Here is a 142,951-nt window from a genome sequence, read left to right as displayed (position 1 = left end):
TGTTCTTTTCCTGTTGTTGCACAGCCATTGCATCAAAGATTTCAGAGACACCTTTGATCATCATCATCATCATCATGTTTTATTATGTATACCCCGCCCATCTGGCTGTATAAAACAAAAAATAATAGCAGATTCCACAAATATCAGGCTAAATATATTAGTGTCAACAATCCCCCACCCCTTCTAGTAATTTAATTAATCTGTTTCTGGATTTTGTAAGATGGTTTATAATAAGAATAGAACCATCCGAACATCCAAAATCTTATTAATCTACAAAACAGTAGTTGGGGCTCAATTTTTGTTCATCGGGAATATGGCCCAATTATGAAGTCGAAAATTAATTAGATATTGCTCAAGTGAACCCAGAGCAAAACCCAAAGATTTGTATAGATATATAAAGCCAATTTTGTGGTAGACACAATAACCTTTTCCTGCACAGTGATGACACCAGCCCAGCTCTGAGAAAACAAATGCTTCCTTATGCTGCTGTATGCAACCCAGTCGGAAGGGCATGGTACAAATAAATAATAATAATAATTAGTAGTAAGTGAGATAAGTTTGAGAGAATAGGGATACATTGCAGGTCTGATGAAATGGCTCTTACAAATTCATTTTTTGCTGCTGTTTACAGACAAATAAAGGAATAAATATACTATATTTGATCCTGGCAGATAATGTGGTTCCACTAAAGCAGGTCACTGCACATTCTCATTCGCAGTTACTTTGGGACAATGCGAACTTACTGTTGCATGAAAAAGTGCATTGCTGAATATGGCATCTAGAAGATGATATATGTCATTGTGGCAACTTTTATTATGCCTACTTTAGTACACAGCTTTATTTATTTATTTTAAAGGCACTTATGTGGAACAGTAAGGTGTTGCCTTGGTGGCCTTGTTTCACACATTTCAGGATTTTGGGAAAGAATATATAGGGCAGGACTACTGAAAACTTTCATGTTATTTTTCTAGGTGTAGAGAAGGTTGAACCTAGCACCCTGAATGAGCCAGTACCACTGTTATTTCATGTGCCCCCCCTTCTTATCTGCCTTTTGCAGAAGAGTTTTGCGATGAATTAGGGTGATATCCAGTTCAATCGCACTCGGAGCAGACCAACTGAAATTAATGGACTTCAGTCACTTACGTCCGTTGCTTTCAATGGGTCTACTCCTGAGTATGATTTTTGTCTTGTGTCTTTTACACTTTAAGCCTGTGGACACGAACTGTCTTGCTTTTAATCTGTGTACAGCATTTAGTAAATGTTAGTGCTGTATAAAATCCTAATGTCTAATAATTAAGATTAGAATTAGGGATGGAGGAATCTGCAAATTTCGGTTTCTCTCTCGAGCTTCTCATTTTTCAGATCTTGAGTTCGGTTCCTACATCAGTTTGCACTTTAAAAAAAGCCCTCATGAAAATTAGTCAGCAGTTTCATATTCTTTTTTCCGTAATGTACAAGTTTTTGTTTGAAATTCTGCTTAAGATACACATTTTTTCATGCATTTCCCCCCAACATAATGAACTTTTGTATATTATTTTCATTAATACATGCATTGGTTTTCCTGTGCTATATTCATTCTGGTTGGAAAACAGCATTTGTAGAAGTGTGAATTTTGAGATAGCTACATTTTGGTTTTTGTATTCTTACAAGCGTTGAAACAATTTCCTTCCCATTCCTACTTGAAATCAGTACAGTGATTAAAAATATTTACAAGTTTAAGAAGGGTGTAATGTGAGACATAGTTGCCAAATATTTGTTTCATCATAAACTGAGGTGTGTGTGTGTGTGTTTGTTTGTGTGTTTGTATGTATGTTTAAATGTGCAACCTCAGGATTACTCTTTTGTCTTCAACCTTTGTGGGGCTACATGATAACATGACTCACCTTCTTCAGCCTTCCACACAACCACAAAACTTACACGCCTCGGTTTTTATTTCATTTCTCATTTGGTCACATAAACACCATCAGCGCTATGTTGCAATTCCAAACAAGCCATTGGTATGCTTGGTTGCAGAGGGATGATATTTCTGTAGACAGAGCTCAGTAGACAAATTACTTAATGACTGATGGGAGAACAGGAACAGCTACTAAATCACCTGTACACACACTTGCTAGGAGAAGAGAAATATTTCTCATTCTATCAGCAAAAAATATGGAATGATATGCACATTCCATGACATTACTGGCAGTAGTCTACAAAGACAGGTCATTTCCTTTCTGCAGTGTTTGTTTATAGACTCATAATGACTATCCCAGTTATCTATCAAATGAAATGCATGTCACAACATATCTTGCGTTACCTTGAGATAATCAGTATCTCCAGCTGTGTCAGGAGTTTGATGGCATGCTTACAATATGCAAGTGTGAAGTGCTTTGCTACCAAAAGTTACAGAAATTACATGTTTTTAATACTTACTTTAATGCTTGTGTTTTATTATATTGCAGTTTTCATTTCATAGAATTCAAATTGTAATGCAATATAAATAATTAAATAAGCAATTGAAATGCAGTTAAAAACAAATCCACAAGAGACGCCATGAACAGTGTTTGAAATTCTCTAGGCATGTTTTGCTACTGGTGCGGGTCCAATTGCGACCACGTTGAGATTTCTTGGCGCCAAGGTTGGCAACCACAGTTTAAAAACCTCAGCCTTAGTCCATAATGAATACCATTTCCACTGTATGTGTTTCTCCTTCTTGCATACTGGGACAAGTGAATTGTTGTAAGAGCAAGTTGCCGTCAAGCAATGTAGCCTAAGTCAGCCCTGTACAGGACCTAGTTTGGCCCACAAGACAGTTTTCTGCAAACCATGCCCACTTGCCCACCTGTCCTCACATGTGACTTAAGGAATTTATGAGGGTAGAACATGAATTTAACAGGAAATGGGATCATTATACTCAACTGGCTTGTTTGACATTAGAAATATACAGAGAAGAGACACTGAGACCACTTATATCAGCCTGAAAGGAGAGAAGAAGGAGTGATACAGCAGAAAGTTTGAAGTAACTCATAGGCACCTTCATCATGTGAGAGAGATGCAGGCTAGGATTTTGCCTTCTGGAATATAGCGATTTTGTATGCAGTCAAGGCTTCCATTGTCCTCACTCATAGTTTGTGTTACCAGTTCAGTTCATTACAACTGCATCAACAATAAACTCTCGCTTAGTTTTCCACAATTGCTTCCTACCCTCTGTGTTATGTAGCCATTGGATGGGATAAACTAGTCAATATTGGGAGTTCTCCTGGTTCCTTCTAGAAGTCATGATCAGATTGGTAGAGGTCTGGGTGGAGCTTGCTTTTGTCTCAGATCAAGAAGGGTCAAAGGGCAGATGCCTAAAGAGAGGGTGAATGTTGGTTTGGGGTGGAGGAGGGCCAGTCTAAATCTGGGGTAGTAGATCAGCGGTCATCTAAATCAGGATTAGCCCTCCAGGTCTTGTTTGACTGCAGATCTCATAATCCCTGTGAAATATACTCTGAGTCGAGAGTGAATTTCATTGCTCTTTATTCAGCTTGTAGTAGCAATAGAGGAAGAAGAGAAGAATGGCTCTTTCCCCAAAAACGTCTGCTTATATACATTATTTACACAATGGGCCTTGCGTGATTGGCTACTTCAGGGCTGCACCTGTGGGCCAATCAGGTTGTGGATTGACTTTGGCCAGCAGCCTGATTGGCTGCTCCTGTAGGCCAATCAGGTTGCGTATTGACTCCTTCAGGCCAGTCAGGTTGCTGATTCACTTCTACCTGGAGCTGGATTGGGTGGCTCCTGCAGACCAATCAGACTGCTGCATTCTGGATCCTATTGTTCTAGGATTCAGCTCAGTACATAACACATTGACTATGCTAGGTAGGGTCAATGGAGTTGAACAAAATCTGGAAGACACTATGTTGGCTGCCCTTGATCCAAATAACTGTTCCACGTCACTGATACTTCTCTAGGTATTATTACTACTCTCAGTGTTTTCACCTGATGGGGATATGGCAGTTGCTTATTAGTGAAAGGTGCTTTTTGGTAGTGGCATCCAGTTATCAATTGCCCTCCGAAGAAAACTGCCTGCTGACTGCTCAGATGTTCTTTCGGTGCCAGGCAAGCACGTTTTTATTTCCCCAGGCATTTCAACTCTTCCTGAACCCTTACGAAACCTGCTTTTGCTCGTATGCTCCCCCAGTCTTTGATCTGGAGCTTAATTTTAAGCATGTATCACATTGTATTATATTATTCATTTTACTGTTTTCATCCTCTAAGCCTTCCTGAGAACAACTATAACAGTTATAGGGTGGCACATAAATAAATTTTCTCTTTTCTTCTCCTTTTCATAATCCAAACTTCATATTGGCTTTTCTTTTTGCAGTATAGTGAGACCTTACATTGCATCAGTTATCTCCAATAAACTATACAAACTAGCTCCAACAGTCTGTATTATATCTACAAATCATCACTACTGATGATTCAGAGAAAGTGTACAGAAATCTACAGGGCAGTTGTGGGAGTTATTCATGTCATGTCAACTGCTTTCAGCTTCAAGCAGTTATTTTAAGACGGGTGCCCTTTGTATGTACAAAGTGCCACATTATAATTTTATTAACCTAGCAACAGAAGTTAATATCAATCCACAGCCCACTGGCAATGTCTCTTGCATTGTTATACACCAGAGTTAACCGAAACAAAAGCACCTAGCTGTGCATTTTCATACAGTTTTTAAGAGAACTCTAAAAATCACTTCCCGTTTTTATTCTGCTGCTGCTGCTCGCTACCAAATTGCCAGCCACCATTTTCCATGAGACTTTTCACTGCAGATCCACATGAAATGCATTACTGGTGGGTGTAAACTTTCAGCCAAACCCCTCTTGGGCGATTTACAGTGTGGCAATTGTTCTAGAAACCAAGAACCCAGCAGCACCCAATTATGAAAATCAAACGGGATAAGATAGGGTGAAGACAGATGTAATATTAAGGAGAGAGAGGGAGAGCTCACAGCAGGTTCTTCAGTGTAACCACCTTCTGCTCCATTTCACAATTAAAATGGGAGGCATACCTATCAGTGAACCTAGCGCTGTTATAGCTGTCAGCCTTGCCCTTCTCCCATGCTTCAAGTGGGTTACTGCTTTTTTGTATTTTTTTGAAGCACCACAAATACTTTTATCTATTCTTTTGTAGATTTCTCTTTTTTTTAAGGAAAATGGAAAACCTTTTTTTTTAATGCAAAGCTATTCTGAGGATTTCTGAGGAGTTATTTTGGTGAAACCATGGCTGCTAGCCAATTAGCTCCACCCACAGCCAGCTCCTGCTGCAAACTTGCAGAACCATTTAAAAATTACCTTATTTGAGGAAAGGTTCGTTTTTTAATTGAGCACAGTGAGTTCATTTCCAAATTGGCTCTACTGCTCTCAAAATGTTGTGACTGCTTGCACATGAATAGGTGGCAAAACGAAGGCTTTGTCAATGTATTGGAGATTGTTTGAATCTACTATACTTGGGCTCAGTAGTGTAAATTATCTTAATAATCCAGATGGTCTTGCCTGTGGCTGCAGAATAGTTCAGGTATCTGAGTCCCCCATTTTTATTTAACTAAATAATGGTGGCTTCCAGCATGGGGATGTTCCTCTTTGGCTCTGCATCCAGTGTGTTTCCACTACTGGTTTGGGAAGCAGTGTACACACAACATTAGTCGCAATCCATACCTATCCTGTTTTCTATGCTGTAGTTTGATAGGAAATACTGTGTTTTGATGCAACCCCCTCCCCCCCCCCGCCAGTTTCAAACTGAATAGAGAAAAAGCTGCGTTTTGAGCAGGTAATGTGTAGACAGCCTTGGAAAATAGCCATGTATGCACCTAATGCTAAGCAGGGTTGTTCTCTTGAATTTGGTCATGGTTATTTCGTCATGCCCAGAAAATGCTGTAATCCTAATGCGTAGTTGATCCCATGCCCACAATTCAGTTTATTTGGGTTTGCCTCTTTCATAAGGTAGGGCAGAATGAAAAGATATGCATTGTTTTACCAGCAAGTGGAGCGTCAGAAGACAACCAGGAACCTGCAGGACCCACATAGAATCATAGAGTTGGAAGAGACCACAAGGGCCATCCAGTCCAACCCCCTGCCAAGCAGGAAACACCATCAAAGCATTCCTGACAGATGGCTGTCAAGCCTCTGCTTAAAGACCTCCAAAGAAGGAGACTCCACCACACTCCTTGGCAGCAAATTCCACTGCCGAACAGCTCTTACTGTCAGGAAGTTCTTCCTAATGTTTAGGTGGAATTTTCTTTCTTGTAGTTTGAATCCGTTGCTCCGTGTCCGCTTCTCTGGAGCAGCACATTCTGAACATGGAAAGTCCTCCATTTACCAAACTTTGCCCGTAAAATTTTCTCAGCAGTTAACACATGCTTGCTTTTATTTGTTTGTTTATTTTAAATCAGAACACCAGGTGCCACTTGTATTACAAGCTCATGAATGTATGGAGCACATTCAACCTTTATAAAGCCGTCTATGACATATCTTTGTATGGTCCTTCAGTTAACTGCAGTCAGCTGAGAAAGAGAGATGACTGTAAGCAGACCATTACAATCGCATCATCAATTTATCACATGGAACAGTGTTGCCGAAGTGACCTACTTTTTCCTGTTTTGCGTTCAGAAGGCTAATCCTGTTTACCATTGCTGGGAGGAGGGAATGGGCACACACCAAAGAGTTCTTTTGAGTTGTGCAGATGGCAGTCTTAACTGATGAATGTTTGTTTAAATTTGTTCTCTCCCTTTTTTTCCTATACTGTATGTAAAGTTTAGCACAGAGGGTTATCTCAGATGGCTGAAGCAACCCATTTGTACAGGGCTTGTTTGCAGCAGAAGTATCTGTTCATAGATTTTGCACTATAACTTTGTTTGAGAGAGAGTTCCCAAAACTATTGGGCAGGAAGGCGTAACTAAGCAGACAACTTCTTCTTCTTCTTAACTCAGGGCTTAATTTTGCATCACTGATAAGGGATAGGCAGTAGCTTGATTTGCTACTGAAAAATATTCAGGGAGAGTGCAGTGGTCATTTAATAGTTCAAAACAATAGCAGTTCTGGTGGATGTATTTATTGTGTTTTTAATATGCTATTGGGAGCCGCCCAGAGTAGCTGGGGAAACCCAGCCAGATGGGCAAAATAATAATAATAATAATAATAATAATAATAATAATAATAATAATAATAATAGTTTTAATTCCAGGCTGGTTTAAACACTGTTTCTGGCTTGTCTTAGGGCTTATCTACACTTACGCTGCTTCCCCCACTCTGCTTTTTATTGGTCAATTGGAGCAAAAGGCAATTCTGGTTTCCCCCCAGATTGCCATTTATTCTGATTTAACACTAAAGAGCAGCTTTTCCTGGGGAAATGAGTGGACCAAAGGGGAAACCCCTTAGAGCATTGCCTAGGTGGTGCAGGTAGATCAGAAAACTGCTCAATCACGTTCGTGGTTTCTAGGCACGGGGCAAGCGGAAGTGTCGACAAGTCATTAGTTGTACTTGAGAGAGATTTGAACACTTTTTCTTTAATTAGATAAGCTTGTTTCAAGCACACTTGAGTCTTTCACTGCCAGTTTTGGGAAGCCAAGTCTCCCCAGCATCTCACCTTAAGTTAACCAGGAGCTTGTTCTTCCCTGGTGCCCTGGCCTCACTCCTGCTGTGTTGCAAGCAGCTTTTGTGTTGGTGCCCTTGAGAAGAAGCCAGCTGATTGGGAATGCTTCAATATGCCGGTGTGGAGTCCCTCTGCACCCTGTTCAGTTGCAGAGGATTGCAGTCCAAATGTTGGCCAAAACAAGCAGAAAGAATGATGAATCATAGAGCCACTGGCTTAAAATACATTTAGGTGTCGTGATGAATTAAGTGAAGCAACAATGATTCTGTTTGAAACCTAACCTTTCTGGAAATCTAGTGGAAACATGTGCTAAAGCTACCCTGAATTCTTTCAACAGGAAAAGCTGCTTAGAGAATCTAATGGATGAGGATGAAAAAGACAGGGCAAAGAGGTGAGTACCCTCTACCCTCTTCATCTCCTTTTCCTTCAATACCGAGAATTGTCAGCTTCATGAGAGCCTAATTTTAATGCATAACAAAGCTATTTTACTCTCTCTCTCTCTCTCTCTCTCTCTCTCTCTCTCTCTCTCTCTCTCTCTCTCTCTCGTTTGACCAAGCTAAGGAGAAAATAAAGCCTGGCGCAACATGAAAAACAGCTGAATCTCAAAACAGGCAATTCTTCTTGCCATTCTTTAAAAACACAGGGCCATGGAAAGCCCTTCCCATGTCAAATGCTGCACTTGGTTGCCTTAAGAGAGACTAGAATCTGAAGTGAAACAGACACCCGCGGGCAATGTTCATGCTTCACGTGTAACACATCTTTCTAGTACTTTAAAAGCACCTACAAGAACCAACAAAGGAAAATGTTAAAAGGCAGGTTATTGGTGTCTTAATTACCTGAAAAACAGTACAGGGTAAATGGGATGCAGGTGCTTATTTTAAAACAGATTAAACTACCTTCCCTGCAATAGACTACGTCAGGCACTGCAGAATCGAGAAAGCAATCCTGGCCGTGAACAGCGGACAGGAACAGAGCTGTGGATCCACCACTGTATCTTAAATCCCCACTGCTTGTGCCAGGCAGAATGGAACACCACCAGCAGTAGCCTTTGCTCTGTGGCACTCTTGGCAGGTGCAGGGGGGGGGCACACTCCTGGTCGCAGAGCCTGGTAAAGGAAGGGGAACCTCCACCTCTTCCTAACCCCTTTCAAGAGTACAGATGTAAGGGGTTAGGAGTGTTCTGCAGTACTAGCCATTGGCCATGACAAATCTGAATCAGAACTAAATACACGTAAAGGGATGCCACGCCGCGAATAACAGTGTCTATTTAGATCTCTGTGTCTCCCTTACAGTTCAATGCTATTTTGTCCAGGGTCTTTTTTTCTGTTCCTATTGGCCACCAGAGCAAAACGGGTGGCTTTGTGAGTCGCTGAAGTGTTTACATTTCTAAGAAGCCAGGGAGTGGGCAGAGGAGGAGTGGTGGAGGCCGCCTCCCCAGCTTGACCCTTCCAAGGAGGAGGAAGAGGAAGACAGTTTAGATTTGCAACAAGGGTTTGAGGGAGGTCACAGCTCAGAGGCAGATGAGGGGGAAAGCTGGGAAATCGTGGGAGAGCGAGAGCAGCTGGCTGACATGTTGTCATTAGAAAGCATTCCAGACCGACCATCTCCCAGAACCTGGAGAGCCTTGAAAGTAGGAGAGCAAAGAGCTCAAAGACAGAGGGCACTTATCAGCACCCGTAGGAGAGACAATGCGATTGACAAATGAGGAAGTGGGAGAGATCGGGTGTGTGTGTAAAGATTTATTTGGGACAACACCATTATCCAAGGGGCTGGGCTTTATAGCTTCTCTCTGTAACTACTGAATAAAAAGCAAACGGTACGAAACATTTCCTTGTCTTTGTACGTTCCTGGGCAACTGGCCAGGAGTTGCTGGCAGCAGTCTGACACAATTGGGCCTTCTCTGCTGGGGAGAGACATCTTTCCTGTATGGGCGGTAGGGTGAGAAATTGCCTCCTGTGTATAGTGGGCAATGTAGTAAATAGTGCAAGATGTCTTAGGATTGTTCTGTAAAAAAAGGAGCAGTCAAAAAATCAAACATCATACAGCATCGTCATACTTAACATTTGTATAGCACTTTTTTTTGGGGGGGGGTGTCAATACACTGCATTTGCATTATATAAGTGTGGGCCTTTCAACCCTCCTGTTATGTAAGTCAGCATTATTGCCTCCCACCTGCAAAATAGTGAAATACTGGATGTGCCCTTAGTATTTCCTCCAGTCTTTCCAACAGGTAGAGACAAAACTTATTGGAGGGCATCTAATATTTTAATGGGGATTGAGTTCTAAGCCCTAGGTGGGAGACAGGAGAAGGCTGGGGCTGCTCTAGCATAAAGGTTTTCAGAAAGTTGCTTACAGCAACAACACACAACAGCCAAGACAAACGTAATAAGTATTGTTTAAGAGGTGATTAATTTCTTCTGAGGAGAAAATTTGGTGAGCTCTTCTGTATTGAAGGAAAACGCGTTGGAATGTTATACTAGGTAAAATAACTACGTTCTGGTCAGGGACAGACCAGAGGAGGAAATTAAAAGCTAGGGACACAGAAAATGCTCTCTGTATCAGGGGGACATTACATATTTCATATTGTGCCTGAAACTGGCACAAGTATCCGTTATTACATGCTGGTACAACAACACCACCACTGAAAATCCTGATTGCTATCATCTCATTTGGGGTGCCCGAGGAAGTGTAAAAGATTGTTGAAATGAAAGGCTATAATAACTCAGATCTGACTGGCATCTAGAGTTTCACAGCAGCTGTTAGCTAGTAGTTTTCTCTCTCTTCCTGGATACTTTCTTGTTTTTTGTGAAAACAGGAGATTAATTGGCTTATACAGAGCCTTAGATTGCATCTGGTTTAGTTTCCACCATGATGCTTTTCTTTAATGAAAGAATTTCTAGTCTGGCCACTATTTGATTTAGCATCATCTCTTTTTTAGTTTCTTTGCTCCCTGCAGCTTTCCTCTACTAATATAGGTCATGCTATTCTTCTGCTTAGATCAACTGTCTTTTTTCTAATCTATGTGTTTTCAAGACACAGAAACCCACTATTCTGTATGAAAACAAGCGTGTGCTAGATAATGTGTGGAATATGGGGTGAAAAAGTGCATTCCTTTAGAGTTGACAAGCAAGATTGGGCATAAATGATACAACTAGATACAGGAACTTGAATTCAGCTTCCTTTATTCATGCTTATTATTAACACATGAACTCGAGCCTTTTCCTTTCTCTTGTAGTAATCAAATGAACTAAAAACACCCATTTGCCATTTTTTCTTACTGGAAATACTTTTTTGTGCAGGACAGCACACCCTATCTTGTCGAATCCTGACAAGACAGAAGTACTGTTTTGGGGGAACGGGGCGGGCGGGTGAAGTACAGACCTCACCTAACACTCCCAAGTTTAAAAAGTGGTATGAGGTTTGATTGTGTTAGCCACTGAATGTGGTGGTCGAGCAACTTTGGCAATAATATTATTCAGTGTAAATCTAGTGGTGTAGCATCCAAATTTGTAGAGCAATCCAAGCTATAGGAAGCCAGTATAATTTATGCTGGGGTAAATTATGCCAGTGTAATTTATTCTTTCCGAGCTCTGTTCAGGAGGGGGGCTATCAACAGTAGATCTAGCCTAAGCCTGGCAGACGGAAAACAGGTCTTTAAAATAGAGTTTGACTTGTGCCACTCTTTTTGCCAGTGGGTTGCTATGTCATGTAACAGCTGAACAGAGTTTGGAACAGGAATGGTCTCCTCCTGCCACCCCTCTTTTTCGGAACTTGCTTCAAGCTGAGCTGGCTGAGGATGGAGAACCTAGACCAGTGTACATGTGGTTGAGATGGGCAAAGCAACACGGAACCAGGCAGAGGGCCTTCTCGGTAGTGGTGCCCACCCTGTGGAACGCCCTTTCATCGGAGGTCAAGGAGATAAACAACTACCTGACATTTAGAAAACACCTAAAGGCAGCCCTGTTTAGGGAAGTTTTTAATCTGTGATATTTTAATGTATTTTGGTATTTGTTGGAAGCCGCCCAGAGTGGCGGGGGAAACCCAGCCAGATGGGCGGGGTATAAATAATAATAATAATAATAATAATAATAATAATAATAATAATAATAATATAAAATTACACAAACAAGAACTCTTGTTTTATGTCAGCTTTCTTTGCTTTTCTTAGTGATGCACCGTAATGAGAAATAATTTTAAATAATCACGCTTGTTTGTGTGTGTCTATTAACAGTTTTCTCCTGTTTGTAGGGCTTCACGTAACAAGTCTGAGAAGAAGAGGCGTGACCAGTTCAATATCCTTATCAAGGAGCTCAGCTCAATGCTTCCAGGAAACACCCGCAAAATGGACAAAACTACAGTACTTGAAAAAGTCATTGGCTTTCTTCAGAAACACAAAGGTAGGTAACACAGCCATGCCCACTTATTCATCCAATTACTGTCCTGGGTAATGGTGAGGCTTCTTGAAACAGTCAAAATTTCATGGTTGAAGTTTTCCAAGATAGATGACCAATGACATCTGTTTCTGAAATTATATAGTTCCTCCAATGGCCTCCAATTATATACAGTATATAGTTCTTTTCCACAGGCTTACAACCATCTAGAACTATTAACAGAAGTCATGTTTTGGTTTTTTTGCCTAAGAAAGTTCCAGTTTGCCCCCCTCCCCCCGGATAACGTTATGGTAGATATATAACAGAAATATTTTCTTTTGTTTAGAATTCTCGACACAAACAGAGATTTGTAACACTCAGCAGGAGTGGAAGCCTTCCTTTCTCAGCAACGAAGAATTCACCCAGCTGATGTTAGAGGTGAAAAACTCAATTTTTGCAAAGTTGTGAACGTGTGTGTTCCTCCAATGTAAACTGTGGCTACAGGCCTGCAAGCCAGATAATTTTCACTTGCAGTTCTGTGGAGCTCAGCAAGAGAGGAGAGGGAATCAAAACCACAGCTTATTGCTTGTGATTACTTGCCCATTGCAAAAATGTTCCCATGTTTCATTGCTTGATTGCCTTCCTGGCTTTCATATTAGGCAAGCAAACACAAGCTGGCTGTTGCAAAATTATTATTTTTAATAGTTAAAATTTTGTTTTAATGTTGTGTACATACAACTCTGAACCAACCTGGGATCTTCTGGTGAAGGATGGATAATGATAATAATAATAGGCAACCCCACTAACTGGAAAGCAAGTGTACTGTAGGGAAAAATTCAAAAGCAGCTTACCTGGTGAAGTGTTGTAGTGTCACTGCTGCTTACTAAGAAAGAGAGGTTGAGGTACAAGGATGTAGAGAGGTCAGTGACCAAAGGAAGCAGTAGACACTACTCTGACCTCCTTGCCGCCTTGCCCCTTTCCCTCCCGGTAAGCAGCAGTGAGCTCACTACCTCATCCGATCTAATTTAATGTCAAAAATGAAAAATTCAAAGTTTGGAAAGCTATACCGCATGCTTACTGGCATTCAGTGTACTTTATATTTTCACTAGTGTCATTGAGCCCGTTAAATAAATGGGCGCTAGAACATATGTGAGAGGAGCGGCGGGGCCGCGGCCTTCCCTCCCTCTCTGCGCTCGGCCGTGGGGCGTGCCGGGAACGCAAGTAAACAAACTTGCTCTCCCGTCGTGCCCCGCAGCCGAGCGCAGAGAGGGAGGGAAGGCCGCGGCCCCGTCGCTCCTCTCACGGGCCAGGGAGGGTTGTGAGGAGGAGGTGGAGGAGGAGGAGGCGGACCAAGATGGAGCTCCCGCTACGAAAAAGCCAGGATTTCGAGGGGTCTGTCGGTGGGAGGAGGAAGAAGAAGAGGATGGGGGGAAGTATGGAGGATGGGGGGAGGGAGAAGCTTGAGCGGATCCGGCTGCCGCTGCCTGGTGCTTCATTTGGCCGCCGCCGCCATCTTGTCTGTCTCTCTCTTGCTCTCTTGCGCTCCAAGTATCTCTGCATTCCAAGTCCCAACGGCTGCCCGTGGGGCACATGCGCAGTAGCGCAAACCCAGGGACACAGGGACTGGATGCAGAGACACTTGGACTTTATTATATAGGATACGAGGAAGAGAAGAAACATTTTCAATGTAGCATGCACGCAACGATTTTGTGTTCCAAAATGCCTAACACATTAGACTAGTCTTCTTATAATCGACATCCCGTTAATAAATTGAGGTGGTGGGTTCTGTTACAGATTCACATAGATCCCACATTTTCAACGGGTCCAGTCTAAGCCTGGCAATCTGGATACAACCCAGTAGTGTTTTAAAATCAAAATATCTGAAAGCCTATTGTTAAATACAGAGTAGATGTTCAGAGAATGTCTTTTCCAGGCCTGGGATGCCTCAGGGAAAATCCTGTTGAGGCATTCTCCCAGTGCCTTCCATACAATACTGTTTATTTGCTTGCTTGCTTGTTTAATTTCTATCTTCCCTTTATCTGAGAATCACAGGGCAGTTTGCAATATAACAACACAAAAATAACAAATAAAAGCAATATCCCCCCCCCCAGTATAAAAGGCCATAGATGGATCAATTAGCCAGAGACCTGGTTGAAGAGGAATGTTTTTGCCTGGTGCCTAAAGATATGTAACGAAGATATGAGCCTCCCTGGGCATTCCACAAGCAGGGAGCTACTGTAGAAGAGGCCCATTCTTGTGTTGCTGCCCTCCAAACCTCTTGCGGAGGAAGCACATGAAGAAGGGCCTCAACTGACGATCATAGGGTCTGGGTCAGTTTCCGAGCACAATTCAAAGTGTTGGTGCTGACCTTTAAAGCCGTAAATGGCCTCGGTCCAGTATACCTGAAGGAGCGTCTCCACCTCCATCATTCTGCCCGGACACTGAGGTCCAGCACCGAGGGCCTTCTGGCGGTTCCCTCGTTGCGAGAAGCCAAGTTGCAGGGAGCTAGGCAGAGGGCCTTCTCGGTGGTGGCGCCTGCCCTGTGGAACGCCCTCCCAATAGATGTCAAAGAAAAAAACAACTACCAGACTTTTAGAAGACATCTGAAGGCAGCCCTGTTTAGGAGGCTTTTAATGTTTAATAGATTATTGTGTTTTATTTTTCTGTTGGAAGCCACCAAGAGTGGCTGGAGAAACCCAGCCAGATGGGTGGGGTATAAATAATAAATTATTATTATTATTATTATTATTATTATTATTATTATTATTAGGGGAGAGGCAGTTCTTGAGATACTGCAGTCCTGAGCCAGTCTTTTTTGTGTGGTCTACATATGAAATGCTAGTGAAATTATAAAACTGAATGTTCCATCCTGGGGTATGAGTGTACTAATAGCAGTGAACTGAATTGCCTTGAATTTAAAACCAGGTAGTATACATTTCATATTGGTTTCTCTTACGATGATATTATTAGTTGCTAACGTTTTCTGGAATTGCTCTTCTGTGTTTAAGAAAATTTTCTCCAACACTATGTTTGTTTGGCAAAAAGAAAAGAAAAGAAAAGAAAAGAAAAAGGCTTCACCTTCTGAATTTCTGCTTGGCTCACAGCTTGCCTCACAGCTGTACCCAGTTTGCTTTTGTACAAACGAGGCAGTTTCAGCAGAGTTTTTTGCAGAAAAGTGGGCCATCCTTCTGTTGCACGAACTGTTTGCAAACAGAAGTAAAAATAGTGACATGTTTGGATACATTGACCAGATTCTTCCATAAAAATCCTAATGAGAACCCATCTGCAAAATGTATAATGTATTAAAGATAAATAAACCATTTACTCAAACAAATCTCCACTGTAACGAGCTCAAGACAGCTATCTCTGGAGGATTCTTTCTTCTCAAGATTTAAATATTTCAAGAGTAGAAAAATGTGTTATAGCCAAATGTGGACCCTGAGCTTAATTAATGTAGCTGTCAAAGGCATCTCACCTTCAGTTCTGGGAGAAGTGAGCATTTACGGCTGCAAAGAAAAACTTGGAAAAAAGTGATACAAAAGAAGAAAGGTGTTGACTGTCCTGCTGGGTGGCTGAGGAAGGAGCCCTAAGTTGTTACATAGATTTTTTTGGTTATAGTCAATTAGGGAATGAGTAAATGATGTAATGAAGCACTCTTTAGCTCTATTGAGGAGCTCTACAAATGCAGGCAGTCACTTTTGTTGTTGTTGTTTAGTCGTTTAGTCGTGTCCGACTCTTCGTGACCCCATGGACCATAGCACGCCAGGCACTCCTGTCTTCCACTGCCTCCCGTAGTTTGGTCAAACTCATGTTCGTAGCTTCGAGAACACAGGCAGTCACTTACAGTCCAGGTAAAGGTAAAGGGACCCCTGACCACTACGTCCAGTTGTGACCGACTCTGGGGTTGCGGCGCTCATCACGCTTTATTGGCCGAGGGAGCCGGCGTACAGCTTCCAGGTCACGTGGCCAGCATGACAAAGCCACTTCTGCCGAGCCAGAGCAGCGCACGGAAACACCGTTTACCTTCCCGCTGGAGCAGTACCTATTTATCTACTTGCACTTTGACGTGCTTTCGAACTGCTAGGTTGGCAGGAGCTGGGACCGAGCAACGGGAGCTCACCCCGTCACGGGGATTCGAACCACCTACCTACTGATCGGCAAGCCCTAGGCTCTGGTTTAACCCACAGTGCCACTCGCGCCCCGTGTCCAGAGGCTGCATCAAAGTAAGAGATGTTCGGCAGTGAAATTTGCTACCAAGGAGTGTGGTGGAGTCTCCTTCTTTGGAGGTCTTTAAGCAGAGGCTTGACAGGCATATGTCAAGAATGCTTTGATGGTGTTTCCTGCTTGGCAGGGGGTTGGACTGGATGGCCCTTGTGGTCTCTTCCAACTCTATGATTCTATGAGTCTATGAAATTAATTTCTTGGGCCACTTTTCTGCATCCCACAGATTCTGACTGGAATTGATTGTTTATATATATATTTAAAGTTAAGGGTTTAGTTGTGGTAGTGGCAGAAGCTGTTTTAAAATGCAAAATAATAATAATCTGGGAACACAGAGGCAAGGAAAAAAGAGGAGAGAATGATAAAGCTACCAGTGATCAAATTTCAATTGGTTCTTAGTATGAATAGCACCCTTTCCCATAACTTTTCTTCAACATATTTCTTTTCTTTTCTTGAGAGTCAAGTGTGTCGCTGTGCAACCAGACATACCAACTCTGTTTGTAGCAGCTTCAAGTGCTGAAGGGCAATTTAACCCAGGCTCTTAGGAGACAAAACAAATCCAGTCTGATCTCCCGAGAGCTTCCATGGAGCTACAAAGTTGAAATAAGGAAATACTGTATTCTGTGTAAAAGCATTCAGCTGAAAGTGTGAACCCCCAGTTTTCACCTAAAGACACTCCCACCCATACTATTTCTTATTCTTTCCACCAGGCATTAGATGGATTTGTAATAGCTGTTACAACAGATGGAAGCATTGTGTATGTTTCTGACAGTATCACACCTCTTCTTGGACATTTACCTGTGAGTAGCTCTTGTGATTCCATATTGAGGATCTCTGAATGAGGGTTCCTCGCACGCAACAAAGGGGTCTGGCTGTGAGTACAGCTAATATAAAATCCTGGAACTGCATGCCTGATGTAACAAAGGAGCCCTCCTGAGTGCCATGGGATTGTCAGGCCAAAATGCACTGCATGGTTTTGTAGATTTGCATTTTATTTATTTTTAATTGTGAAATGATGGCAAAGAATAGGAATACCATATTTTGGTCATTTCTGTAATGGACACTTTTGTTACTTACAGTCTGACGTGATGGATCAGAACCTGTTGAATTTCCTCCCAGAGCAAGAACATTCAGACATTTATAAAATATTATCATCTCACATGCTACTGATGGATACTGTCTCATCAGAGTACTTAAAATGTGAGTATTACTTCTACTGCGTTCATGGGACAAAAATTAACAGGGCAGTAATAGTATCCAACTGATAGGTTTGGTCAGTGCAACGATTTATGCTAGTGCAACAGAACTTTCCCCACCTCCTCCCTCCCTAGTGTGTGCCCCTCACCCTGCTCAGATCTGCTGTTGATTGTTGCAGGAATCCCTAGAACAGATGTAGGGGTTGCACAGGGAGAGGAGAGGAGGGGAAGTTCTGTTGCACAAGCATAAATCCTTGCCCTGACATATTAGTTGGATCCAATCCATTGGCTCTTAGATTTATTTATCTCTTAACGATCTGTACAGTACACTTTAAAGAATGCTTTGCTTGCAATGACATTACATATGTCCAGACTTTACTGAGCATTTGACATTACATATGTTTTTGGGAAAGGATAGTTCATGTAGCATTATATTTTTCATTTTGAAGCTAAGGGAACCAGTCCATAGAGAATTATTCTTCTAGAAAATTTAAAATCTATAATAATCGTGCTTATTGTACTCAAAAATGGGACTGTTCGCAGCTATCTTAATAATACATTGTTGAATCTTAAGGAAAATTGATATTTTAGTTGGATATACGTATAAGGAGACTTTAATCAGATCCTGTTGTAGTCATCTGTTCATAAATTATTATTATTACTCATGAGAACTTGTGGAATTCTTTGCATATTGGTTTTAAAATCACAGTGCTTTGAACTATTAAAAGGGCAGGCATGGGAGAAGGATCAGGGATTACTAGTTAATAAGATAGATTCATTTTAATAAATTCTATCTATGGTTAACCTGTTTTAAAGACTAACAAAATTATAATGGTATAAGCTTCCATACTCTACAATCTACATCATCATATGCATGGTATCACTAGACTCTCTTCTTCTTTTTTGCTGCAGTGTACCAGGGCAGCTGTTTTCTTAAGAAACTGTTTTCTTAAGAAACTGTTTCCTTAAGAAACTGTTTTAATTCTATTTTTATTTTATTTTTTAAAAAGAATAATGTTGTTGTACAGGAAAAGGAAAAGAGATGACAATAAAAATTGCAGCGTGAAGTTGATTTTTTCCATTGGATTGCTTGCAATCACATATACAGTATTGCGTGATTTATTTCATGGAATGGTACTGAAAAATGGGATTAAGAGTTAAACTATATCCCTGGCTTTAAGTATGCATGAGAAATACCTATTTATAGTTCTGAGCAGCCTAGGTTTATGCAAGGATTCCTCCAGCAGACTGTGGGCCTTTGTGACCACAGACAGCATTGCTGAATTCATTGCAGTTCTTCCATTTGCCTCATTACGTGAATCTCATTGTGTTTAGTTTATAAATAGTATTTATTTTGTCTTTTTTGACATGTGATTTTTAAAACTTCCAGCTGATGAAGATTTGGAATTTTGCTGTCATCTTCTGAGGGGAAGTCTGAACCCAAAGGAATTTCCAACATACGAATATATAAAATTTGTAGGGAACTTTCTGTCTTACAGTCATGGTAAGTCTCAGCTATTCTGTAACTATAACCAGTGACTAAATAAGTGTATATAGGGGGTTGAGCATTCTGTGTGTATGTGTGTGTGCGTGCATGTGTGCATGCGCACATGCGCATTCCCAACAATTTCAGACAGAATGACAGCAACCAGTTGCATTGAACTAGGTGGGACTTACTTATGAGTAAATATGGTAATGACTGGACTGCAAAGCTGCAGTTCTAAGCAAACCCAGAGCACTTGATCCATTTTCTTGTGTAATGAATGTGACTGTTTTACGGTTACTTGTGCAAGGTCCATCCAAGATCTGCCTGTTGCAAGTACGTAACATTTCCATGGAATATAGTCGCAACATTTTCATTCTAGTAAAACGAAGTACAGTGGTACCTCGGCTTACAAATGACTTGACAACCGAATTTTTTGACTTACGAATGGGGCAAATGGCCGCGAGCTTACATTTTTTTCAACATCCAAACGGAAACCACTGCGGTTTTAGATAGGGTTTTTTTGGCTTACGAATTTTTAGATGGGGTTGCTTCGACTTACGAATTTTTCCGTTTCCAATGCATTCCTATGGGAAATCGCGTTTCCAGTGGCGCTTTTCGATTTACCAATTTCTCGACCTATGAAGGTGCCTTGGGAACGGATTCAATTCGTAAGTCGAGGCACCACTGTAGTCCTTCCACATAGCACATTAATTGCTAGTGTGTTGTGTGTAGTAATGTGGTTGGGCAGGTGTCAGAGGCATTTCTTAGTTATAACCCGTGTTATAACTAGTGGTGAGCAACACAATTCCCTCAACCTGGGCCATTTTGGTTGTTGTTGTTTAATTTTAAAATTCTCTTGGTGCTGCATGTTCACGTGTAGCCGCTGTGCAGGAGCACTTATCCAGTGATTTATTTTCTTGCACCAAACAGCAGCAAAACTGACCATCCACTGCAGACATAGCCAACACGGTGCCCTCCCAATGTTGAGGGACTACAAGTCCTATCAGCCCCAGCTAGCGTGGTCTGTGCTCAGGGATGATGAGAGATGAACTCAACATCTGGAGGACACTATATTGGTTACTGCAGAACCACAGCAATGCTCAGCCATGTTATTTAGCTTTATTTGCGGTGGGGGTGGGGTTCTTTTCAATGCCTGGAAATTATTCATTCTCCTTATCTTAAGCTGGAGCATGCAGCTAGCCACATTTTTAAAAGCCAGCAATAGCGTATCTTTCTTCCCCACAGCCAGTCTTTCCTTTCCACACTTGAATGCGCACTCCATTGCATGAGATATTTCTCTAATGTCGCTGAAAATGAATGTTAGCACATAGTCTAAGGTGAGGCTTAGCATTCTCTAGAAAGGCCCATTGAGAGAATTAAAAATGTTGCTGCATTCAGTTAGGAATGGTTTAAGCTCCTCTGTCGATGGGCATCATAGAAACATAGAATTGCAGTGTTGGAAGTTCTACACTCTGCAGGATTCGGTCCCTTGTCTCGGTCAGTTATAGTTTACGTAGCAAGTGAAAAATTCCATCCTATCAAAGTATTCTTTACTGCAAGCTAGATTAACTTTGCAAAAATTCCTTATTAACCTGCGCTTTAGGAGAGTTTATGGTTATTTCCCTCTCTTTAGCATAATGTTTGCGTAGCCATAAGAAGCTGGTGCTATAAAGGTAGGGGATTGCAGCCTAACAGGGCATGCTACTATTAGGATGAGCTGTCCCTGCTGCTCACTTTCACGATTTTCCTTCTTCTTCTTGCCTATTGTCTCTGTACAATTCTTTACAATCCAGCTGTAGTAATTGAGCAACTGATAGCACCTTATGACCCAGAGGCACCCTTATTCCCATGCCAGTTCAGTAGGTATTGGATGAACTTCACAATGGAGATGTGTGTTGGCACCAGCATCTCTCATTGGCAACACCTATGGAAAGGTCCTTACACACACACACACACACACACACACACACACACACACAAAGAGTGGTAGAGGAAGAGGGAGACATCTGAATCCAAATAACTCTGTCTTCTTTCTAGTGCTTAGCAGTTTGCACCCACCAATTACTGAGAGAATATTTTAAAATTAAGGAAGGAAAGTTACAGGTATGCATATGTGGTCTGGGACATCCCAGTTGCTTCAGAAAATTTTTGAGGTAGGTATGCAGACAGACACATGCCAGGCAATTTTCAAATAGCCAGAGGCAATTGTTTTGTAAACCAGAACCAATTCACAATGATCCTTGGCATACTGAGGAGCCGTGGTTTATTAAAACTGACTGTCATAGGGTTAGAGCGTAAGTGCCGTAAATATCATATTCCATATCCCTGCCCCACTTCTCCAACACTGTGTGTTCATACAGTAGAATATTCTTACTGAATGGACTAAAAGGCTGCTTTGCGGCAATATGATCGTGGTCAAGGGGCCCTACATTAGCTTACTGGAGTTGGCGTGTTTTGGGCCACTGGGACTAGCCATTACCGGGGTGAACCGCACCAGCTCCCACGTAGACGTGGACGCCATCTGCAAAGAGTTTCTGGAGGTTTTTGACGGGGCTGTTGGGTCGGGCGCCGCTGGTCCACTTGGTTGTGGTTCTGGTTCCTGTGGCTGCTTGGCCATGGGGGTCACCTGTAGACTTCCTAGTTCTGCCTTCTCCCTTACCCACTCCTCCTGCTCTATGGGCCTCACCCTTCTGCTATCCTCTTGGGATTCCTCTGTCCAGCCCTCCTTGCAGTTACAGGAGTAATATTTAAAAAGTTGATGATATTAGCTCAAATGGTCATATCGTATTCACACTGTGCTTGTCAGAACTCACAATTCCACAGTCTGCAGGGTTGGTGTCAGACCATATAACTAGCAGCGTTTTTTTTTAAAAAAATTTTTTGGTGGTGAAGCATTCTTTTTTTTTGTTTCATATGACTCTGAATTTACCAATATAAAAGGACCATCTTATCAGACGCACCAATGCAGAAACCCCTTTTAGCCATTACATAAATGTTTAAAAGCATCTTTGTGATGCACAGGTGAAAATGGGCACATTATGCAGATGCATTTCTGCATGAGAAGCGATATCTATCTGAGTTGAGACTTCTTTCTTCAGTCTTAGGAACATGGCAAAATGAATTAAGACGTGAAATAATAGACAGGTACTGTTATTTGATGAAATAGATGCTGAATTCAATGAGGAAACAAATTGAATATAATTCTGACATGAAAACGGTGTTTTAAAAACTGTATCCTCTAGGGTTTTTTTATATATATAACCTTTTGGTTTCAGGCTAGCAGCCAGAATCTCATGCTGTGCTTTTTCCAGAAGTGTACAACTCAGTCTAGGTAGCAGATTGCATATTTCAATACTCATGGGCAGGACAGAAAATATATCTGCACACAGCTAGTCTGTAATAAAGGAAGGAAATATCAACCAGAATTGGATAGGCCAGGAAAAACAGAATCATATTCCACAGCACTGAAAGTGCCACATTTCGCTAATAGGGAAGTGGAAGCTTCTCCGAGAGTGGAATGAGATGCCATGGTCACACATTTGTGTTCAAATCTGTGCTGAAAACCTATAAAGCTAGGAGAGATTTTCCAGGGGGGTGGGTGGGACTGAGTTTGAGGGGAATACCGTGTTTCTCATATTATAAGACACGTCTTATATTTATTTTTTCCTCAAAAAAACACACTATGGCTTATTTTCAAGGGATGTCTTATTTTTTTCCTCCTCCTCCTGCCATGGCCGGCATTGCTGCTGCTCCTATCACTATGTCTTATTTTCGGGGTATGGCTTATATTCCTTGAATGCTTAAAAATCCTGCTATGGCTTATTTTATGGGGATGCCTTAAAATATGAGAAACAGGGTAGTGATCTCTGTCTCTTCTTGCTACTTCTATCTATCCCAACCCCTCCCATCCATCTTGAGGAGGTTCAGCATCTCCTCCCACCTACTGCTTCTCACTTGACATCGTTCTCCAGCCCATCTGCTTTACTGCTGTTCAGCAATGACCAATTTTTAAAGACACAATTTATTGGCAGGGAGGGGGTAGTCAACTTAAGGTTCACTCAAAAGTAGACCCATTGAAATGAATGAACGAAGGCTATACGTTAGGTCCATTAATTTCAGAAAGCCGACACTGAGTAAAGATTAGTTGAATACCCTCCAGCTTCCTTTCTACAGTGGTGCCTTGACTTACGAATTTAATCCGTTCCGAAGGCACTTTCGTAGGTTGAAAAATTCGTAAGTTGTAAAGCGCCATTGGAAACGCGATTTCGCATAGGAATGCATTGGAAACGGAAAAATTCATAAGTCGAAGCAACCCCATCTAAAAATTTATAAGTCAAAAAAACCCTATCTAAAACCGCCGCGGTTTCCGTTCGGATGTCGAGACATTTGTAAGCGTGCAGCCATTTGCCCCATTCGTAAGTTGAAAAATTCGGTTGTCGAATCGTTCGTAAGTCGAGGTACCACTGTAGTTTGACTTTAAGTTGTGAATTCATTTTTTTATTCAGCTAATTCATTAAAAACAATACATACATATACATATACACATACATAACCTTAAAAGCATTGCCCAGACACATACCTCTCTGAGTGATACCTAGTATTGGCGCATTTCTATATGTATAAAATAGTGGGAGCTAAATACACTAAAAGGCACAACTCTTTGTCTTGCACTTTTCTTATCCAGTGCCTATATCTGCTTGTAATGGCTTTGATGGTGCTGTTCCAAGAGGTTACAGAACACCACTAGGAAAACAAGTCTGCTTTGTCGCTACTGTTCGACTGGCAACACCTCAGTTTCTAAAGGCAAGTGTGTATGTCGTAGAGTCTGTTAAAAGTCTTTGTAGCCGTATCAGTTCTTTCAGTCCCTTATCTTCCCACTCATGAATGTGTACAAGGCATTTAGGGGTGGGCAGAGCCTCCTCTCTACGTATATGGTGGCTTCTCCCAAAGCCATGGGTTGCAGAGCAGGGACATACATGGTACCTTAGTATAACGGAATAGTCGTCGGTAAGGTGTTCAATATTTCTGAAGGTAAATCGGCACAAAAAGCAGCAGGGGAGCACGTTGAGGCTCTGTGAGGCAATGCATGCAGCTTTTCAAGTCAACTGTCGGCAGGCATCTTGCAGATAATAATGCAGGCACGTTGCTGAAGCTAAAATCGGGTATTGTTGGGCTGGAGCCTGGATGGGAGGCTACTTGGAAAATTCCCCTGTACAGCATCTTTAGTTCCATGACAGAAGAAAGGGAGGATATAAATGTTCTAAGTAAAGAAGTTGTCAGAAATATCTCTTTGAGATTGCCGCCACCACCCCACCCCACCAGTAAGTCAGCTGATATCTGATCCTGGTCAATTTGATACTTATCCAAAACATCTGCCCGTGTATGCAGAACTAGGGATGGAATGCAATTGTTGTCTCATGTCTGCAAAAGCAATCTGAGGGGCTTTCTTAGTGGAATAAAATGGGCCAGTGCACATGTTACATTACTTCAAGAGCAAGCCTCCCTGTGGAGAGTGATCTCTGCCACAGGAGTAATGTTTAGGAGTGCTTATCATAGGATTTGTCATCCTCGTGTTCAGTCTCCAAATATATGTCAAAAATTGCTGGGTCTAGGGACTCAACAATGTCAGACTCTGTGTTAAGTAAGTTAAAAAACTTTTTTTTTAGCTGGAGTGGACTCCACTCAACAGAAAGAGGTGGTCTTCATCAGTATCCATCTAGCTATAATTTTTTCCAAAACAATTAATCAAATAATAGAAATGTAGAGTTGGAAGGGACCCTGAGGATCAACTAGTCCAACCCCCTGCAACACACGAATATGCAGCTGTCCCATACAGGGATTGAACCTACAACCTTGGTGTTATCAGCACCATGCTCTTACTAACTGAGCTATCCAGGCTGAACTATATTAGGAATGTAAACATTTAATCTATTTTGTCATTAGGTCCAGAAGAAGTAGCCCAGCACCAGTTAAGACTAATAAACTGGATGGAGTTGATATTTAGCTATTAGACAGAGATATTTAATATATTTTTTTATTTATTTTATTAAATGTTCGCTAACATTTAATTAAAAAAGCAAATTAAATGGCGATAAAGGTACTACAGTCACTCAGAATTTTATTCTAATACAGGAAATGTGCATCGCTGAAGAACCTTTAGAGGAATTCAGTTCAAGACACAGTTTGGAATGGAAATTTTTGTTTCTGGATCACAGGTTGGTTAAAAAAAGAAGACGACTATACTTGATGTTTGCTTAGACGATTTACTACTGTTTATTTATTGTATTTATTTGAAGTTACGTAATTGTCCTTCATCAGAGGATTACGGGGCAGTGTTCGAAAGTGTGAAAATGATTCACACACAATATATTTATGCAATGGGTGACATATGACAACATCTGCCTGATTGCACAGTGTGGCTTCTGCACCATCCAGCCTTCTGCGTGCCCCCAAAATGTGTTCCATATAGTTGTGCTGGATCTCTCCCAATAATATATTTAAACTAACAGATTCAACAAACAACAAAATGCAGACCGGGGCAAAAAAGACATAATATTAAAGGAAAAAAATACTGTCATCTTCTGTCTTCATGTTTCCGTTGTTACGGTGCAGTAGCATGCATCTCTCTGTCCATACATCTGTGGTAAACGTGGTTAGTTTCACCTATTTTGGGGGTTACCATTTACGCCTGTTACAATTATGAAGAGTTATCTTGCTTTAATGGGTTTTAAGGTAGAAACAAGGGACGCGGGTGGCACTGTGGTCTAAACCACTGAGCCTGTTGGGCTTGCCGATCAGAAGGTCAGCGGATCGAATCGCCGTGATGGGGTGAGCTCCCGTTGTTTGGTTCCAGCTCCTGCCAACCTAGCAGTTCAAAAGCACGTCAAGTGCAAGTAGATAAATAGGTACCGCTCTGGCGGGAAGGTAAACGCCATTTCCATGTGCTGCTCTGGTTTCGCCAGAAGCGGATTATTCATGCTGGCCACATGACCCGGAAAAACTGTCTGCGGACAAACGCCGGCTCCCTCGGCCTGTAAAGCGAGATGGGTGCCGCAACCCCAGAGTCGTCTGCGACTGGACTTAACTGTCAGGGGTCCTTTGCCTTTTACCTTTTAAAGGCAGAAACACTTTAAAAACTCATTGCAACATTTTCCCCAAGCCACTGTAGCAGTGCTTGGAAGTTTTTATTGCTACATGACATCTCAATCTAAACCAGTGACTTAAAAACCAACAACATATGCAGGATATTTTTTCCTATCGCTGAGAGACATATTTGGAGGCCTGTCAACATACTGTGCACAGTTGTGAATTAACCTGTCCCTTTCGCTCTACAGAGTGAACTTGTGTAAATCTTCCTGCTTTATTTCTACCTTTTGTTCTACCTTTCTGCTTTCCTTCATTTATTTTAAGCACTTTATTTTAAAAATGGTGAGTTGTGCACAAGAGGTTTTCCCTCCCTGCTGAGTTCCAGCAATACGAAGAAGTCCCGAATAGTCTGTTGCCCTGCTTATTGACTGCTTTAGTGCCTAGGTGGAGTAACTTCCAGAGTTTTTGGGGTGGGCAGAGAGAAGAAAAGTTGAGCACTGATGATGATATTTTCAGTGGTTTAATAAAATCATTTGCATTTTGCCATGATACAGAGCACCACCAATTATAGGATATTTGCCTTTTGAAGTGCTGGGAACTTCTGGATATGATTACTACCATATAGATGACCTACAGCTCTTGGCACGGTGCCATGAACACTGTGAGTATGACATTACCTACAGTAATGGGAATTCAGTTTGTTTCTGTGTGATAGCAAAGATAGGAATAAAAATCTGAAGACATTGGGTTGCATCCAACACAACTATACCATTGGTTTTAGCAATGGAGCTCCCCCTCCTTTTCCACACACACACACACACACACACACAGAGAGAGAGAGAGAGAGAGAGAGAGAGAGAGAGAGAGAGAGAGAGAGAGAGAGAGAGCCTGCTGGTGATACTAGTAAACCTGTTAGTGAATTACCGGTATATTCATTTTTGGTTAAGATTTACAGCAGAGATGGGTAAGATGTGGACTTCCAGATCTTGGTGGACTACCCAGTATCCGCCATATTTGATGATTGGCTAGGGCTGATGGGGGTTGGAATCCAACAATATATGGAGGGCCTTAACCTCTACCTTTAATTTAACACTTAAATGCCCATATTACAGAGTTCAGGGAGTATTATGAGTCCCTGTCAGGGAAAAAGGCAGGATATAAATAAATACATAATACTAATAATATAAATAATAAGTAGTCATTTGAGGCTAGCAAGTAGTCATTTGAGGCTAGTGTAATGCAAACTGATTTGTCTACATTTTATTCTTCATGTGGATTGACTTGCTTAATTCCTCATTGGATATGAAATATTGGGAGGCGGAGTTGTCAAAATAGTACAAATATCCAATACTACTCAACAACTGCTAATTAGGCGAAGCTGAAGCATTAAATTAAAACCTCGAACGACTCAACACAAACCAAATCTAATATTGCTTGCCATGTCTGTTGTGTTTGTCTGTAAGTGTCCTGTAAGTATAAGGGACTCAGGTGGTGCTGTGGGTTAAACCACAGAGTCTAGGGCTTGCTGATCAGAAGGTCGATGGTTTGAATCCCTGCAACGGGGTGAGCTCCCATTGCTTGGTCCCTGCTCCTGCCCACCTAGCAGTTCGAAAGCACATCAAAGTGCAAGTAGATAAATAGGGACGGCTCCGGTGGGAAGGTAAACGGCGTTTCCGTGCGCTGCTCTGGTTCACCAGAAGCAGCTTTGTCATGCTGGCCACATGACCCGGAAGCTGTTTGAGGACAAACGCTGGCTCCCTCAGCTTATAGAGCGAGATGAGCGCCGCAACCCCAGAGTCGGACACGACTGGACCTGATGGTCAGGGGCCCCTTTACCTTGTCCTGCTGCTCACATGAATGACGTTGTTCAGAATTAATTTTCAGCTTTCTGGTGCAGAATACAAAGTTCATCTGTCAGATCATGACTGATTGGTGTCAAATGAGATTAATCTGGGATAAGGCAAGCCAATATATCTTGAATATATTTGATCATAGACATGGTGCTGATGAGAGTCCATGAGAGTCCAGCTAAATTAATTTAAGCTACGCTGTCATAGAAAGTTCAGTGTCTTATTAAATCATGTTCTTTTATTAACTTCTTTTATTAATAAGACATTTCAGTCCTGTCTGAATAAACCATCAGTGGTGTCTGATGTCATTTTTTGAAAGGACGTTTTTCAGATCCTGAAATCTTTGATGCAGTGTGCAATTTTTTGTGTCCACAAATAGTGATGCAGTTTGGCAAAGGGAAGTCTTGCTGCTACCGGTTTCTCACCAAAGGACAGCAGTGGATCTGGCTGCAAACACATTATTATATCACCTATCACCAGTGGAACTCCAAACCAGAATTCATCGTATGCACCCACACGGTAGTGAGGTATGGAGAAATTGAGTGATGTTGCTGTTGTGCTGATTGGTAGAGTCCTCATTGCAGGACAAGAGCAAATAAAAGCTTGGTTAAGAGACACACATAGAACAACCACTGCGCCTTATTTTCCTGTCACATGGAAAAGGAACATCCAATATGTTATGAGCTAGGGGGAATTTTTCAATGAGCTCAGTGCAAGAATAAACTCATTCCTTCTACCGTCTAAATCCCACATATGAAGACGTTTGTGAGGTGACTGCATATATAACACAACCTTGCTACGGCAAAGATGGTGTGAAGCTGACCAGTGGGTTGATTGGTCAACTTTGTAGCATGCAACCCTCATCTTTTTCTTAGTCTGCAAAGATGAACATTGCCAGTGCCACCTCGCGAGATAATGTCACACAAATGTCTTGCTCCACGGAGAAATCTGCATATAGTTGCATTGCAAGCAGCCCCCACAACATTTCTTGCATGTGTTAATGTAGTCTTTGAGGAAATGTATAATTCATCAGGGCCCTAGTTTTTGGTTCTGTAGCAATTAATTTAAATTTTGAGCATGCTGGCTGCAATGGCATAGCTGCCAAGTTTTCGCTTTTCTTGCGAGGAAGCCTATTCAGCATAAGGGAAAATCCCTGTAAAAAAGGGATAACTTGGCAGCTATGCTGCAATGGACTAAAATAACTCATGGGTCACAGGGAGTATAGTGGTACCTTGGTAGTCGAATGACTTGGCTCATGAACAAATCAGCTCCCCAACACATGGGTGTTCGGTTTGCGAACGTTTTCCGGAAGCCATACATCTAACGTGGCTTCCGCGGCTTCTGATTGAGTGTAGGAAGCTCCTGCAGCCAATCAGAAGCTGTGCCTTAGTTTTCAAACCATTTCGTGAGTCGAACAGACTTCTGGAACGGATTAATTCGGGAACCAAGGTACCACTGTAGTTAGATTAAGGCCATCTTGCTGAGGTACTTGCTTCATTGATGAACACTCTTGTCTGGGAATAAGGCATATGCTTTACGATACAATCAATTGTTATCCAGCCAGATTGTCCCTTTCATGCAGGGAATTCTGCTTGAAAATTGGGTTTTCTCCCCGCTGTGCACCCTCCAAATCTGTTCAAGGATGGACGTGGGAAGTGGAGACAGAGGGGAAGTTCAGTTGCAAGCAGAAAACTTTGTGCAGACAAGATGACTTTGCTGGAAACAGCCCAATATTTTGTTACAAACATTAATTCTGCACTGTATTGGCATGCTAATTGGACTCCAGAGAAATACTCTGATTACAATCATATACCTGCTAATTTGGGAGGTAGAACAATTTCATGCATTATACATCAGCCTTTCTGCAGTTGCTAACCTGTACTTGGGGTGTGGTAGGGACAAGGCTAAACATGAGTACATGTACCAAAATTGTATACAAGGTTGCAAATACGTGGTGGGTTGGGTTTTTTTTTTTTTTTGCATGTTTACAGTATGTATGAAGTATGTGTAAAGCCATGGAACCTAGCCTCAAGTAATTATATTACAGATAATGTTTTCTTTTTCTTTTGAAAACTGGGTAAAAATAAAATGTAAATCCATTACATTATTATACACATTTGGATTTTATGACCTGTGGATTTTAACTGCAAATAATTTCTGGAGTTAATCATGTAATAAACTGCCAGTTGCATTAGTGCTTTCAGAATAGTAGAATGGAATGTAGATCTCCACAGAAAATAATAATGTTTAGTTATGCAGATGTTCGAGTGGAAAGGCGACGGAATATGATTTTGGAAAATGCACCTTCAGAGATAATCTCTTCAGTACTAAAGGTAGGTTAAAATGGCTGTTTTCAGAGGGTTTTTTTTCTTTCCTGTTTTCACTTAACGTAATGGAGTAAGACACGGTTGGGAATACATTCCCATTCTATTTTCCAGAATACTATTGCAGAAATGAGGGAATGGTAGCATGCAAAATAAGAGATGTCCATTATGACCTTTGGGACAATCATGTGCCTCTGAAAGGGAATAACTTTTTTAATGTAAAGGGTAAGAGACATGGTGACTTTAGCTACTGTGTTCAGATGGTAATGTGGGACCACTAATATTGTCCCACATAGATGAACCTGGGGTTTTCTTTATGTCTTCCATTGCCTGTTCCTCACCATGGTCACTGCCTGCTAGGTTCACTGTCCCTTAGTTTATAAGGCGATGAGTAATCTCAGATAAGCCTTCTTTCCACCTGATTTATGTTGAGGGTGTTCTTGATTAGTTGCATGTGGTGTTCTTATGCAATTTTTTTTCCAATCCCTGTGTCAATACAAAGCCTGCAGTTGAGTAAATGCATACCTCTTTTGATTTCTGAAGGACCAATCACAGTAGGTGACAGACAAGCAAACCCCCTGCCCACATAATCTCATGGTTGAGTATAAAACTGAAAGAATGTGTGAATTTGATACTAGAGCATATAGGAAGAAGCGGGCAATGAAAAGCAAATGCATTATAAGACAGGAATTAAGAATAATTTCTTTTGAAGTTCTCTGGGGATTGGCCTGGGCTCATTCCTGGGTACATAGCTTCCTGCCTATTAAAGCAGATTATACAGGAGCTGCATCTAAGGACTGAGTTCTTGTGATTTTCACTGCTTAATGAAGTTAATAACTGAGTCTTTTATGAGTATCTTACAGAAAACTACTTGAAGCTTCTGTTGCTCAGAAACGTGGATACAAAAGGCCAGGCTAGATGTGACGTTAAACGCTGCATTGCATACTGAAGACTGTAAAAAATGGGTGCACTTTAAACATGTGGTACATGGAGTTAAAACTGCAATTCTAGACACACATTATTATTATTATTATTATTATTATTATTATTATTATTATTATTATTATTATAGTGGTACTTCTGGTTGCAAACGGGATCCGTTCCGGAGGCCCGTTCGCAACATGAAAAGGCTGCACCCTGAAGCACCGCGTCTGCGCATGCGTGTGACGCAATTTGACGCTTCTGCGCATGCGCAAAGCACGATTTAGCGCTTCTGCGCATGCGCGTGCACTGAACCTGAAAGTAACCCGTTCTGGGACTTCTGGGTTCAGTGCATCTGTAACTTGAAAAGATGTAACCCACAGCGGAGGTAGCATGAGGTATGACTGTATTATTATTATTATTATTATTATTATTATTATTTCAATTTATGAATCACTTCACATGAAACAATCTCAAATCAATTAACAATGAAGACATAAAATCCTAAAAGATACACTCAAAACAATTTCAAATCCAGTACTTGGATAAGCAACTCCACACAAAAGGCTTGTGGGGAAACGAAGGTCTTCAGTAGGCTCTGAAAAGAGAATAGGCAAGAGACTTGGGTGATACGTAACAGCAGGAAGTTCCAAAGTCCAGGTGCTGCCACATTAAAGGCATGATTCAGACATTGTGCGGAACAGACCACCTGATGAAATTGCATCTATGCAATGCTGTCCAGCACAGGTTGAGGCAATCTTTTATGTATCCTTGTTCCAAGCTGCATAGGGCATTGTACACCAGTAACAGCACCTTTCAATTTAGCCTGGTAGCTAATTGGCAGCCAGTGCAATTCTTTCAGAAGCAGAGAAACCTGGTGGCAGTATTCTGTCCCAATGAACAGTTGATTCTCCCTGGGAATTTATAGGGAGTCGTTCCCATCGAACACAACACCGCTTACTTCTGAGTAAGCGTATATATAGGGTTGTGCTGCGCATAGCTAATACCAAAAAAAGACTTCTCCCTCTTAATAAACCCAAATGATTTTATAACCAAACTCATTTGTAAGTTCAAAACTTTCAAAAACATTTACAATGTCTGTCTTGTTTTTTAAGGACAGTGGATCAGAACTGGATCCTCAACAGCACTTTAACGCACTTGAATTAGGCACGTCAATCCTCAACACCAGTCAGACTCTTTCTGTATCCTCTCAGGGTTCACACAAATCTTTGCCTACATCCTTGCCTGACACAGCATGTAAGTTATTATTATTTATTAAATTTGTATACTGCCCTTCAGATGTGGTCTCTATGCAGATGCTACTTTGAAAATGAGAATTTGATACTGTTATACTGCCAGTATAAGCTGGAATGGTATGGAAAGAGTAACGCAGGCCTGCACACATGGATCATGACCAACATAAAGGATAATTCTAACACAACAGGGCTTTGTCTTATTTGAAACATTTATTACCTACTAGTTATTTGAGTGCAATTTCAGAGCGGGTTACAACAGCAACTCCCACCTGCTCCAGCCAGAGCTGTAGTCCAGAACTAGAGGATGCAGGTTGACAAAAGTTGGTGCATTTGTTCTATAGTCAACTTCCTTTATTGGCATTCCAGTGATCCAGTCTTTTTGTATACATTAAAAAAACTTTTAACAACTTTGTTCTAAATGGTAATTCAGTAAATAAATGTTATTTTATAGCCACAAGAACAAAGCTCATCCCAGAGTCTCCCTCTCTGCAAAGAAGTCCCACTATGCAGGAGGACTTGCAGAGATCTAGCCAACCTGCCGCTGCTCAGGTAAGGGGGGGGGGAAAGGTTCCAGAAACATTAAAAGAAGTTCCATGAAATAGATTGGGACACAGGTGTGGCGGAGGACAGGAGCTTTAAATTGGCTTTAAGTTAGTTGAGAGTAAAACGATTTTTTGTTTTCACTGAATTGAATTGGGAGGCATAGCAAACTAAAACTTTTCCATTCATACTGGCATGGCATGACCCTCTTGAGCATGCTCAGGGGTGTCTAAATGGATCAAGGCCTTTTCTATGTCTAGAAAGTCCTCTCTGCCACTGGTTCCCCTGAAATTAGAGACAATCCAAAATATTGGCAAGACAGTTGTATGGCGGGAAAGGCACGCCCCCCCTCCCCAAAATCAATATTAATACATTCACACACACACACACAGTGGGGTTATCGTTATCAGAGATAGGTACTATAACTCTTCTGCCCAGGCTCTTTTTTCTAGCTATCAAGGAATATTTGCTGAAGCCTCCTTTCACGCTCTTGTATTATTTTGACCACAGGTGGTCTGGACTTGTGGTCAAAGAGTTATTAGTGCTGTAACACCAGTAATCAGTATGTGCTTATCTTGCAAATGATGGGAATTGTTAAAGAGACTATATTAATATTTAATCCTCTAGAGACCCCCACGTGCGGATTAAAAGCAGAAGAAAAATGGCTGGTGCCTGTTTTTAAAAACACGGGGCTAGGACATAGAGAGCCCCAGTAGCAGAGTATTAAACCCCATCATTATGCATATTAATGAAGCATAGGAATAGGTTATTAAACCTTATTCAATTCCATTCAGCTGTGTGAAGCAGCTGACCCCCATTTTGCCACTTTTTCAGTGAAACACTACAGACTGCAAGTAAGTTAAACACGCTTTACTTGCAGCTTCTAGGTCTCGGACATGCATCATTCCTTATGCAAGAGCAGTACAGTCATACCTCGACTTCCGAAGGCTTCGACTTCTGAAGAATTCGACTTCTGAAGTCGAAGCCTCCGGAAGTGTTTTCGGCGTGTGCGCCCGGCGCACGCGCCGTAAAGGCACTTGGACCTACGAAAACCTCGACTTACGAAGACGACCGTGGAACGGACCGTCTTCATAAGTTGGGGTACCACTGTAATATAACGCAGGTAACAATATTCTTAGAAATACAGCAAAGCAGCCTCATGGAACAAAAGTTACCATACTCATTAGAAAAGTAACATTGCTCTTTGTTTTCTTGTTTCAGCTCTCATCCCAGTTTAACATGTTCCAAACTATCAAAGACCAGCTTGAGCAGAGGACTCGAATTCTGCAAGCCAATATTCAGTGGCAGCAGGAAGAGCTGCAGAAAATCCAGGAGCAGCTGTGCATTGTGCAGGATTCCGACATACAGGTTAGCGGGAGAATGTATTTTTCAGACAAATTACTCTTGATTCAGTGAGCAGCAGAATTCTTGAGCAGAACTATAGTATTTCCATGCTCAAATCATCTTGATACAGCATAGGCCATTACACAGAGGAGGGCTTCCTGCAACCAGCAGTCCATCTTACAAACCTGCTTCTTCAAGGGGCATTTTGCTTACTTCCGATTTCGGAACCTGGCTCAGGAAAACAACACCTTCTGCCAGCTATTCTTTCTGCAGTCCCCCTCCCCCAGTTTACATAGGAATACATAGTGTTGGAAGTCCTCTGTTCCCAATGACAGAATAAGAGGATTGGCGTTGAAAGACTTAAGAGAAAAGTGTAGGTGCACAGCCTGAGGTTCAATCTGTGGCATTTTCACTTAGGAAATAGCAAAGCTGCCAAAGACTTATGCCTGAGACCTGAGAGAACTGCTGCCAGTCAGAGCAGGAAATATTGGGATAGATGAACCTATGATCTGGTTCCATATAAGGCAACTTCCCAGATTCATTTGGTCAGGAGCCCCTTTGGTTACACTTTTGTTTCTCATACATAGCAGAGAATTAACTGACCTAATGCTTCCAGTTAGTCCAACAACGATATTTCAGTATGTTTAAGGCAGAGAGGACAAAATTGTTGGGATATTTGTACACTGAGCTTTTCCAGCAGCGAGGAGTGGTATGGTTTGTGTGTCTGACTTTACCATGAGAATGGAAGCTGTGTTTATCTCCTTTCTCCCATGTGATGTTTTTCACTGTACTTTACTTTCGCTTCTGGTCTCAGACGAACTGGAAGCAACATGCACAGCAGACACTTCAGGAGTGAAAGAAATGAAAGGATTGGGTAGAGCTTATGGTCATTTTTCCTTAATAGTACCTTGCAGAGAGAGAAATATAGAATGAAACACAAGAGCTCAATTTTAACCCATGCTACAGCACTGTAGCTGTAGCTACAGACACGGGTGGCGCTGTGGTCTAAACCATCCTGCAGCACTGTAGCTGTAGCTACAGACACGGGTGGCACTGTGGTCTAAACCACTGAGCCTAGGGCTTGCCGATGGAAGGTTGGTGGTTCAAATCCCAGTAATGGCGGTGAGCTCCCGTTGCTCGGTCCCTGCTCTAGCCAACCTAGCAGTTCGAAAGCATGTCAAAGTGCAAGTAGATAAATAGGTACCACTCCGGCAGGAAGGTAAATGGCGTTTCCGTGTGCTGCGTGTGACTTAGTCATGCTGGCCACATGACCCAGAAAAACTGTCTGCGGACAAACGTCTGCTCCCTCGGCCAGTAAAGCGAGATGAGCGCCGCAATCCCAGAGTCGTTCACAACTGGACTTAACTGTCAGGGGTCCTTTACCTTTACCTTTTTACAGCACTGTTAGGGGTATCTTCTTCTTCTTCTTCTTCTTCTTCTTCTTCTTCTTCTTCTTCTTCTTCTTCTTCTTCTTCTTCTTCTTCTTCTTCTTTCTTTGGTGATCACTCGTAGCCGAGTAAGATCGTCTTCCATAAACAAGCTTTTAACAATGAGTCCGTTGGTCATGGGGCTACATGGAATGTATGCATAAATTGTATGCATTAAATTAATAAATTTAATGCAACTTGAACAGACTTGCTGGGACCACAAAAAAGGGAATTAAGGGGCTATATTTGGCATGTAGCAGAAAAGCAGCCCGGCAATATTGCTAAAAGGAAATAATATGGGTAGAACCAAGCCTTACAGGGAAAATGTCACCTTCACCAGTTTGTTAGAAATGGTACCTTTGAAATAAATGTCTCATAGCTATAAATTTAGCTTGGCACCCTTGCTTCCGATACATTGTAAAAATAATTGCTGTTGATAAGAGCTTCCTGGTTCGATCAACGCAGATGGGTTAAAATGCCTGGTTTCCATAGAACAGCTTTCTCCCGTTGTCTCCCTAATGTGATGCTGTCTGTTTCTAGATGCAAGAGGTGTTGTGCTTTCATGTCTTTTGCTTCTTTCATGAGAATACTAATGAGACTGCCAATTAGAAGACATTAGTAATACTCTTCTCAAGTCTTGACACCCTGAAAAAGTAGTCATGAGATTCTGCGGTGGCGTTATCTACTTAGACTTGCTTTTGATGTTGAAGGGGTTGGGGGGGGAGGAATCCTTTCGATTCAGTGGCATTTCAGTTCTTCTTTAGTGGTCCAGTCATGACAGGATGGTAAGAATCTTGGGCAAAGCCACTATGAATGAAATACTTTCTCTGTTGGCACTTTGTTGTTTTCATTTTCTGAGGAGGAAAGTTTTGACACTAACACTCTTGAGGTGCCTGACTCTCAGTTTTTTTGCAGGAGAGGTTCAAGTGCATTTAGTCTTGCACAATAGGTTAGTGCAACAAGTGCACTTAAAGAAAGCAATGGACTGTTTGCTGTTAGGAGAGTGACAGGGAAATGCATTGAAAAGTGTGGAGTGAATGAATGTTAGTAATGGGAAGGTTTATAAACACCCCACAAGCAAATCACGATGAAAGCTCATTATCATATGATTGGTTGGAGGCAATCTGTCGCAGTACAGAAATTAAAAAGCATGACTCCTATTACAGTGGAACCTCGGTTTTTTAACGTAACCCGTTCCGGAAGACCGTTCGACTTCCGAAACGTTTGAAAACTGAAAGCGGCAGCCTCAATACAATAGGGAAACTCAAAACGGAAGCTGCGTGGCATGTTTGGTTTCTGAAAATTGTTCGAAAATTAAAGCAGTTACCGTATAAGCCTTATACTGTATAAGACGACTGGGCGTATAAGACGACCCCCAGATTTTCCAGTTAAAATTTAGAGTTTGGGATATACTCGCTGTCACAGTGGCCGGAGTGGACTACTTCAGAGTAACGACGCTACGCAGCTCTGCATTTTATTCTTTTATTGGTGCTGCGTATTTACAGTGCTAAAGTCATTGCTATTTACACGGAGTGATGTGATCAGTCGGTTTCAGAACCTCCTAATGGCTTTTGGCGCGTCTTTCTCCAACACAAAAGCTTTGGCAGACCCATCCTCTTTCCCCTCCTCTTTCTGCGTAGTTCTGGCGTTGGGGGGATGGGTCTCCCTCCCTTATTCGCCCCTTCCTGTCCCGCCTGGGACCCTGGCTCCTCTACCTTGCCTGAGCCTCGGACCCGACTTCCTGCTTCCCTACTGGAATCGGAACTCTCTCTGCTTTCCCCTGTGCTCGGTGATTGGCTTGAACTCAGGAGGGGAGGGACTTCGCGATATCCCCTGTCCCTCACATCCACCCCCCTCCCAAGCTCTCCTTCACCCCTCCCCAGGTCCCCCCCAGGTGTCGGTGACGACTGGAAGCCTAAGAACTCAGTGCTTTCCGAGCCCGTTGGTGTGAACACCTCCCCCCAGTCCTGCAAGCCCCCCCCTTCCGCCTGGGAGGATGGGAATCCCAAAAAGTCCGTGGCGTCAGAGCTGGTGATGGTAAAAATGTTCTGCCAATCTGCTCCTTCCTCTGACTGGGTGGATCTCGGTGACACCCATACCTCATCCTCTGGTTCCTCAAACTCCGCTTCCCAGCGCCATGGTGAACTGCTCTCCCGTGCTTCCTCCCCCTCCCCCTCCCTTTCCATGTGCCAGGGCTTGGGTCTATGGGGAAAGAGGGCGTGAAATTCTTCTACCAGGAATTCCTCCTGTATCTGAGTGGCTGGGACCCATTCATTCTGGGACGGTGGAGCATCCTCCCATGCCATGAGGTACTCCAGTCCCCCCACCCCCCACCTTGAATCCAGGATGGCCGTGGCCTCATTGAGTTGCTCCCTGCCTTCCCTCTCCCCCCCTCCCTCAGGGGTTTGTTCGCTGTCTCGGAGCCTGCTGCTTTCCCTGTACGGCGACAGCAGCGATCTATGAAACACAGGGTGCACCCTCATGTCCTCTGGCAGTGCCAGCCTGTATGCCACCGGGTTTACCTGTTGCGTGACCGTGAAGGGGCCCAACCTTCTGGGCGCCAGCTTTTTGCATCGCCCTCTGATGGGAAGGCCCTCCGAGGACAACCACACTTTGTCCCCCACCCTAATGACCTCCCCCGGTCGCCTGTGGCGATCTGCCCCCTTCTTGTACGCTTCCTTGGCTCTCTCCAAGTGTTCTCTGAGCTGCTGGTGCACCGTCTCCAGTTCCTCTGCCCAATCCTCAGCCTGTGGGCCCTCCTCCTCCTCCTCCCCCTCCCTCTCTGGGAAAGATCTGAGGTCACGCCCGTAATTGGCCTTAAAGGGCGACACCCCTGTGGAGACGTGTACCGCATTGTTGTAGGCAAATTCTGCCAGTGGCAGGCGATCCACCCAGTCCGTTTGCCGCTGGCTGACGTAGCATCTCAGGTACTGCTGCAGAATGGCGTTGACCCTCTCCGCCTGTCCATTGGTCTGCGGGTGTCTAGCCGTCGACAAGCTGACCTCCACCTGCAGGAGGTTCATGAGCCGCCGCCAGAACCTGGAAACAAATTGGCGGCCACGATCCGAAATAACCCTTAAAGGTAATCCATGCAGTCTGAATACGTGATCCACAAACAGTTTGGCTGTCTCTTCTGCAGAGACCGCCCTGGCACACGGTATAAAGTGGCACATTTTGGACATGAGGTCCACCACCACCAACACTGCGGTCTTGCCCCTGGATGAGGGCAGGTCTGTGATGAAGTCCATGGACACTACTTCCCACGGCCTGTGCGGTGTGGCTAAGGGCTCCAGCAAACCTGCTGGTGGCGCTCTGACCACCTTTGCCCGCTGGCAGGTGTCACAGCCCCTTACATAATCCCTCACATCCTCCCGCACCCCTGGCCACCAGAAGTGTCTCATGACTAGGTGAGTGGTTTTATCCCTCCCAAAATGACCCGCCGTTGGGTTGTCGTGCATCTGCTTGAGGACCGTACGTCTGAGCTGGGTGGTGGGCAGGTACAGTGCACCCTTGTAGAAAAGCAGCCCCCTGCGTTCTGCAAAGTCTTTTGCCTGCTCCCCCCCCTTCTCAGTTCTCTGAAGATGCGGTTGGCAAATTCATCCGCTGCCGTCAGTGCTGTGAGTTCTGCCTCGCTTACCACTGCTGCTCCGCAGGACCAAGCTGACGGGGGGAAGATGTGCCTGGGTGCCGGTGGCGCCTCCTCCTCCATGTACTCTGGCTTGCGGGAGAGGGCATCCGCCCTGACATTCTGTTCTCCCGGGATGTAGTGTATGGAGAAGTTGAAGTTCGAGAAGAACTCTGCCCACCGTATCTGCCGCTGGTTGAGCACCCTGGCAGTTCTCCAGAACTCCAGGTTCTTGTGGTCTGTGCACACCTGGATGGGGTGCTTGGCGCCCACCAGGAAGTGTCTCCAGTGCTGGAACGCAGCGTGGATCGCCAGCAGTTCCCGATCAAACACCGTGTAGTTTCGCTCTGGCTGGGTCAACTTCCTGGAGAAGAAGGCACAGGGTCTCCACTCTCTGTTGGCGTCCAGTTGCAACAAAATGGCGCCCACAGCTTTATCAGAAGCATCTGTCTCCACGCGAAGGGGCGCGTCCTGAACCACGTGGAACAGGTTCTGGTCTGAGGCGAACACCCTCTTGAGGCTTTCAAACGCTGCTTGCGCCTCTGGTGTCCACCTGAACTTCTGCTTGCCTCTCAGGCAGTCAGTGATGGGAGCCGTAACGCGAGAGAAGTTCTTGATGAACTTCCTGTAGAAGTTGGCGAAGCCTAGTAGGCGTTGGGCATCTTTGCGCGTCCTGGGGCTGTGCCAGTCCAGGATGGCCTGCACCTTGTCCTTGTCCATCGCCAGCCCCTTGTCTGACAGCTTGTAGCCTAGGAAGTCCACCTCCTTGGTGTGAAACTTGCACTTCTCCAGCTTCACATACAGGTGGTTCTCCTTCAGGCGCTGCAACACCTCCCTGACATCCTTCACATGCTGCACTGGGTCATCGGAGTAGATAAGGATGTCATCCAGGAAGACCAAGCATTTCCTGAAAAGGAGGGACCCCAGGACGTGGTGCATGAAGGCCTGGAAGCATGCTGAGCCCCCTTGCAACCCGAAGGGCATCACGAGATATTCAAAGGAGCCCAGAGGCGTGAACATCGTGGTTTTCCATTCATCGCCTTCCCGGATCCTGATCAAGTTGTACGCCCCCCTCAGGTCTAGCTTGGTGAAAATCTTGCCCCTGCGTGCCGCTGTCAGGAGATCATCCACTCTGGGCATGGGGAAAGCCACTGGCTCTGTCACTGAATTCAGCCGTCTAAAATCCACCACAAGACGGCGCTGTTGCGTGTCTTTCTTGTCCACCCAGAAGACTGGGCTGCCCCCTGCTGCCTTGCTTTCTCTGATGAACCCCCGCTTGAGGTTCTTGTCGATGAAAGCGCGCAGATCCTCCAGTTCCTGGTCTGACATGGCGTACAGCTTGGCTGGGGGTATAGTTGCCCCTGGCACCAGGTTGATCTGGCAGTCAAAAGGCCTGTGTGGGGGTAGGTGGTCGGACTCCGCTTCGCTGAAGACCTCCTGCAGGTCCCAGTACGGCTTGGGTATCGCCTCACCCCCTTTGACGTGCATGGTGGCCACCGTGGCTATCGGAGGCCCCTCCCCTGGTTGGTGCTGCATGCAATGTTCCAGGCAAAAGTCCGATCCAAAAGTGATGCATCTTTGGTGCCAACTGATGGAGGGGTCGTGGCGCGCCAGCCAGCTCATGCCCAAGACGATGGGGGGGTCTGAGATGGTGGTGACGTTGAATGCCAGTGTCTCTGAGTGCCTCCCCACCGTCATTCTCATGGGGGGGGTTTGATGAGTGATGGCCCCTCCCAGCAGCTCTCTGCCGTCAATGGTTGCCACGTGCAGAGGAAAATCCAGCTGCAGAAGCTGGATCTGGTGCTCTTCTGCAAAGTTTCTCGAGAAGAAGTTCGCTGACGCCCCACTGTCAATTAAGGCGAGGACTGTCAGGGGATAGCCATTTGGGAGCGTGAGCGTCACTTCTAGAACCACTCCTGCTCTGGGAGGGGTGGGCTGGCTCTGCTCCTCTCTGTGCGGGTGGGTGGGCTGGGGCTGTTTTCTGCTGACTGTGCCTGGCTGCTGCCCCTTGTCTCCTGCAGCCAGGCTTTCCCGTTTCCCTGCTGTGGTGCTGCGTCAGTGGGGGAGGGCACAACCGTTCCCGCCTTTCCTTGCCACTCCCTGCGATGTGGGCAGTCTCTGACGAGATGCTGGGGGGAGTTGCAGAGAAAGCAATTCCCACCCCTTCCCTCCTTGCGTCTTGGCGCCGCTGGGGTTTGAAAAGCCCCCGCGCGCGCGCTATCAATCTGCATGGGTTCCTGGTCCTGACTGGCCCCAGGCGTGGCTTGAAAGGGTTGTTGGGGGAGTGGCTTCTCCTGCGACCGTGGGAACCAAGCCCGCTTTGCGCGCGTTGCTTGCTTGTCGCTCCACCGGGATTCCTGTCTCACCCCCACCGCCAGAGCCGCTTTGCTCAGCTGATCCATATTACTGGGCTTTGGACCTCTTGAGAGCTCATCCTTCACCTCCTCATGCAAACCCAAGTAGAACGCCGCTTGCATTGGGGGCGACTCGAGTTCCCACCCCAATCTGTGCACCAGCATGGTGAATTTCGCCCAATACGCGCGAACTGTCATATTTCCTTGGCGTAAATTATGCAGTTCCTCCTTAGTCTGGTCCATATGACTATCGGACGAATACATCGTTTTCAAACCTTCTAGAAATAGTTTGACATTCTTCATGCAAGGATTCTTTGTTGCGATTAACGGTCTTAGCCACTCCCTGGCTGCCCCGGTAAGGTGCTCCACAATAAACGCTACCCTGTGCTCATCATCAGGGAACTCAGCGTGGTGCAGCTCAAGAGCATACACAATCTCAGTCTCAAAGCCCTGATATTCCCTCGGGTCTCCATTGAACTTGCTTACTAGGGTCCCGGCTCTCCTTCCTGGCAGCACTTGGACTTGGGGTGCCCCTCCCGCCTTGTTTTTCTCTGCATCCAGCTTGTTTTGGAGGTCTACCGCCACCGCCCTTAATTCCTGCTCTCTTTCCTGTAGCGCTCTCACCTGTTCCGCAAGTTGTAGCCGGTCGTCCTGGACCTTCCTAGTCTCTTCTTTAGCTGCCTTCAATTCCCCCTGCGCCTGCAGCGACAGCTGCTGCAGTTCTTGCTGGGCTTGCTCCGCGATCTGCCGCCATTTCTCCGCCTCTGACACGCTCATCCCGGCAACTCCAAAGTAGCCCAAAAAGGATTAGGAGGTTGCTGTCACAGTGGCCGGAGTGGACTACTTCAGAGTAACGACGCTACGCAGCTCTGCATTTTATTCTTTTATTGGTGCTGCGTATTTACAGTGCTAAAGTCATTGCTATTTACACGGAGTGATGTGATCAGTCGGTTTCAGAACCTCCTAATGGCTTTTGGCGCGTCTTTCTCCAACACAAAAGCTTTGGCAGACCCATCCTCTTTCCCCTCCTCTTTCTGCGTAGTTCTGGCGTTGGGGGGATGGGTCTCCCTCCCTTATTCGCCCCTTCCTGTCCCGCCTGGGACCCTGGCTCCTCTACCTTGCCTGAGCCTCGGACCCGACTTCCTGCTTCCCTACTGGAATCGGAACTCTCTCTGCTTTCCCCTGTGCTTGGTGATTGGCTTGAACTCAGGAGGGGAGGGACTTCGCGATATCCCCTGTCCCTCACACTCGCCATATAAGAAATACAACCCGACGTATAAGACGACCCCCGACTTTTGAGAAGATTTTCCTGGGTTAAAAAGTAGTCTTATACGCAGGAATATACAGTACTTCCGGGTTTTCAGCATTTGAAAGCCAAAACGTTCAACTTCCAAGACGCTCAAAAACCGAGGTTCCACTGTACTTACATTACGTTCGTAGCTCATGGGATCATCAGCAGGGGTCAGCAAACGTTTTCAGCAGGGGGCCGGTCCACTGTCCCTCAGACCTTGTGGGGGGGGTTATATTTTGGAGAGAAAAGGTGAATGAATTGCTATGCCCCACAAATAACCCAGAGATGCATTTTAAATAAAAACAAACATTCTACTCATGTAAAAACACCAGGCAGGCCCCACAAATAACCCAGAGATGCATTTTAAATAAAAGGACACATTCTACTCATGTAAAAACATGCTGATTCCCGGGCCGGATTTAGAAGGCGATTGGGCCGGATCCGGCCCCTGGGCCTTAGTTTGCCTACTGATATGTACTGAGGCAACAATCTCACACTTAGTATTAGGATCTTTGCACACACATGTTCTCTCTCTCTCATGCTTCATTTCTATGGCTTCTCATCTTCTGTATTTCTGTTTGTTTTTCAACATTTTTGTTTTGGTAGATAGCTAGAATTCCTTAAGTTGAAGCCTCATGCTTTATATTTTTCTTGTTCTATTATCTTGAAGTTTTTTTTTTCTGGAAGGAGTCACAATGCATCCTGTTTTCAAAGCCGGCAATGACTGCTCCACACATCAAACGTGGGGCGACCTTTGCGTAGTCGCGTGCAGCACCCTGATCCCATAGTGTGACTCTCTGGTAGTTCGGGGCTGGCACCACCTTCCTGGGTAGGATGCCAGGGGTCTCCACCTACCCCAGCCTAGCGGACAATCCTGCCTGGGAGGGTGTTGCCAGGGGATGGCCAGGTAAGGTGAGGGACTTTCTAGCTCACACAATAGAATTTGAATCTTACCTCCAAGCACCAGTTGGTTCCAGTTGTTTTCAAAGCCGGCAAAAGGAAGTTGTCTTTTCAGAAAAAAAGTATAAGGATATGGTTGTTGGAGGCTGTACATTACAATCAAACTACTTATTGGACAGGAACACACATTTTCTAGAATTCCAGTGGAAGCTTTTTCTAGCTTGGGGTGAGATGGGGATAATGTCAGCAGAAAAGTGTGTGTGCTTAACCCCCTTTCCTGATAACTACTTCTCTCCCCTTTGGGGTCGCACACACATTTTCCCATCTGGAATCCCATGGAGAGGGAAGTAGAAGAAAACAATTTGAAGCAGAAAAACGGGGGACAGGTAAGAGTTTACCACCAGCAGCCATCACTTCTCTGCTCTTATTTGCTCCCCCCGAAAGCTTATTCCCCATAAACCAAGTGTTCACTTGTAATGTAACATCTAGTTTGACCTTCAAATATTTGCAAGAATTAGACATGTATGCCAGAGGTTTCTGAGTGAATAGGATGCCGAATGTATTCTGTTCCTGAATAGTGGATTTGATTTTCTAAACAGTACCAGTCCTTCCACAGCTGGTTTAAGGTGCATTGCACTCATAATATTTGAGCAATTCTTATCCAATGCTTGATTTGGAAAGAGGTGACATGCGGCATTCCCTGTAGAAACTTCTCTGACAGCCCCAGATGTGTGAAAGGTGGCTGTGCGTATGCAATTGTGTGGGAAACGGACTCTCTGTGTACTCACAAGCAACTTCACACAGTCTCCTGGCATTAAAAGCATTTTCAGCAACTGAGGCCTGGATCAAGTTGAGCTCCCTAATAATACACATTTATAAGCGTTAAGATATGACAACTTGAAATTGGAACTGTGAATGTATTTCGTCCATTGATTTTCCTAACAAGGAAATAGAAAAAGGAACCACCTTTCTCTTCCAGATGTTTTTACAGCAGCCAACAGCATCTCTGAATTTCAGCGGCATGCAGCAGCCAGAACCTCAGGGGAAGCCAGTTGTTGATTCTCAGCAGCAAGTTGTGCTGAGGCCTCCAAGGCCTCTTCTCCAAGGGCAGATTGCGGCTCCTCAAGCAACAGACCATCAAATGTTAGGAGAAGAAAATGTGTTATCAAACCAGGTAAGCAGACCTGCAATAGTCTTACAGTACAGCGATTTGTTGTGTGGAAAAAATGTTCTCTTCTTTAAACATTACTTTAAGACTTAGGTTCATCTTCAGTCCTGCCTTTTTTGATTCTTCATTTAGTTATTCCAGCATTTCTTGTAGTTCTTGTTTGCCTTTAGGTATTACGGCAATATTGCCTGCCCTTTCGCTCTTTCCAGTAAGCTTTGTGTGAATCTGTGTGTTTGTTGCAGCTATCCATAATCACCATTCTTGTAAAAAAAATTTTTTTAAAAAAAAGGGTAAATTACCAGACCTGCATTCAACGAACAGTGGTGCCTCGACTTACGAATTTAATCTGTTGCGAAGGCACCCTTGTAGGTCGAAAAATTCATAAGCCGCAAAGCGCCATTGGAAATGCGATTTCCCATAGGAATGCATTGGAAACGGAAAAATTCATAAGTCGAAGCTGCCGCGGTTTCCGTTCGGATGTCGAGAAATTCATAAGCGTGCGGTCATTTGCCCCATTCGTAAGTTGAAAAATTAGGTTGTCGAGTCGTTCGTAAGTCGAGGTACCACTGAATATGAATTTATTTCCCTACTAATCGGTCATTGCTGCACTTTACATAATTAGACTTTATGAGAGGATGGAGTGAACTAAATTTGGATCTGGTGATTTAGCAAAAAAATATCCACAACTTAATTCTATGTGTTTTTACAATATACCCAAAGCTTTGGGTTATTGTTTCTGTGGGTGCTGTTATTTTTAACTGTTCTAGGATCAGAAATCAGCAAGAGCCTCGCAAGGAATGCAGGATAGCTGTCAATCTTCCAGAAGCTTAACCTCGCAGTTTAGCAATGCCTCTGTGCTCTCACAGTCTTTGAGCAGAGCTCCACCTGATGCCATTCTACAGGATAACAGCCACCAGCAGAGCACTCCAGATTTCAGTAATGATCAACAACTGAGGTAAAATAATTGTAGTAACCTGCTTTTTTAAAAAAAAACGTTGAAGAGTTAAATACTATTTTTTACAATGGCACTATGTGCTATTATTATTTATTCAATTTCATACTCACCCTTTACCACAAGGTTCCAGGGTTGGGTTACAGAAATGTAAAATTCAATATTAAAAACAGTTTCAGAATAGGTATGGATCAAACAGACTTGTGGGTTGTTGTTGTTTTCTCTAAATGATGTTAGCGCTATGTATTTGCCTTTAAAAGAGAAAGAAAAGATATTGTTTACTTCTCTGTTCTGTTTTGAAAAACATTTTAAACTGGTGACTGAAAAGAAAATACAAGGAACAATAAGTAGCTTGAAATAGAAAACATGTCCATGTAGGAAACATAATGTAAATTGGGGTGGGGGTGGGGGGCTGGGACCTTACACCTCCACACAAAGTTAGCTGCAGTTTCAAACCACCTGGAGCAGAAGAAAGTATGTGAAGCCTACTTTCTGTTCTGGACTAACAAACGGAATGGAAGCTCTAATAGCCAACTTTAAAATCTAATAGCCCAATGCTCACTAGATATCATCAGAATGCAGGATTTTCATAGAAGATGGCTGTTACTTGAGGCAGGAACATCCACCGCATCACAGGTTGAGAGCATGAAAACGTTACAGTCAAGTGCTGTGGCAGATAATCTGCTACAGGGAATTTCAGCGATCTTTGTTTGCCAACCACAGTATGTAGATCCACTTCTAAGAAGAATTAAACTCCTTGTATAAGAATGGTCACATTTGATAATAAATCCTGAGCTGCTACCCTTTTTTTTACTACAACTAATTACACTCTATCCCTGAGCCTACTGCAGATTTAACTTTACAGTGATACCTCGGGTTAAGAACGTAATTCGTTCTGGAGGTCCGTTCTTAACCTGAAACTGTTCTTAACCTGAGGTACCACTTTAGCTAATGGGGCCTCCTGCTGCCACCATGCGATTTCTCTTCTCATCCTGAAGTAAAGTTCTTAACCCGAGGTACTATTTTTGGGTTAGTGGAGTCTGTAACCTGAAGCGTCTGTAACCTGAAGCATCTGTAACCCGAGGTACCACTGTATTGGCTTCTGAGCATGCAATTACCTCACATGGAAAAAATCCTTCTGACCCTTTCAGTATCTGCAGGTTAGTGTCATTCTTCACTGACATTATTTAATTTCCTGTTTCCTAGACTGTTACTCAGTCAGCCTATTCAGCCAATGATGCCTGGTTCCTGCCATGCGAGGCAGACAACAGATGATGATGTGACTGGACACGAAGCTAAGTATGTAGCATGTTACTGGGGGCAGGGGTAGGAAGGAAAGGTTTGAAACTATACTGAGAAATGCCACTTAGATGGAGGTGGTAGAACAGCAACTCATCCAGAGGTAGTACTTGGGTTAAGCAATCTATGTCAGAGATGCAATAAAGGCAGCTCCATATTTTGAAAATCCAGATGTTGTCCTACCATATCTTTTCTGCCCCACTGCCAGGCTCCCACAATTGCACAGTTTTTCAGACCCCAGTTGCCCCAGTACATTGTTTCTCTCATGATTCATGCAATGCTATTTTTCTAGAAAAAGAGGTGCCAGAACTCACCATGAACAGCACCCTTGTTCTCTTAGAATGGCAATAGTGCCTACCTGAGAGGTCCAGTTCTGGCTGGAATAATGCCCTGCCATCATGTAGTGGGGTTCTGTCATAACCAACTGGAGAATGAAAGGGACCAGGTCTGGTGAAAGTGTTACAATCAAGGAATTCTGGAGCCTGCTACTTGAAACATAATCTTGCTGATATTGTGTCAGAAATTTCTAATTTATCTCCTATGGCTGCTTCTTTACTTTTAACCCATAAACCTACAATTTCTAAACATGTCTACATGTATTATCAACCTTCTGGGTCACCCCAATAGCAGCACCTGGCTAAAACAAAAATGCTAAGTTGCATCAGCCTCTGATCAGCTTCTTCCTTCTCCCACACTGCCCCACCCCAGGTCAGCCTTCTCCACTTCCATGATACCACTAGATATGCACAATATATATTCCCAGGAGTTACTGGTATGTGTAGTAATGAATGTGCTTGGCTTTTTCAATGCATCTTTCAACAATCGGCATATCTGCATAGTCGCTGAGTCAGCATCAGAACCTGCTATTTCTCCCAACCGTTGTCCATAATACATCTCAGTATGACATCAGTGTTTTAGTCACAAATTCTTGGCTGCAAAACTTAGGACTGTTTCTTTGAATAGATACTTTCAAAGCCTACAAGCGTTCCAAAGTTTGGAAGAGCAAACCTCTGGAAGCAGTACAGCTATAGTGCTGATGGGACAAGCAGTATTGCACCCTGGGTTCTCTGCAGCACAGCCATCTCAGGCTTCAACTTTGCAACCTATGCATCAGCAACAACAGCAGCAATGCTACCTTCAGGTGGGCTGCAACAGAACTGACAGTACCTAAATGGGTAAGCCGCCCTGTAAGTATTTTTTTTTCGGCTGAAGGGGCGGCATACAGGGTTTTTTGGTTTTTTAAAAAATATTTTTAATTAAATTGTGCAGCTATTCATAAAGTAATAAAGACCCTTACATTATTTTAAGAATGGCAGAAGAAATATGACATGGTTGTTTACAAAAACTTTTTTTATTAGGAATGTTAAAAAATAATAATACAAGAACTCACAATGAAAATGCTAAGCATTTAAGTTTCTATTGGGTCAGCTGCTAGATCACAGGTTATAGAGACATGCCTGCTGTGAATGAATGAATACCAGGGATGCCAAATGCCTGCTGGTTTTCCTAAACAACAAACAACAAAACAAAATAAACAACAAAAATATTTCTTCAGTTCTCTATATCAGATGTCCAACTGATTTATTAATGTTCTCAAGCCACAGCTAGCACTTCTAGACGTACATTTTTGGGGGTGTAGTGCAGTTCTAATATCATATGAACAGAGTCCACAGTATCAACCATTTTGTTTTCTTTATTTCTTTAAATACCCTTTGTAAATTAGTCCATAGTTGTCTATGTTTCAGTCTAATGTTAGGTCTCATGTTCCCAAATAAAGTAAGCATAGGCAGGAATAGGAACACAGGAAGCTAGCTGCCTTAGGTTGGGAATATTGGCCCATCTAGCTCCGTATATTCTGTGACCCTCCAAGATTTCAGATGGCAGGGGATCATCTGCACACAAAGCAGATGCTAGACCACTGAACCTTGACAAATGGAGTCTCATAACCAATAATCACTATACAAAACTCTTAGTGACTCCCAACTCAGGCCCAGAATACCAAGGATGTCTTAAAACTCAGGCCCAGAATTGCCAAGGATGTCTTAAAATCCTACCTGAATATTCTATCCATTCCGTTTCCTTACCAACATAAGTCCAAAGCTCAGCTGACTCTAAAGTCTATATAATTCTATGTGCCTTTTAAATATGATGGCAGAACTCAGACTCCCAGTCAATGATATCCTCTGCTCTGGGTACAATTCCCAGTTGAGTGTGCTCCTCGTTTGGAATATCACTGAGGAAGTTAGGTTTCAGGAGATTGTGGCTTCTGTGTATTGAAAACATCTGCTCGCATTTTATGCACGCCAATATGTGATCTGGAGCAGACACATTTGATTATGCTGGAAACTTCGCATTGGGACACCAGGTTCAAAATCTTAACTTCAGCACAATGTGAGTGTCTGGTGTATTTCCTTTTGTTTTATGGATCCTGCTAATTTCCTTGTTCCTTTTGTTTTTTTCCTTTTGCAACACAAAAGCTCCCTGAATTATTATTGTATTGTCATTAACTGCTTTTGGCTTTATAGCCAGTAACTTCCCTTTTAAAAAACAAACAGTCATCATGCCTCCCACTAAAATGGTAAACATGAACTGTGGCAATAAAATAAAATGGAGTCCCTCCCAGGGGAAAGGTGGGATATAAATGAATGAATGAATGAATAAATAAATAATTGCACAGGCCCAAATATACCCACTATAGAATACAAAACATACCCACAACAGAATGTTGTTGACAGTCCTAAATTTCTTTACTATGAATTAAGTTAAGCCCCATTGAACTTAGTGGGACATATTTATGAATAAACATACTTAGGATTGTGGTGCAAGTATTTTCATATGTGCCCATGACAAACATGATTGTGATGAAACTATTGAAAGAGAAAGTGGAATTAATGAGCATTGCCAATGGAGGACAGAAAAAGAAGCCCAATTATTGGACGAAATGAGTAGGGAAAATCCACTTGCATTTTGTGATTGACTAAACTTCTGACAACTAGAGCTTATCAAAAAATTCTCGTTCACATAAATCAAGGGCCACCAACCTTTTCATACCAGTGGCCACACTTCAAAAATATGGGCCTGCTATGGACCTGGCACACAATGACTGCTATAGGAGTGCAGTATAACACAACATGGCAGCCATGGAGGCATGGCATGGCATGGCGCAAAACTAGAGAGAGTACAGTCATTGTTGTTTCCCATCCTTCCTCCACACTGTAAAGGTGGTCTTTCCCTTCGCAGTAACACCCTGGCACAGTCAGCTTGGTATTTACAGTCTTTATTACATATATACAAGAAACAGCTACAGTTCAGAATTACATGTCTGAACCCATTGAGTCAGATTTGGGGCGTGGCTTCCTACGATTGCCATGCCCACAAAGTAGGTGGGGGAATCACACAAGATGTCTTTGATCCTTACACTTCATTTCCCTCCTTGTCTGTGCTAATTTGAAAGCCCCCTCCCTTCCTGAGTCTGAGCTTCCTTCCAGATACAGGTAGGTAGCCGTGTTGGTCTGCCGTAGTCGAAACAAAATAAAAAAATTCCTTCCAGCACATGAAAGCTCATACCAATGACAAACTTAGTTGGGTCTCTAAGGTGCTACTGGAAGGATTTTTTAAATTTTGTTTCTTCTTTCCGGAGCCTCTGGTTGGTTGCAGGGCTCCCCAGCATCCCTGAGCCCCTGCTCCGCCTGGCTGCTCTCTGCCCCTTCTTCCTGTCTCTGGGCGGTTGTGGGGCTCTGCAGCATCCCTGAGCCCCTGTTCCGCCTCCTCTGTACATTGCTTCTCCGAATCATCCCTGACAATCACACAATACTGATGTTCCACATACGGTACATAAGAGTGCTGTTGCTCATGACAACAGGGAGCATTCTGCAGTACCAGGAAAAACAAAACAAAGGGGCCATCACATCCACTCTTTCTCACACACAGAGTCCACACACACACACACCCCTACACCTACCTACCCCCCCCTCTCTCTCTCTCTCTCACTAACTCACTGACACACACACCACTTGACCATTGCCATTTCCCAAGAATTGTTTTTTTTCTAACAATATAAAATCCAAAAAAATATACAAGGGCTGCCAACCTTGCAATCCTTGGCATAAATGGTGCCAAGCTTCATTCATTGACTTAGCTAACCACATTTTAAGTGTTCTGCAAACTATTGATCCTAGTCCACCAGCAACAGTTCCATAGCAAGTTTTTCCATATAAGCAGAGGGCACTTCTCAGTAGTGGCGCCCACCCTTTGGAATGCCCTCCCACCGGATGTTAAGGAGATAAGTAATTATGAAGCATTTAGGAAACATCTGAAGGCAGCCCTATATAGGGAAGATTTTTAAGGTATAATGTTTTACTGTGTTTTTATATATCCTGGAAGCTGCCCAGAGTAGCAGATGGGTGGGGTACAAATAAATTATTATTATTATTATTATTATTATTATTATTATTATTATTATTATATTATCATCACCATCATTAACAGAACTACTGTTTTTGATCTGCTAAACCATTATTTGACGGCATCCAATTTTGTTTCACATATAGGTAGAGTCTGCAGGCCCTTTGCACAGTGAGCAGGCAGATTCTTTGCTCTTGCCTTCCTACCGTTGACAGGAAGAATGCGTAGAGTACCATCATACACAGTCGCAGCAGCAGCAACAACCTGCTGCCAGGAGGACTGTCGGTTTGCCTGAATCCTCAAACATGCAACAACATCTGCAGTAGAATCTGCTGTAACAATCAGTACACATTTAGCTTTATTGAATGGTGGGTGACTGGGCAGGAGGGAAGCCAGCATTTGCATATGTGTTCATTTCAGAGTTTTGTGATGTAAAGAGATTACCAAGCACAGACCTTGGTGGATAGTGCAATAGGAAAGGAACGGGAATTATTTTGCAGATGTTTGCACTATTTTGTGACTACATTATGTATATTAATACTAATACATACCATCATGTGCAAACTGGTATGTGTTGGTAGACGATTCTTCTGACTATTTTGACCAGAAAGTATTCTGGCTATTCCAAAAAAAAAGTGGATACGAGTTACTTGGCCTTCACTATTTTGATCTTTTGAATATGAAAAGCACTGGTTCAGAGAAAATCTATTGAGAGAATTAGAGATTATTTTTATTAATATTATTATTATTTTGCACAACTGCACAAAAGGCATAACCTAGCACTTTCGGTAAATAAAAGTTTGTTCTGGTGGCCAGATAAGCACTTCCAGTGAGAGAGAGAACATGTTGTCCTTTATTTAAATAAAAAGCACCCTGCAGTTTATAGACCTTGGACTCATAACCTGAAAGTATTAAACTTGTTACCTCTCCCTCTTGCTATTTCTAATGTTTCAAAGAAATTACACTGGACATTTTCCTATTTACTTAGTGAACTACAATTGTAAACCGTGAACCGAAGCACAATCATGCAGCTATTATTCCAATGTACTAGTCATGCTCTTTAAACACTTTGAAGAGAATCTTTTCTACTAACTGAACAGCCCCCTCACAACTGTTCATAGAACAAACACCTGAAGAATATGCACTGTGTTACAGCCCATTAAGTGGAAAAATGCTGCAACTATATTACATATCTTTCATTATTACGTTTAGGTTTGACTTTTCCTCCAAAGCGTTGCACTTTTGTATGCTTTATGTTGATGTTTCTAAAAAAAAAAGATTTTATGTAATTATTCAATAAGTAGCGTATAAAAAAGTTGTTGTAAACAAAACAAAACCCCAACCTTGACCTATTTCTATATAAAATAAACTTATATGGGATTATGTGAACATTATTTCGTTTATGAAATACCAGCTCATTTTACAAGCGAAAAGCTTTTCCCCCTCCATGCTTTTTTTGTGAGTTAATAGTTTGTCAACCTAGCAGTTCGAAAGCACACCAGTGCAATTAGGTAAATAGGTATCACTGTGGCGGGAAGGTAAATGGCATTGCCGTGCACTGTGGCTTTAGTCATGGTGTTCCGTTGTGCCAGAAACAGTTTAGTCATGCTGGCCACATGACCCGGAAAGTTGTCTGTGGACAAACGCCAGCTCCCTAGGCCTGAAGTGAGATGAGCGCCGCACCCCATTGTTGCCTTTGACTGGACTTTTAACCATCCAGGGTTCCTTTACCTGTTTACTTTTACTTACATACCACTTTTGTCCATAGCCTCTTCTCATGCAGTGAGAATTTTACTACACCTCTGGCTACTGCAAATGGTACACGAGGCTGCATGCAATGCATTCTGCAGTAAAACACTATTCTGTAAAAAATTAGTTATGTTTAGTTACTTTTACTTGTGTATGCATTATTAGGGCTGGTGGAGCAATCAGTTTTTTCCGCTTAGTATAGGTAATTTTGAATTGCCTTGCCTGATCACAGCCTTTCCAGCTAGGTTGTAAGAAACTCACCGGCCCTAACGCAACGCACAACAAAGGTTTTGCGCCACAATTGGTCCCAATGTAGAGATTGTGCATGCCATGTCAAACCACTGAGGTTGATAGGATCTGGAGGAGCATCACAATTTGGATGTGCATTTCTGTTTCTATCAGTCCCTTGAGAGAAAGATATGAGTGCAAGCACACACCTGGGAGGCAAGAATTGTATTCATGCTTTAAACAATCCTGTAGGAATAGCAAGCAATTGTACCCAGCAAAGGATGAAGAGTTGATGCCTACACCTTTAATCTAGAATTTGGCTCCCCCTCAAGCAAACTTTTTATAGGGCTGAAAAGCAGTTATCACACGTTGAAACCTTGATAACAAAGTCTCAAAACATATAAAAGTCAAATAAATTTATTGTGGACTGAGCTGCTGTAGGTCAGAGCCAATGTCTGATGTAAGATTATTGTTCTTGCTTCCAGAAATCCTGGCTGCAGCTCTAAACATGCTTAATAAGAGTAAAGATCCCCAAGTTGTGTGTTAGGTTAGAGAGGGGAATAAGTGTACCTTTAAAAAGTAAGCCTCTTGGGTCCTACCGGTACTACCGTCGACTCTACTGGGATGGCTAATTACCTGTGGTCTTCCAAATCTTGCTGGACTACAACGCCCACAATTCCTGGCTATTGACAATGCTGACTGGAGCAGATGCAAATTGTGAGTCCATCAACATTTGGAGCACTACAGGTTTAGCCACCCCTGGTTTATTTAGAAGCATATACACAGACATAATTCAAAGGGAACAAATTCAGCCCAGGCTACAGCTGACAAGCATGTGGGGGAGTCCCAGATGCATAACTTCTGAAATCAAGGTCCCATTATTCAGTCCTGACTTCAATAAAGAGGAGATTGGTAATATACTGGGCTGCCAATCCAATTGAAAGGAAGCTGCTTGACCACTGTTACAGGAGTCTGAAAAGAAAGTGGACTGGGAGATGGGATACTGGTGTGGAGACAGAGGATAAGCAGGTGTTTCCATCCTCTGTCATACCAAAATCGGTGTCTATGATTTTAAGACAGACCAAACTTGGTTCTTCACACGGCACAACCACTAGGGCAGCTTTTAAAGGTTAGACACGTGGATGAAGCTGATCACGATGATGCCTCTGAATATCAGTGATTGGGCTTTATAAAAAAAACAGGAGTGGGGGCCTGTTCCGCTCATGTCTTGCCCTGGGATTCCCATAGGTACCTGATTGCACCACAAAAAAAACACACACCCCAAAATATTAGTGGGAAATATAGTGGGAATAACGGCGGCCGACAGCAATTGCATACACTGCAAAGTTTGCGTGAGCCGCTCTCTGCCCTAGTTAGCAATTTGGGGGTGTTCATGATAACCACGGTAATCACGCAAAACAAAAAAAGCGTCGTGATTTTTAAAATCACATTTATCACAGGCAGTAGAGATCCTTTATGCCTTTATGATGTTGCATCACCACCACCGCCACCAAACCATTAAGTCTCCATTAAGCACCTGCAACCCTCTAAGGAAAAGGTGCGCGGGCGGGGAGGGGAACCACTTCTTAAAGCGTCACCAGCTCCTCCTCCTCCTCCGTGCCCGCCATAGGGACGGCCCAACCTCCCGCCGCTATCACCCCTGGGAGCGCCGCTTAGCAACTGGTGATTCTTGACCCGGAAGCTCTCCTCGTATTTCCATTCGCCGTCTCTATGGCTGTTCCGGGTTCCTTGGTTTCCTCCCATAAGCCCCCGCGCCTTCCTTTCTGGTCTGGTCCTGAGCAGGGTAAGTAGCTGCGCTTGGAGCGGTTCTTGTTATCCGAAGTCATCCGTTTCTGTGGGCCTCGCAATGGCGAGAGCCCGGGTTGGGTGGCTGGCTGGGGCGAGGAGGAGTATCGGGGGACGGGTATTTCTGGGCCTGACCTTGAAGTCTCTCCTGGCGGAATTGAGATTCCTCCCCCCCCCCCGCCGCCGCTGCCGCCGTGGCTCCAGCGTGACCTAGGCCTGATATCTGAAAAGGCAGTGAGGACTAAAGTCATAGGACTTGGAGGGAAGTGAAGCGGTCCAGAAGGACTGTTCTTTGAGCATACGAGTCGTAAAGGACATGGAGACGTGTTTTTGCAGCCTCAAAAGCCAATTGAAACAAAAGCCGGCGATTCCATTCATATTTCTTATTAGTGAAAATTGGGGGCAGGAGTTTTCGTCTTTAGTGTTAATTAACATTTTGTGTGAGGAAGCAATAGTTTGGTACCATTTGCACGTTGTGCATATGGCGCTGAATCATGTTTCGGTGCTGTATTCTTACAACTTGCAGTACTATATTCTTACAAAGGTAGGTCTTCAACAGAATATTAGTTTGTGTCTTCTGGCAGAGCTTGAGCCGTGTCTCCCTTCAGGAAACTCAAGGTGTAAGGAGCTCAAACTGGGCTTTCTACTCCCAAGACTGCTGTGTGGCATAAGATAACATAAAGTTGCTGCTGTGCTATAAATTCTCATTTTCTCTCTCTCTCTCTCTCTCTCTCTCTCTCTCTCTCTCTCTCTCTCTCTGTGTGTGTGTGTGTGTGTGTGTGTGTAAACACACACACACACCTGCACACATACATACACACACCCCAATTTTATGCCCCCCAAGTGCTACAGCTGCAACAGCTCTTCCATTTTGGTTCTGTTTATGGCCTTCACATAAACCATCTGCTTAGCCACTATGAGAGCAGCATGTTGATCTATATGGGCCTTTGGCCTGATCTTGGCATTCTAGCTGACACTCAGCGTTCTTGGATTACTGGTTGTGCTTTTCCTTCATGGGCTTTGCAGTCATACCTTGGATTGCGAACAGGATCCGTGCGGGAGGCGCGTTCACAACCCGCAGCACTGCGTCTGCGCACGCGTGTGACGCGATTCAGAGCTTCTGCGCGTGCTCTCATTTTGTGTTTCTGTACATGCGTAAGTGCCAAAACCCAGAAGTAACTCGTTCTGGTACTTACGGGTTCGGCACAGAGCGCAACCCAAAAGCGCGTAATCCACAGTGTTCTCAACCTGAGGTATGACTGCATTGGGGGGGGGGTTAGGAGGGTCCCCCCTCCCTGTCCCTAAATCACACCATTGCGACTCTAATCTTGTTGGCACTTTCCTGATATTAGTGGAACTAGAGCATATAGAAGAGAGCAAAGGCAAGGAGTAGATGGCACAAAGGAAGAATCAGGAAGGAAGAATCTTGCATTCACAATGCTGGAGTTGCAAGTGTACTTTCAGATTGTGGCACAAGTTTGAAAGCACATATGCTTTTTCTTTTTCTGTGCCCCCCCCTCTAAATGTCCACATTAGATGCTCAGATCCTGATTGCAGATTTTCCACAGGGATCTGGTCAGAACAGGATACTGGACTAGATGGGTTATTGGCATGATCCGACAGGGCTGTTCTCCTGTTAAAAAACATTTTGGAGATTCAGCAGAGTCAGCTGCTTGTTCTGTAGTAAAGTAATTTTAGCAACTGTGGACTCTCAACATGACTGAGGCTGGTAGAAAATAAGACACTGGCATTAATAAACTGGAAGCTTTAGGGGATTTGTGCAGTGGTGAAGAGTGTGAGACAGGCTGAATTTTATGAACTCAAGTTGGTGGCCTAAGGTAATCTGCTATTTCTGAATCCTCCCCACAGTTGAAGTATGATCATATTCACCTGGCTCACAAAGCTTATGTTAGCATTAATGGGGTAGTCTATGTGAAGTGTTTGACATTCTACAAGAATTGCGTATAAATAGTAGGTATTAGCAGAGCTGGTTTCATTTCTGTGGAGGTATTTGTTACCTGTACAGGTACTGTGCTCTTGCACATGAATGGTTATAGATGAGTCATGGATGAGAGGGATTCCTTTATATGATGAGGATCACAGGGCAGTTAGCAATATAGAAACACAAAAATACATAACAGTAACAATCGAAAACAATAATCCCTCAACAGTTTTAAAGGCCATGGATTGTTTAATTAGCCAGAGGCCTGGAAGAATAATAATGTATTTGTCTGGCGTCTAAATATTAATAACATGTCAGAGAACACAAGGAGACCAGGCTTTTCAAAAGTCTTTTTAGAATTTTAGTCAACAACTAAAATTGTGGCTTTACATACAGTCATATCTCTGGATACGAATGCTGCGGGTTGCATACAACACTGGTTACGAATGCGCCGAGCCCGGAAGTAACAGAATGGGTTACTTCCGGGTTCAGCGGTTTGCGCATGCACAGAAGCATTGAATTGCGACCCGCACGTGCACAGAAGCGGGTTGTGTGGTGCGAATGGGGCTCCGGAACAGATCCTGATCGCAACCAGAGGTACCACTGTACTACCCTAAAATCTAGGTCATCTATTCCAGAAGGATGAAATGCTGAACTCAGAGCTCTGCAATTTGGCAGATGTCTGTTTCTGTCATTTTTGCTCTGTCATTTTTGCTCTTATCATTGCTTTGTGGAGCTACTATTTAAGAAATGATGATGATAGTATGCCATATTGTGCTGTGCAAAACAAAGCTTTCTGTGATTTGACATGTGCAGATGGCTCCTGCAAAGAAAGGTGGTGAAAAGAAGAAAGGACGATCAGCCATCAATGAGGTGGTTACTCGGGAATATACTATAAACATTCACAAACGGATCCATGGCGTGTAAGTGGCGGTTCTTATTTTTTGTTCTTTCATTTTTTGAAAATGTGTTATACTGTTATTCAGTGCAGAAACTGGTCCAAGTGACTGTATCATCAAACATTACTTTGGAGTTAAGCTTTTTCTTGTTAGAAGTACCATACTGATAGTTTCCTTGTAAAGAATCAGCTGTACTAGAGAATATCTCTCATTCTGTTGTAATCCAAAAGGGTTACAGGTGATCCTTAAGGCCCTTTTATATTTATGTGCAAAGGAAAATTCAGCTGTACCAGATTTTAAGTTGAACAACCAAAAGTGTACTGATTGGAGTTAGAAATAGTTACCTAATATTATAGTTTACAGGAATTGTATTCACAGGTTTTAAAGAAAGCATTTGATTGTGAAAATAAGTATGAATACTTATTTGCTGAAAAACGGCAAAACGTATATAAAGTGGTATCTCGAGTTACAAACGCCTCGGTTTACAAACTCCGCTAACCTGGAAGAGTTACCTCGAGTAACTTGAACTTTGCCCCAGGATGAGAACTGAAATCGTGTGCAGTGGCAGCAAGGGGCCCCATTAGCGAATAATAATAATAATAATAATAATAATAATAATAATATTTATACCCCGCTCATCTGGCCAGGTCTCCAACACATATCAAAATACATTAAAACATCACAGACTAAAACTTCCCTAAATAGGGCTGCCTTTAGGTATTTACTAAATGTCAGGTAGTTGTTTATCTCTCTGACCTCTGATGGGAGGGCGTTCCACAGGGCGGGTGCCACTACCGAGAAGGCCCTCTGCCTGGTTTCCTGTAGCTTGGCTTCTCGCAGTGAGGGAACCGCCAGAAGGCCCTCGGCGCTGGATCTCAGTGTCTGGGCTGAACAATGGAGGTGGAGACGCTCCTTCAGGTATACTGGACCGAGGCCACTTAGGGCTTTAAAGGTCAACACCAACAATTGGAATTGTGCTTGGAAACGTACTGGGAGCCAATGTAGATCTCTCAGGACCGGTGTTATGTTGTCCCGGCGGCCGCTCCCAGTCACCAGTCTGGCTGCCGCATTCTGGATTAATTGCAGTTTCCGGGTCACCTTCCAACGTAGCCCCACGTAGAGCGCATTGCAGTAGTCCAAGCGGGAGATAACCAGAGCATGCACTACTCTGGTGAGACAGTCTGCGGGCAGGTAGGGTCTCAGCCTGCGTACCAGATGGAGCTGGTAAACAGCTGCCCTGGACACAGAATTAACCTACACCTCCATGGACAGCTGTGAGTCCAAAATGACTCCCAGGCTGCGCACCTGGTCCCTCAGGGGCACAGTTAGGACCAGGGAGTCCCCCACACCCGCCCGCCCCCTGTCCCCCCAAAACAGTACTTTAGTCTTGTCAGGATTCAACCTCAATCTGTTAACGCCATCCATCCTCCAACCGCCTCCAGGCACTCACACAGGACATTCACCGCCCTCACTGGTTCTGATTTGAAAGAGAGGTAGAGCTGGGTGTCATCCACATACTGATGAACACCCAGCCCAAACCCCCTGATGATCTCTCCCAGCGGCTTCATATAGATATTAAAAAGCATGGGGGAGAGGACGGAACCCTGAGGCACCCCACAAGTGAGAGCCCAGGGGTCTGACCACTCATCCCCCAACACCACTTTCTGGACACAACCCCGGAGAAAGGAGCGGAACCACTGTATAACAGTGCCCCCTAGTTATAACAGTGCCTCTAGTTAAGAACAGTTTCAGGTTAAGAACGGACCTCTGGAACAAATTAAATTCGTAACTAGAGGTACCTCTGTGTGTGTGTGTGTGTGTAGTGTTTGGGCCTCCCTTCAATGTTCTAAGATGTGTGATTGATTGGGGACGGACAGACAATTAAAAAGCCTGGTAGAAAACACCTACAGCTTGAGCCAATAAGTAAATGCTTATTGCAAATGCTTGGCTAAATAACATAAATATGTTGACACTGCTATTGTAATTAAACTCACTGGCATCCTGGCTTTGGGTTTAGCATGCAAGGTCACTGTTAAATTCAAGACACATTGGGTAACTTGTGTAATGTTGGCACTCTGAATGAGGGGGGAAATAGTCTCTCGGGTGTACTGTTGATGTACAATGGAACAGGTTTAGCGTTCTTCCTGTTTATAATGGGAGGTATTTGGAGTTCATGCTCTAGTCACAAATCTGAACAGGAAAAAACAGCAGCTTAATTTCTGTACATCCATGAGTTGTGGTGAAGCTGATTGAATCTTTCTGTGCTTTCATCTCATCTCTGGCTGAGCTGGCTTAGTTTGTCTTTGAAGTATAGTTAATGGAGTGTGGAAGAGCAAATTTTTTGCAGAAGTCAGTTCTTAGCTTTGACTTTTCTGGAAAATCTTCCCAACAGCAGGCCCAGAATGAGCTGGGTATTAGAAGGCAAATAAGGAGATCCTAAATTTTTTGATTCATCAGAAACTCAAATTTTGCCTTTGTAAGCCCAATTATCATTGCTGAACCTCCTCAAATTACTTCTAGGCCTTTTCAGAAAATGTAACAAATAGCATAAAAAAGAAAAAGCCTAGCTTTCTCCACCAGCCCATCTTGGTAACTAGTGGTTTTATTCAGGTTTTGTACACTGTAGGTGTGGATGAGGAACTTTCTTCACAAGGGACCAAAGTCAGAAGTGGGCAGAGCAAGAGGTGCAATTTGTTTTTGAAGGGCAGGGAACATTCCAGCCACACAAAACCCAGGCTCTTGTATATGTGCACACATCCACCCTATTCCTCTCACAGGGTTAGGACTCATTCTAGTCAGGCGAAAGCACTTGAGCAAGAAAGATGAGGGAGTATGGCTTGAGGAGAGTCCTGAGTCCACAGAGAGGCTTGGATATATTTGGCCCCTGTTCCTGAGGCTCCTCATTCCTAAGGTATGCTACTCAGATGCTGAAGTCTAGGCACAAACAGGGTATCCTGAGGTTTAGGAGCAGTGGTTTGTTTGTTTGTTTGTTCATTTCACCTACTGGATATTTTCTGTATTCGCAGGGGCTTCAAGAAGCGGGCTCCTCGTGCTCTCAAGGAGATCCGTAAATTTGCAATGAAGGAGATGGGGACTCCTGATGTACGCATTGACACCCGCTTGAACAAGGCTGTCTGGGCAAAAGGAGTAAGGTATCGTGACGAACTTTTTTTTAATGAAGAGGGACACTGTAGTGTTACTACACTAGTACACATGTGCTTAGGATATGGTGTTAAGACATTACACTGTATATTGGTGCAATATTTCAAAAATGTACCATTTGCCAGTTGTCATAGTGGTGGTTCAGATACATCAAGACCACGCATCCCCAAACTTTGGCCCTCCAGATGTTTTGGCGTACAACTCCCATGATCCCTAGCTAACAGGACCAGTGGTTGGGGAAGATGGGAATTGTAGTCCAAAACATCCGGAGGGCTGAAGTTAGGGGATGCCTGATCTAGGCACTGCTGCTATTTCTGTTTTTATTCAATATCCACTTTGGCAATGAGATGTGTGACAGAAGTTACGGGGGGGGGGGGGTTGGCAGAGGATTGGTAGCTGCATTTCTATGCTGAGCACAGAAGAGAGAATTATTACCCTTCTCTGTTGTGCCATCCCCCACTCAACTGCATGGGATTTCTATCCATCTATTGGTACCAGGCCAAAGCTTAAATAAAAGGCTGGTATCAGAGTACGGTACTATAAATTGGAATAATGTTGCTTTGTTACCTAGGATTATGATTCTCAAAGCCCTTGAAGAAACAGCTAGTATTTGAACTGTGGTTCTAAGTATGTTCTCTGGGCTGAGCATTCCGTATTTTCCTGGAGAATTGCTTCACACAGGATCATTCTTAAATGGATTATGGAACTAATGCTGCTTTTAGCATATACTGCTTCTAGGCTAACATGTGACAAGAGTAGGTCTGATCCAGGGGTAGCCACAGTAGTGCCTTCCAGATGCTGCTGCACTCCAACTAGTATCTTCAGCCAGCATGGCTGCTAGTAGAGTTCTTTTTTTAGAACTAACAGATTCATGCTGCTTATAAATCATTATGTTAATTTATAAAAATAAAAAATGGCTAAAATGGATTTTCTTGCCCCTTGGACATGAAGAACAGCCTTGAAGGGGAAATTATTAAATGTTAGGATTGCAGAACTGGAAATAGGTGGAGTGGAACTTCAGGTAAATGTTGGTGTTGAAATATGCAAAAAAAGAAAAATCCCATGCTTTAATTGTATCACAATCATACTTTCACTCTTTTTATAGGAATGTTCCTTACCGTATCCGCGTGCGTTTATCCAGAAAACGCAATGAAGATGAGGATTCTCCTAATAAATTGTATACACTGGTCACATATGTGCCAGTTACCACTTTCAAAAGTAAGTCGTCATCCCCCCACCTGATTGTAGAATAATGAGGGTTGCTGCCCTGGACTGTATTTTCACAATGTCAGAAATATTTTGTAAAGTCTGTGTGTGGCTGGTCGCCATTTGTTGTCCTACCCTGATGAAAGGTAGCAGAACCGGGAGGGGAGGCAATTTGTAGCATTTCCTCTCTCAAAATCTCCAGATTAGGGACCTCTGAACTTTTGGGAACCTGCAGGAAGGGAAATTGCCTTCCTTCCCCATTCCACACTATAATCTAAAATTAATGCATGCTGAATATGGATTGTGTATTCAACTTTAACTAACGTAACTTCCATCTTCTTTACAGGCCTACAGACTGTTAATGTGGATGAAAACTAATCTTTCATTACAATAAAAATGTTATGACATTACTTTGATGAAGTCTCTCTTAAAGTCTAGATTAGGACGATTCAGGTTGCTTTGGCTCCCAAACTGGCTGGCTAAATTATTTCTTCACAAAGCTCCCTAGGATGTGAAATTAAATCTGTGGTCTTCTGTTGGCTGCAACTCCTGTCAGCCTCAGCCAGCAGTTTAATATGAGAAGGAGGTCTCCTTACTCCGGTAGACTACTGATATTCCTTTGATGGTCCAGGAGCAACAGATCAATTTTAAGACAGCAATATGGAAATGTGGAAGAGTGAGTGACTGCAGATTCATTTTGAAGGTGAAGGTACTATTTGAAAAGCAAAAGTTACAAAGGCATTTTTATTGAAATGTGCACACACAGAGACATGAAAAGCACAGTCCATGTACGCTGAACATTCAACAAGACATACAAGTCTTGATTTGTATATATTAATATCTTAATGGTTTCAATTACCAGCATTGAAACAAGTATTCGGTATTAGTGCAAAAAAAGGCAACTATACATAAAACCTGCAGTCGGGAGCCAGATGACATTTTCAAACCAGGAGTTCAGCTTTTTGTCTTTGAAATATTAACACATCTGCAGCAGTATCTTCAAAGGGAAGATGGCCTTTTCTTCCTAAATTACATTCAAGAAAACAAATGTCAAAAACCATATTAAATGTGTCTTGGTTTTAAAGCTCTTCAACAGAAAATGTATCAAAATAGTCCAAAAAACTTAATGTTGCAAGATGCGCTTTGGTGTAACAAACTGCCTGGGAGATTTGCTATGGTACATTTAAAGGTTCGGTCTCACCTCGTGATGATTGGCTGGTGCCATTTGTTTTGAAGGTATATTGAGCTACCCTTGCATTCTCCAGTTTTAATTTCAGGTCTAAGGATTTTTCAAAGAAGTTGACGAGTGACTGTTCAGTTAATAGTGAAGCCAAGATATGTTCAAATGAAACAATCCAATCCCCATCAGTTATTGGTAAAGACTCTGTATTCTTTGGGGTCCTCACAGTGTCAGTAAAAACCACATCTTGATCAGAGGTAGATGCCTCAGTCTGGAAGTCCTCTGTAAAGTCATCTGAGCCTGAACTGCTGCTTCTCTGACCCACTTCTCCAATCTGGAGTAACAAAGTAGTCACTGTGGCAATGGCTTGATACAACTCATTCTCCTCTGGGTCTTCATGAAACATGCTGTACAAGGTCTTGCAGAACTGAATGAACTCTCGCTGAAAAACATGACATGCATTTTGTTGCCTGCAGTCTTAAAAATGGAAAAGACTTTAATAAATAAAATAAAAAAATTCCTTCCATATCTGAAGAAGTGTGCATGCACACGAAAGCTCATACCAATGACAAACTTAGTTGGTTTCTAAGGTGCTACTGGAAAGAATTTTTTTATTTTGTTTTGACTACGCAAGAGCAACACGGCTACCTACCTAACTTTAATAAATAATACTACCTGCCTGCAAGGGAAGGGAATTAACATGCACATTTAATAATCCTCAAAGCATTTACACAAACTTTGCTTGTATGGTTCACAAACAGGCAGTTTAACTGTTAATCGGTTCCCTAGCAGTTTGTTGGGAACCAAGATGGAGCAAGTACTAGATTGTCACTTCCTCGGAAATCCCTGTTTAATGTTTCTGGGAGTAACTGTTGAAACAGGCACACAGTGGTAACTCCCAGAGTAAACTCCATTGTTAATGCTATGCAGAGTGCTCCAAGATACATGGCAAACACAATGACTGGCACTTTTCAGGAATTTTCACAAGTCTAGCTAAGACATTTCTTATACAGGTGGCAACCATTTTGTGTTGGTTCCTTCCCCTGGCGTGCCCTGCCCCCATTCTGCCCTATTCTAGGTCCAAAAGGACCAGCATATCAATTGGACATACCTAAAATGGTAAGGCAACAGAAGTAAGTCATTTAATTTATCCGCTGCCCCCAAAAGATACTTCCATTATCCCACTTCATATGTTAAAGCGAAGGAGGGCCATACAGCTGAGGGGCCCTGACATTGTGTACCTCCCCAAATTGAACATGGGACAGTGGAATAAGGGAAGCCTAGATGTGTAGGTTTCTGTGGAATCGAATTGGACTGCACTAGGACCAGTGTGTGCAAGCATCCAAGAAAAGGCTTCTCTTCAGACATCCATTCTCACTGTATGTTGGGTCAGGGAGCGGCCTGCATTACTGCAGTTGGTTCCAGTTTTGATATGGTGACATATAGTTTTAGCTGGCCGGTGGGGAGAAGAACCACTGTCTCCATACACACCCACCCACCACTGACAGATGTTTGTCAACAGGTTTCCCATCCCTGAACATACATTTTGTCCAAATAAGCCAACTTCCCTTGAGCGTTGAGCATTTTCATGAGTATAATGAATTGCAACATTACATGCTTACTCCACACAAAAAAAGACAGGCGACCAAATACAGAAGTGGCTTAGTGCTTACGTTGTCAAAACTCAGAGAACTGCATCTTAACATCTCATGTCTTACCTGGCACATTTTTGGTAGCTCTTTTTCAGCCTTGGCATCTTTTTCTTTGGCTAAGTCCTTCAGCATCTGCTTCAATTGTTTCTGATAATCTATGGTGTCACCTGGAGAGCAGGATATGAATGACATTACAATCCATTTCAATAAATGAGGAAGGAAAATGTAAATAAAATTAATTTAAGGAGCTCTGGTGAATCGGACCAAAGTCTAGTCTAACATCCTGTTTCCTACAGTGGCCAGCCAGATGCGTCTTGTGAAATACAGGACGTGAGGGAAATAGGTTCTCAAGGAACAAGCCCAGTGGCTTACTGCCTCTGAATTGCAGATAACATGTGTAGGATATAGCCATCAGTCCCTGACAGTTTGCTTTTGTTTTAAGCCCCTTTTAAAACCATCCAAGGTGGTGGTCATTGTCAGAGGGTTAAGTTGCAATGAACTGCGTATGTTAAGTTGGGGCAGGATAGGGGGAAGCAGATGCCCATTTGCAAACCAGATCACTTACCATTTGATTTTCCAATTACTAACGGCCTTGAAGTTGACAACAAAGGATTCTTCAGTGGTGATTGGCTGTCCCTGTCTTTTTCTGTGAGGGCTACAAAAAAGACCATTGATGATCACAAAATGTTTATGTTAGCCATAACAGTTCCTTGTGGGTTCCTCCATTTTTCCCTTGTTTTCAGTTGTGGCCCCTAGGGCTGAGGGGGAGGCCCAAAGGCCTCACTGCTCATGCCAACTTGATACAAACATTTTGGACCCACCATGAACAGCCTGTTATAGGAGGAATGTTACTGGTTCATATAAAGGGGGGGCAAGTGGTGCTACAGGAAGAAACTGCAGGATATCAAAGCTGAGTCACTATGTATACAACTGCACTTTAAACACACTGGCTTTCCATAATATAACAAAAATAGGATGATGCAAGCAGTACAAAGGGGGGGAATCCTGTAAGATGCTTACCAGGAGGAATGTGCAGCTTGTACAACAGTTTTATCTTTTCATTCATTTCTCCATTGTACATAATATCTGTGTGAGGAAGAAAGTGTATCAGAGGGCTTGACCTTCACACTTGAAGCACAAAGGAATAAAACTCTTTATGTGAGAAACAATCTTAGAATAAAGTATCTGCAGACGATTTGGTTTAGAACCTACTCTATGCGCTTGACCCTTGTGTAAATATCAAAAGTCATAACTGAACTGTGAGCAGGAAGGCACTTGAATAAGAATGCCTATTGTCCTCAGGTTGCATCTCAAAAGCCTCCCAAGATTTTCAGATAGAAAGGTAAAGGGACCCCTGACCATTAGGTCCAGTCGTGACCCACTCTGGGGTTGCGGCGCTCGTCTCGCATTATTGGCCAAGGGAGCTGGCATACAGCTTCCAGGTCATGTGGCCAGCGTGACAAAGCCGCTACTGGTGAACCAGAGCAGCGCACGGAAACGCCGTTTACCTTCCCGCTGTAGCGGTACCTATTTATCTAATTGCACTTTGACATGCTTTCGAACTGCTAGGTTGGCAGGAGCTGGGACCGAGCAACGGGAGCTCACCCCGTCGCAGGGATTCGAACCACCGACCTTCTGATCAGCAAGCCCTAGGCCAGGCATCCCCAAACTGCGGTCCTCCAGATGTTTTGGCCTACAACTCCCATGATCCCTAGCTAACAGGGCCAGTAGTTGGGGAAGATGGGAATTGTAGTCCAAAACATTTGGAGGGTCGGAGTTTGGGGATGCCTGCCCTAGGCTCAGTGGTTTAACCCACAGCGCCACCTGTGTCTAATAACACATAAAGGCCTCGTGCTGAAAAGCAAAACAACACTTGCAGATTTTAAAGACCAATCTAAGCCACCTGTAAGGGACCCAGGTGGCGCTGTGGTTAAACTACTGAGCCTAGGGCTTGCTGATCAGAAGGTCGGCGGTTCGAATCCCTGTGACGGGGTGAGCTCCCGTTGCTTGGTCCCAGCTCCTGCCAACCTAGCAGTTCGAAAGCACGTCAAAATGCAAGTAGATAAATAGGAACCGCTACAGCGGGAAGGTAAACGGCGTTTCCATGTGCTGCTCTGGTTTGCCAGAAGCGGCTTTGTCATGCTGGCCACATGACCTGGAAGCTATACGCCGGCTCCCTCGGCCAATAATGCGAGATGAGCGCGCAACCCCAGAGTCGGTCACGACTGGACCTAATGGTCGGGGTCCCTTTACCTTTACCTTTAAGCCACCTGTAAGGGAAGCTACTTCCTATCCTTTTGCCAGGCTAAGATTTTAATGGTTCCACAAGCACCAAGGGATTCAAAAAGGGGACTGTTAAATTAATTTAAGTCTTGTGGAAAAGCATATTTGAAGCTTCCACTATTTCTTTGTACACAACAGCATAAAATCTCAGGACCCATTGCAAGCGTGTCACAAGTTGTGTGCCCTGGAAGAATCCTAAAAAGAGACAAATTACCAGGACCACACACACCACATGATATTCTGTCATCCTGACTGATGTACATTTGCACACCCTCTTCTAAGAAGTTCCCAATGGCAGTTGCATCTTTAGAGAAGTATTTACCTAAGCAGCCAGCGAAAGCTTTGAATTCAATGAGATGGTCCATATTTTCATCCAAAAGCCGGAATGTCCTTTCTGCTAGAACTTCAGTATGTTCACCACATGTCCAGGGTGAAACAAGTTTATACAGGTTAGTGAACTGCCGAGAGTCAATTCTGTATTGCTCTGCATAAGGTCTGCTTGGATTGTGGCGCTGAATTACAGCTGCACTATTCCATTCCCAGTAGCAGCTTATTAGATGTTCTTTCTAAGGAGAATTTTAAAAATAATAATGAAACATTAGAGGGGGAAATACCCAGATACAATTACAAAATCTAGACGTAAAACAATGAACCTGCAGGCACTATTGAATATGGCCCTTGCCTTTGGACAGTAACTACATTCCAGTATGTTTTCTGCATGCACCCCTCTCAATCCAGCAAAGTAGGAGGCATTTTCACCACCCAAGAACACATTCCATCCACAAAGGCAGCCAAGAAGGGGGCAGAGCAGACTATGGCCTGCTAAGAGTCGCTAAGGCTGGGCAGAGAAGAGTTGCATATGGCACTCTGGGCCTGTGTTCTCCCATCCAACTTACCCTATACCTTTTTTTAAAAAAAGACATATTGACAGGGAAAAGGAGCAGTTTCAAAGGCTCCTTTAAGAACAGGAGAAGGGAATCTGACCCACCAGCTGCTGTTAGTTGAAGTATCATCCCGTACAATTGACCATGGGAATTTGGGGTCCAACAACATCTGAAGGGATGCAGGTTACACACACACACACACACTTTTTACATCCTTGAAAAAGCTACCAAGGATAAAAAGGAAATAACAAAACTAAAAGCATGCAAGATAGCATTGTCTGATTGATTTGCAAGGTATCTATGCATAAGCTTAGATATAAATCTCTAGATAGACCATGAGTATGGCTAACACAGGATATAACCATACAATATTATTTTCTGGGATTACATGCATTTTTTCAGTGCTTTACATACCTTAAACAAGCCATACAGTTCTTCCAAGTCTTCTAGAGCAATGGAGACATCCGGGATGACAACTCTAAGCTTAAGAGAAAACAGGAGTGAGCCTAGTGGCAACCTGGCATAGCTGCTGGCAATATCACTTATCACAGCAACTTAATATAGTCTAGGGGTTCCCAACAAAATTTTCTCAAGGACCCCACATCGAGCTGTTATTGTGACAAGGACCCCCATTAATTTGTTTAGAGATGGTTCCTGCACTGCAGGGGGTTGGACTAGATGACCCTTGTGGTCTCTTCCAACTCTATGATTCTAACCCCAAGGCAGCTGTTTTCAAAATATTTTTGTGCACCTACAAACCTTAGATTTCAGGTAGGTAGCCATGTTGGTCTGACGTAGTCGAAACAAAATAAAAAAAATTCCTTCCAGCAGCACCTTAAAGACCAACTAAGTTTTTTATTTTGGTATGAGCTGCTGGAAGGAATTTTTTTACTTAGATTTCAGCAAGGCAGCTCATAGCTCTCCTGTAGTGGTACAGCTCCCTGAGAATCAGATCGACATTAGTATTTATGATATCATACAGTAAATAGTTTTCATAGTTGGTGGAAATGCATGTGCAAATTAACATAAAAACACCCTGTCATAGGAGAACAGCCACAGAAGAAAATATAAACTGCCTGGTTACAAGTAAAAACACAGAATACATTTTTTAAACCTTCTTGGCGTTCAAACTTTTTCTGTACGGCTCAGGAGCAGCAATGGAAGATGGAAGAAGTGCTCACTTTGAAGGCGAACTCATCTTCTTCCATTCCCAGGAAAGTGGGGCGCTGGGCTCCCTTTTGCTCCTCCTGCCCCTTCGGGAGAGTCTCCTGCAGAGGGTTGGGAGCTACCAGGGAAGAGGAGAGTGATGCGGGGCCGGGAAGAGCTTTGCGCTCTGTATGCTACTGGCGGGAGCTGAGGCACGCAGCTGGCGGGTGGGAGGGAGGCTGCGGAGCCGCCGCCGCGCACGCCAGGCCGTGCATTGCAGCCTCTGCGAGGACCAAAGGCAGCCGAACCGGCACGCAGCTCCCGAAGGCCCTGGCGGGGAAGGGCGCTCCCTCGTCCCCATCATCCCCAAGGGAGCCAGGACGGAGGCGCGCGCCAGGAAATGTCCTGCGGGGCGCGGCGCTGTATTCCTCCGCACACTCCCACGCTCCGGTTCGCTCTTCCTGCCGGCCAGCCTTCCCCTCCCTCGCCTGGGCGGAGACTTCTTTCCTGCCCCTTCTGATTGGCTGCCCCTTCTGATTGGCACTTCCTGCAGCCAATCAGTAGCCGTGCTGAACTACACCCTCCCTGCGGACGCGGGAAGCAGCCCCAGGCAGCGCTGGGCAGCGGTGCGGACCCCTCTGGCATAGCTCGCGGACCCCTGGGGGTCCGCGGACCACCTGTTGGGAAACACTGATATAGTCAAAATCTGGAATGATTAGGTATCCCACCTTTCTTGTGTGTTACCTTCTTGTCTTGTTTTAGAATCATAATCCTGACACCTGTTTTATCAACGTCATCTCCTGTCTATACATCTCATGCCCACCCAACACTAAGTATCAACAACTTTCTCCTACATGGCAGAAAAACAGGGAATGAAAGATAATCTATTGCTGTCCTCCAGTGCCGAGATCCCTACCCCTGTCAGTTTCCAGCAAGGTGTCTGCCGCTTGCTGGACTAAATTGCCCACAACTAGAGCTACCAAGTTAACCTGCCAATATTTTGTCCCCTTGCCCTATCTGTGAGGCAGAGAAGCACTTTCCCATTTGGACAAGAAACAGAAATAACAAATCTCAAGTGGCTTAACTTCTCTCCTTCTGCAGCTTTAAAGCAGAGACATTTCATATGGATTGTGCCATTCACAATACTGAACAGCTCTGTATTTTTAGATGTTACATTTTGCTCATTTTAAAAATCAAAATTAATCGTTAGGTAGATTTTCATATGTTTCAATCTATGAGCACTGTAGAAAACCCTGCTTATGGCATGTCCCTAGCACAATTTTAAAATAAAAGAAACATTCTAACTTTGGAGCATTCTCACCACGTTCTGTTTAGTGGTTTCTTCGTGGCTTTGCAGAACACGGATCCTGTGTTTGTAGCGCATGTGCTCAATCTGCTCCACAGAATGGTCTCCAAATTTCTAAAATACAAGAATCGATTTTTGCTTCGGCCTACATCTCAGTGTACATTTTTAAATATATAATATAGTCAGTATGTTTAAACCATAACATGTACTATATTCACCACAGTTGTGCTCTCTGTATTCCGACTCAAGTTAACATAAAACTGATATTTAAACACTTAGTGAGTTTCCAACCAGAACTTCCAAATACCATTTCACTGTTACCTCATAAGAATCCCGAATTAGGTCTGCTATTTCTGTTATAGGACAGGGCTCGATATCATCACTGAAAAAGGCATGCTGGTTGCCAATCAGGGGCAAAGGGCTTTCCTCATTCTTAACATGATCTAAAAACCTGAAATAAAGAAAAAACATTTAAATCCACTTTCTGTTAATGCACTCTATTACACTCAGTGGAAAGCAGTCCTAGATTTCACTTCTCATTTTTTAAATAAACACCTTATTGAACCAGATCAGGCTTGTTCTCTGCCTAGAAGCTGTTCCCAGGTTAACATATCCCTTTATGAAGCCAGGAACTGCATTTTTTTTTTGGTTTAGGGAATAAATTAAAAGTAGCAACGACTTATCAAGTTTCTGGAATATGTGGTTCTTTCCTTTGAAAATAGCTACTAAAAAGCATAGTAGAGAGGCAAGCGTCATTAAATGTTCGGAACAAGTTTCTCTGTATCATTTTATTACTGTTAAATAAACAACCTTTTTTTTTTTAAGCAGCAGTGTTAGCGTTGCAGCACTGAAACATAGTAGTCAGAACAATACCTGCTCAGAATCATCAAGGCATGTCCATCATCTTTGCTGTTGCACAGTTCTACAGCATTGGCTTCAAGGATAGCCAAGCCGAACTGGAAAATGGCTTTGATCCCATCAAAGAAGAAACAGTCGACAACATTAACAGCACTTTCTAGGGGCATGATACTGAGAAAGAGAGTGAGGAACCACGACAGGGAAATGGAAGCCAGTGTGGAAAGGTCTTTCATATGTTCAGCCAGTTCTGGTAGCCGCTCCTTGATTAGCTCTTCGAATACAGACTGATCCACCTGAGCACCTGGAAATCACAGCAGATAACGTTAGCCAAGGTTGAAATAAATACTGTAACTCCTTTAGCTTTATAATTTAATACAATTATTTTATGAATTCAAGCCTCATTCCTCTTCTTAACAGATCACAATACTGAGTTACTGAATGGTTTCAAAGCTTTTTAAAAGGGGGGTGGAGAAAACATCTGCAACACCCTTTGGGGAGCATCTATGAAATAATAATATGGCCGAACTTAACACTTCAATGTAAAAAGTGCAGTAAAACCTAAGTACTATCCGAAACGACTGTCAAAAGAAAGTGGCAACAGGGGATTGATGCAATAAAAATAGAGCGCAGAGTATTTCCCTCCGCTACACATACAATTCACAACCTAATCTTAACTATGAAAAATAAGCCATGGAGCCGTTTTTATACTGCCCAATATAAAGAATCCAATGCCCATATAAAAACTTCAAGAGAAGAAAGGGTTTAATATAGAACAGAGTTTATGTCACCAAATTCAGTTAATAGAAAATCTACAGGAAGGGTTGGGAACCTGTCCAGTTTTTGTTCCTGGACAAAAACTCCAATTATCCCTGAGCACCAAAGTTTCCCAAGCCCTGATAGACAGCTTGTTGACTGTTTTATTTCAGTAAAGAGAGTAAGAAGTGAACAGGAGACTCTCACCTATCACCCGGTGATTAAAGTAATCTGGAAGCATCCTCTCGCACACAGCAACGAGCAACCAAAATGCTTCTTCCTCTTTGGCGTACAGCAACAAAACAGAGGCTAAGATATTCATAGACTGTTAGAAAGTCAAAGAATAAAATTTTAGTTGCCGCGACACCTTTTAAAAACATGTAATGAGAGCTTTAAAAAGAATCATTGGAACTGAGGTTAAATAACCCATGTAAAGGTTATGCACAGACATTTCCCCATCCAATTTGAAACCATACTGGACCCTGGTTAGCTTTGGAAAGGTGCTAGCAGATTTATTGCTGCACCACTAGGAGCACAAAACTTATGGATATAGCTTGAACCTACATAGCTAGAGACGATCTCAGGACACAGAGCTGAGAAAAACCTTTGCTCAAAGCCACCTACAAACAGAAACAGCTCACAGAAGCTGAGAGGCATTTCATAGGTAGTTTCCCTAATGGCCACATTGCTAATGAAGAGAATAAATGAAGCACAGCACAGTGGAACCATCTTAACTTGCACAGAGAGTAAGCTGGTCAATTACACTTCACATAGAAAGTGAGACTGGGGAAAGGGTGAGACAGAAGCTGTCGCCTTTTCTACTGACCACCCTTAGTGCATCTCCCTTAACATGCTGAAGCCTGTGTTTTTCGAAGGAGTTCATCTGCAAATTGGTGGTGTAACAGATCTTTCTTTACCTGGCAGTACCCAATTTTGGGGTTTCTGTGTGCGTAAGCTGTCAAAACTCTCCTCAATGCAGCTATGCCCGTTTCACTCTGGAAGGCAGGGTGCTCAGGTAACGAGCGATGCAAGTCACGTTCTATTTCCTCTGTTGCTATGCAACACATGCCCATGGACACCTCCACTAAGTTTTCATAGTAACCAGGGTGGGTATACAAATCTGTTGCAGCATCTGAAGAGGAAAAGCAAGAACTGAAGACTAGTTATGAATCCGAATATAATCTTATATTAAAAATACGCTATTTGTCAAAGGAACAACTATGTGAAAGTAGATTCTGAATAGCCAACATATTCCTAAATCAAAATTACCTCGGAACACACAACTACATTTTTGTAATATGAAACACTGTGCAGAAGAAGGAAAGTGAGTTTGAAAATACTTCAATAACCTAACTTGCTATATATGGTAAAACTTACTAATTTACATAAATATGGGGCCAGCAGTATAGGATTCTCGGTCCTAAATCCCAGTTCAAACAGAAGGATTTAATTGTGCAAGTCTTGCATATCTGAATCACAAACACTGTATCAGAGATTGTTATCTTATTCCAACAGTCCTGCTTTTAGCTTGTAGCAAAGGAAATGGCAGAGGAAGTCTTAAGGTTCTCATTTCAGTTTTTTGTGCCAAGTATAACATCTCAGCAATGTCTGCTGATATAAAGGCTATTATTTTGGTATAAAGACCTTTATTATTTACCATTTGTATGATATGAAACAAATGGGTTTAATTTAATTACCTATACAGTGGTACCTCTACTTACGAATAATTCTACTTACGAATGTTTCTACTTATGAATGGAGCTCCGTCCGCCATCTTTGATGCGGTTTAGATAGGATTTTTTCTACTTACGAATTTTTAGATAGGGTTGCTTCTACTTACGAATTTTTTCTCCCAATGCATTCCTATGGGATTCGACTTACAATTTTTTTCGACTTACGAATGTGCATTCGGAATGCATTAAATTCCTAAGTAGAGGTATGGACAGGTCTAACTTAGGAGTTTAACTCTGAGAATAACTTAGATGGATACATTTTGTGCTTTAAAATCACCAGGTTCCTTTCCATTACTAGAAAATTAAATGGGGCCATAAATCTAGTCCATTTCCCTTTCTCACTTGCTTCTTTCCATGGTGAAATACCTGGTCAGGTTTCTTGGGAAAGTCACACTGCAGAATTCTCACCTGAGAAAAAGAGCCACAGTTTGCCTCGTAATGATTCTGGAATTCCCATAGCAACCAGTTTCCTGATTTTTTCTGTTCGGAACATACAGACAGTTCTGCCATACTCATCAAAGTGATCATTCCACAGGCTCTCTTTGATTTGCTCCCTAGACTGAAAGCCAAGAGAGGAATGTTAAATCCATCATATTTATACAAGCCATGATGCAATGGAATAGCCTCTCATTCAGAGAAAGCTATTTGTTTGTAGTAATGCAACAAAAAAATAAGACTACAGAATGCTAGTCCTGTATACTGGTCAATATCTATGCAGCTCCAAAGCAGCAGGAAGACAGCTGCAAATATGAATATTATCTGGAAAGCCCGTATGTGAGCCATTATCCACTTATGCAACAGGGAAGCAGAAAATTAGGAAATGTCTAATTTCCTTTATATCCTGCTTTTTCCTTCTAGCAATAAGTCTAGAACAGCTAGCAAAAAGTGCTAAATCATCAATTTTAAATATCAAAATTACAATCAATATAGGCAAATCATAGAATTGTAGATTTGGAAGGGATCACAAGGGTCATCTAGTCTGACCCCCCTGCAATGTGGGAATCTTTTGCCCAAAATGGGGCTTGAACTCATGACCCTGAGATTAAGAGTCTCATGCTCTACTGACTGAGCTATCATTCTAAACAATAACAGTTCAGTACAATAGCACAGGGAAAGTGGTGAATATGTGACCCTCCAGATGCTCATGAAGTCCAACCTCATCTGGAGGACCACAAGTTCTCCATCCCAGCCATACCAGATTCACAATGACAAACTAACATATTACTATTAATATTATTATCAATAGCCAGGCAGGGGGCCTTCTCGGTAGTAGCGCTTGCCCTGTGGAACGCCCTCCCATCAGATGTAAAGGAAATAAGCAACTATCTTACTTTTAAAAGACATCTGAAGGCAGCCCTGTTTAGGGAAGTTTTTAATGTTTAATGCTGTATTGTGTTTTTAATATTTCGTTGGGAGCTGCCCAGAGTGGAAACCCAGCCAGATGGGCGGGTTATTCTTATTGTTATTATTCTTATTATTTATACCACCGCCCTTCATCACAAGATTTCAGGGCAGCTCACAGGATACAAATACAAGGTAAAGCTGCTTTACTAAAGCACAAGCAAAACAAAAAATAATAACTACCCCTCCCACAAACACATTTAAAAAGCTGTAGAATATTACAAATACAAAATACAAGTTAACATATAACACTTAAGAACAATTTATATAAAACACAGCAGTAACATATCAATATCAAACTAACTAAACATCTCATGTAATCCAATAATAATTGTACAATTGTGGATATTGTTTTATTGCTTTTGGCTCACTGAGTCATTTGCATTGTATCTTATTTTTATCTTATTATACACCACTTTAGCAGCTTTCGACTGTGAAACAGTTTATATGCCATCAGAAACCACCATATACAATTATGATGAAATGCACCATAAGAAAAGTCAGAGCATCACACAGTCTCTTCCGACTATTTCCTACATTACATTTTTAAGACGCCATAATGAGAAGCTTTTGCAACAACTCATTATCATATTCTTAACATAACCTGAATCTGTTTTGAGGAGGTATTAAATCATTCCTATGGCACAACTTGCAAAACCATTTCTCCAACTTCGATTTCAAAATGAAGAAATGGTCCTTGCTCAGACGATATTTGCTCCAACCTATAGCATCTCCTATGTACTATAGGAAGTATATCCTATATGTGCTACAAACAAAGGAATGGGCTAAGGAGAATAGATTGCAGAAGGAAAGGAAAGAAGTCATTAATGTAAAGGAAGGAAGGCCTCAATCCTATAGTCCAGACAGATGTTTCTCTCTATATCTCTGAAGAATTTCAGAATGCCACCTCCCCCAAAAAAACCAAAACATTAAAATGCAAGGTTCATCATCATTAACAACAAGAACAACAATTAGATTTCTATACCACCCTTCATCTGAGGCTCACAACATGAACCCACAAAAATATAACATAGTAGCAAACAGAAGCAATAACCCACCCACACCGTTTAAAAGGCCATAGATTGTTTAATTAGCCAAAGGCTTGGGGGAAAGAGGAACGTTTTTGCCTGGTACCTAAATATATGTAATATTAATAGCATGTCAGATAATGCAAGGAGAGACAGTGAACAACCTTTTCAAAAGTCCCCAGTAACTAAAATTGTGGTTTTACATACCATCCTAAAATCCAGACCATCTATTCCAGAAGGGTGAAATGCTGAACTCAGGGCCTCTGCATTTGGCAGATGTCTACTGCTTTTGTCATTTTCACTCCCGTTATTGCTTTGTGAAGCTACTATCCCCAAGTTCCCAAGTTCATAATCGGCATGTGTTGAATGAGAATTTTGCTGCGCAAGTAAAGAGGGGGAAAAACAAACAGAATCTGTTTGAAAGCTTTATTGTGTAGATCCAATAACAACAACTAAACATCTACTAAACTTGTTTATCAACTGACTATTTTTTCAGCTTTGGAATAAGAAGCACCTGGAGCCAGCTGAAAGCACATTAATAAAAGATCCCATGAACAGCCTCTATCAATACACAAAATCAATAGCAAGTAAAAGGAATTTAATCCTCTAGGAAACGCAAGCCTGTCATGCAATCTCTTTAGATATATATTTCAACTATGCTCACAACACTTTTTTGCTCTTCTACACTATTAGGAAAATTAGATGTGAAACTAATTATGTAGATGATGAAAATATAACCTAAGGAGTGTTACAGCTTTAAATTTACACAGCACTATAGCGAGTAAGTGCACATACAGGACTAAGCAGATGTAATGAGCTCAACTACCAACTTTTATTCCTTATATCTTCAAAATATATCATCCTCTTTCCTCTAGCTAGAAGTCGATTATGAATTGGGGTGATACTCCAGCTTTTTCCCTACGAGACCAGAATTTCTTATCTCTGCAGCCACATCGGGAAAGGGAGCATGTTTAAATTATTGTTTGTTACACCTTATCTTTAAAAAAATGAACCCATTTATAATACTAGTACTAAGGCTTTCTTCTAGTTTAAAAGGTACAGTACTAGCAAAATATACTGAGCATATAGCTGGAACAGGTTAGACATTTAATACCATATCTTTGCTTTTCAAATTTCTATGGAGCGATGTGTTGCTAGCCTTCACTTTTTTTAATCTTAGGAGCAGATTCTCCACCAGGGTATCTCTGTCCTTCAACTCAATGAACTGAAAGGCCGTCTTGCTTTTTATGCTAATAATGATGGGATTGGGAAGAAGGCTAGTGTCCTCCATCTTCTCAATGCTAGCCACCTGTTAAAAAAAATGAACACAATATATATATTCACATCAGAGATCTGCCCCAATGCTAATAAAAATGAAAACCTAGTATAAGGTACAGAAAAAACAGCAAATAAGTCTGTGCTCTTTGTTAATGGGTCGGGGAATGTAAGGGTGGAAACAAGAAAAACCTGTCTGAGGTAACTATTTTTTTATTTTGAAAATCCTGTGCTGTAAATTCCTCCCAGGTCAAGAACCCCTCTAACTCAATATGCTTTTTATTTTTGAAGTAAACAAGACAGGATCTGGTTGCCTTTAACATCACCCGTGTGAGAGTCAGTGTGGCGTAGTGGCTAGAGTTACTGGATCTAGGCCACGGGAGACCAGGGTTCAAATCCTCACTCGGCCATGAGGTTCACTGGGTCAACCTTGGGCCAGTCACAGCTGCTCAACCTCACAGGGTTGTTGTGAGGATAAAATGGAGACTGGGGGGGAAGTTGTATATGCCACCTTGGCCTCTTTGGAGAAAAGGTGGAATATAAATAAACAAATAATGTGCAAACTTGAATGTCTATGCTTTTCTTCAGGTAGTTTGTGATAAACTTTATGATGGGGAACACCAAGGTCTGCATCCAAAGGACCATCATACTGGTTCCATTGCCCAAGAGATCTTTAGACATAACAGCAAACCCTTTTTTAAAAAAACCCAGAAAAGTATGACAAATAATTTGATTCTGCACGAGGGTCTGCCTCTCAAAGGATGAAAGAACCCACTTGCCTAAGTACTCAGGAGTGCCTGAAGTAGCTCTTTATATGTGCCAGGATCTAAGCAAGATTGCTTACCAGACTCCAAAGGTGCAAACCAGAAGAACTCCCTGCCTTCATCCCCGCAAGCAGATTTTAGAAATCCCACTTCAACACATAAGCATGCATGGAAAGGGTAGGGAAAATTCATTGTGAGCATAAAATTCATTGGCTAAAGATTGTTAGAGTGTAACTGGTTTGAATTAAGAATTTCTACAGCATTTTCACATTAGCTGCCGGCAAAGTTTGTTGTGAACGCATTTTATAGAGCTGCACATCCATGATTAATATTGCTCAGTGGAGATAAGCCAATTACTTTTTAATTGGCAACCCTGGACTGATTGTTAAGTACCACATAACTGCTCAATGTTACCTGAATCATACGTGCAATGAGTTGTTAAACAGCTTAGGATAAACAAATAGAACTGTTCTCACATTTAAGTATCTTTTTAAGCAGAAAGGTGGTTCATTATAAGAATTATAGATTTTAAAAATGACAAAAGACTAACCTCTACAAGTGGAATTAGAACATTACAGCAGCCATCTTCTTTGCTAGCAAAACAGATATAGCTATCTGAGGCAAACATTCTTCCAACTGTGTGACAGCGGCTAAAGGGAGTCCACAGGGAACAATCTGCAACTTCGTGCAGCTTCTCCTTCTTTGGTAACCTGAAGAAAGCTCTGAAGTACTCATTCCGTGCTCTGAACTCAAGATCTCTTTTAAAAGAAGCAACATAACAAAAGGTTTTTCAAAGGCTGAAACTTAAAAACAACTTGATTTGCTTTCTTATTTAACAAAATAAAACTGCAGTAGCCAATTCACATGTCATGGTAAGCCATAGGCTCAACAACAGGTTCCTTACCATGAGCAAGAAAGCGTGCCGATAAACCATGGCTCAAATCTCACTCCCTCACCCTTCTCCCCGTGATGTACCCAGAGGAAGCAAACCATAGGCCTAACATTATATATGAACCAGCACTCATGGTTTGTTTCTACCAAAGAATGAATCTTTGCTTCCTTTCGTGGTTGGTTTGGCGAGAGATAAACCATGAGCGCTAGTTGGCACTTAACACCACCCTAGTGTTCTGGGAGGAGAGGTGCGGCACAATTTGAGCAGCATGTATTAGCACACTTGCTCATTCAAGGCAAGCTGTTGTTTGTATGTCTTATGTCCTGAGTAAAAGTGGTTTTTTAAAAAATTGTTACCATTAAGCTTCAGCTTCAACAGGCTAGTGGCATTTTGCCTGCCTTTGGAAGATTCTCGCTGGCATATTTACTGCAGCGGCAAATGAGATCCATTTCTATTAGCCATTTCTATTAGATTTGAATAACCTCAGGTTGTATTCAACGCTGCATGTTGGATGTTCCATTCACAAAACGAGAGTTCCCCTTCACCTCCTCTTCCCACACACCTGCAAAATCTGCCTCAAGGGTTCCCATGTGATTAAGCAGGCACATATGCATATGCACACAAACCCCTTACCCTATATAAGCAACATAAGTATGGTATTGGCACCTATGAATATATCAGATTATCACTTAAGTTCTGCAATTCTCTTCATAGCACATTATTTTTTTTCTTCAAAATGGTTTGCTTTAAGGAAGAAATAGCTTCCCTCTCTGTTTTAGTCAAAGAATGCGAAGTGTGGGCTAAAGAATCTAAGGAGTGCCTTCTGGCATCTGTGCTTCATTTGACAACAGAAATCCATCAACTCCCCCTGCTCAAGTAGTTTTAAGAATTTAGAATGCCTTTTTCATTTGTGACAGCAGCTTAATAAGACTGCTTGGTGTGCCATTTTGCTTAGTACAGAGGACAGTTTTGCAACCATTTCAAAATCCATAACAGATAGAGTTGCCATATTTTAAGCAGTGAAAAATTATTTATTTATTTGCCAAAGTTGTTTAGCTTTTGGGGCAAAAGCACAAAAAATGTGGTTTTTTAAGCTACTTTTATGGAAAAACAGCACTGCCGACATGGGCTGCTATACAGTACATCCGGATTTTCCCGGACATTTCCCTGATTTCTGCCCAGACACTGCTGCCGACTGCAGTACAGTATTCCAGATATGTCTGGGAAAATTTGGACGTATAGCAACCCTAGAACAGACTATCTGGGCTTCTGAAGCAAGTTAGAAAGTTTTTATTTTGTTTATAGACAAACAACAGAAAACTGTACTCAAAAGGAAGAGAAGATTGTGTTTACAGCCAAAGTTTCCTCACAAGAAAAAAATAATCAATCACCTGACAAACTCATCAACAATCTGCTGGTATGACTAAGTGTTGCATTGGCTCAGCACAAAAGTATTTTTCCATTCTGACCAAAACAGAGTTGAATCAGTGATAACATCTCCAGTTAATTTTTAGAAGCCTCTTTGCAAGTATCTATATGAAGGGAGGGTGAACTACTATCCCACGAAAAGAATTTCTAAAATGCTTGTTCTTGGAAAGACAACAGATATCACAGTATACTCTGTATATATTAAGCTTTAAATATGTATACAATACACCTATATAGTACTTTTTAAATTTAGGGCTTTTTAGCAGAGTTGAGCTGTTAGATGCCACTCATGCTCAGTGTAACTGAAGAGATTTTGTTATACTTTATAGGAGAGTTGTGATGACTTCCCATTTTTAAAATTCTATTTCGTGCATTTAGATACAGCATTAGAGTATTATGCATTGAACAAGGGGGAAATACAGAGAATAGTTGACCAAAACATTTTATATCAATGACTGCCGAGTTTCTAAAGTGTAGCACAACACAAACTAGAGCCTTGCACTGGGGTGGCATTTCCAAAGAGCTCTCAGTATTTCAGAAACATATGGGCCCTACATCTGTTGGGAGGGCCACCCCTCCATTTGTGCTGAGCTGCGTAGGTGTGCATAGCACTTCTGAAGTGCAGCATGGCTGCAGAGATTATCTCTCTCCTTGCACTTCAAGTCAAACTTGATGGTGATGGAACTTGCAGTGCGCCATGGAATGAGGTGTAAGGGGCTTTGGTGGGAAGGGGAAAACAGCAAAAATCAGAGACTTCTTCTTGCATAAGTGGAATGAACATGTTTTTAATAATAAATAAATAAATAAATAAATAAATATTTATTTATACCCCGCCCATCTGGCTGGGTTTCCCCAGCCACTCTGGGCGGCTTCCAACAGACATTAAAACACAATAATCTACTAAACATTAAAAGCTTCCCTAAACAGGGCTGCCTTCAGATGTCTCCTAAAAGTCTGGTAGTTGTTTATCTCTTTGACATCTGGTGGGAGGGCATTCCACAGAGTGGGTGCCACTACCAAGAAGGCCCTCTGCCTGGTCCCCTGTAGCTTGGCTTCTCATAGCGAGGGAACCAGCAGAAGGCCGTTGGCACTGGACCTCAGTGTCCGGGCAGAACGATGGGGGTGGAGATTGGATACTGGACCAAGGCCGTTTAGGGCTTTAAAGTTCAGCACCAGCACTTTGAATTATGCTCGGAAACATACTGGGAGCCAATGTAGGTCTTTCAAAACTGGTGTTACGTGGTCTCGGCGGCCGCTCCCAGTCTCCAGTCTAGCCACCGCATTCTGGATTAATTGCAGTTTCCGGGTTACCTTCAAAGGTAGCCCCACGTAAAGCACATTGCAGTAGTCCAAGCAGGAGATAACCAGAGCATGCACCACTCTGGCAAGACAGTCTGCGGGCAGGTAGGGTCTCAGCCTATGTACCAGATGGAGCTGGTAAACAGCTGCCCTGGACACAGAATTGACCTGCACCTCCATGGACAGCTGTGAGTCCAAAATGACTCCCAGGCTGCGCACACACCTGGTCCTTCAGGGGCACACTTACCCCATTTAGGACCAGGGAGTCCTCCATACCTGCCCGCCTCCTATTCCCCAAGAACAGTATTTGGGGGACTTCATGTGGTTCAATATGAGAGAGACCTGCTCCATTAAAAGGAATGTGCTTATTTTTGTGCTGTTTGAAAAAGCTGGAGCAGCTGGAAACGTGTCGGGCCAACAGAATGAAGTAATCCTTTATAGCAACTTTTCTTAATTCCATAATTCTTTGTCCACTCTTTTGCTTGAAATTTCCTTCTAAGCAAGAAATCAATTTGGAAGCTTTAAGTATGGTTCCACACAATAGCTATAAAGAAAGAAAATGTGTTGGACTGCGAAGAGCAAACAAAAGAGAATAATAATCCTCAGTACTAAAATGTTTAAGAACCACAGGTATGTGACATAAATAGCGTAACATATAAAGAATTCTGAAGTTTAAGATGGCATTTTGTTTAATACCATATAAACGAAGAAATTCATGCTGCAGATTTGCAAAAACAATTCTAACTTATTCTGAACACAGAATTTCAAGGGGGAAAGGTAGACTTTGGAGAAAGTCCAGCTGTGCCCCCAAACTGCTGCTTTTAATACAGGACTCCTTAGAGTGTGGTTGCCTACTGCACTAATTATACACGCTAAGAAAATCCAGGCAAGATTATAAGAAAACAGCTGCTCAATCATGCAATTCAAACCAGAAAATGTTCATTATAAGTTGCAATATCACATAATGTAGCAAAATATAATACACGACGTTTTTGTGCTTTCCACATTCTGGGGAAACAGTCACACAGAGTCCATTAATAAGAGGATGTTTTAAAACACTCATATTAAGATGATCTTATGTCTGGATACAGTTGAAAGCATTTTGGGGCATTTATTATAATAATGAGCTTTTGTGGTTATGTAACAATCTCTCTTTGCTTTTGGGAGCACATGCTAGTTAATTCTTCTGTAATTCACTGCCTGAGCATTATCCTTTATTAACCTAGGGGGGTGGGGAACCTGTGGCCTCCCAGATTTTGATCGACCACAACTCCCATCATCCTTGGCCATTGGGTCATGCTGGTTGCGGCTGATGGGCGTTCGGAGTTCAGCGATCTCTGGAGGGTTGCAGGTTCTCCATCTCTGCTTTAGCGAAAGTTGGCTGGAAATCTCATCTCTTCCCAAATGATGCACTACATGGAACACACAACTGGAATAGATCCAGACATATCCCACTGCAAATGGACCCTGATTCAGTGGAGGTTGTTGCAGATGGAAGTGGGAGGAGGCATTTTCTAGCACCCTCCTCCCCCCCTTCAAATCCATGTGCCATTTATCCACTTTTTTCTGAAGGGTTCAAACCATCCAAAGCAGATCTGGGGAGGGATCTGGGGTTGGGGGAAGGAAAAGTTGCTGAAAATTGTCTCCTCACTCTTCTGTCCCAGGGTGCATGCAATCAAGCCTGGATTCAACTCAATATATTTCTTTCTTTCTTTCTTTTTAAATGAAAATGTACTGACAAGGCAAGATATTATACTACATAAAGGGGGAAATGTGTTTGCTTTGACGGGGCTACCTTTGAAGGTGACTCAGAAACTACAACTAATGCAGAATGCAGCTGCCAAACTGGGAGTGGCTGCCGGGAGCATATAACACCAGTCCTAAAGGATCTACACTGGCTCCCAGTACATTTACAAGCACAATTCAAAGTGTTGGTGACCTTTAAAGCCCCTTAATGGCTTTGGAACTGCATACCTGAAGGAGTGTCTCCACTCCCATCGTTCAGCCCAGACACCGAGGTCCAGCTCTGAGGGTCTTCTGCTGGTTCCCACTGCGAGAATGAAGTTACAGGGAACCAGGCAGAGGGCCTTCTCGGTAGCGGCGTCTGCCCTGTAGAACACCCTCCCATCAGATATCAAGGAAATAAACAACTATCTGACTTTTAGAAGACATCTGAAGGTAGACCTGTACAGGGAAGTTTTTTAATGGTTGATGTTTTGCTGTGTTTTAATGTGTTGGAAACTGCCCAGAGTGGCTGGGGCAACCCAGTGAGATGGGCAGCATATAAATAAATTACTACTATTATTACTATTATTATTACTGTTAGCATTGTTTTTTTTAAAAAATGCAGAGTATGAAGTTATACAACAAGGCATTACTCAGCGCAGATTTTGCACAAATGAAGACTCCCTTTTAATCCAATAATGCTGGCATGTGGCCTCCAGGAGATTGCCCACAACAGAATGTGACCCTTGGGGTGAAAAAGGTTGTGTGTCTTCCTGCATTACAGAGAAATCCTAAAGATGTGACTGGTTCTGAATAGTACCACAAGGGTCACAGGACTTACTTGATTGAAGTTATTTTTGTATTTTGTTCCCCGCCCTTTCCCAGATAGATTTGCTCTTTATTTAGACTTCATGACACAAAGGTAGTGGGGGGAGGGAAGGATACTACTTAAAATATGAGACCCCTTCAACAAAAAGCAACACAAACGATGTCACTATTTACCTCTTGGTGATCAGAGTAGGATCTTGCAAACCTGGATCCAGTTCAAAGACCTCATTATCCAGTAGCCTGCGGAGAGTTACATCTGCCAACTGTTCCATTATCCTGAATGCTTCATCAATATTAAGGAACATAGAGAAATCACGTTCTTTACTTTGAGTGGTGATGCGGATAATGTCAGTCATCAAGATATTGGAGGTTCTTTCCAACTTCTGGACATCAACCCAGGGAATGATAAGTTTTACTGTCAACATGGAAACACAAAAAGATCTAATGAAGTAAACATCAGAATCCAGCAATTTATGTCTCCCACACATACATATATACACACAGTTTCTCCACATATCTTCTTTGAAGTAAATTCATGCTGGATTCAGTGATACTTCATTCCAAGTAAGTATATATAACATTTCAACAACAACAACAACTTTATTATTTATACTATACATTGGCAGCACGGCGCCGGAAATCGCTTCTGTGCATGTCCAGCCCATGTCCAGCCCACGGACAATAGAGTCCGTGTGAATGCTCCACCCCACGGCTGGAAAACATTGCCTGCACCTGGTTTATACCCTGGCCATCTGTCTGGGTTCCCCCAGCCTCTCTGGGTGGCTTACAATATAGCTAAAACATAATAAAAACATCAATCCTTAAAAATGTCCCTAAACAGGACTTCCCTAAAGGAAGTAAAAAATCATGTTGGGTATTTTCCCCTCACTTTTGTTTATTCTAAAGCAGGCAAAGGCAAACTCCAGCCCTCCAGATGTTTGGGACTACAATTCCCACCATCACTAGCTAACAGGACCAGTGGTCAGGGATGATGGGAATTGTAGTCCCAAACATCTGGAGGGCTGGAGTTTGCCTATGCCTGTTCTAAACAGTCAGTAAAAGAGTATTAATCCAAGCAGCCCATATGCAGATTACTCCATGGGAGGACTGGCATACTTATGATGCAGCAGTCACCTCGGGCACCAGATCAAGGGCTGAGCAGTGTGCTGCTCTGCAGCCGTGCTACCTCCTCTGCCACAAGCTCCCCAACTACTGTGTGCCACTCCACCATGCCAGGGCTTCCTTGGGCTGCCTCCAAGCAGCAGCAGAGGAAAAGGGGGAGGCAGCAGGTGGTGGTGGGGAGCTGATGCAGTGACTGACAAGGCACCAGGGGCTTTTGCTTCAAGCGGCAAAATGTCCTGCACCAGCCCTGCTCCATGGCAATTAAATCTGCAGCCCCTGTAGGCAGAATTTTAGGTAACTTTATACAATGTAGTTAAAAAGCTAAAATGGGCCATAGATGCGGACAGAAGGGTGTTGCAATGCACAAAAATCCATTCTGTTTCTGGTGAACCCATGTTAAGGGTAGGCTTCGAATGTGAAAGGCTGCTTTGGTAAATGAGGAGAAATGATAAAAAACCAAAAACATCTGCAAGGACTAACTGTACTTCTGTCAAAAACCATGGGTGCATTGATTTATCTTTCAGGAGATTTAATGAGCAGCAATGCAAATTGCATGATTCCTTTTAGTCACAAGGCTTGAACATGATACAAAGTTATATTCTTCAGTCTAATAAGGATAATGAATCCTTTGTGGCAAGTCTGTGCAAAGCTGCCATAAGATAAAACGAGGGACAATGCCCATCATACAAATTTGGCTACAATCACAACCACAGTTTTTAAAATGTATGCAGTAATGTTCCTTACCTTAAAAACTTAGGAGATGAGTTTTACAAACAGTTTTGAACTAGAAAAGAGCATCGGTCCAAATAAAAAGGTCTTATATCCTTTTCAAAAGATACTGTACTCAGTTCACAGTGCAAAATTGCTCTTATAAATGAATACACAGGTACAGAAAGTGAAACAAGTAGAACATTAATGTGGACTGTGCTATACAGACAGAGAGCCAGCAGCTTTTTTCATAATCACAGCTGCTGGGAACGTTATTATAAAATACTATTAAAAAGGCAATTCTTGGGCTGTGATGATCATCCTCTGCCCCCAGCCTCCTAGAAGTACCAAGTGCTGGTACAGGTCTCGGAACCTTCAAAGAATGGAGCTGCTGCCCTCTCCCTGCAGTTGGGTCTTTTGTGGGATTTTTCTTTTACAGTCTGTAATCTTTGTAGCAATGAGGACTAGAAACCTGCTTTTCATTTATCTATATTGAGAGGCTGGGGAAACCCAGCCAGATGGGCGGGGTATAAATAATAAATTTGTTGTTGTTGTTGTTGTTGTTGTTGTTGTTGTTGTTGTTGTTGTTGTTTTGATTTCAGTGTTTCTCCTATTTTTGTTTTGTAAACATATATTTGTTGTCCTTTTTTAAAGAAATGGTAGTGTATAAATATTTTTAAGCATGTAACCCTGATCCCACTTCTAAATGCACAAACATGCATGCATATGAGTATAAAAAATTTCAAGCTAGTGCAGTGCATTTTGGGAAGTGGTGGGACATACACAGATGGGGTGGAAGTGGGGCTTTTTTTTGGAGGGGGAATGTATTTAGGCCAGTATATGCCCCAATCCTATTAAAAAGCACTAAAAAAGAAAAGAAGGCAATTCTTTCCTTGCTCCTCTTCGATTCACAAGCATTCTTTTTTGCTTCAATCATGTTTTAATGACTTTACAAATATGCTTGATATTTTTAAAAACAGGGATCAGACAAATGCATGGAGGATAAGTCTACCAAAGGCTACTAACCATGACAGATATTTTCTATCTTCACTGTCAGAGGCAGTATGCTTTTGAATACCTGTTGCTAGGAATTGCAAGTGGGTTATGTGGGTTCCCATAAGCATCTGGTTAGCCAGTGTGAGAACACAATGCTGGACTAGATGGGCCTTTGGTCTGATGCAGCACAGCTACTGTTATATTCTTGTCCTGAACTCCCAAATTAGAGCAGGTTACAAATCCAAATAAATGGTCTCTTATGAGAATGTGCCTACTTAAAATAAAGCTGGTCATCTCTAATTTAGCCAAAGGATGAAATAATTACACTTTTAACTTCTTCCTTAGGGAAACCATTTCAGCAGTTTGAAAAGCAAGTGTACAAATCAGTGAGATGTCTTATTGCAGGTTCATACTTACATTCCTTGCCGAGAAAGAAGGAATAGAAACAGAGGTGATTGATGCTGAGATAAAGCCATCCCTGCCGAGGAACTTTGCCCTTCCAGCAGCAGCATGAGTAAAAGGTTATCAATTTCTCTGCCTCAGGGAAGTTAAATCTGGTCTCAAATTTCACTAGTGCTTCTCTGAACTTCTCAGGCTCCTCTTCCTGCTCAGCTAGCTTACTGCTGGTTTCTTCTGCTATTAATGCCTAAGTCAATGGCAAATAAATGCATTAGAGGAGAAACTGAAGTGACCACATGCAACTTAATAGTTACAAGCAACCAAATGATTTACAAGATTTGCTGTTCAACTTAATAGCTTACGTTACATATTTAAAAGCAACTAATAAACTAAAACTTGGTATTTGTATAGTGCTTTAAAGCAGGGGTGGTTAATTTTTGGCCACCCCACTGTTGGTGGACTTCAACTCCCATCATCCCTGAGTACTGGCTGGGCATGATGGGAAAAGGAGTACAACAACATGCGAGGACAACAAGTTCCCCATCCTTTAGAACTGGGTTTCCCAAACTTGGATCTCCAGCTGTTTTGGGACTACAACTCTCATCACCCCCAGCTACTAAGACCAATGGTCAGGGATGATGGGAATTGTAGTCAAAAAACAGCTGGAGACCCAAGTTTTGGAAACCCTGTTTGGGAAACATTCAAGGTGCAATTTCAGCTATCCTGAAATGTAAGTTGGTATTATTACCATAATAATCAAGAATGCAAAGCCACAATTCCTTAGGCATAGAGTCTGATGATATACCAAATGGCTAATATGTTTCTGCTCCAAGAAATATCCTAGGGGAATAGATGTCTCTGCTCCTCAATACCCAGTTTTGCCCATTATAAAACAAGTGGAAAGACTGAAGGCGTACCTTTATTTTACCTCTTACAAAACTAACAATATCTTCTTTATTATCAAATACAGACAAGGTGTGGAGTAGGTTTTGTTCCAGCCACTCCCAGTGATGATTTATTTCCTCGGTTGTGGCTCCTGTCGTAAGAAAGGAAGAAAGGGGAGAACTGAGCAAGACAAGATACCAAATGTGGTGAGGAAAGTTTTCAAATTCAAAAGGAAAAACAACACAAAAGTATATTAAAAGTGAGTGTTGTACAAACAAATTCAGACCAATCCAAGAATTTGGAATAACATACAAACTTTGGTAACAGACTGGCCATGACTTTTTCTGTTTTAGTATCTCTAGTTTAATGCCTGCTTCAATAGCCCTTTGTAGATGTATACCACTATTTAAGGCAATTGGGGCAGCAGAACCTGTTATTTCACTTCTGAATGTAGCCTCTGTTATGGTGAATTATTGTGGTATTTCTTCGATTACTGTGACCTTTCATTACTGTGGTATTTTTAAAGCAGCAATATTAAAGCACTGAAATATTTACCTGACTACCCAATCCATCAGGTAGACATAATTAAGGGATGGCTTCCTCATAAGGACATTTTGAAGATGAAGCAACTTGGGTTATTTGACACCTGCCAAATCAGACCAAAAAGCCTATCCTACTCCAGCATCCTGTTCCCCACTGTGGCCAGCCAGATGTCTCTGGGAATCTCACAAACAAGACATGAGGGCAACAGCCCTTTCCTGATGCTGCTCCCCAGCAACACTCAGAGCAAAGCACTTGAAGTATTGCTGAGGCGCTATCTGCTGAGTTGACTCCAGACTCTTTTTTTACTGAAGTCTGGTCTATGGCTATGGTAGACTAAAGGGCAGAACAGACATATAATATTATGCTGCAAAAAGGAACGGGCATTGAATACAATTTTGAGTGCTCGCTGCATGATAATTGGAACGCCACACGAAGCCTCCCCACAAATAAATGCAGAACAAACCCATACGGCAAGTAGAAAATGAGTACAACATGAAGTGACCCAGGCAGAAACAGAAAGAGATAGAAAATGAATGCAAGAGCAAGATTACTACAAAGCAAACAACCACCCACCTACTTGCAGAAAATAAGTAAGGCTACAATCCTGTAGACACGTGGCAATAGATCCCACTAAATACAGTGGGATACAAACACCTAAAGTACTATGTTGTGAATTAGCTGGATTAGAGGAAGAGGAGGAAGTAACAGTCACACTTTCCAGACCATTACCCCAAGTGACAGAGGAAAAAGAGAACATCTGAGGATGGCAGAGGGACAGGTAAACATAATCAGACCCAAGTACTGCAACCATTAAGATACTGCACATTGCCTCACACAGCAGAGATGATAAATATAGTTAAATATTTTTCCACTTTCCTCTGGTAGGTTTCCCACAGAGAATGCCAATTGCAAGGGAAACTTTCCAAGAGTTAACTTCCTCAACAGGAAGACCTCATGATGGATCTTGATAAACACTATTAATCAAGATAACTCCTGCTCAAACACATGCACACACACAAAAGCATTAGTATTAAAAATGGCATTTGATAGCTTTTTTATATATATATAAAAGCTTGCATAGCATTCTTAGAAGCTGTGGAGCTTTATGTGCCCAGTGTTGAACTCAGTAACAAAACGAACAGAACTGCTGCCTCTTACAACACCTTTATATGAAAGAGAAGAGATGGAAGAAGAAAGCTTTCGCACTGAAGTATTTATACATGTATTGCTTATGCTTTTATTCCTTAGTACGGGGAAGAATAAGGGGTAGGTAGGAAGGCCCTTATACAAAATGGGGAACAGGCAAGAAGGGTTTGTTTCTTGATCATCCTTAAACTCAATATGCAGCAGGGCAAATGATTAATGCTAATGGAAGGGTTGATATTTTAGCAGGTACATTAATTTTATAAATAAACAACATCTGCATGCCACCACTGTCAGAGTCAAGTCTCTTTTCGCTTTCATTATGAGCTAAATTTCAACCACTTCTCTTTGTCCAGATTTTCACTTCGTTCCTCTTTCAATTCCATATGTCGTTTTTAAATCAAACAGCTGAATGAATCATTTTGCATTTCCCTCCACCCACCCTCCTATGCCACTGTACAAGATAAGGGGGGGGGAGAGATTAATTTCTACCCGCAACATAGCATTCAAGATTACAAGCTGGAAATTGCAATTATTTTGGCATTACATTCATTGTGACATTCCACAGAGTGGGTTTGCAGAAACAGAGATTGAGAATCATTAAACAGTTCCAGGATGTACAAAATTCAAACTTTTCTATTTCGGCTGTATCTAAAGTTGTGTGGCAAATCTCATTATGCTAATAATAGCAGCATTGTTAGAGACAAGAACTATGAGAGGGCAAAAAAGGAAGATACATAACTGTATCTAGCATCATTACATTGGTCCAAGGAGGAGAAAAGGATGAAAGAGCAGTTCAAGTAAGCAGGGTGGGCAACTAACATCTACGTAATTATTTACAGGACTGACCTCATCTTGCCTCTTACAGTACATTCTGAAGTAAACCAAAGATACCAGAATGCAAGATACACATGTATTATGTCAGTTATAAAAGCATCACGTGCAACTAACTCATCATGTAACCCTTAAAAATACTTGCAGTAAGAGGCATGGATTATTTCTGGTTTACCACTTATATTTTAAAGGAAAAGTGCTTTCTGCACATGTGTACCCTTCATCACCAATACAGTGACATATCTAAATCAAGCACAAAAAATCTAGTCACTTGCAGTGAACGCAAGATACAATCTCGGTGCTTTTGCCCTTCACTTTCTGCAAGAAGGTCAAAGAAGCAGTATACAAAAATCAATCCTCCTGGGAGAGAGAGAGAGAGAGAGAGAGAGAGAGAGAGAGAGAGAGAGAGAGAGAGAGAGTCCACCTGTTGTTTTCCTGGCTGCTATTGTCCAGCCGTTTCAGTGCTGCTGGTGGCAGCATGCAATGGCAAGCAAATTTAAATAATTTATGATCGAACTCCACACTATCTCATGAACCTCTCTTTATGTAGCCATAAAATAGCTTCAGCTGCACACTTATAATCGATACAACATTGATCCTATAAATATAAATTAGTATCCCACTAGCTATATAAATTATCATAATCTTCTGCATTTTCAAGCTCTAGTGAGCAGAAAGAAAGGACAGGAAACTGATTCAAAGGGGGTGCTGTAATGCAGCATAGGAAGCTACACACTTTAGGGAGAGGGAACACAAACATACAAATTGTGGCTGTTTACATGGCACTGTAAACCAGCCAGAGTTGCTGGTTTACTGTGCATGAGCAGTGTTCTGCTGCATGCTGCCTAACTGCTCCCACTTTACTCCTACTCTGTTGCAAGCTGTGGGAACCAGAAAGCGGCAACTGAGCCTGAATTTCAATTGCGTCTGTGCATGGGATTCTAGTTCTAAACCATGATAAGCCAGAAGTCCTTGTCTATAGTGATGTGAACAACATCCTTGAGCATCAGACAAAGGAACCAAACATTATTAACATTGCTTTCAAATAAGAAACTGAATCATGGTAGTAGCAAATATGGCAAGGCAAGGAATCCTCTTGAACCCAAAGAAAGCAATAAAATTCCCTACAGCCTTAAACTGCATTCTGCTAATCAAAGGGCTTGAGTAGCTTTAAGAGAAGGAAAATCAGAGTATACTAAACTCACTTTCTCCATTTTAACATAATAACAAATAACAAGAATGGGTTGTATCCCATGCTGTTGATTCACCTGCACAACAGATTTTCATTTGTACAATGAACTTTCCCCTGCAGCCCCCTACACACCCTCAAAATCTGCTCCAGAGCGTTGGGGGACCCTACAGAGTAGCTTCTGTGGGTGCACAGGGACAGAATAGTGAGAGGAAGTCCTGTGGTGCAAATAGAACTAACTCCATGTGTGCAGTATAAGATGCAACCCAATGCCTTCTGAAGTGTATGTTACTTGTGTCAAACTTAAAACTGCTACTCTGAAAACCAAGAACATTCTGCACCGCTTCCAAAAGAATCCTAAGAAAAGAATCCTGTGTGAAAGGTGATGTGAGTTTTACCAAAATCCAATATGTAGCCCAGGCATAGGCAAACTTGGCCCTCCAGATGTTTTGGGACTACAATTCCCATCATCCCTGACCACTGGTCCTGTTAGCTAGGGATCATGGGAGTTGTAGTCCCAAAAACACATGGAGAGCAGAGTTTGCCCATGCCTGATGTAGCCCTTTCTGCCTGGATCTGATTAGCCTTCAAGAAGTACCAATGACTTATGGACATAAAGGGATTTCCAGGATACTTTCAAGGCAGAGATAATCTATTTTACAATAACAACACTCATTCAGAAAATATATAAAGCACAATACACTAAAGCAGCCAATTTACTATACAAGCCCCATGTAATGCATCTGTTGCTAGGCTGTACCATTTCAGATTGTAGGGAGGGTCTGAATGTTTAAATACTGTCAGGGGGCTCCCAAAGGGTCCGTGGGAGGAGGGGGATGCCAGATCGGGTTACAGGGATCCCCGGCCCCTCCTCTCCAGCAGTACCTCTTCTAGCAGAGGGAGCAGCGAGTCCTCCAATGGGGAAGAAGAGGAAACAATCAGACAGGTGGGAAAGGGGGACAGCGATGCTAGCGAGGAGCCCCTGCACCACCTTCACCAAGAGGGCTCAGAGAGAGAGACGCAACTTCAGTCGCCCCAGCTGCACAGAGGCGTCAAATGCAAGGAGGGGAGGTGACACCTGGGGGTCCCCAAGTTCTTATGCTGGGGGAGGAGCAGGAAGGGGGCACTCCCGGATTCTGCGAGTGACTGAGATGGACATGTTTTAGTTAGCTCTGCACTGTAAATAGTATGCACAATAAACCTGTAAAAAGCCAGGTTGGACTCCAGCGTCGTTACTTGTGAGCAACCACCTCACGGCCATTACAAATACTATCAACATAAACTATTCCTTGCCCATGTATAGAAACTTACCATATCAGGGAGAAGATTATAAAGCTCCCCCCCCCCCCGTTTAACTGTTTCAGCAGTTCCCAGGATACAGAAATGTTTGTGCTCCAGTATGAAAAGCCACACCGCTTGCTACAACTGAAAGCTTTGGGCACTTCTAATGTTGTGTCAACAAGCATTTATATTACCCGTAAAGGAAGTTACAAATTATATTTTGGTTGTTAAATAAGCAGTTATGCACACTGCTGTGTTATTGATTTGAGTTACCTTCAGCTTCTTTGACATGCAAACCACAGCATGCTCAGACTTTATTTTTTGTCTGGTATGCAACTCACCAATGGCTATGGCCCAGTAAACTTCTGATCCATTCAATAACTCACCACAAGCTATGGCAGAGTAAATAGGCGATCCTGGAACTTGAAGCAAAATTCGAAATGGAGCAACACGGGCATTAGAATCAAGCACAGCATCCAAAGCACCTACCAGACGACCTAAATCAATATACAAAGGAGAGGAAAACATGTTTTAAAAACAGCATATTCATTATCAATCTAACCTTTTAAAATGAAAATTACATACTGCTCCTTCAAAATTGACTGACCTAAGAGAAATATGGGCAGAAAGAGTAATAAAATAAAGCAAAATAAAAAAACCCAGCTGTACTAAGTTTACAAGGTAACATCTGATTTAAAAATTTGACCAAAGATTGATAAATTCTGAAATTCACTGTACTCTTTAGTCAGAAAACTTAAACCTTGATTTCCCCCCCAAAAAATAGCTCTCATTGAAGATAACAATTGGCTCTTGAGATGCATTAGTTGCAAGACATCACTATTGTCCTGTTAAACTACTGTCAAGTCCAAAACTCCAATTCTCTCTATATGCCCAGGACTGAGTCTCATTGCCACATGCGCACACTAGGTATTTTTGTTGGGATTCAGACATGCTAGTCAACACATTTGATGCTAACAAGCCATTGTACTGATCCCCACTGTTCCACACAGCAAACCAAAGTATCTCATCATGGGCAGAACAGAGGAATGTTTCAAACTCCCGTGTGACATGTTGCCTCCCCACCCCCCCACCCCCTGAGACTATGCCTTTTGCTTCTAGTTTGATAGTAAACCACCAGACAGGTCTTTAATTTCAGTGGGAATTACTTTCAAGAAAATGCCTTGAAGACTACAACCAGAGATGTGACAAAAATGACAAATCATATCAAAACACCTGCACTAGCATGGGATGGGGAACTAAAACCTACCTCACTGCAGAACACACATATACTTAAACTCAGCTAAAAGGATGAACTGTGGTTTTATTTTTTTATTATTACAATAATTATAGCATCCTGTTGTAGGAAATCAAATGCCAGAGGCAGGCAGCCACTGTCAATCGACATGTAGCACAGGCATAAGTTGTATCAGTACCTCAGTCTTATAACTGATCTTATAACTCAGACACACAAGATGCAGGCTTGACAAGTATCAAAACTGAATTCATCATGGAAAGCCACACATCTACCTACACTTCTTGTTTTTTATTGGATTTAATTCCTCTTCCACCTCCTGAATGACTGGACTCAGCAGCTAGTTCCTCATTTTATTTTACTTCAAACTAACCTTTCCATCTCTGGTTAAAACACATGAAACCTTATGTGTAAAAGGAATTGTACAGTCAACAGAATCTGTGTATAAATTTTACAAATTGAGAATGGTTTTGACATGGGGGCACTTCCCCAAAAGTTCAGTTTTAACTGGCTTGGAGTTTAAAAGGCAACAGAAAATCTAGAAATCTCTGTCTCACACCATTTTATACAAGACACCTGGTTGATGTATTGTGATGTTTGAAGTATTGCCAAACCACCAAGGATTTGGACACCTTAGTAACAATGTTGGGAAATATGTATTTGGTTACACCATCTGCACAATTCTAGTAATGTCTTTCCAGTTACTCAGCAGTAGCAGCTCTGGGACTTCACATGCACCTGTTGAAAATACTATCTATGGTACTTCATTGTCCTCATTTACATCTGGAATATTAATGGAAATTGAAAATACAAGAAATTATCTAAAGCAAGACTGACACAAGTTTTTCCTCCTTAGATATCCTGTATTTCCAAACCTTTAAACAAAACGAGTATTTGAAGCAGCAACATCTGTACACATTTTGCATTATCAAAATCCTTCAAACCATACAGAGTGTGCACATTAAGTATCTTTACATAAACCGTCAGGCAACAGAAGGCTATTTACAGACCTTGCAACCACACAGACAGCCCCTGCTATACAAGGAGCTGCATGTAATCTGATATGCTACATAACTGCCTGATTAGGTCTGCTTACATTTTTTTTAGCTTCTGTGCTAGAAAGCTGTGGCTGCAAGCAGAGGGTGGGGAGCATACATGCAGCCAAAGAGACTACACTACAGAAAAGACTTTACAACCTGAAAAAGGAGACAATGTGCGTACTTTTGTAAACCAAGAAAATCTTTTTTTGTTTTGTTTTAAGAGACTAAAGAACAGTTGAAGAAATCTTTGACGTTTGAGCTGATGCAGTAAAGAGATTGAGCTACCAATAAGGAAGTCCCAAGTTCAATTTGTGCTTCTGCTTCCTTAGGTGGCCTTGGGGAGGTTACTCTCTCACAGCCTCCGCCCCCCCATTTGTCATATGGGGGATAATAATACTTACTAAACTTCCAGGGTTAATGCAAGGCGAGGGTTGCAGTTAGGTAATATAGTTTTCAAGTATTCAAATTGCCAAGCTTTATTATTATTATTATTATTATTATTATTATTATTATTATTATTATTATTATTATTTCTACTTCAGCCACACACTATGCTGAACAGGCAAAGGTCTTATGTGTGTCTGTTTTAGTAACATGATTCTTCAGCTATGTGAAGCAGCAGGGAATTCAAAGACATTGAAACACCATGTGCATTTATTCCCATAAACACAATCTTCTAAGAATTCAGCCACTGAAGTTCTGGTGGAAATATGGCTTTAACGTATCTCTTCCAAGAAAAAAAAGTGACGACAACACTGACATTTTATTTGAAAAAAATCTGGAAAGGTAATGATATTAGTCTATTTCAAATAACAAAAAACTGCACAGCCTGCTACTTTTAACTATTTTACATTCAATTTAATCTCAGTTACATAAGCACACACTCCAATGTAAGATGGGATACAGATTGTGATAATCATATTAGTTGGATAAGATGTCATTAATTTTTATTCAGCTTTCAAAATACTAGATTCTGCAGTTTGAAAAGTATCTTTACTCATATTTCTTACCCTATGTAGTTAGAAAGTATCATAAGACCATTATAGTTCATAAATATGACAATCACACAATTTTGTATAATTAATTGCATACATGAACATCAGTATAAAATATACTTGAGATTTTAAAGTTCCCAAAACCAAACGAAGCTCCCAGTCCTCCAGTAATTAAATTGTCCTCTTCAAACAGCTACCCCACCTCATATTAGCTAACCACATTTACGGTAATCTACAAAACCTTACTTTGTCAAATTCTCCATAGGCAGTATCAAGTATGCTTTACTATTTTAATGCCAGAATTATTTTAAAGGACAAGCAGCTCAAATTGTGTGGCTTCTCTATATACAACTACCAGACTTTTATAAGACATCTGAAGGCAGCCCTGTTCAGGGAGGCTTTTAATGTTTAATAGATTATTGTGTTTTATTTTTCTGTTGGAAGCCACCCAGAGTGGCTGGGGAAACCCAGCCAGATGGGCGGGGTATAAATAATAAATTATTATTATTATTATTATTATTATTATTATTATTATTATTATTATTATTACAGGAGATCATTAATAAACCTTTCTTCCGCTGTGGACAACAACTACGGTACCTACCTTTGAACCATGGTCAAGGTAGCTGCAGCACTCACATATTCTTAAATTTTGACGTGGTGCTCACTTTAGCCGGGGTTTCAACATACTCATGATAAAGCAGTCATGGGGACATTTTATATTGAGTAGCAGAGAGGTATTTCAACATTGCCATTCAACTCACTTTAGCAAGGTACTTGTTGTTTTGAAAAGAACAATTTAGTGCTTGGACTACAGTATAGGGGGCAAGGTAGGGGAATCGTTAATAAATCTCACAAACCTCCCTCTGACTCGCTGTGGTTAAAAACTAAAACATTCACCCAATAGCCTTTTGAAAATAGCAGCTAAAGACAGCAAATTAAATACCCACCTGGTAGCCAAAGCGGATCAAGAATCTGATGCAGGTAAATGAGTGAGCTAGTGAAAGACAAACGCCGGCTCCCTCGGCTTGTAAAGCGAGATGAGCGCCGCAACCCCAGAGTCATTCGCGACTTAATTGTCAGGGGTCCCTTTACCCTAACTTTTGTGGGTGGCTCACTGGGTGAACTTGGGCCAGTCATTGCCTCTCAGCCTAACCTACCTCACAGGACTGTTGTGAAGATTAAATGAGGAGCGAGGGAACAGTGAAAGACACTTGGAGCTCCGTGGTGAAAAAGGGTGGGATATAAATCCAACAAATAAATAAAATAAGTAAACTGAATGGCAGTCCCACTCTGATCTCAGCTTCAACTAGAAGACATCTGAATAATTTACACAAAAGATATCACAAAATCATAGAACTGTAGAGTTGGAAGGGACCTCAAGGGTCATCTAGTCAAACCCTGCAATGCAGGAATTTTGGCTAAAGCATCCATGACAGATGGCCATCCAACCTCTACTTAAAACCCTCCAAGGAAGGGGAGTCCACAACTTCCCGAGGGAGACCACTCCACTATCAAACAGCTCTTACTGTCAGAAAACTCTTCCTGATGTTTAGTCAGAATCTCCTTTTCTTGTAACTTGAAGTCATTGGTCCGAATATCCTGCTATTGGTTTTGTAATAACTGTATTTGTGCCTTACTCCCCCCTACCTTGGCATATCCATGCATTTTGAAAGCAAGTTCATTTTTTAAATGATATTCAAGATAAGCAACTATATGAAAGTCATAACTGATAGAGAAAATGAGAGAAAGTAACTAAGGAGGTTTCAGAGTTACAAAGGAACTCAAAACTCAGAATCAGCACAAAATCTTGTACCGGTAGTCTTCGGGCCTGTCATTCCAATGCCACACAGTGAATTCAGAAAACCTGTTTAACCAGCTGCCTTAGTCTTTACCTTACTAAAGACAATACCCTGAAGAGCCTGGGCCAAGGGGTGTTTGTTGGGGGATGTGGAGCAACTATGATGAAAGTTTTAATAGGATCTAGGACTTACAAGTGTTTTTAAAGTCCTCACAACACTTTTTCTAAGGACCAATAATAGCACTGTTTTCAATTTAAGTTTATGCTGTCATACTTGGATCTCCTACGGTAAAAAAGCTGAAGATAGGTTGGTGCTTTCACCTGGCGTTTTGTCACCTTGCTCACAATTATGAAATAACAATGAAATATTGAATTATGCATATGCATAGAGAACTAGTCAAGTCCACTTCCAGGATACTCCTCCATCCAACTCCCATTTCCCCTCATCCCACTGGTTTTCCATTTACACATGCACACTCACACGCCAAACACTCCACATTCTGAGCAGGGCTTGGGATTCACTATGTCTAATTGGGGTGGAAACAAAAAAACAAAAAAATCCTTCCAGTAACACCTTAGAGACCAACTAAGTTTGTCATAGGAATGAGCTTTTGTGTGCATGCACACTTCTTTTTTATTTTTTGTTTTGACTACTTCAGACCAACACGGCTACCTACCTGTAACTAATTGGGGTGGTTAACCCTGTTGGCGCCACAGGCCAGAAGCTTATCAGGATTGGCCTAACTAACAGATCAAATTTGACAAGTGGGTGGGGCCACTCATTGTGTGATATCAAAACACCTTGCAAGGAACTGCTAAAAGGGTTTCTTCCCTCATGTTAGGAGGTGTTCTCGTGCATTCCATGCTAAAATTATGGTTTAAAAAACCCTCTCATTTAGCAGGAGATTCTGACACCTCCCGCTCCCTGAATCAAGAATGGATATACTTCAGAGACCTCTGCTAAGGGAGTGGGGTTTTTCAATCATATTAGCGGGGCTTCCATGGAAACTTCTGCTTAAATGATGACGCAAAAACTCTATTTTAGCAAGATGTGTCGAATTCTGGCAAACTGTATTCCAATATAATAAGCAGGGGTTAAACCCTGCTTGGCTTGGCTGCACACTGCTGTTGTCTGCTAGGAATAGGTGCACACAGTCAATGCAAGATTTACTAGCCTCCTTGTGCCCATCAGATGACATCACCAGAGGCTGAAATAACCTCCTGGGCCACAGCTGAACCACAGGCCAGGGGATCTTCACTATAATGCAGGCATCCCCAAACTCAGCCCTCCAGATGTTTTGGGACTACAACTCCCTAGCTAACAGGACCAGTGGTCAGGGATGATGGGAACTGTAGTCCCAAAACATCTGGGGGGCTGAGTTTGGGGATGCCTGCTCTAATGCTCTCACACACCAATGCTGAACAGGACCATTTTTATGCAGTCTTAGCCACTTTCTGAAGACAGAAGTTGTATCCCCAATATGTCCAGGCTAAAAAGGTGTGAAAAAGGTCTCATATGTAGAGAATCACAGCGTTTAATTAATAATAATAATGGTTTTTTAAAAATTCATATCCCATTCATCTGGCTGGGTTTCCCCAGCCACTCTGGGTGGCTCCCAACAGGGAACTAAAAACAAAATAAAACATCAAACATTAAAAACTTCCCTAAACAGGGCTGCCTTTAGATGTCTTCTAAAAGTCAGATAGTTGTTTATTGCCTTGACATCTGATGGAAGGGCATTCCACAGGGTGGGCGCCACTACCAAGAAGGCCTTTCCATGGATAAAAGGAGGGAGAGAGCGAAGAAAACCCAAATGCCAGGTTTTTTTTAAAAAAAGCAAACCTCACTTTTTAGACGTATCAGCTTTTTACAAGTGTATATGATATGAAGCATTAGGGTAAGACTTCTACATTTAGAAGTCCAAATTAGGTGAGCCACAAATTGCTTGTTCAATGTATTCCATGGAAGAAGCTATGCAAGGCAACCTGAGAGCCTAGCACAACTGTAGGGAAGATCCCCATTCCAAGCCAGAGGAAGACTGGCTTCGTCACTATGGTGTAACTAAGCATCTATGAGCACCTACATGACAACAACAGGGCACTCCCAAGGGAGATGCACCTCTTTCATAAAAAAGAAATAATAGTCACTACCTCCGTGATCTCCCTGGCTTTGAAACCAAAGTCATAGCTACAGAATTCCTTTAGAGTAGCAAAGTATCACTCTAAATCTGCTGGTCTCTCCCAGCAACTCATCCTGGTTATTCCTATTCCCAAATTGGATAAACCTGCAATGGAAACGATCCTGATTTTTCAAAACACTTAGTAAATTCCAAAGCTCTAATTTAAGTATTTTGTTACCGTCAAGATAAAGTGTGAAAGAAATGATAAGGCGAAAATAAAATTAAAAACAGGCCTATATTGCTTCTGAATTTAGTTTCAGTATATCACATGTACAGTAGATATAGTATAGATATTTCGCTAATACCTCCTTCAGTGCAAGACCAGTGGTAGAGAAGTAACTGGGTTGAGAAGGGAAAAAGAGGATCCCATAAAGGAGGTGGTGGTTCATGGGAAGCATTGCTGAGAAAATATTTATAGTAGAGTATGCAAAACTTGTGGCTTTTTCTACTAGTCTCACTTCATATAAACTAAAACCAATAAAAAGTACATGAGAAATTTTGGTATCCTTCTAAATACTGTAGTTATCTGTGTTTCTTACTGCTGCCTTGGCTGATGACAAAGTATTATAATTTGCACCCCACCTATACTTCGTAAGTTATCAACTTCAGGTGGAGGTCTGAAGAATAACAGGCGATCCTACTAAGTATTAACTATTAAGATGTTACAGTTAGAGATACAAATCAGAGAGTGATTAAGGAAAATTTTCTCATCTCTGAATTCCAGTAATGGACAGGTTTAGAATTAATATTTTGAAAAGCCATGAATGCTCCAAAGTTATTTGTAAGCATAGGTTTCTGTGATGAAAGGAAAATATTATAAAGCATTTGAAAAGGGTCATTGATAAGAAAATTAGGACCATATTGAAATATTTTAATCAATTTCTACCAATAGTATCACATTGTCCTCCCTTGTATAATAACTTCATAAAAATAGTAATAAGTTGTAACTAAGTTTTTGATATTTTGAAACCCAAAGAACAATAGTCTGTAATAAATAAATTTTTGATAGCTACAAATCACTGCAGCACCAACTTGGAAAAGACATAATTACAGAATATAATTTGGGAAACGGTAAGGAGAGGAAAAAAAATAAGGCAGAAGCACTAAGAAAAGGAAACCACCATGGAAGGCAACTCTCAAGGAAGAACAAAATGACTATCAAAATCAATTTTCAATATAATGTTACCTGGGAGCAACAAAATCTAATTCCAAAATAAGGATAAAACCCTTTCTAAAAGCAATGCCCTCAGATAACCTTCTTTGAAGGAAAGATATAAGATACCTCTACTCCCAAGGAAGTTTTTATTGAAATGTGTTGGATTTTTAAAATAATGTTGATTCTGGTAGAATAACATTTCCTATCTAGCTGCAGCTTATTTGAGGCTTGTCTCTTTTTTGTGATAACTAGGTGCGCAAACCTGAAAGTCAAGAGCTGGGATTTAAGTCAATTGATACCCACTAACTTCACATGGACTAACTAACATGTTGATCAGCATCACAGAATCAAGGCTGCTTCTAGACTGGGGGCTCCTAGCTCTACTCACTACCAAATTATTGGTCTTCCACTGTAAGCTGCAAGTGGAACTGCAGTTTACTTTCCAACCTGGCATCACACCTAACCCCTGTGATGGGTACTTCATCACCCCAATTTTCAAATCAATATTTTAATTAGGCCTAAAGTACTTTTATGCCAGAAAGGTATATACCACCATAATGGTTATGAACATTCCCCTGAAAGCTGCATCTCTTTCTGGAATTTTCCAATTTTTCATATTCTCATCTCACAACACCTTTTAATGTGTTTGGTATCAAAATACATTTCTTTGTTGGCAGGAAGATTGCTTCCAACAGCACAATCCTACACATCTCACATGTCTACTTGGAAATGTGCACCATTGGGTTCAACGGAGTTTATATCATACTAGTGGTTTTCAGCCCGTTCAATAACGGGCGCTAGAATCCTGGGGTTCGGAGAAGCGCTTGCGCAGCGCGTCTCCGAACCCTGGGACCTGTCCTTGCTGTCGGTGGCAGGGGGACAGGAACGGAGGAGGAGAAAGCGCTGCTTTCTCCTGCTCCGTTCCTCTCCCGCAGCCGCCGACAGGAAGCAGACATCCCAGGGTTCAGAGAAGCGCTTGCGCAGCGCTTCTCCGAACCCTGGGACCTGTCCTTGCTGTCGACGGCAGGGGGACAGGAACGGAGGAGGAGAAAGCGCTGCTTTCTCCTCCTCCGTTTCTCTCCCGCAGCCGCCGACAGGAAGCAGACATCCCAGGGTTCGGAGAAGCGCTTGCGCAGCGCTTCTCCGAACCCTGGGACCTGTCCTTGCTGTCGGCGGCAGGGGGACAGGAACGGAGGAGGAGAAAGCGCTGCTTTCTCCTCCTCCGTTCCTCTCCCGCAGCCGCCGACAGGAAGCAGACATCCCAGGGTTCGGAGAAGCGCTTGCGCAGCGCTTCTCCGAACCCTGGGACCTGTCCTTGCTGTCGGCGGCAGGGGGACAGGAACGGAGGAGGAGAAAGCGCTGCTTTCTCCTCCTCCGTTTCTCTCCCGCAGCCGCCGACAGGAAGCAGACATCCCAGGGTTCGGAGAAGCGCTTGCGCAGCGCTTCTCCGAACCCTGGGACCTGTCCTTGCTGTCGGCGGCAGGGGACAGGAACGGAGGAGGAGAAAGCGCTGCTTTCTCCTCCTCCGTTCCTCTCCCGCAGCCGCCGACAGGAAGCAGACATCCCAGGGTTCGGAGAAGCGCTTGCGCAGCGCTTCTCCGAACCCTGGGACCTGTCCTTGCTGTCGGCGGCAGGGGGACAGGAACGGAGGAGGAGAAAGCGCTGCTTTCTCCTCCTCCGTTTCTCTCCCGCAGCCGCCGACAGGAAGCAGACATCCCAGGGTTCGGAGAAGCGCTTGCGCAGCGCTTCTCCGAACCCTGGGACCTGTCCTTGCTGTCGGCGGCAGGGGACAGGAACGGAGGAGGAGAAAGCGCTGCTTTCTCCTCCTCCGTTCCTCTCCCGCAGCCGCCGACAGGAAGCAGACATCCCAGGGTTCGGAGAAGCGCTTGCGCAGCGCTTCTCCGAACCCTGGGACCTGTCCTTGCTGTCGGCGGCAGGGGGACAGGAACGGAGGAGGAGAAAGCGCTGCTTTCTCCTCCTCCGTTTCTCTCCCGCAGCCGCCGACAGGAAGCAGACATCCCAGGGTTCGGAGAAGCGCTTGCGCAGCGCTTCTCCGAACCCTGGGACCTGTCCTTGCTGTCGGCGGCAGGGGACAGGAACGGAGGAGGAGAAAGCGCTGCTTTCTCCTCCTCCGTTCCTCTCCCGCAGCCGCCGACAGGAAGCAGACATCCCAGGGTTCGGAGAAGCGCTTGCGCAGCGCTTCTCCGAACCCTGGGACCTGTCCTTGCTGTCGGCGGCAGGGGGACAGGAACGGAGGAGGAGAAAGCGCTGCTTTCTCCTCCTCCGTTTCTCTCCCGCAGCCGCCGACAGGAAGCAGACATCCCAGGGTTCGGAGAAGCGCTTGCGCAGCGCTTCTCCGAACCCTGGGACCTGTCCTTGCTGTCGGCGGCAGGGGACAGGAACGGAGGAGGAGAAAGCGCTGCTTTCTCCTCCTCCGTTCCTCTCCCGCAGCCGCCGACAGGAAGCAGACATCCCAGGGTTCGGAGAAGCGCTTGCGCAGCGCTTCTCCGAACCCTGGGACCTGTCCTTGCTGTCGGCGGCAGGGGGACAGGAACGGAGGAGGAGAAAGCGCTGCTTTCTCCTCCTCCGTTTCTCTCCCGCAGCCGCCGACAGGAAGCAGACATCCCAGGGTTCGGAGAAGCGCTTGCGCAGCGCTTCTCCGAACCCTGGGACCTGTCCTTGCTGTCGGCGGCAGGGGACAGGAACGGAGGAGGAGAAAGCGCTGCTTTCTCCTCCTCCGTTCCTCTCCCGCAGCCGCCGACAGGAAGCAGACATCCCAGGGTTCGGAGAAGCGCTTGCGCAGCGCTTCTCCGAACCCTGGGACCTGTCCTTGCTGTCGACGGCAGGGGGACAGGAACGGAGGAGGAGAAAGCGCTGCTTTCTCCTCCTCCGTTTCTCTCCCGCAGCCGCCGACAGGAAGCAGACATCCCAGGGTTCGGAGAAGCGCTTGCGCAGCGCTTCTCCGAACCCTGGGACCTGTCCTTGCTGTCGGCGGCAGGGGACAGGAACGGAGGAGGAGAAAGCGCTGCTTTCTCCTCCTCCGTTCCTCTCCCGCAGCCGCCGACAGGAAGCAGACATCCCAGGGTTCGGAGAAGCGCTTGCGCAGCGCTTCTCCGAACCCTGGGACCTGTCCTTGCTGTCGGCGGCAGGGGGACAGGAACGGAGGAGGAGAAAGCGCTGCTTTCTCCTCCTCCGTTTCTCTCCCGCAGCCGCCGACAGGAAGCAGACATCCCAGGGTTCGGAGAAGCGCTTGCGCAGCGCTTCTCCGAACCCTGGGACCTGTCCTTGCTGTCGGCGGCAGGGGACAGGAACGGAGGAGGAGAAAGCGCTGCTTTCTCCTCCTCCGTTCCTCTCCCGCAGCCGCCGACAGGAAGCAGACATCCCAGGGTTCAGAGAAGCGCTTGCGCAGCGCTTCTCCGAACCCTGGGACCTGTCCTTGCTGTCGACGGCAGGGGGACAGGAACGGAGGAGGAGAAAGCGCTGCTTTCTCCTCCTCCGTTTCTCTCCCGCAGCCGCCGACAGGAAGCAGACATCCCAGGGTTCGGAGAAGCGCTTGCGCAGCGCTTCTCCGAACCCTGGGACCTGTCCTTGCTGTCGGCGGCAGGGGGACAGGAACGGAGGAGGAGAAAGCGCTGCTTTCTCCTCCTCCGTTCCTCTCCCGCAGCCGCCGACAGGAAGCAGACATCCCAGGGTTCGGAGAAGCGCTTGCGCAGCGCTTCTCCGAACCCTGGGACCTGTCCTTGCTGTCGGCGGCAGGGGGACAGGAACGGAGGAGGAGAAAGCGCTGCTTTCTCCTCCTCCGTTCCTCTCCCGCAGCCGCCGACAGGAAGCAGACATCCCAGGGTTCGGAGAAGCGCTTGCGCAGCGCTTCTCCGAACCCTGGGACCTGTCCTTGCTGTCGGCGGCAGGGGACAGGAACGGAGGAGGAGAAAGCGCTGCTTTCTCCTCCTCCGTTCCTCTCCCGCAGCCGCCGACAGGAAGCAGACATCCCAGGGTTCGGAGAAGCGCTTGCGCAGCGCTTCTCCGAACCCTGGGACCTGTCCTTGCTGTCGGCGGCAGGGGGACAGGAACGGAGGAGGAGAAAGCGCTGCTTTCTCCTCCTCCGTTTCTCTCCCGCAGCCGCCGACAGGAAGCAGACATCCCAGGGTTCGGAGAAGCGCTTGCGCAGCGCTTCTCCGAACCCTGGGACCTGTCCTTGCTGTCGGCGGCAGGGGACAGGAACGGAGGAGGAGAAAGCGCTGCTTTCTCCTCCTCCGTTCCTCTCCCGCAGCCGCCGACAGGAAGCAGACATCCCAGGGTTCGGAGAAGCGCTTGCGCAGCGCTTCTCCGAACCCTGGGACCTGTCCTTGCTGTCGGCGGCAGGGGGACAGGAACGGAGGAGGAGAAAGCGCTGCTTTCTCCTCCTCCGTTTCTCTCCCGCAGCCGCCGACAGGAAGCAGACATCCCAGGGTTCGGAGAAGCGCTTGCGCAGCGCTTCTCCGAACCCTGGGACCTGTCCTTGCTGTCGGCGGCAGGGGACAGGAACGGAGGAGGAGAAAGCGCTGCTTTCTCCTCCTCCGTTCCTCTCCCGCAGCCGCCGACAGGAAGCAGACATCCCAGGGTTCGGAGAAGCGCTTGCGCAGCGCTTCTCCGAACCCTGGGACCTGTCCTTGCTGTCGGCGGCAGGGGGACAGGAACGGAGGAGGAGAAAGCGCTGCTTTCTCCTCCTCCGTTTCTCTCCCGCAGCCGCCGACAGGAAGCAGACATCCCAGGGTTCGGAGAAGCGCTTGCGCAGCGCTTCTCCGAACCCTGGGACCTGTCCTTGCTGTCGGCGGCAGGGGACAGGAACGGAGGAGGAGAAAGCGCTGCTTTCTCCTCCTCCGTTCCTCTCCCGCAGCCGCCGACAGGAAGCAGACATCCCAGGGTTCGGAGAAGCGCTTGCGCAGCGCTTCTCCGAACCCTGGGACCTGTCCTTGCTGTCGGCGGCAGGGGGACAGGAACGGAGGAGGAGAAAGCGCTGCTTTCTCCTCCTCCGTTTCTCTCCCGCAGCCGCCGACAGGAAGCAGACATCCCAGGGTTCGGAGAAGCGCTTGCGCAGCGCTTCTCCGAACCCTGGGACCTGTCCTTGCTGTCGGCGGCAGGGGACAGGAACGGAGGAGGAGAAAGCGCTGCTTTCTCCTCCTCCGTTCCTCTCCCGCAGCCGCCGACAGGAAGCAGACATCCCAGGGTTCGGAGAAGCGCTTGCGCAGCGCTTCTCCGAACCCTGGGACCTGTCCTTGCTGTCGGCGGCAGGGGGACAGGAACGGAGGAGGAGAAAGCGCTGCTTTCTCCTCCTCCGTTTCTCTCCCGCAGCCGCCGACAGGAAGGACGCGCGCACTCTCCCCCCCCGCCTCCTCCAACCGCCGCTCCTCACGGCCAGGGAGGGTTGTGAGGAGGCCTTCGCCGGCCTCCACCCTCGCTTTCCTGACGTGCCCTGCAGTGAGGCGGTGTCCGGCGGGAGCGGCGGTTGGAGGAGGCAGAGTGGGGGGAGAGTGCGCGCTGCGCGCGCAGTCTCTGCTGTCCAATCCCTGTATCCCTGGGGCACATGCGCAGTGACCCAGGGACACACGGGACAGCTTGGACGCAGGGACATCTTGGACATCCTATATAATAATGTCCAAGATGTCCCTGCGTCCAAGCTGTCCCGTGTGTCCCTGGGTCACTGCGCATGTGCCCCAGGGATACAGGGATTGGACAGCAGAGACTGCGCGCGCGCGCGCACTCTCCCCCCACTCTGCCTCCTCCAACCGCCGCTCCCGCCGGACACCGCCTCACTGCAGGGCACGTCAGGAAAGCGAGGGTGGAGGCCGGCGAAGGCCTCCTCACAACCCTCCCTGGCCGTGAGGAGCGGCGGTTGGAGGAGGCGGGGGGGGGGGGAGAGTGCGCGCGTCCTTCCTGTCGGCGGCTGCGGGAGAGAAACGGAGGAGGAGAAAGCAGCGCTTTCTCCTCCTCCGTTCCTGTCCCCCTGCCGCCGACAGCAAGGACAGGTCCCAGGGTTCGGAGAAGCGCTGCGCAAGCGCTTCTCCGAACCCTGGGATGTCTGCTTCCTGTCGGCGGCTGCGGGAGAGGAACGGAGGAGGAGAAAGCAGCGCTTTCTCCTCCTCCGTTCCTGTCCCCTGCCGCCGACAGCAAGGACAGGTCCCAGGGTTCGGAGAAGCGCTGCGCAAGCGCTTCTCCGAACCCTGGGATGTCTGCTTCCTGTCGGCGGCTGCGGGAGAGAAACGGAGGAGGAGAAAGCAGCGCTTTCTCCTCCTCCGTTCCTGTCCCCCTGCCGCCGACAGCAAGGACAGGTCCCAGGGTTCGGAGAAGCGCTGCGCAAGCGCTTCTCCGAACCCTGGGATGTCTGCTTCCTGTCGGCGGCTGCGGGAGAGGAACGGAGGAGGAGAAAGCAGCGCTTTCTCCTCCTCCGTTCCTGTCCCCTGCCGCCGACAGCAAGGACAGGTCCCAGGGTTCGGAGAAGCGCTGCGCAAGCGCTTCTCCGAACCCTGGGATGTCTGCTTCCTGTCGGCGGCTGCGGGAGAGAAACGGAGGAGGAGAAAGCAGCGCTTTCTCCTCCTCCGTTCCTGTCCCCCTGCCGCCGACAGCAAGGACAGGTCCCAGGGTTCGGAGAAGCGCTGCGCAAGCGCTTCTCCGAACCCTGGGATGTCTGCTTCCTGTCGGCGGCTGCGGGAGAGGAACGGAGGAGGAGAAAGCAGCGCTTTCTCCTCCTCCGTTCCTGTCCCCTGCCGCCGACAGCAAGGACAGGTCCCAGGGTTCGGAGAAGCGCTGCGCAAGCGCTTCTCCGAACCCTGGGATGTCTGCTTCCTGTCGGCGGCTGCGGGAGAGAAACGGAGGAGGAGAAAGCAGCGCTTTCTCCTCCTCCGTTCCTGTCCCCCTGCCGCCGACAGCAAGGACAGGTCCCAGGGTTCGGAGAAGCGCTGCGCAAGCGCTTCTCCGAACCCTGGGATGTCTGCTTCCTGTCGGCGGCTGCGGGAGAGGAACGGAGGAGGAGAAAGCAGCGCTTTCTCCTCCTCCGTTCCTGTCCCCCTGCCGCCGACAGCAAGGACAGGTCCCAGGGTTCGGAGAAGCGCTGCGCAAGCGCTTCTCCGAACCCTGGGATGTCTGCTTCCTGTCGGCGGCTGCGGGAGAGAAACGGAGGAGGAGAAAGCAGCGCTTTCTCCTCCTCCGTTCCTGTCCCCCTGCCGTCGACAGCAAGGACAGGTCCCAGGGTTCGGAGAAGCGCTGCGCAAGCGCTTCTCTGAACCCTGGGATGTCTGCTTCCTGTCGGCGGCTGCGGGAGAGGAACGGAGCAGGAGAAAGCAGCGCTTTCTCCTCCTCCGTTCCTGTCCCCCTGCCATCGACAGCAAGGACAGGTCCCAGGGTTCGGAGAAGCGCTGCGCAAGCGCTTCTCTGAACCCTGGGATGTCTGCTTCCTGTCGGCGGCTGCGGGAGAGGAACGGAGGAGGAGAAAGCAGCGCTTTCTCCTCCTCCGTTCCTGTCCCCCTGCCACCGACAGCAAGGACAGGTCCCAGGGTTCGGAGACGCGCTGCGCAAGCGCTTCTCCGAACCCCAGGATTCTAGCGCCCGTTATTGAACGGGCTGAAAACCACTAGTTATTATATAGGATTACAAAACTGCAGCCTAATTGTTCTGGATGCAGAGAAATGACCCTAAGGATCATATTTCTGCTGGGGGGAGGACTTCTTATGCTTCTTATCTAGAGTTGAGATTTAATTAGACAGAACAACTGTTTGAGTGGACTAGACCATTTGTCAAATTCTTCTCTTTAAAATGAGATATACCAGTGGCATCAACACTATTATTCTTTGAGTTGAATGAGTGAGACAGACAGAGGGAGAGGGAGAGGGAGAGGGAGAGGGAGAGAGAGATGCAAAGGACAAAGTTCCTTGGCCTTTAATACCTTTGTAGAACGTATTTTGGTAGGTGTGGCTTTTTACAACTGCATAACAGGCTCAACCAACAAAAAAACCCCTCCTTTTTAGAAGCCCCATATTCCTTTACACATAGTCACCCTAAAGAGAGGTGAAAAACCAAGCATATGGTAAAAAAGTGAAGTGGAATTAAATGTGGGTCTTGGATCTGAGAAGTTGAAGACTAAGGCTAAATTACTATTTATAATCAACTGTTTGGGTGTTGAGAATCTTGACATTGTGTAATGATCAGTATATTGTGTAATGATCAGTATTAGATTTTATCTGTGGAACTGTTTCCATTGCTAAGGACATGCCGATGATAATAAAAAAGGAAATAAATTTCCTAAAGGATCAGTTGAAATAAAAGGCACATGATATAAATAGACATTTTTACACAAAAAAAGTTTATAAACCTAATAAAACTAGAAACATTAGCCATTAAGGAAGTACAGTATAGGAAGACTATCAAAAGATTTGGGTCGAATTACTAAGACTACAAAACTAATGAGTACATACACAAAATTTAAAACCGGGGGGGGGGGCTTTTATTTATGGCTGGGATTCATGTTAACCTTTTATTGATTTCTAGTATTATGATGATTAAAAATAATATGTTTTTGTTCTATTTATCTATATTCTCACAGTCAAATTTCGATTTTAGCAGCACAAGTGGGACGTACTTCTGAGTAAATACACATAATTGTGCTGCTAATTACTCAAACATCTGTAAAAAAAAGAATGCCATTAAATTAATATTATGCACTCTTTTTCACAGTGAACGCCAAAGATGGAAAATATTTTTGTTCTAGAACACTACCATTGTTTTGTTCATTTTACTCTTATTTTGAGAGTGTTTTCTTTCTGGGACAGAAAACGAACAGAAAATAAAGGGCAATTTGATAAGACAAAGCTAAAACCAACTTGGACTGCCTAAGGCAAACCATATATGGTAGTAGACATTTAGTTTTCATAAAACCCCCCAAAAGTATGATCCACCAAAGCAACTTTATTTTTCAACTTCACACCTGGGAAGGTCTGCCCCTTAGGCTCAGTGGCACAGTCATAATGTTTGTGAATGTCAGATACTTCAGTCATTGGTTGGGGCCTAACTCTAGCAGCTGAGAGACTATTTTTAGATCTGAAAATTAATCTCTCTTAACACAGCAATTAAAAGGGGCAAATGGAAAAGAGAGAACAAACCACCAATCCCATGTATATTCCATGGGAGAACAAAAGAACATGGTGAAATACAGAGACCAGTAGAAACCTCCCCAGACAGGTTGTGCAAAGGAATAGCTTTGAAAGTGAGATACTGGGAGTTCAATAGTAAAGTTTAACAAGTCAAAAAGGTCCAGTCTGACTCATGCATGCCTTATGAGACTTCTAATGTCAAACACCATTTCATCAAAAATGTGTCTCAAAATTCTACAAATGTGTTACGCTTTACCCATTTCAATGCATTGTTTCTTGTTTCTTCATTACGTTTCCCTTGTTTCTACATTTCATTTCTTCACTAACACACAAGTAAACCCAAAATAATGGTATCAAAACCACAGAGTGCCATATATAGTACTTTTTTATTATGAAACACATACACATCAAGTTGAGTGCCTCTGGAAAACCAGTTTTGATGCTTAAATTCTAACAACTCAAAATTAAGGGCTCGAGTCAGTGGAAGATAAAAACTGTTAAGCACAAACACATTTCAGACCACACCTAAGTAACGGATTGGAGATTCTCATCATCCCTGAACATTAGCCAAGTCAGCTGATGCTGATGAAAGCTGGGGCCCAAAAACATCTGAACGGGCCAAAGCTTCCCAACCCCGATTTAAGTACACCCAACCATCCTATATGCACACTATTCTTGTTGGTTTTTTACAGTACCGTATAAAAAAGCAAGGGAAAAGAGTAGGAGATCTGGAGCTCCTAGGCTGCCTCCTTATAACACCAGTGGAAGAAAAAAGTGGTGGTAGGGATGGTATTTTGGCCTTTTCTTTAGGGGAGGGGAAAAAGAATAATGGCTGGATTTGTTGGAAAAGGAAATACAGTATTTAGCTCAGGGAAGGAAATAGATTTAGAGTGGAATCTGGCCAACCAGATGTCTCTGGAAGCTCACAAGTAAGAGCAGGCAAAGGAACTTCCCTTTTGATTGTCTCTAGTATTCAGATGTATACTGCCTTTGGAGAGAGATTCCATTTAGCTATCACAGGTAATAAGCATTGATAAAACTTCTTTTCCAAGAATCACTCATTCATTTTGTAAAGCCTTCTTAGGTTGTGGACATTACCATACCCTGAGGCAGTGAATTCCATTAGTTAAATTATGTGTGGAGTACAGCTTAATTTCATGTATCTGATGGAGCAGATTGTGGTCCAGGAGCAATTCAGAGCATGGCACTGCAGTAAATGTTGGGTTGGGAGTGGGTACAGAACATTATGTCTGGGGGTTTGGTACTCAGACCCCAACTATGGGCGGTATTTAACTAAGTTTCATTCAGAATAGATATATTGGAATCAATGGACTTAATTTAGTCAGGTTCATTAATTTCAATGGGTCCACTCCGAGTAAAAATTAGTTGAATGGCACCCTATGTTCTGTAGTCAGTTTATGCTTAAGAGGCTTGTCTCTCAGGCCTGACTGCTTGCCTTCTGTAAGTTTGTTGTTTTGTTAGTCTGAACAGCAAATGTGAGGTCAAAGGTACAGTCAATGGCATTTAGGGTCCAGACAGTATCTTCTGTATTCTATTTTGTGGCCTTAGGTAAGGCACTTGCTTTCATCTTGTTCAGCATTCTAGACTGACTCAGACCACTGGTACGTCTATTTTGGTATTACTGTATCTACCTCCCAGAGTGTGATTTGTGGACCACCAGTGCTCTGCAGCTTATCCATATTGATTTCTACATTTTTATTGTTTCTTTTTAAATATTGTGTTTTATCACATTACAATGTGAATTCTATGGTATGTCAATGTCAATGCAATAAATTACAATATGTAAGATATAAAAGCAGCAATAAAAATACTATTTAAAATCATCTAGTGCAGCACATTACAACTGCTGCAACAGACAGAATAATCATCAAGTCGTCCACTGAGACCATCAGCAATTTTCAAGAGGTCTCTGGGAGGAAAATAATAGAATCCTAGAATTGCAGAGTTGGAGAAGTGTGGAAACCACTAGTCTATGGCAGTAGTCTTCAATATTTTCAGACCTGGCACTCACCTTTAACCCAAACATGCGTTTGGAGTGCATTTCTCAATTTTTTACCATGTATCTGTATGCTGGAAGTGCTGTGTTGCAGCCCATCTGAGATCAGACTGCAACCCAGGAGTGCACCCTGACCCACCAAGTGGACACCAATAGTCTGACTGACTGACTCTCTGGGGTTCAGATAGGGCTCATTCCCCAATTCTACTCTGGAGATGCTGGGGATTGAAGCTGCAACTTTCTGCATGCAAAGCCACTTGAGCTATAGGCCCAGACGTTGTAGGACAGATTGGACTTCTAGCATTCCCACATTTTGAAAGCACTAACTAACCCTGCTGCATGTTCAGTGTGATTTATTTGTATTACAGGCTGGACCTGCACTGGGCCAAAAAAGTTATTATTAACAACTGTTGCTTAAAAAAAATAACAAAATGATCTGTACTGCTTATTATTAGAAGTACAGTGGTACCTTGGTTTAAGAACAACCTTGTTTACAAACTATTCGGTTTATGAACTCCGCAAAACTGGAAGTAGTGTCCCAGTTTGCAAAGTTCACGCCGGTCTAAGAACGGAATCCGAACGGTGGAAGGGCACTGGCGGTGAGAGGTCTCATTAGAGAAAGTGTGCCTCAGTTTAAGAACGGTTTCGGTTTAAGAATGGACTTCCGCAATGGATTAAGTTTGTAAACCGAGGTACCGCTGTACTCAAATGTGAAGAAAGTCCCAGAAGCGTAATTGCTTGGTCTCCTGAAAAAGTTATATTGACACTTCACGGTTAGGAAAACTTATCTAGCCTGATTGCTACACAGACATTCTGTACTGGAATTGTGCCTGTGGTTACCCAATAGTGGAAAATCTAAGGGACTTTCAGAAGGAAAGCCAGTAGGCCATTATCTTCCAAAGCACCAATATATTAACAGAAATGTCAACATAATTAAACATGCCAGCACAGTTTATATTATTGGCCTACAATTACAGCAGAAATGTACTCCTGAATGAATTCACCAGAAGTTGTATGAGTGTTTTACAGTGCAATCCAATGTTTGTCTGCTTAGAAGTAAGTTCCATTGGGATAAAGGGAACTTACTATTCACTTGAAAATGAACAGGACTTCAGCCTTACTGTTTATCAACACCTGTGGCCCTCCAAATTCTGTTGGACTTGCAACTCTCATCAAGCCCTAGGCAACTCTGCCTAGGTCAGGGATGACAGGAGCTGTAGACCCACAATGTCTAGTTGACTCTAGACAAGGGTCACGACTTCCCCATCCCTGATTTACACACTCAAGGTGCTTATTCTAAACAATAATTAGGACTTTTGGGGCACTCATTTCATTCTCCAACTTACGATTCCCCCCCTTTCCCCAAATAATCTGTTCAATATGGAAAAATGTCCTTCATATTTTGTTTCTATTACACTATTCACCTTCTCTATTATGCCACCATTAAATTAGCTCAAATAAAACAATGCTTATTAGCTTATTTATGGGCATCATGGTGTTCTAAATACCAAATGCAGCACTGCTTTAAAGCCTTATGCACAATATACACAGCCCTGCCCATGCTGTTCCATATGGAGAGTCCTAAAGGCAGAGCTCTTTGCAAAATGTCACGTATTTTTGTTTCAAGCCGCAGTCTGTCTTAAATATAGCCTTCCATTGCCTTCTTATTCTACATATCTTATCTTGGCAAACTGGTAAAATCTAGCATCTCATGGACTCAGGCTAAGCTCTTCCACGTTTTTCCTCTCTATCGGATTTCCTCCTTTCTCCCCCATTAACAACAGCTGCTGCAGGCACCTGAACAAAAAACTCGAGTTGAATCCCACTCTGAAAACAATGGAGTTGTTCAGAGGACAGAAGCCTTTTATCACACGCCAAGAGGCTTAGCAAAAAATACAAAATATGGGCAAGGGGAGCTTCTATCTGCACACAGGTTACAGCTCCTTCCTCTACTCCACAGTGACTTTCCCCAACTATCAGGTGTGGGGAAAAGTGACTTTTTGCAATGCACAACCGGGGACGTGGGGTGTGTGTGGCAGAGGTAAGAATTCAGGTTGTCCCTGAACAAAGAGCCTGGTTTCTCTCCCCCCCCCCCGTCCATCTGCTTTCCCCCACCTCAGGGTGCAGGGCAGAGGCAAAAGCCCCTCCACCCAATCCATCAAGGCAAGGGGGTGCCCCCTCACACTATGGGAGTTACTTCCTCCTCTTCCTCAGCCCCGCCGCGTCCCAACCAAGGAGTCAAAAGACGACAGAAGTATAAAAGAAAAAAAAAGCAACAAAGAGAGAGAGTCCCCACTTTAGGGGACGTCTGGAGAGGGATCCTCCTGGAGGCTAATAATAATATCGCGGCCACGACAGACCCACTCCTTTCCCTCCGGAGGGGTTGGGAAGGCAAAGGGCGGCTGGCACTTCCACGCCTGCCGACCTGTAGACGAGCTTTCCCGGCGGGGGTCGCCGCCTACCCTCGGGCCCGCTTCCAGCACTTCATATGGGGTCGCCCCGGCCAAGCCCCTTACCGGTGAAGCGCCCGCCGCCGCCTCCGTGGCCCCGCCGCCGCTGCAGCACGAAGTAGCCGCTGCTCTTCTGCGTGACCCACAGCTTCAGGGCGTTTTTCAGCAGCACCTCCTCGGGCTTCAGCCACATCTTGACGCCGGCCAAGCCCCTCCGCCGCCAGGGGTCACATCGCCCGCTCCGCCGCCGCCGCCGCGGGACCCCGCCGCCCGTCAACTCGCCGTCGCCGGCGGCCAAGCGGAGGGGGCGCCCTCCGCCAACGCCCGCCCCGCGGGGAGGAGCTCGCCGGTGGGCCCGAGAGCCTTCTCCTCCTCCTCCCGGGGGAGCTGCCGCTGCGGTTGCCTGAAGCGAAGGGCGCCCTCGTCCTCCTGCCGCTGCCTCAGAGGAGTTTCTCCTCAGAAACAAGAGAGGGAGAAGAAACCTGGCCTGGCCCCTCCAGGACGGGGTGGGGGAAATGGGAGCGGGAGGAGCCGAAAGAGGAAATCCCCTGCCTCGTTTCCACTTCGCACACCGCTCGGCCTTGGCTTCTTCGTCCCGGCAGGCCCGCCCTGCTGTAGCTGAGGGAAGGAGGAGGCAACAACGCCGCCGCCGAGAACGTTTTCCTCGCGTGTATAGGACTAATTGCCTCCTTATATCCCAGAGGCGTGGAGGGAAAACGCCCGCGGGGCAAGAGCACGTGCAGAATGCGCGGTTACTGGGTGGGTTATGTTGTGTGTGTGCGCGTGTATCTAGGGCACGGGAGAAGAGGGTTGGTGGCTTTCAAACCTTGGCACACCTTTTATTTTATTTTTTTAAAGGAGCCCATGGGAATGGGACTTCTGCGAGAATGCTGAAACGACAAATCCGTCGAGGGAATTTTGAGAAGTTACTTTAAACGCACTTTTGTGAATGTAAACTGTTATGTAGAGCTTCTTTCTGCCAGCCAGAATGTTTATTTGACGTTTTAAATGGCTCTTTTCTGTTTTCTAACATTCCCAAATAGCTAGAGGGAGGCCCCTGTATGGTTTTACTTTAATGTGCAAAGATGCACATTATATCACCCTTTCACCACACTCATGAAAAGAGAAATGTGATGATGATCCATCACACAACCATGGGAAAGGGAAGAACTGCATGGTGCAAAACATGTCCAATGCCCATGGGGTTCAGCAGCGATCCATCAGGACCTCTTTCTGAGACTTGCTCATTAGGAAGAACCAGAATCGCCACAAAGCAATATGCCCCCATCCTGTCTCAACCAAAGGACTTCATAGTTGATCTTGAAGCTGTTGAGCTGTCCAGCAAAACTGCCCAGGACAAGGGTTGCCGGTGCAGGGTGGCACTATTTTGCCCACAGAAGACTTCCCTGGCACTCACAGGGTCCCCTTCCCCTGCTGAAATCTAGTTTGAAAGAAGCATTCTACAGTATTGCATTCTATTCTATTGTATGTGTTGTGTGCTTGGTTGTAGTGTGTCTGTTATTTGACTTATTATATTTCTCAGGTTTGCACAGAGAGTTCTGAAGTTGGAAGAGACCCCAAGGATCATTTGTCCAACCCCCTGCAATGCGCCCACAAGCCAGAAGAGGCTGACATTTGCCCTCTACCCTAGAGTGACCAAGGTTGCCTCCGTCCTAAAACTGAGTTGGAAATGGATCTAGATAATCAGTATAATCCAAAAATACCTGGCACTGGACCACCACACACTTAAGCGTCTTGCGCCGAAACCACATGAAATGACATGTAACAATCCAGAACTCCGGGATCTAAAGAAGTCTTATTTGACAAAGCTCTTGCCATTTATACCTTCCTTTAAGGTAGCAAGTCTTATACTGTAAAGGTAAAGGTAAAGGGACCCCTGACCATTAGGTCCATTCGTGACCGACTCTGGGTTGCGCACTCATCTCGCATTATTGGCCGAGGGAGCCGGCGTATAGCTTCCAGGTCATGTGGCCAGCATGACAAAGCTGCTTCTGGCAAACCAGAGCAGCACATGGAAACACCGTTTACCTTCCCGCTGTAGCGGTTCCTATTTATCTACTTGCATTTTGACGTGCTTTCAAACTGCTAGGTTGGCAGGAGCTGGGACCAAGCATCGGGAGCTCACCCCGTCACAGGGATTCGAACCACCGACCTTCTGATCAGCAAGCCCTAGGCTCAGTGGTTTAACCACAGTGCCACCTGGGTCCCAGCAAGTCTTATAGTCATCATCTAAACTTTTCTATTCTGCCTTTCATTAAACATTCCATTGCGATTTGCAACAATATTGAACAAACTCAATTAAAGACATTAAACAATAAATACAAGAAGCAACTGCAATAAGCCAGAAAAATCACAAGAAGCTAGGTTAGAAATGATCAGCAAATGCTTCGGCAAACAGCTGTATTTAAGAAAGTACCAAAAATGCATCACAACTGGTTTTTATTGTAGAGGGGAGCTTATTCCACAAACTGAGTGCCACAACAAAATAGGCCTTTTACTGTACCATGGAGGGCTACTGCGAGATGGACTGTGCCACAGACAAGGGCATCATCTGAACAGATTGATTACTGCATCTTCTTTCAATGAAGCAGTCTCTTTGCAACCCAACCAGTCACTCTGACTCTGGCAGCTAATTAGCAAAAGGAGCAAGCCTTAGGCTGCACATCTAAAAGGCATCCATAGTAACAGAACAAGCAGAAGCCAAGGTCCTGTTATCCTTCCCAGTGTTATTTTCCTGTGTAAACATGAAAGAGGGGTAATGGATTTCAGCACACTATAGTAGTTCCACCACCGTCACCCTCTATGACTTGGAGTATGAACTTTTGAAGTGGGTAGCCTCTCCTCATGGAAGCAATGTGCAAGGATTCTCCATGAACACGAGCCTCTCCAGTTCAGAAGTTCACCCTCCAACTTGTGGAGGGTGTCCAGGGGTGGAGCTAGAACATTTATCCCCATGCCTCCTCTCACTTGTTTATTTAACTTGTGTGAATGCTTGAAGAGGATTTATGAGTGGCTGTTGCTGTATTTGTGTTATGCTGCTAAGCTGGTGCCACGTATAATAGTGATGAGTCTCGGTCAGAGTGGGGGCCATTGTAGGATCAGGCTGAAAAATTACTGCTTTCTCAATCTTAATGCAAGTGGGAAGCAAACTGAACTGTTTCATAGCATCAGTGGTTTTAGTTGACTTATTTTTATCCTAAGGCCTTATATTATTTATGTGAGACCACTATCCTGCCAAAATGTTGTTTATTTGGCTAAGATCACTCAACAGGATTTTGAAATTTAAAAGGAACTTTTGCCTCGGAGATTAAATAGGTACAATGTTACTCTGCTCAAGATATTACAGTATATATCTTCTCATGCAGCTCTGTGGGAATGTTCTAATCTACAATATCCTTGCTTCATAATTCTTGCACTGAAATATAGCTGAATTCCCTTCCCTCTTTTTCAGCATGATGGGAAAAAATAGGCATTTACAATTCTTTGGTGCTCATGAATCCTCACAATTACGCATTTTCTTTACATTATATCCCATTATGACTATTTGGCAGCTGTGCAGCAAACAGTCTCTAAACAGCACTTACACAATAAGAGCACACATCAAGTTTCAAGGCCGTGCTCAGAATCTGAACAATGTCAGAATTCATCTGGTTTGTATCAATGTTATTACTGACCACAGCAATATGGAAAATGTATGCCTTGCCCTGCAATCCTACTACACCAAGACATTTCCTATTACGTTTCTAACATGCCACCTGGGGATTTCAAAATTCCAATAGTTAAAAGCAGCTGCAGAGGGCAGAAACATGGAATAAACATATTCTGTTATCTTGCCAGATGCACTGTGTGTCTCAGTAACTTTATTCATTGGTTTTCTTTAATATTGTTGGCCAATGAGAATATCACCAAAAGGAAAATGCCCATAACCAAGAGATGTAGAGAAACTCTACATTCCTCCCCTAAATTTCCATCATTCATTAAGATACATACACACTTTTAGTTCCTTTCTTTACAAACATAAGGGGGGGGGATACAGACAATGTTGCACCCGTGGCTGAATTATAATGGTGCAATTGGAGTAATTGCACCAGGGTCCTTTTCTGCAAGGACACCCAGACGCTGAGCTTTCATTTAAAAACAAGGAACCGGTAAGTATGTAGCCATCCTGGAAGAAAAGTTTAAAAGCAAAATGTGCAGGCAACCAATTCTGTGAGATGAGCCAGCTTCTGCATGTCAGTAATTTTAGCCAGACTTCAGTGAAGTCAGAGTTTTGACAAGTAAGTTGCTTGGACACCAAGCTATAGGAATCACTCCCTGGGCACCTGCTCCCTTTTAGTGCACTTTGTTTCTTGCTTCAGTCTCATTTTCTAGTCCTTGGAATCTCTAGTTTGCATTTCCTTCCTTTCTTGCAACCAGTATATATTTCCTGTAGAGGATTCAACCAAAACCAATTACTCCCTGTACATTAGTTTCTGCACATCTACTACACAGCAAGTGTAGTTACCCTATTAGTAACCACAGTATACGTAATTATCCATTAATAACTATACTAAAATACTTTATTCAAACACTTTTTCCAGACTCCCACTGGTCCACTTCAGTGAAGCCTCACCAGCTGACTATAATTGAGGGCTTTTGTTGAATTCCCATGTTTCAGCCCCTAGTAAAGAGTAGGTCTGTTTCTGCTGTCCTGTCCTGGAATCTTCATCTGGTTCTCCTGCCAGACAGACACTATAGCCTAGCACTCCAAAGTGTCTCTCCCTTCTCCCTCAGTGCCACAGACAGGTGCTCTTCTCATCTCTTCGGTCTGAGCCCAGTGATTCAGCTGCCCCAGGCAAGTCATCGGTCACCAACACACACTGCCCTCCTTTCAGAGATTATTTTTTCTTCTGCAATCTTATTTCTTCACTGTCTTCTGGTTGAACACCATGAACATCAAGCACCCATCAGCATGAACTAACTAACTAACCCTCCTGCTGACCACCACATGGCCATATATACATTACTACCAGTCAACTGCACCGATTACGGTAACTAAGAATTCTAAATCTGCAGTAACCAATCTGAATATGCAAGTCTTCTATTCTTCTTTTGCATACTGAGAGTTCTAATTCCTCCATGCTGTCAGTTAAGATCTCCCAGTGACAGTTAAACAAACTTCCACATAACCGGAGGATTCCCCCATCAAACACATTACAATACAAATGGCAGCCAGAATATATTACACAATATCAATTAAAACACAATTTAAATAGATAGGATTTCTTCACAAGTGCCAATTAACCCTTTCTGACTGTTGATCCTGGTGTTGTCACACTGTACCAAAAGCATTATTACAATGTGGGTTTGTTCCATGGTGACTTCCTTCTGGACTGAGATCATTATACATATAAATCTAGTTTTAGAATCTTTGAAATTCACTGATATATATTCAGTTTTGAATTACATACCGGCACTGTGGGAACTATCAGATGGACAACATAAATAGGTCCCAAGGGCTTTTGTGGCAACAAAAAGATGCATTCTCCAGCACTGGAAAGATAAATCCCCACCTGCAATTGTACAATGGAGAGAGGACATTAATGTACTTTCTGCATTTGGACATGCAGTTTTTAACAGACAACAGATTCCAGACTCCAAGTGGGGCATTTGGATGGCAGATAATGATATTAATGGTTAGACAGTCTGTTAATGGACTTTTACAAAGCACTCTTATTTTTTTATATAGTTGTTACCAACAATTATTTATCTGCAATTTTTTCTAATGCCAAGTATAAATATTTTAAAAAGCCACGTAGGTTGGCTTGTTTTAAACTAACCATAGTTAATGTTAAGCAGTTTGTTGATTCAGACAGAATGACTAACAGCAGTTAGCAAAAGCTTTTTACTACCTCCTTGTCCTGACTATATGGGAGGAGGGGGCAGCACAAGGCCAGGAGGAGGCTTCATCCAAATGCAGTAACTACCGTATACATGCCTTCCAACATTATCTTTCCTCAAGTCATCAGCCTGCAATTGGTCCCATATCAACCATTAGCTATCTACATAGCTCTTAGCCTTGTTTGCTTATCACACTTCTACATTTTGACTTTTTAAATGTAAGGACTACCGTACTAATTGTGACTTCTGTTTATTAGGAGGACTCATTCAGTACCTGAGAATGGTCACTTAATACAGAGGAAAGGCTAGGTATAATTTGGGCCAACATGTCCTCCTAAACCCATATTTGGTGACATAAGGGGGACACAGAGAGGCACTTATTGGGAGAAGTAACAGTAGGCATGCGGGTGGCATTGTGGTCTAAACCACAGAGTCTAGGGCTTGCCGATCAGTAGGTCAGCAGTTCAAATCCCCGTGACGGGGTGAGCTCCCGTTGCTCGGTCCCAACTCCTATCAACCTAGCAGTTCAAAAGCACATCAAAGTGCAAGTAGATAAATAGGTACCGCTTCAGTGGGGAAGGTAAACGCCGTTTCTGTGTGCTGCTTTGGTTCGCCAGAAGCGGCTTAGTCATGCTGGCCACATGACCTGGAAGCTGTACGCCGGCTCCCTTGGCCAATAACGCGAGATGAGCGCCGCAACCCCAGAGTCATCCGCGACTGGACCTAATGGTCAGGGGTCCCTTTACCTTTACCTTTAACAGTAGGCAGGAAGGCTGCTCAACCCCTCCCACACTTGCCATTGCCACACTCTTCATGCCACTGTTTCTTCATTGGCTTTTTATAAGGGGCTGCTCACTCTGCTCAGAAATAACAGTCAATGTCGCTATAATGAACATACCAAAACACACACTCTTTAATGGGCTCACTTAAATTGGTCCCCTTCCCAAGTGTAAAAATACTTTGTTGTACTAACTTTCTGCTCTGTTTTAAATATGAACACTCACTGCAGTGTTCAAATAGCAGGGCCGCTGAAGAAAATCAATATTTTTCTATTATGTACATGCATTATAGCTATGCAATATATCGTACAAATATGTGTAATGGCTTTCAGCATTAAGGTAAGATGGAAAAAGCATAGATACACTAAAACTACATCACACTTCAAAAACACCAAAGAACTGATTGTGGAAATATGGCATGTTTCCAATGTTAGTCTTACTCAAAGTAGATGCATTGAACTTAATGGTTTATGATTAACTTAGGCCAGTGGTTTTCAAACAGGGTGCCTTGAATGATAGTCAGGGGTGTTGCGGGCAACACTGGCCTCTGTCCCTTTCCTTCCCTCCCTCCTCTGATGCCCTCTTGCATCTCTGCCTCCCAAAAGCTTGCACAGCTGTTTGTTGCAGCAGCCCTGGCTACAAGGTCCCCAGGCAAATGGTGCCTCTGGGGCTGGCCAATGGGTGCTTCCCGGGCCTCCGTGAGACAGCGTGAGGAGGCACCTCACTTTGGGGTGCACGGGGGGGGGAGGCAGTTCAGAGACTAGGGGTGGCAGCTGCAGCTGCTCAGGGGACTCCCAAGGAGATGGGAGAGGAGAGGAGGCTGAGGGAACACTCCACAAGGGAGGGTGTTTGAAAAAAGGGTGAGGGACTGCCAGCTCTGCAGGCAAGGGGTGACATAACTGGGCTCCTGAGCCCCACAGGGGTGACACAGAAAAAATGTAGTTGGTCAAGGGAGCCATGGACTCAAAAAGGTTGAAAACCTCTGACTTAGGCCCATCCGAACTGTTATTGAACTATTTGTATGTGGTTTAATGCAGAATAAAAAAACAAACAAATTGGATTAAACTGAGGACAGATGTAGGTGACATATTCAGCTTTGACATGCATGGAAGCTACCACCACAGCCTGATCCTAAACCATGTTTACTCAAAAATAATCATGCTGCAAAACTGATGCTGCAATCCTATAACTATTTACCCCAGAGTAAGCCACTGGAACTCAAAGTGACTCACTTTGAAGTATGCATTGCAGTGGAACCTCGGTTTTCAAATGTACTGTACTCCGTTCTGGAAGTCTGGTTGACTTCTGAAACGTTCAAAAACCGAGGATCAAAGGGCTGTCAGCAATGTCAACAGGAGGGGAAAATGGGAAAACGTGCCTTGGAAGCCGTTCAACTTCTGCTTCTGAAACCTTCGGCAGCTAAGATGTTCGAAAACAGAGGTTTGACTATAAGATTAACTGAGAGGCTCAAATTCTAGCAAACTCATCTGGATGCAAGACCTGTTGAACTTAGGTTGTGTACACACAGGGGCTGCATATCCCACGAGATTAGTGGAAGTCTGCTTCACCTTGCCTCATGGGTGGGGCGGCTTGTGTACACACTCCTGTCTTCTATATCTTCTGCACTCCCTCTGCTGGTTTCTGAAGCCCTCTATATGGGATACTAGTCACAATCCACATCTAAGATGTAGTTTACTGAGAAACCCTGTGTTTTGATGCATTTCCTCCCAAAGCAGCTTTGAAACATAAGCCATATGAAGCCAGAATCGTCACCGTCTCTCCACCCACCAGTGTGGACTTGGAAACACATCCAAGTGTATGGCCAAATGTGATTGGAAACACAGAAGGATCATAGAGTTGGAGTCACCCAGGGTCATCTAGTCCAACCCCCTGCAATGCAGCAATCTTTTGCCAACGTGGGACTCAAACCCACAACCCTCAGATTAAGAGTCTCATGCTCTACCAACTGAGTTATCCCTCAAGACCTCGCTGCATCTTAAGCCGGCAATGCACCTTATTTCGCAGTAAATGTGCACAAGATGCTGCGAGTCAAGAATCACTGCATAACCCACTGAAATCGGAATGGGTTACACTTCTCACGCGCAAAGACACGCTCAGGGCCTCTCAGCTCTGTAAATTAAAATTGCATTGGTTCAGTTACCTTTATTCTAAAAAAAAATCTGCTTGGAAAACAGACTACTGTACAAACGTCCAAGCAACACATTACTCAACAGTCCCGGCAAAGCGCTCCACCTCAAAGGAAGAAACAGCCAATCCCATTCCTCTCCCTTGAAGTTTTAGCTCTCCGAGCGGCCAATCCCGCTTCTCATTTCGAGTATCTGGGTTCGGAAGAGCCCAATCCCTTTCGCCGAGGGGGAGCCACGGAGCTGTTCCCAACCACTGGAGGATCGCGGCTTGCTTCCGCTGCTCCCCACCCCCCGGCCGCCTCCCTTTGGTTGCCGGGGTGTCGCCGCTCCTTCCCTCTACTGTATAAGCTTTGCGGCAATGTCGGAAAGCGGGGCCCGCTATTCGGCGGCGAGCGACTTTACGGTAGAGCCCGCTCGTGCGGAGCGATAGTCGCGATATCTAGATAGAGCGTGGGCGGCAGAACGTTGCGGGAAACATGCGCGCGCACGGAGTGGGGGAATTAATAATGAGAGGAGTAGCTGGTAGGTAGGTAGGCGGGCGAGGTAGCGCGCGCAGGCAAGGCTAGAAAGAAGGAAGGGGGCGGAGCTGGATGCCCGCGGGTGGGGCCAGCATTAGTCCCCCAGCCCGGTTGCGCTACGGAGGCCGCGGGTTCGGTACCCGTTGGGGGTTGTAGTAGTAGTAACAATAGTAGTAGTAGTAGTAATAATAGCAATAGTAATAACAGCAGCATCGAGGCGGAGTTCCCTCCTCCTCCGCCGCCTCGTGGAGAGATGAGCCTTTCCCCGAAGGAGCTGTCGAGCCTGCTGAGCATCGTGTCGGAGGAGGCCGGCGGCGGCACCTTCGAAGGCCTCTCCACCGCCTTCCACCACTACTTCGGCAAGGCCGAGCACTTCCGCGTGGGCTCCGTGCTGGTGCTGCTCCTGCAGCAGCCCGACTTGCTGCCCACGCCGCCGCAGCGCCTCACCGCCCTCTACCTGCTGTGGGAGATGTACCGCACCGAGCCGCTCGCCGCCAACCCTTTCGCCGCCATCTTCGCGCACCTCCTCAACCCCGCGCCGCCCGAGAGGACTACCGCCAGCAGCGCCGCCGCCGCCGCCACAGGCCCGGCCGGTGGCGGCGGCGGTGGTGACGACGGCGAGAGGCCTCCGCTCTCAGGTACTGCCGCCCGTCCGCCCAGGCGAACGATTATCCCAGTGGGGGGGAGGGGGAGAGATGAGCGGTTTCTCCTCAGCAGCAGCACCTCCTTTCCTACACCTTACGTAGTTGTACGTTTGAATCTGGGTTGGGGGGAACCCGTGGTCGTCCGGATGGTGCTGGGCTCCAGCCCCGGTGATCATAATATAATACTAATGCTACTACTACTACTAGCTCCCACATTTGGAGAGCCGCAGGTTCCTCACCCCTGGCTTAAAGCGGAATAGATGCATTTTTCCTTCTCCCCCATCCACCACAAGTATGTCAGGATTTTAAGGTGTTGTTTTTGAACTCCTTTCTTACCATTTTCATTTAGGTTACTACTTTTCCTGTGCATGTTGATTCAAAAGCATGTCCCGTTGAGTTCAATCAGGCTTGCTCCCCCCAGACCGTTAATGTACCTATATAGGATTGCAGCTTTAGTCCCGGTGAATAATAATAATAATAATAATAATAATAATAATAATAATAATAATAATAATACTTAGAGCTCTCACATCTGGAGAGCTGCAGGTTACTCACCAATGACTTAAAATGGAATAGATGCATTTTTCCTCCCCCCCCCACAACCACCACAAGTATGTCAGGATTTTAAGGTGGGTTTTTTGAACTCCTTTCTTACCTGTGTTCCCTCCACCCACAGCATTTTCATTTAAGGTACTGCTTGTCCTGTGCATGTTGACTCAGAAGCGTGTCCCATTGAGATCAATCAGAGTTGCTCCCATGAATGTACCTGTATAGGATTGCAGCTTTACTCTCTTCTTGTTGTAACTTTGGTATTGCCTTTGGATGTGTGTGACGTGCTTTTTTTGGATGGCCCTCATTTAATGGCTGTAATACTGCCTTCCTAATCATCATAGTTTATTCTCAAGTAAACAGCACCCCTCACTTCCCCATTCAGACAGTCACATACCATCACACATAAGTGGGCCAGAGCCCCTGGGGGGGGGAAGTCCTTGTGAAATATTACGAAATGTTCATGTTTCTAGCATGCTGGCTGTGAGTAGGAAAGGGTTTTAGAGGGGTATAAAACTTCTGTGTCAGGTGATCTTGAACCATAGCTGCCAAGTTTTCCCTTTTCTCGCGAGGAAGCCTATTCAGCATAATGGAAAATCCCTTTAAAAAAGGGATAACTTGGCAGCTATGTCTTGAACCCATTGGGTAATAGGTACCCATCTTGCAAAGTGACCCCCTCCCTGGTTGCAATGCACAGGCTCATCTAAATTTAGGTGAAAACTTGTGATGCTTACACAGATTGGAAACGAGGAACACTTTTAAAAAAATGTAATTAGTGTAGTAGGCTAACTTGAAAAAAATATTTGAAAGGAAGGGTAAAGATGGATTAAATAAATATACAGTATTTACCTAGTTTAATATTGCGGCTTTATAAGGAAAGGTGTATACATTCACGCATGATGACAGTGATAGCCAGTCATGCCTTCTCACTAAATTCACATGCAACAAAATACAGTGGTACCTTGGTTCTCAAACTTAATCCGTTCCGGAAGTCCGTTCCAAAACCAAAGCGTTCTAAACCAAGGCACACTTTCCCATAGAAAGTAATGCAAAGTGAATTAATCCATTCCAGACTTAAAAACAACAACCCTAAAACAGCAGTTTAACATGAATTTTACTATCTTAACGAGACCATTGAGCCATAAAATAAAAGCAATAATCAATGTACTGCAGTCACACTGTCAATCAGTAGCTGAACTGGGTTCCACACAGTCACAAAAAGAAAAACAAAAGAGTCGCAAAAACAAAACGCAAAATAAATAGCAAAAACAGACAGACCTCAGTGTAACACTCAAAACGGAAGTGTGGCCCTCAAAACGGAGCACGTACGGCTTCCGAAAAGAATTCGCAAACCGGAACACTTACTTCCATGTTTGCAGTGTTTGGGTTCCAAGTTGTTTGAGTACCAAGGCGTTTGAGAACCAAGGTACCACTGTAGATATTTGTGTGATCATAATGGATCCTATTTTGTAAACAAGAATTATATATGTATGAAAATCAACCAATTTCAGTGGTTTATTAAAGCCAGAACTTTGAATTGTGTTTAAGAAGCCAGGGCCTGACTTTGGCAATAGTGCCTTCTGTCGTAATTAAGTCTGTTATTAAAAATATAAGAGCCCTGCTGGATTAGACGAATGACTCATCTAGTCCAGCATTCTGTTCCCACAGTTGCTAGTCAGATGTCTGTGGGAAGCTCACATGCAAGATGTGCATACAGTAATCCACTTCTGCTTGCACTCTCCAGTAGGTTAGAGACTTACTGCTTCTGAAAGTGGCAGTAGTACATGGCTGTCATAACTAGTAGCCATTGATAACCTAATTCTCCTTCTCCCAGGTGAGGTGCAGGACAAATTTAAAAACATTCATGTTTACTTAGGTATTTGATGGCTAAAAGACACTGTTCCTGGTAACCTTGAGATCCTTAGTTGAGAATGTTCTTTTAATATATATTTTTTAAAAACTGTTTTATCACTGCTGCTCTGGGCTCCTTTGAAAGAAAGGTTGGGATATAAATATGTTACTGTTATTATTAGTAACAACAACAGAAACCTGTAAAACATGTCATGAGTTGGTTAGATGAGTAAGGAAGTATTAATTCCTATATAGAAGGAATAATGTTTGTGACCCTAATTGTAATTGCAAAATATGAGGATGTGTTTGTTGATCCCAAGGAAACGTGTAACATGTGAGGACAATGTAGGAAAAGTACCAGTCTAAAAGGTTATTTTAAAAGTCTTTCAGAATATGTAAGTTGAGGTGAGGAAAATTCATTTTAAAAATACTGTACTAATTCTGAGTATTCAGTTACAAACAGATGCTGTTTTAGCTAGTTTAATTTACAGCCAAACAAAACTTTCTGTTTTTGGTTGTACGTTTATACATAAATCACTTGCATTTCACATAAACCCAGTTGTTAGAGAAGAGTGTGAAACATTTCTACCCATTTGTTACATCAAGCTAATATTTGTATTTCAGTACCGGTATGTATAAAATACTATCTTTAGCACATGAAATCCTGAAATGATGTTGCCTTTCCAGGTTTTCTGCCTCCTATAACCCCACCAGAGAGGTTCTTTCTTTCCCAGCTGATGTTGGCCCCACCTAGAGAGCTCTTCAAAAAGACCCCAAGACAGATTGCATCAATGGATGTAGGAAATATGGGCCAATCTGTGGATATCAGCGGCCTTCAGCTGGCTTTGGCAGGTAAAAAATAAACAGTTCTTGCTGAGATCTGACCCTGCTCTAGAATGACATTTGCATTACCTTTGTTCTTGTGCTAAGTGTGTGCGTAGAAGAGTCATAAGAGTTTTTGTGCTTGCAAGCTAATGTTTGTAGTTTTATAGTACACGTTTACAGTACTTTGCTGAATTTGAACATGAATTCGTCACACTGAATTTGTCAGTGTGAGGCTTTTAAGAAGCAATTATTGGCATGCTGAAAGGTGGAACAATGATTCTTTCTGGTCAGCGGTTGTGTATTCTGGCTGTTCTGCCTCTAAGATGTGGGCAAGAAAAGTTATTGCCAAAAAGAACAAGGAGAGAAAACAGTTAATTTAATTGTTCCCCCTAGAACACTACTAAGGTGAATAGGCAAGGCGCACTGCAGGAATCAGAATGGAACTTCCCTGTTGCTAAACAAAGAGGAACAGAAAAAATGATTCAAACTTGATTTACACTTGGACAGTTCATGTTAAAACAAACTTCCTAACTTCTACAAAGAGAAGTTGAGCTAACAGTATGTCTTGATTGCATTTTGCTCTTCACACTGCTGGGATAATTTTTCAAATAAATTCTCATTTTGTGCTTTTCATAGCTAGTTTTGTCACTAAGCTTCTTGCCAATTACGTGTCATATGTTGCTTTGGAAAAGGAAAAGTATTCTGGCAATGTACTGTGTTAAGTACAAACTGTTTATTTGATGGAAGACTTAGTTGATTAAGGATCAGTGACCTCTATTGAAATCAGATTTTTTCCAGCACCCTCCCTTTCAAATAAAAGGAGACTTCCTGGAATTGATGGACAAGGGGAAAATACTGCACTAAAATATCTCAATTTGTTTTCAGTTTGAATAGTGTGTAGTGCTTTCCCCTCTTAACTTGAAGATGTTTCTGAGGTCATATTTTGCTATTTCTAGAAATATTTTCAGGCATTATTTTACATACTTGTTTAGAATATGATATAAAAAGCTGGTGTATGTGTACATGAGTAAGAACAGGCTTCCTCAACCTCGGCCCCCCAGATGTTTTGAGACTACAATTCCCAGCATCCCTGACCACTGGTCCTGCTAGCTAGGGATAATGGGAGTTGTAGGCCAAAAACATCTGGAGGACCAAGGTTGAGGAAGCCTGGGTAAGAACTATAAAATACACCCAGAGCTCTTTTTTTACAAAAAGCCTTTGCTATGTCAGTTTCCAATGCTAAAGAGAAAAGTATATTAAAATACGGCTTGTGGTTCACAGCTGTGCACACAAATAGCTACCCAAAATTACAGCCAAGGGCCCACAGATTCATACTTAGCACCAACCCTCCTCCCGCCCTCATATTGTGTTTGTGGGTGGTCCTATCCTTGATATTGTGCTGAGCTCTGGAAGCAATTGGAAATCACTGCAGAATTAGAGAGAACCTCTTCCATGCCTAGAGAAGAATGATAATTCTCACAGAACTTGTACTTAGCTCGTCTCAACCAGTGTTGAGCTCGCAAGTGCTTTTGTGAGTTCTTGATCTTAGACTCGAGATTTAGACTCTTAAGTTCTCAGACTCTTCCAAACAGTGCCCTTGAATTACAGTAAACCATATTACCTTATTGTGAGATGGCTGCATAAAAAAGTAAAAACATCCTCTGATCAGATTTATGTTTCAGGATGTCTATTCAAACCTCTGAATCCTGATTCTTGTGGTTACTCATGTTGAGTATGGGTTGCATCCAGTGGTGTTGCTCAGTTGACAATTCTGTTTGTTTTACTCAAGATCGCGTGCACTGAACATTGTGTTAACCATTTTCCCTTCTAGAACGTCAGTCTGAACTGCCGACACAGAGTAAAGCGAGTTTCCCCAGCATTCTCAGTGACCCTGACCCGGATTCTTCAAATTCTGGTTTTGACAGTTCCGTTGCCTCCCAGATCACTGAAGCTCTAGTGAGTGGACCAAAACCACCTATTGAAAGTATGCATTACTTTCTGTAATCTTTCACCCACTTACAGCATAAGATAGCTATAACATTAGTTATAATCCCACCACTTCATTTCTGTTTGTGATTGTACTGATTGTAGCAAGCTTTAAAACTTGTAAATAAACAACAACTACTTGATTGCAATGAAAGAATGAATGATTTTCTCCAAAGCAGTGACCGATAGGATGTGCCACAAAATAGTTTAGGTTGATTTCTCTTGCACTTCCAGTTTATTAGAATAGCTGAGATGGTTTGATGTTTTTAACTTCTGCAGGTTGAGGATCATGGAGTCCTGTTATATTGCAAACATATCAAAAATGAAAATAGTTTCTGTACATTGGCCTGGTTTGCAGGTCATGCTAAGCAAAACCATGTTTTAGCTCCCAGGAAGATTGTGGCTGCTTGGCTCCTCCCTAGTCATTTTGTAGCTGCACTGCACCGAGCTAAGCCATGGTTTGGCTTAGTAAGTTGCCCAAATCCAGGTTTGTTTATGGTTAGTCTCTCCACACTATAAACTAACCTAGGTTTGTAACCTTAGTGCTAATAAGTAGTACTATGGTTCAGTCCTGTGCTATATTCTACCATTATTCTAGCTATGAATGAAGAACTAGAATATACTGTACTTAGGACTCCTCTGCACTGCACATAAAGCCGTATCATCTCTGTAAAAAAGTCACAACTTCCCTCAAAGAATCATGGGAACTGTACTTTGTTGAAGGTGCTGAGAGTTGTTAGGAGACCCTTATTCCCTTCAGAGAGGCAGAGTTCCCTGAGAAGAGGAATTGATTTACAAAACACTATTGAGAACTGTTGCTCTTTCAGGGGAATAGGGTTCTCCTAACAACTCTTAGTACCGCTTTAGAGTCCCCAGAATTCTTTGGGGGAAGCCATGACTGTTTAGAGTGGTAGGAGACTGCTTTGAATGAATAGTGAAGATGGGGCCTTATCTGATAGTTTAACTTTGGACTATCAGATTTCTGAATGGATTTGTAATTTTTCATCATGAACTAAGTGTCGCCGTAGAATTCATCAGGATCACCATGTGACAGATTGCCCACAGGTTTTTATGGTGGTTTATCTATTGCCCTGTTTTGAAATTGGAGGTTTTAGGAAAGTTCTCAACTGCAAACATTGCATCACTATCATATCAGAACTATCACAATTGTATCACAATTGTAGTGTATTTCATTATGTGTTCAGAATGTAATGCTTAGGGAGAAGTGAGCATAATATTTAGGCGGCTTTCTGTACCAGGTGCTTTCAGATTGATGATATGAATGCAAATTATTTTTCCAGGCCATTTTCGTCCAGAATTTATACGACCCCCACCTCCACTTCACATTTGTGAGGATGAGCTCGCTTGGTTGAACCCGATAGAGCCAGATCATGCCATTCAGTGGGACAAGTCAATGTGTGTGAAAAACAGTGCCGGAGTGGAAATCAAACGAATCATGGCCAAGGCTTTCAAAAGTCCTTTGTCATCAGCACAGCAAACACAGGTGTGTGTAGTATTCAGGTGGTACATAGTCCAATTCTATCACTGTGCATTTTCTAATGTGAGCTTAAAGTATCCTTAAACTTGAAAATAGTATGTAGCATTGTCACGTATATTTTGTTGTGCCTTGTTAAGTCTTAAGTTGTCCATTTATTTATTTTCCCTTTGCAGCTCCTTGGAGAATTGGAGAAAGACCCCAAGCTTGTTTACCACATTGGCCTCACTCCTGCCAAATTGCCTGATTTAGTGGAAAATAATCCTTTGGTTGCTATAGAAATGCTGCTTAAACTTATGCAGTCAAGTCAGATAACGGAGTATTTTTCAGTCTTGGTCAACATGGACATGTCTCTACATTCAATGGAAGTTGTCAATCGGTAACTATTTGTCTACTTTAGATTGCTTTGCTGGCATTTTTGAACGAGCTTGATTTCTAGTATCCATGCAGCCAGTTTGGTCCCATCAAGGAATAGTATTCTGGGTGCCTGTATCTGAATGCTGGTGTAGTTCAGTGTTTTGCACTCAGTTCTACAGACAAAGTACATGAGATACAATCAGAAACAGAATTGCCGGTTTGGTCCAAAGGATTTGGACATAATCCTTTACAATGCTGTTATTAAGGGTAGGTTTAATTCCAGCGCGCCCTTTGCTTTTCCAGTATAAGAGAATGGCTGCAGTGGGGTGAATTGGCAGCGTTAACTTTCCTTTATTTCCCAAATGTAGTGTTTTGGCCTCCAGATTCAGGGACTACATAGGGGCAGGGAGGTATATTGTGTTCCTATATACAGAGCATGTATATAGGATGAATTGCATGTGTACACATAAACAGGAATCCCTACAACTTTTGGGCTCTCCATATACATGAGCACCCTTCCCATTCCTGTCCTAATAGGACATTTTGCTAGTTTTTAATTAAGCTTATGAAATTGTGAGAGAATGTCATGACAGTTGACCTGTGGATAGTTCAGTGGGGAGAAGCTTTAGGAGTATTCCATATCCTTGGAGTAGTCTTCCTTTTTGTCTTCTTTGACAGCCACAGTCATTGGAAAGAGCCAGTGCAAGCTCAGAGGAAGATACTCATCTATGCACTTTCAGGATGGTAGAAACCAAACAGCTGGTTGTTTTTAAATGTTATTGAGCCTCTGTGTCCATTCCTATGAAGGGACAGATGGCATTTTAAATTGGGGTGGTGTGGTGGGAAAGTAAACATGTACAGCCACTTCATGTTCAGTAAATGTATAACCACCCACAGTGAAAGAGGGTCATTATCCCATTAGTTGTGATTGACTAGTTCTTAGTAATAATCTCAAACAATAATTCCTCCCCAATTTCAGTACAATGTACTATTTTAATGTTCTTTATTTATGCATTGTCAGCTACCATGGGCATTTCTTAAAACAAACAAGGATAAAAGGTTTTATAAATGTATAGCATGACAATTGACAAATCCACCAATTCAAAATCGGCTCATTCTTTCCCTCCCACTGACTTCATTCTAAAGACTCAGGCAGAGAGATCAGCTCAGAATATATGCAACTGTAGAAGAGGGATATAAATGAAATGAATAATTGTCACAGTGGCCGGAGTGGACTACTTCAGAGTAACGACGCTACGCAGCTCTGCATTTTATTCTTTTATTGGTGCTGCGTATTTACAGTGCTCAAGTCATTGCTATTTACACGGAGTGATGTGGTCAGTCGGTTTCAGAACCTCCTAATGGCTTTTGGCGCGTCTTTCTCCAACACAAAAGCTTTGGCAGACCCATCCTCTTTCCCCTCCTCTTTCTGCGTAATTCCGGAGTTGGGGGGATGGGTCTCCCGCCCTTATTCGCCCCTTCCTGTCCCACCTGGGACCCTGGCTCCTCTACCTTGCCTGAGCCTCGGACACGACTTCCTGCTTCCCCACTGGAATCGGAACTCTCTCTGCTTCCCCCTGTGCTCGGGGATTGGCTTGAACTTAGGAGGGGAGGGACTTCGCGATATCCCCTGTCCCTCACATCCACCCCCCTCCCAAGCTCTCCTTCACCCCTCCCCAGGTCCCCCCCAGGTGTCGGTGACGACTGGAAGCCTAAGAACTCAGTGCTTTCCGAGCCCGTTGGTGTGAACACCTCCCCCCAGTCCTGCAAGCCCCCCCCTTCCGCCTGGGAGGACGGGAATCCCAAAAAGTCTGTGGCGTCAGAGCTGGTGGGGGTAAAAATGTTCTGCCAATCTGCTCCTTCCTCTGACTGGGTGGATCTCGGTGACACCCATACCTCATCCTCTGGTTCCTCAAACTCCGCTTCCCAGCGCCATGGTGAACTGCTCTCCCGTGCTTCCTCCCCCTCCCCCTCCCTTTCCATGTGCCAGGGCTTGGGTCTATGGGGAAAAAGGGCGTGAAATTCTTCTACCAGGAATTCCTCCTGTATCTGAGTGGCTGGGACCCATTCATTCTGGGACGGTGGAGCATCCTCCCATGCCATGAGGTACTCCAGGCCCCCCACCCCCCACCTTGAATCCAGGATGGCTGTGGCCTCATTGAGTTGCTCCCTGCCTTCCCTCTCCCCCCCTCCCTCAGGGGTTTGTTCGCTGTCTCGGAGCCTGCTGCTTTCCCTGTACGGCGACAGCAGCGATCTATGAAACACTGGGTGCACCCTCATGTCCTCTGGCAGTGCCAGCCTGTATGCCACCGGGTTGACCTGTTGCGTGACCGTGAAGGGGCCCAACCTTCTGGGCGCCAGCTTTTTGCATCGCCCTCTGATGGGAAGGCCCTCCGAGGACAACCAAACTTTGTCCCCCACCCTAATGACCTCCCCCGGTCGCCTGTGGCGATCTGCCCCCCTCTTGTACGCTTCCTTGGCTCTCTCCAAGTGTTCTCTGAGCTGCTGGTGCACCGTCTCCAGTTCCTCTGCCCAATCCTCAGCCTGTGGGCCCTCCTCCTCCTCCTCCCCCTCCCTCTCAGGGAAAGATCTGAGGTCACGCCCGTAATTGGCCTTAAAGGGCGACACCCCTGTGGAGACGTGCACCGCATTGTTGTAGGCAAATTCTGCCAGTGGCAGGCGATCCACCCAGTCCGTTTGCCTCTGGCTGACGTAGCATCTCAGGTACTGCTGCAGAATGGCGTTGACCCTCTCCGCCTGTCCATTGGTCTGCGGGTGTCTAGCCGTCGACAAGCTGACCTCCACCTGCAGGAGGTTCATGAGCCGCCGCCAGAACCTGGAAACAAATTGGCGGCCACGATCCGAAATAACCCTTAAGGGTAATCCATGCAGTCTGAATACGTGATCCACAAACAGTTTGGCTGTCTCTTCTGCCGAGACCGCCCTGGCACACGGTATAAAGTGGCACATTTTGGACATGAGGTCCACCACCACCAACACTGCGGTCTTGCCCCTGGAAGAAGGCAGATCTGTGATGAAGTCCATGGACACCACTTCCCACGGCCTGTGTGGCGTGGCTAAGGGCTCCAGCAATCCCGGTGGTGCTGCTCTGACCACCTTTGCCCGCTGGCAGGTGTCACAGCCCCGTACATAGTCTCGAACATCTTCCCGCACCCCTGGCCACCAGAAGTGTCTCATGACTAGGTGAGTGGTTTTGTCCCTCCCAAAATGACCCGCCGTTGGGTTGTCGTGCATCTGCTTGAGGAGCGTACGTCTAAGCTGGGTGGTGGGCAGGTACAGTGCACCCTTGTAGAAAAGCAGCCCCCTGCGTTCTGCAAAGTCTTTTGCCTGCTCCCCCCCCCCTCTCAGTTCTCTGAAGATGCGGTTGGCAAATTCATCCGCTGCCGTCAGTGCTGTGAGTTCTGCCTCGCTCACCACTGCTGCTCCGCAGGACCATGCTGACGGGGGGAAAATGTGCCTGGGTGCCGGTGGCGCCTCCTCCTCCATGTACTCTGGCTTGCGGGAGAGGGCATCCGCCCTGACATTCTGCTCTCCCGGGATGTAGTGTATGGAGAAGTTGAAGTTCGAGAAGAACTCTGCCCACCGTATCTGCCGCTGGTTGAGCACCCTGGCAGTTCTCCAGAACTCCAGGTTCTTGTGGTCTGTGCACACCTGGATGGGGTGCTTGGCGCCCACCAGGAAGTGTCTCCAGTGCTGGAACGCAGCGTGGATCGCCAGAAGTTCCCGATCAAACACTGTGTAGTTTCGCTCTGGCTGAGTCAATTTCCTGGAGAAGAAGGCACAGGGTCTCCACTCTCTGTTGGCGTCCAGTTGCAACAAAATGGCGCCCACAGCTTTATCAGAAGCATCTGTCTCCACGCGTAGGGGCGCGTCCTGAACCACGTGGAACAGGTTCTGGTCTGAGGCGAACACCCTCTTGAGGCTTTCGAACGCTGCTTGCGCCTCTGGTGTCCACCTGAACTTCTGCTTGCCTCTCAGGCAGTCAGTGATGGGAGCCGTAACGCGAGAGAAGTTCTTGATGAACTTCCTGTAGAAGTTGGCGAAGCCTAGTAGGCGTTGGGCATCTTTGCGAGTCCTGGGGCTGTGCCAGTCCAGGATGGCCTGCACCTTGTCCTTGTCCATCGCCAGCCCCTTGTCTGACAGCTTGTAGCCCAGGAAGTCCACCTCCTTGGTGTGAAACTTGCACTTCTCCAGCTTCACATACAGGTGGTTCTCCTTCAGGCGCTGCAACACCTCCCTGACATCTTTCACGTGCTGCACTGGGTCGTTGGAGTAAATAAGGATGTCATCCAGGAAGACCAAGCATTTCCTGAAGAGGAGGGACCCCAGGACGTGGTGCATGAAGGCCTGGAAGCATGCTGAGCCCCCTTGCAACCCGAAGGGCATCACCAGATATTCAAAAGAGCCCAGAGGCGTGAACATCGTGGTTTTCCATTCATCGCCTTCCCGGATCCTGATCAAGTTGTACGCCCCCCTCAGGTCCAGCTTGGTGAAAATCTTGCCCCTGCGTGCCGCTGTCAGGAGATCATCCACTCTGGGCATGGGGAAAGCCACTGGCTCTGTCACCGAATTCAGCCGTCTAAAATCCACCACAAGACGGCGCTGTTGCGTGTCTTTCTTGTCCACCCAGAAGACCGGGCTGCCCCCTGCTGCCTTGCTTTCTCTGATGAACCCCCGCTTGAGGTTCTTGTCGATGAAAGCGCGCAGATCTTCCAGTTCCTGGTCTGACATGGCGTACAGCTTGGCTGGGGGTATAGTTGCCCCTGGTACCAGGTTGATCTGGCAGTCAAAAGGCCTGTGTGGGGGTAGGTGGTCGGACTCCGCTTCGCTGAAGACCTCCTGCAGGTCCCAGTACGGCTTGGGTATCGCTTCACCCCCTTTGACGTGCATGGTGGCCACCGTGGCTATCGGAGGCCCCTCCCCTGGTTGGTGCTGCATGCAATGTTCCAGGCAAAAGTCCGATCCAAAAGTGATGCATCTCTGGTGCCAACTTATGGAGGGGTCATGGCGCGCCAGCCAGCTCATGCCCAAAACGATGGGGGGGTCTGAGATGGTGGTGACGTTGAATGCCAGTGTCTCTGAGTGCCTTCCAACCGTCATTCTCATGGGGGGGGTTTGATGAGTGATGGCCCCTCCCAGCAGCTCTCTGCCGTCAATGGTTGCCACGTGCAGAGGAAAATCCAGCTGCAGAAGCTGGATCTGGTGCTCTTCTGCAAAGTTTCTCGAGAAGAAGTTCGCTGACGCCCCACTGTCAATTAGGGCGAGGACTGTCAGGGGATAGTCATTTGGAAGCGTGAGCGTCACTTCTAGAACCACTCCTGCTCTGGGAGGGGTGGGCTGGCTCTGCTCCTCTCTGTGCGGGTGGGTGGGCTGGGGCTGTTGTCTGCTGACTGTGCCTGGCTGCCGCCCCTTGTCTCCTGCAGCCAGGCTTTCCCGTTTCCCTGCTGTGGTGCTGCTTCAGTGGGGGAGGGCACAACCGTTCCCGCCTTTCCTTGCCACTCCCTGCGATGTGGGCAGTCTCTGACGAGATGCTGGGGGGAGTTGCAGAGAAAGCAATTCCCACCCCTTCCCTCCTTGCGTCTTGGCGCCGCTGGGGTTTGAAAAGCCCGCGCGCGCGCGCTATCAATCTGCATGGGTTCCTGGTCCTGACTGGCCCCAGGCGTGGCTTGAAAGGGTTGTTGGGGGAGTGGCTTCTCCTGCGACCGTGGGAACCAAGCCCGCTTTGCGCGCGTTGCTTGCTTGTCGCTCCACCGGGATTCCTGTCTCACCCCCACCGCCAGAGCCGCTTTGCTCAGCTGATCCATATTACTGGGCTTTGGACCTCTCGAGAGCTCATCCTTCACCTCCTCATGCAACCCCAAGTAGAACGCCGCTTGCATTGGGGGGGACTCTAGTTCCCACCCCAATCTGTGCACCAGCATGGTGAATTTCGCCCAATACGCGCGAACTGTCATATTTCCTTGGCGTAAATTATGAAGTTCCTCCTTAGTCTGGTCCATATGACTATCGGACGAATACATCGTTTTCAAACCTTCTAGAAATAGTTTGACATTCTTCATGCAAGGATTCCTTGTTGCAATTAACGGTCTTAGCCACTCCCTGGCTGCCCCGGTAAGGTGCTCCACAATAAACGCTACCCTGTGCTCATCATCAGGGAACTCATCGTGGTGCAGCTCAAGAGCATACACAATCTCAGTCTCAAAGCCCTGAAATTCCCTCGGGTCTCCATTGAACTTGCTTACTAGGGTCCCGGCTCTCCTTCCTGGCAGCACTTGGACTTGGGGTGCCCCTCCCGCCTTGTTTTTCTCTGCATCCAGCTTGTTTTGGAGGTCTACCGCCACCGCCCTTAATTGCTGCTCTTTTTCCTGAAGCGCTCTCACCTGTTCCGCAAGTTGTAGCCGGTCGTCCTGGACCTTCTTAGTCTCCTCTTTAGCTGCCTTCAATTCCCCCTGCGCCTGCAGCGACAGCTGCTGCAGTTCTTGCTGGGCTTGCTCCGCGATCTGCCTCCATTTCTCCGCCTCTGACACGCTCATCCCGGCAACTCCAAAGTAGCCCAAAAAGGATTAGGAGGTTGCTGTCACAGTGGCCGGAGTGGACTACTTCAGAGTAACGACGCTACGCAGCTCTGCATTTTATTCTTTTATTGGTGCTGCGTATTTACAGTGCTCAAGTCATTGCTATTTACACGGAGTGATGTGGTCAGTCGGTTTCAGAACCTCCTAATGGCTTTTGGCGCGTCTTTCTCCAACACAAAAGCTTTGGCAGACCCATCCTCTTTCCCCTCCTCTTTCTGCGTAATTCCGGAGTTGGGGGGATGGGTCTCCCGCCCTTATTCGCCCCTTCCTGTCCCACCTGGGACCCTGGCTCCTCTACCTTGCCTGAGCCTCGGACACGACTTCCTGCTTCCCCACTGGAATCGGAACTCTCTCTGCTTCCCCCTGTGCTCGGGGATTGGCTTGAACTTAGGAGGGGAGGGACTTCGCGATATCCCCTGTCCCTCACAATAATCAAACTGTACCATTAAAAAATAAACCATAAGATCAGGTGCTGGGGGGGGGGGAGTTGAAACTTTAAGCTGACTTGTGCACAAAGCAGCCCAAATGAAGCATCAGCCCTACATTTTGAAAGGATAAATTCTCTTCCTGGTTTTTCCCACCTGCAGTTGTATATTTCCTTTTCACACTCCACATAGGTTAATATCACACCATAAATGTAGGAGGCTGTGTGAACATTTGCGAAAATTCATTGCAACTAAATTGTAGTTGCTAAGGAGGCGTGGGGTCAAACCCCCCCCCCCCGAGCATAGAATTTATGGATGATCTCATAGTTAATCAACTATTTTCTATGTCCAACAGTCTTACTACAGCAGTTGATCTTCCTCCAGAATTTATTCACCTTTATATCTCCAACTGTATTTCTACTTGTGAGCAAATTAAGGACAAGTATATGCAGGTAGGTTTTTGGAAGCATTTCAAAATGAGAAACTATTGAAATCCTGGGACTGGTTCACCCAGGCTTTTTTTGCGGGGGGTGGACATGAAACCCTGTACAGAATTTGTACCTGGGAATTTGAAATATTTGCCTTGCTCTAAATGGAGCACAGTATTTTGGTGTCTTACTGTTCTTACTATTCCATACTTTTAAAGTAGGGGGTGCTAATCTATGGACTTCCAGATATTGCTGGACTCCAAATTGCATCGCCCTCCAGCCATCTTGGCCAGGGTCCAAGGATGAGCAACACCTGGAAGGCCAAAAGGTCCCCCACACTTATTAAAGGTACCGGTATATAAAAGGAACCAAAAAAAGAAGAGGAGGAAAGCACAATCTATTTCTTAGGGTTATTTTCCAAGCAATTAAAATGAAATACTTTAATTCAATCTGTGTTTCTGAATTGTGGCTTTTAGTAATAAAACCATTGGATGATTGAAATTGACACCTGGGCTGGGGGATTTTTAAGCAGGCTACTTATTGCAGAATTTAAAAAGTGAGTCCTGTAAATTTTAACTAGCTTATAAAATGAACAGTTTTGCTTTTCTTAAAAGATTTTATTTCCCCAAAGCTACTTTGTGAGCTGCTGCTTTGTTGGGTCAGCAGTCAATATATAGCAGGCATCCCCAGACTTCGGCCCTCCAGATGTTTTGGACTACAATTCCCATCTTCCCCAACCACTGGTCCTGTTAGATAGGGAACATGGGAGTTGTAGGCCAAAACATCTGGAGGGCTGCAGTTTGGGAATGCCTGATATATAGTGTTACCATAAGTTTGTCATCATTAATTTCAATGAGCCTACTTTGAGTAGAACTAACATTAGCTATATAACCCATATGTCGTCTGTTTCAGAACCGGCTAGTACGACTTGTCTGCGTCTTTCTACAATCCTTGATTCGGAACAAAATAATTAATGTACAGGACTTATTTATAGAAGTGCAAGCCTTTTGTATTGAATTCAGCCGGATAAGAGAAGCAGCTGGCCTTTTTCGATTGCTGAAGACACTTGACACTGGTGAAAATCCTTCAGAGACGAAGACTTCAAAATAATACTTCATTTGGAAGAATGCTTTATATCGGATTAGGATTCTGTATGATTTTTGTATAGTTCACTATTTGCTTGCAATTAAGATGCTATTTGTGCTGTATTAAATATTGCTTTTTCTGCTGGAGAAGTTTGAATGATGATGAGTCGATGATGTTGAACAAAACCTACTATTAGTGTGGCTTGAAGTGTTCATTGGAGAGCTCCCTAATGCAGGTACCCATGAGTACCACTGGCGGCATCCATAAAAGGCTTCAGTAAACAATCTGTCACAAACTCACAAAGCAGGAGACTGTTTGCTCTCCTCACTTAGTTCCTGTTTCCACTGACTTGGCCTCAACATTGAGCACTCCTCAGATATGCCTCTGATTGGATGCCAAGATTCTGAACAGAGAAGAGGTGCAAAGAGATGTCACTAGCCTCCATGGATCTTCTTAAAAATTCTACTGCTCCATAGCAGGCCAGCCATGTGAGATAATAAGTATCGCTAGTTTGACTGCTAAGATACTCAATTCCAGTAAACAAGTGTCGTGTTAGCATCTTAATTTACTTGCTTATCGGAGTCAAAGAAAAATAATCAAACCTATCGCAACACAAGTGAAGGGTATTGTTCGTCTTACAAGGCCGAACCAAGTTGAAAAGCTGCAGCTTTTTACCTAAGGTGAGAAGTATTTTTGGGATGCTGATAACTTCATCTTCCCAAGAACAGTATCTGAGGTTGGCCACTCCCTAACTGCCTGCTATCAAGGACCCACTTTCCCCCATGGCTTACTGCTCCAACAGTTTCCATGGGCTGCAGCATCCCATGCCTGAAAAAACCTGAAGGTTAAAAGTTCCTCAACTGCATTACACAGAAACCCTTCCAAATTATTTCTGTTCAGCTCATTTTAAGAGTTAAAAAGGGCTCAACTCTGAGGATTCTGCAGAGGGGGAGAAATGTAGCTCTGTAAATGCTTTGAATTCAAAAGGTTCTACATTCCATCTTAGTAATGACCTTGCTCAGCAGATTCAGAGCCACTTCTAGACAGCAGACAAACAGTGGGCTGGGTGAACTAATGGTCTGTTTGGTGGGGTCCAAAGCCTAAGTTCTTTTTCTAATGGTTTAAGCCCAGCCCTTGAGTCCAAAGGTACCCTTTGCAGAGAGCACGTAAAATTTACCTTTGCAATTGGGTACAGGATCT

The 142,951-nt window shown here is 44.1% G+C and overlaps 4 protein-coding genes and 1 long non-coding RNA gene across 9 annotated transcripts in view; 3 read left to right on the top strand and 2 right to left on the bottom strand.

The window, feature by feature from the left end:
* Positions 1-53,044, top strand: part of NPAS2 (neuronal PAS domain protein 2) — a 66,911-nt gene extending 13,867 nt beyond the window's left edge. The window contains exons 2-20 of one of the 4 annotated variants that reach the window (XM_060273440.1): positions 7,949-8,002; positions 11,859-12,007; positions 12,327-12,418; positions 16,912-17,001; positions 17,281-17,401; positions 18,788-18,901; positions 23,568-23,686; positions 25,016-25,098; positions 26,524-26,630; positions 28,199-28,346; positions 30,071-30,152; positions 32,180-32,321; positions 32,772-32,869; positions 34,082-34,228; positions 44,781-44,975; positions 45,737-45,924; positions 47,128-47,220; positions 48,184-48,407; positions 51,771-53,044. In XM_060273440.1, the coding sequence (XP_060129423.1) occupies positions 7,949-8,002; positions 11,859-12,007; positions 12,327-12,418; positions 16,912-17,001; positions 17,281-17,401; positions 18,788-18,901; positions 23,568-23,686; positions 25,016-25,098; positions 26,524-26,630; positions 28,199-28,346; positions 30,071-30,152; positions 32,180-32,321; positions 32,772-32,869; positions 34,082-34,228; positions 44,781-44,975; positions 45,737-45,924; positions 47,128-47,220; positions 48,184-48,391 (2,230 nt within the window). In that variant the 3' untranslated portion in view covers positions 48,392-48,407; positions 51,771-53,044. The remainder of the gene's footprint in view (positions 1-7,948; positions 8,003-11,858; positions 12,008-12,326; positions 12,419-16,911; positions 17,002-17,280; positions 17,402-18,787; positions 18,902-23,567; positions 23,687-25,015; positions 25,099-26,523; positions 26,631-28,198; positions 28,347-30,070; positions 30,153-32,179; positions 32,322-32,771; positions 32,870-34,081; positions 34,229-44,780; positions 44,976-45,736; positions 45,925-47,127; positions 47,221-48,183; positions 48,408-51,770) is intronic. The other 3 variants (XM_035116141.2, XM_035116142.2, XM_035116145.2) reach the window with 3 other exon arrangements.
* A 2,265-nt stretch (positions 53,045-55,309) lies between these two features.
* RPL31 (ribosomal protein L31) lies at positions 55,310-63,026 on the top strand. Its single transcript, XM_035116639.2, has 5 exons — positions 55,310-55,405; positions 58,166-58,272; positions 61,275-61,400; positions 62,516-62,628; positions 62,963-63,026. The coding sequence occupies exons 2-5, from the start codon at positions 58,166-58,168 to the stop codon at positions 62,992-62,994; spliced, it is 378 nt and encodes a 125-aa protein (XP_034972530.1). The 5' UTR covers positions 55,310-55,405; the 3' UTR covers positions 62,995-63,026.
* Positions 63,027-63,346: 320 nt separating this feature from the next.
* On the bottom strand, positions 63,347-116,845 carry TBC1D8 (TBC1 domain family member 8). Of its 2 annotated transcripts, none has more exons than XM_035116610.2 (20): positions 116,231-116,845; positions 94,493-94,648; positions 89,194-89,312; positions 88,295-88,523; positions 85,226-85,466; positions 79,430-79,637; positions 77,955-78,149; positions 77,048-77,218; positions 74,820-74,970; positions 73,596-73,810; positions 72,886-73,003; positions 71,941-72,226; positions 71,389-71,518; positions 71,083-71,181; positions 69,030-69,098; positions 68,054-68,297; positions 66,469-66,534; positions 66,014-66,103; positions 65,515-65,615; positions 63,347-64,238 (listed from the first exon to the last, which is right to left on the bottom strand). In XM_035116610.2, the coding sequence occupies exons 1-20, from the start codon at positions 116,355-116,357 to the stop codon at positions 63,789-63,791; spliced, it is 3,465 nt and encodes a 1,154-aa protein (XP_034972501.1). In that variant the 5' UTR covers positions 116,358-116,845; the 3' UTR covers positions 63,347-63,788. The 2 variants fall into 2 exon arrangements, with proteins under 2 accessions (XP_034972501.1, XP_034972502.1); XM_035116611.2 differs by having other exon boundaries at positions 94,538-94,648; positions 116,231-116,843.
* Positions 116,846-118,613: 1,768 nt separating this feature from the next.
* LOC132591980 (uncharacterized) lies at positions 118,614-125,403 on the bottom strand. The gene is made up of 3 exons (XR_009557447.1): positions 125,006-125,403; positions 121,636-121,737; positions 118,614-120,611 (listed from the first exon to the last, which is right to left on the bottom strand). It is a non-coding gene; the product is annotated as an uncharacterized LOC132591980 (long non-coding RNA).
* A 96-nt stretch (positions 125,404-125,499) lies between these two features.
* Positions 125,500-141,900, top strand: CNOT11 (CCR4-NOT transcription complex subunit 11). Its single transcript, XM_035116612.2, has 7 exons — positions 125,500-126,147; positions 129,241-129,405; positions 131,210-131,362; positions 132,666-132,868; positions 133,036-133,238; positions 140,593-140,689; positions 141,578-141,900. The coding sequence occupies exons 1-7, from the start codon at positions 125,763-125,765 to the stop codon at positions 141,773-141,775; spliced, it is 1,404 nt and encodes a 467-aa protein (XP_034972503.1). The 5' UTR covers positions 125,500-125,762; the 3' UTR covers positions 141,776-141,900.
* The last annotated feature ends 1,051 nt before the right edge of the window (positions 141,901-142,951 follow it).

Source organism: Zootoca vivipara, chromosome 4, assembly GCF_963506605.1.
Source record: "Zootoca vivipara chromosome 4, rZooViv1.1, whole genome shotgun sequence".
Lineage (NCBI taxonomy): Eukaryota > Metazoa > Chordata > Lepidosauria > Squamata > Lacertidae > Zootoca > Zootoca vivipara.
This window is presented reverse-complemented; position numbering and strand designations above follow the sequence as displayed.

What these genes read in the sequence shown, in the direction of transcription:
- RPL31 (XM_035116639.2), top strand. Translation starts at nt 58,166, where the DNA reads ATGGCTCCTGCAAAGAAAGGTGGTGAAAAGAAGAAAGGACGATCAGCC. An exon ending in CACAAACGGATCCATGGCGT is followed by an intron (nt 58,273 to 61,274) that starts GTAAGTGGCGGT and finishes CTGTATTCGCAG; the next exon opens with GGGCTTCAAGAAGCGGGCTC. An exon ending in GCCAGTTACCACTTTCAAAA is followed by an intron (nt 62,629 to 62,962) that starts GTAAGTCGTCAT and finishes TCTTCTTTACAG; the next exon opens with GCCTACAGACTGTTAATGTG.
- TBC1D8 (XM_035116610.2), bottom strand. Translation starts at nt 116,357, where the DNA reads ATGTGGCTGAAGCCCGAGGAGGTGCTGCTGAAAAACGCCCTGAAGCTG. An exon ending in ATTTGAAAAGCAAAGATATG is followed by an intron (nt 77,219 to 77,954) that starts GTATTAAATGTC and finishes TTACTTGCGCAG; the next exon opens with CAAAATTCTCATTCAACACA. An exon ending in ACTGTGGCTCTTTTTCTCAG is followed by an intron (nt 73,811 to 74,819) that starts GTGAGAATTCTG and finishes TTTCCTCTTCAG; the next exon opens with ATGCTGCAACAGATTTGTAT.
- CNOT11 (XM_035116612.2), top strand. Translation starts at nt 125,763, where the DNA reads ATGAGCCTTTCCCCGAAGGAGCTGTCGAGCCTGCTGAGCATCGTGTCG. An exon ending in CGAGAGGCCTCCGCTCTCAG is followed by an intron (nt 126,148 to 129,240) that starts GTACTGCCGCCC and finishes TTGCCTTTCCAG; the next exon opens with GTTTTCTGCCTCCTATAACC. An exon ending in TTAAGGACAAGTATATGCAG is followed by an intron (nt 140,690 to 141,577) that starts GTAGGTTTTTGG and finishes CGTCTGTTTCAG; the next exon opens with AACCGGCTAGTACGACTTGT.